General features: G+C 38.6%; 12 protein-coding genes, 1 long non-coding RNA gene and 7 pseudogenes across 15 annotated transcripts; 8 read left to right on the top strand and 12 right to left on the bottom strand.

Moving 5' to 3' along the window:
- Positions 1-3,925: 3,925 nt before the first annotated feature.
- LOC148723951 (uncharacterized) lies at positions 3,926-5,494 on the bottom strand (annotated as a pseudogene).
- A 357-nt stretch (positions 5,495-5,851) lies between these two features.
- On the bottom strand, positions 5,852-6,623 carry LOC148723950 (uncharacterized). Its single transcript, XM_088732044.1, has one exon. The coding sequence runs from the start codon at positions 6,621-6,623 to the stop codon at positions 5,991-5,993; it is 633 nt and encodes a 210-aa protein (XP_088588170.1). The 3' UTR covers positions 5,852-5,990.
- A 6,715-nt stretch (positions 6,624-13,338) lies between these two features.
- Positions 13,339-19,745, top strand: LOC148723949 (uncharacterized; annotated as a pseudogene). Its single transcript, XR_015991702.1, has 6 exons — positions 13,339-13,627; positions 14,848-14,983; positions 15,725-15,915; positions 16,438-16,582; positions 16,804-16,863; positions 17,810-19,745. The product of XR_015991702.1 is annotated as an uncharacterized LOC148723949 (transcript).
- Positions 19,746-22,887: 3,142 nt separating this feature from the next.
- On the bottom strand, positions 22,888-30,810 carry LOC148723948 (uncharacterized; annotated as a pseudogene). Its single transcript, XR_015991701.1, has 15 exons — positions 30,368-30,810; positions 30,160-30,262; positions 29,377-29,597; positions 29,238-29,287; positions 28,664-28,745; positions 28,303-28,473; positions 28,047-28,192; positions 27,628-27,736; positions 26,784-26,867; positions 25,948-26,128; positions 25,622-25,711; positions 25,288-25,348; positions 24,637-24,705; positions 24,316-24,503; positions 22,888-24,047 (listed from the first exon to the last, which is right to left on the bottom strand). The product of XR_015991701.1 is annotated as an uncharacterized LOC148723948 (transcript).
- Positions 30,811-44,053: 13,243 nt separating this feature from the next.
- Positions 44,054-45,369, bottom strand: LOC148723947 (uncharacterized). Its single transcript, XR_015992051.1, has 2 exons — positions 45,307-45,369; positions 44,054-45,216 (listed from the first exon to the last, which is right to left on the bottom strand). It is a non-coding gene; the product is annotated as an uncharacterized LOC148723947 (long non-coding RNA).
- Positions 45,370-48,725: 3,356 nt separating this feature from the next.
- LOC148723946 (beta-1 adrenergic receptor-like) lies at positions 48,726-50,440 on the bottom strand. The gene has a single exon (XM_088734173.1). It carries the CDS (start codon positions 50,054-50,056, stop codon positions 49,106-49,108), a length of 951 nt encoding a protein of 316 aa, XP_088590299.1. The 5' UTR covers positions 50,057-50,440; the 3' UTR covers positions 48,726-49,105.
- A 12,472-nt stretch (positions 50,441-62,912) lies between these two features.
- On the top strand, positions 62,913-64,613 carry LOC148723945 (beta-1 adrenergic receptor-like). The gene has a single exon (XM_088734022.1). It carries the CDS (start codon positions 63,148-63,150, stop codon positions 64,195-64,197), a length of 1,050 nt encoding a protein of 349 aa, XP_088590148.1. The 5' UTR covers positions 62,913-63,147; the 3' UTR covers positions 64,198-64,613.
- A 4,487-nt stretch (positions 64,614-69,100) lies between these two features.
- Positions 69,101-72,311, top strand: LOC148723944 (histamine H2 receptor-like; annotated as a pseudogene).
- A 5,028-nt stretch (positions 72,312-77,339) lies between these two features.
- On the top strand, positions 77,340-78,377 carry LOC148723943 (beta-2 adrenergic receptor-like). The gene has a single exon (XM_088734515.1). The coding sequence runs from the start codon at positions 77,340-77,342 to the stop codon at positions 78,375-78,377; it is 1,038 nt and encodes a 345-aa protein (XP_088590641.1).
- A 3,085-nt stretch (positions 78,378-81,462) lies between these two features.
- Positions 81,463-81,987, top strand: LOC148723942 (uncharacterized). Its single transcript, XM_088734514.1, has one exon. It carries the CDS (start codon positions 81,463-81,465, stop codon positions 81,985-81,987), a length of 525 nt encoding a protein of 174 aa, XP_088590640.1.
- A 2,683-nt stretch (positions 81,988-84,670) lies between these two features.
- On the bottom strand, positions 84,671-85,658 carry LOC148723941 (uncharacterized). Its single transcript, XM_088734225.1, has one exon. It carries the CDS (start codon positions 85,604-85,606, stop codon positions 84,842-84,844), a length of 765 nt encoding a protein of 254 aa, XP_088590351.1. The 5' UTR covers positions 85,607-85,658; the 3' UTR covers positions 84,671-84,841.
- An 8,794-nt stretch (positions 85,659-94,452) lies between these two features.
- On the top strand, positions 94,453-95,686 carry LOC148723940 (beta-2 adrenergic receptor-like; annotated as a pseudogene).
- A 3,065-nt stretch (positions 95,687-98,751) lies between these two features.
- On the top strand, positions 98,752-99,801 carry LOC148723939 (beta-1 adrenergic receptor-like). The gene has a single exon (XM_088734513.1). The coding sequence runs from the start codon at positions 98,764-98,766 to the stop codon at positions 99,799-99,801; it is 1,038 nt and encodes a 345-aa protein (XP_088590639.1). The 5' UTR covers positions 98,752-98,763.
- A 3,498-nt stretch (positions 99,802-103,299) lies between these two features.
- LOC148723938 (beta-2 adrenergic receptor-like) lies at positions 103,300-104,302 on the bottom strand (annotated as a pseudogene).
- Positions 104,303-109,540: 5,238 nt separating this feature from the next.
- On the bottom strand, positions 109,541-110,899 carry LOC148723937 (uncharacterized; annotated as a pseudogene).
- Positions 110,900-118,458: 7,559 nt separating this feature from the next.
- Positions 118,459-120,061, top strand: LOC148723936 (histamine H2 receptor-like). Its single transcript, XM_088733677.1, has one exon. It carries the CDS (start codon positions 118,929-118,931, stop codon positions 119,964-119,966), a length of 1,038 nt encoding a protein of 345 aa, XP_088589803.1. The 5' UTR covers positions 118,459-118,928; the 3' UTR covers positions 119,967-120,061.
- A 1,574-nt stretch (positions 120,062-121,635) lies between these two features.
- LOC148723935 (uncharacterized) lies at positions 121,636-122,596 on the bottom strand. Its single transcript, XM_088732109.1, has 2 exons — positions 122,211-122,596; positions 121,636-122,120 (listed from the first exon to the last, which is right to left on the bottom strand). The coding sequence occupies exons 1-2, from the start codon at positions 122,453-122,455 to the stop codon at positions 121,859-121,861; spliced, it is 507 nt and encodes a 168-aa protein (XP_088588235.1). The 5' UTR covers positions 122,456-122,596; the 3' UTR covers positions 121,636-121,858.
- A 4,808-nt stretch (positions 122,597-127,404) lies between these two features.
- LOC111347118 (52 kDa repressor of the inhibitor of the protein kinase) lies at positions 127,405-130,259 on the bottom strand. Its single transcript, XM_022954376.2, has one exon. It carries the CDS (start codon positions 129,896-129,898, stop codon positions 127,604-127,606), a length of 2,295 nt encoding a protein of 764 aa, XP_022810111.2. The 5' UTR covers positions 129,899-130,259; the 3' UTR covers positions 127,405-127,603.
- An 850-nt stretch (positions 130,260-131,109) lies between these two features.
- On the bottom strand, positions 131,110-132,427 carry LOC148723934 (beta-1 adrenergic receptor-like). The gene has a single exon (XM_088733554.1). It carries the CDS (start codon positions 132,289-132,291, stop codon positions 131,323-131,325), a length of 969 nt encoding a protein of 322 aa, XP_088589680.1. The 5' UTR covers positions 132,292-132,427; the 3' UTR covers positions 131,110-131,322.
- A 3,364-nt stretch (positions 132,428-135,791) lies between these two features.
- LOC148723933 (beta-2 adrenergic receptor-like) lies at positions 135,792-137,256 on the bottom strand. Its single transcript, XM_088733572.1, has one exon. The coding sequence runs from the start codon at positions 137,169-137,171 to the stop codon at positions 136,221-136,223; it is 951 nt and encodes a 316-aa protein (XP_088589698.1). The 5' UTR covers positions 137,172-137,256; the 3' UTR covers positions 135,792-136,220.
- Positions 137,257-143,829: the final 6,573 nt, after the last annotated feature.

Raw genomic sequence — 143,829 nt, 5'->3', positions numbered from 1 at the left:
AGATGTTTTTTTTCTTGGCAAACATATGAGGGGCTACAAATTACTGTCTTCTCACTAATAGAAGCAACAAGGTTTGTTGATCACTTTGTAATCAGTCTCTTTCTACTATGATATATTCTCTTATACAGTAATCATCACAACAAATGTCACTACTGCATGTTTGCTTTAGGTCATTGATAAATGATGTAAACAATGTAAACCAGGCTTTCAGTTAGGCCTAATTGTAGAAACCAACGTTATTATTATTATAAAAAGCACTTGAGTGCTTTAAGAAATATAAAAGAAAAATCCAGCTTGACTAGTTTTCCTATGTATTTTGAGGATAGGGGTATGTCAAACTGATGTCATGCTTTATGTGACCCTTTGTTTTCTTTTGAAAGGTTTTTCCTGGGTGAAGGAATTGAGTATGTTTTGACAGAACGCTTTTGTCAAGACACTCTGGAGGAGTACTTTGGTAATCAACGCAAATTGGGAAGAAGAAGCGACAACCCAGACATGAGAATCTTTGACTACAATGAAAATGCGATAAGAATACAAAGGTCTATTTCATGCCAAAGTGGAAATACCCGTGGAAGGAAGGACAGGGGCAAGGCCTGGGTAAATGCAGCAGATGATCCTGTTCCTAGAAAGAAGTCAAAGAATTGACATCAACATTTTGAATTTATTACTAGAAAATACTGCTATATAACTGTGGAGTGGTACGTCCAAAAATGTATTGAAATACTTGTAAAATATTCTTTGCAATGTAATTTCAATTCCATTGTTTTTCTTTTGTATTTTAGCAAGTGCAACATTGTCTTGTAAATGACTTGAATATTTATTCACAGATGTTTGCAAACCACTTTATATATATATACATATATAGTAGCAAATGGACTACTCAAGTGACGCACATATGGATTTTAATACAGCCTGTTTCGTAGACCAACAAAAGTTGATCCACTCATCAGTTAAACTCCATACACACTGAGGCATCGTGACGGTTAACTCTAACTCAGCAACGTGATCACATGGCATTATTTAAAAAATTCAAATCTTGAAAACCGTGCGCGCGCCGATAATAGCGTTAAGAATACCTGAGAATATATTTTCGCCGATGTCTACAATTGGATATTATTTCACTTCGCTTGTTTAAAGAGGCTTCATGTGGATAAGACAAGATAAAAAATTTCTCAGTAAGGCATAAATTGCAACGTTTTGTGGCATTGGAATATGATCTAGCCCTAGCAATAATTTTCCATGAAATCGAATAGTCTTCCCTCTTCTCCTTTAGTTTCCACAGGTACTTGCTCAGCTCTGTGTCATTTCGCCGTCTCTCGTGGTTGAACGACATTTGGTGGTTGCGCCATCTAGTCTTAAAATCTGTCGCTGTGAGGCCAACATACGTTTTAGTTTCTTCCTTGGTATCGACTGTGGCTTGGTAGACGACCTCGCTTTGCAAACATTCCCCTCCTAAGGGCATTCGTTTTCGTTCCTGCAGTTGCACAATCTTTGGGAGCGGCTATCTTCGGACATTTTTGCGTTCCTGATTGTGGCTTTGTTATGCCCGTCTATGATCTGTTTCATATTTGGTGTGCATGAGTAGCTCAGTTTAATGGTGTTTCTATTGAAAATTTTCCTCAGTTTGTGGGTGACTGGAAAGCACTTGTCAATAAGGTTAATGAACGCTCTGCCAAAGTTGGTCTGTACGTTTCTGTTAAATGGTGGGTTAAACCAAATTATGTTTCTTCGCCTTTTGGTTTGGTATTGCGGTCGGTGCGGTTCCGGTTCAGTGAAGTGCAGCTTGTATGTGTAGCCACTCTTGTGTAACTCGTCTTGGTAGGGAGGTGCGGCTTTGTTAAACATGTCTTCGTCAGAAGAGATTTCAGAAAGTCTTTTATTAACTGCTTCGGGGATGTTTCGTAGTATGCAAGGTGGGTGGTTAGACTTGGTGTGTACGTATAGATGGGTAGTTGCTGGTTTGGAATAGGGTCCGAATCTGCCGGTTATCAGGTCAAGCGTTACATCGAGAAAGTTGATGATTTTCTTGTTTGCCTCGATGGTAATTCTAAGGTTGTTTTGGGCAAATATCGTGCAAATCTGTTTCTTAATTCTCTCCACTTTTTGGGGTGTTTGGTTTATAACTGCAAGGCCGTCGTCACGGTAAAGTCCGATGTTAATTTCTGGTATAGTCGCAAGCTGTGATAGGAGGTAGCAGCCGACTAGTTCACATGTCTCCGCTCCATCATAACTTCCCATGGTGACGTCGAAAAGGCCGTTGGAATTTTTCTTCTGCCAAGAGGTCCCATTGCTAAATAGTAGTGATTCTTTAGCAAGCAGGACGATTTGGCGCTCATCTGAGGAGATGGTCGTGTAGTTAGACGCGAAGTCGAGGGCACGTCCGAGTAGATCTTTCGTTATTGACGGGTAGAATTCTACAACATCGAAGCTGATGAAAGCAGATTCGCATTTATTTGGTAAGTTTTTGAACCACTGCAGCACAGAGGATGTGTTCTTCCATAGATTAACGCCTGTTGCATTTACAAGTTTCTGGTTAATAATTTCGAGAATTTTCTTGCTTATTTTTCCAATTTCCTGTTTTGATGGGTTCATCAAACGACAAGTGGGTCGGTGTAAGAAATTGTCTTTATGGTCTTTAAGTGTTACGAACGCATCTCTCTGGGCGGTAACTTCGACCCGGTCGTCAATACCTAGTTTCTTCGTGATTGCTTTGGCTGCAGCGTCAGTTTTTCTGAGTTGCTTGCTGTCAGCTTTCTTTTATGTTTTGGTGATGTTGTCAGGAGTTGATTATACTTCGTGGCCTCTAGCTTGTAAAAATTGGTAGATTTGTCCGCTTTAACGAATAAGCGATTTTCGTTTTTAATCAACTTGATGTCTTCATTCAGCTCTTTCTGAAACTGGCATTTCGTATTCTTGAATTGGACGCTTTGGATTAATCGTTGCATGCCGTCCTCAAAGTCGCGCAGCTCTTCGATGACCGGCGGGCAGTTGTTTGTCTTGAAGCCGAAAGTTTCTTTCTCTTCCGCTTGTCCTGGGTTCAAAAAGTGGAATGCTTTCCATCTCATGCGGCGCAAAAATTGTTCGGTCTTTTCAATCAGTTGCTTTGTGAATTCCCTTCTTGATGCCAAAGGAATGTTCTTCGTTGAGTAGTGGAACGCCACACGTTCCATATTTGAATCTTCGGTCACACAGTGCTCAACAAAATAGGAGCTATATAAGCGAAATAGGCAACGTAGGATCCATGACAGTGCTCGACAATGAAGGAGCGATTACAGGCTGTAAAAGGCTGTAACAGGCTGTATTAAAATCCATATGTGCGTCACTTGAGTAGTCCATTTGCTACTGTAATCGCTCCTTCATTGTCGAGCACTGTCATGGATCCTACGTTGCCTATTTCGCTTATGTATATATATATATATATAACTAACTGCAGACAGTACTATTTCGGCCTTCTGGGCCTCATCAGTGCAGTGCTAATGCTAGGATGGAGGAGAACCAATATGGTCACCCCAAACGATCCAACCTTTGTGGTATCGTCTAAGTCATGCCAGAGTGCTCAAACTAGAGTACACTAGCGAGCATGCGCAATTGCAGAGCAATGACTCATCCTAGTTAGAGTGCTCAATTTGGACATGAAAGCAAAGCTTTTTATGCCAAAGAGCTATATACATAATTTGTTGTCATCTAGATAGGGCTGACTTCTAAGTTAGAATTTTAGTGTTCTATAGATGCTAAAGTAAACCAGAACATTGACATTAATAAATACATTGATTGCTGCAAAGGTGTTTGCAAACCACCTCATACATTTTAAGTGTACATAATTCGTTGACATCTAGATGACTGACTTCTGCTAAGTAAACATAAACCAGAACATTGACCCTATCTATAAAATTTCCATTTGATGCATTTTATGCTGTCTTTGATTCTAGGGTTCTCTATCATCCTTTTCTCCACTTGCCCTTTTTTAATTTCCTTTGTCAGGGACTTAGCTTTCACTTGCTTCTGTTTGATCTTATCCTTCTGAATTACATCAAAAATATTTACAAAATTTTGATAAAAACCCTAAAAATCGAAAAACACATTAAATGTCCATTAGAAGCTAAGAAAAACACACCTCGTCTACGTTTACTTCTCCTTCTGAATTACATCTCTTGCGAATGAAAATGAGCGTACACGTAAATATAAGGTGATAACACTGTGCAGCATATCTTTACTAATTCTGCTATCAATCTCCAGTGAGGATTCAGATACAATTTCATTGAAGAAAGCAAGTACATCTGTATCTTTGAAAACATTTCTCAATTACAGCTTCAATGTTGATAGATCTTTGGTCAGTTTTACAATTGTTTCTAAAATGATGTTCTGCCCTCAAAATTATTTTCTGGGCTTTTTTAGTTGGATTCCACAGTACTCCACGACTTAAGGAAGAGATAAGTTTCTGTGATTCAATGATAATCTTTGATTCTTCTTTGCATGCAGTTAATAAAGATGTAGCCTGCTGACTTTCTGTTGATCTCCAATTCTTAGATGTTCTGTGTTTATTGTGCAGATTTTGCAAGACATAGCCTCTTAGATATTGTAGACCAGGAATCTCTTTTTCCTTTAAAGCTTTTTCAACTTCGTTATCATTTACAGGAGAAAGAGATTCTTTGCAGTAGGCCAGGAGTCGATCAGCAAGGTTAGTTAATAACAATGTTGCTGAATTACTGGACAGACTCGGGAAGTATTTTGTAGCATGTAATGATATGGTCGCGTAATACTTGGAGTAAAACTTGTCAGCGTTTCCACTCTTCGTAAAGCCATCATAAATAGTCCGTATCTCTTCAAACTCTTTCGATCCTTCGCAAATGTTAAACTGGAATGATGATATTTCATCTCGCATTGCTTTTGTAAACACTTTTCTTTTGCTTATTGTCGTTTTCACGTTGTTCACCAGATCGTTCAAGACATCGCTTGTAAATGCTATTCTTTGCCTTGATTCTTCCTCTTGTACACCTTGTTCGGGATCTTGGTTGTTTTCTTTGTGTCTAATAGTCGTGTGTCTGCTTAGACCTCGTTTACTTTTACAAACTTTTTGAAATATACTACAAGCTATGTCTTGCCTTTGGACCTAGAATATAGGAAACATTTAGTTGATCAAACTTGATAAAATTGCCAACAGTTTGACATCAGTTTATACCAATATTGCTACTATAACTCTTCTTAAAGCTTTAGCGATTCTAAAAGAATCCGAAAGAAGTTTAATTCTTGTTCCGGAGCTCTGGAAACAGATACACAATACCAAATATTGATCGATCTCAAGCCAACTACACTAAACCTTTCATAGCAACAAACCGCGAATAAAATGACTAAATATGACTAGCTTTTAGCTTTTAACACGCACCTCCTGTACATCATCATGAAACTGTTCTTCCAAATTCTCATCTTCTTCTAAAACCGCCATAATAGCATCGAAATCTTCTTCGAATATAAAGTCTTCGATGCCATACGCCATGTTTGTCTACTGTGACAACGATGGCGGCGATGCACGGTACACGTGACGTATCATGACGTAACGGTGCAATTCAACCTAAAATCGTAAACAATAAGCCGGTCCTTTGAAGTTTGCCGGCCTTCCTAACCAGTCCCCTCGATTAACTATGATAGAACTTGGGAAATATGTCTGAAAACAGTCTGAAACTTTCACTTGCCTGACCTCGTAAGGGAAATGGTGTTACTGAATATAAAACAACGTCATTGCCATCGAAACGAGTTCTTCCATTGTTGTTTTTTTTGCATACAATTGTTCAAAATTTTCCTTTTCAATATGCAGTTCATTGACAGCTACAACTAATTTATCTGACGTGATGACAATCTTTAATGAGGAAACTTTTTCACTAAAAAGTGGTTTACAAAAAGGACCTCGAAAATTAAAAATTAAAAATTTACAATGAATAAAAATGCTAAAAGATGCTACTAAAAGCTAATGTATCTTATGTGTAATACAAAACTTAAATCAATGAATTAAAAATCTTACGCTTCAAAATATTTACATTATCAGCGGCTCGTATAGTTTTGTCCAGCGAGTTAAAATCACTTACAGCATGATAGCCAGTTCTTTGTTTGCCCCAGTTTCTTTTAACGGATGGAATTTTGAGGTTTGCTTTATTTCTTGTGTTGTAACTATGCTGTTCTTGCTGAGTGACTAATGTTAGTTCGTGATGCGTGAGACTATTAAGACATTTATATACATGTACGCATCGGCGCTGGAAGCGCCTTTTTTCTAGTGTTAACCACTTCAGTGTAGTTAACGCATCAGACGCAGAGGAATACAGTGGTCGATCTAATATTATTTTAGCCGCCTTATTTTGAAGCACTTGCAAACTAGACATTAAAGTTACATTATGTTTGTCTCCCCAAACTAAATCAGCATACTCGAATAAGGGCATAACAAGGCTTTTATAAAAAAGGATGCGCGCCTTAAACGGTAACAAATGCTTAATGCGTCTAAGTAGGCCAAGCCTTTGATTAACTTTCCCTGCCATGTATTCGACATGATTTGTCCACGAAAAATCAGACGATATTAAGATTCCAAGATATTTAAAACAAGTAACATTGTTTATACAATGATCAAAAATTGTCATTTAAAATTAAACGTCTGTTTAAGAAAAGGTGCGCGTGAAATAAAAAATATCCAAAATTTTTTGGATGCCCTGCTTTAAAACTAAAACTTTTGCGTTATCCTCTCCAATCCAATAGTGGCAAATAAATGGATTTTAAGCTATTCGCCGAAATTTAAAGAAAATCAATAAATATCCTCCCCCCGGACAGGCGGCTGCTTTTCTGACAAGAAGTGAACGAGAACATCAACATCAACACAAATTAAAGAATCTACACACAAAGGATCTTTTTTATACACTATTCTCAAACGTGGTCACACTCTTGGACCAGGTCAGTGAACAATTGAATCTACCCAAACCAAACAATGTCAAATTTGGCTGGAGTAGATTCGCTAGATATTTCACTAGATACCAAAGGAAGTGGTGCGTGTCGAGAGAAAATTTCCTGTTAATTTTGCTTTTTTATTTTCCATAAAATCAATCGTGAGAAGTAGAGAAATATTAAGTCGTTGATAAAGATTTCGAAACATCTCAGAGAAGTGATATTCTTTGCTTCTCTTTCGCCTTTTTCGGCAACTTTAAAAGTCAAATTAATGAGATATGCCTGTCAATAAAAAGAAAAATTTGCATGAAAATACTATGAACACGTAATTTTTTAAGTACAGATTTTCTGAAGTAAGAAATTTGGAAAAAAATCAAACTTTGCCATGGTATAGTTACTAAGGTTAAAGCAAAGAATCGCCAACATCACCGAGCGGCTGTCCATGAACTAAGACTTTCGGCTCAATCAACAATTTCAGTGACTCAATCGGCCATCACAATTTATATTTGTTTCAGTTAATTTCAAAACATTGAATCGGTTTCTTTCAACTTGTTACTAAACAGTAAAAAATGAGCATGTTTGCGTCTACTTTTCCAGTTATCAGTGGTGAACGATACCCTAATATTATGATAACTCGCCCAAACAGCAGCACATATATCCCTCGAATGGTGAAGTAGACCATTTAAAAGTGCATTTATTTTTCAGAGAAGAAAACTTGTCTGCAGTATTTATGATTTCAATACAATTGTGCCACACAAAAAGGCAATGGAAATTTCCATGTAATACTCATTCACGTATACTTAACATTATCAATCAAACAAAATTGAACGGGTGCATGGAAATTTCCATGTAATACCCATTAACGCGTGAAAAAATAATTTCAAACACTTTTGGCCATTAAACGGGTCCATGGAATTTTCCATGTACATGTAATACTTACTCGCGTATACAAAACAGTATCAAACATTCTTAATCAAAACAGGTACATAGATTTTTTTATGCAATACTCATTTACGTATACAAACAGTATCAATCATTCAGAACCAATTTAAACAGGTACAAGGAAATTTTCATGTAATACTTTTACGATTTCATTGTGCCGGATAGTGCCTCACCAAAATGATCTATGGAAATTTCCATGAAATATTTATCCACGTATACAAACAGTATCAAACAGTCCTGACCAAAGCGGTACCGGTACGTGGAAATATCCAGGTAATACTCTTTCACACGGAAAAAAAATTATTATTTCAAACTTTCTTGGCCCAAAATGGGTGTATGGAATTTTATAGTGACAAGTTTATAGTGTCCAAAATTCGTTTTCAAAACAAGTTTATGGAAATTTTCATGTAATACTCATTCGAATATTCAAAATAGTATCTATGACATGTTTTGCCAAACAAATTCTCCACTCGTCGTTATCTTTGGACCCTGATCCCGGCTTGCATGCTGAACGGCTCAGCGCGACAGCTTCTTTCCTAAAACCAGAAATAGGCTTCTCGTCCTTATATACGGATAATAAGTTGACGTTCCTTTGAACCGACAGTTTCAGGCAGAAACTCACTGAAACATATAAAAATAAGGGATAAACAAGTTATTACTTTTTGCAGCTATTGGCGTTGTTTACAAATGTTTTGACCGCAGGTTACTGCAAGTCAGCAATTTTGTCTCACTTCTTTTAGCAATTGAGTAACTGTATTATGGCATAGAAAATAAAGGTGTCAATGTCTGTAAAATGTGCAACTTATGTACATTTTATTTGTATAATTGTGTCTTACCTAGAGTATACGAGTCTCCAAACAATAAAACAATCCCTCTTGGAGGCACGAAAAGCTTTATGATGTGCTGCATGAGGTCCACCTCATTCTCAGCCACAAACCAATTTGTGGCACTTTTCGATGGTGTGCCAGCAATAATGACACTGGCTCTTACGTTTACGTTTGTCGACGTAGACGCCGTAATCGACAAGGTCTCAGCATCAAAAGAAAATGGTTCACTTGGTTGTACCGAAATAGTGTTTGACTCATTCTCACCTCACCGTTTTTTTGGCTTTATTTTCCTCGCAGCCACTGGTAGAGGAACTATTTGCAGGTCGTTTGTCAGAACTTGACGTGGGGAACAATTCTACTTCTAGTAACTTTCTGACTTGTTTTCCAAATCTTGAAATGTCAGAAATTTCTCGGTACAACAGTCTATTGAGGTCGTCGGTGGGATTTAAGAACAACTTGAAATGTCCGGGAGAAGACTTTTTCCGAGGTGTATTTTACCTAAGAAACAATGAATGACGTTTGCAATATCATAAAACCATTTTACCGTATCTTTTACGAAATACGTTGGTGTGAAAAGTAAATTCGATTGAAAATGCGGCATCGCCGGCTCCGTCCAAACACGTTTAGAGGAAACGGAGACCAGAAGCGGAACTTTCTTGCGGCATTTTTGAAAAGTGTTACAGATTGATTGCTATTGTGCTCGCATTGCGAAATGCTTTAAATTTGTGTGGGAAATTTCATGTAAAAGGTAGTAAAAATTGAGAGTGAATGGTCAGAGTAAGCTAAACGCCGAAAGGAGGGAAATCCATTGCCATAGACAGGCCAAGTTTACTTAGTGCGGACCTTTTTGGAAGCCAAATCAAATGCAGCTAATCTAAGACACAAGATAATTTTTTTCTCTCAAACTTATTTTTCTATTGCACAATATAAGTTGATCCTTATCTCGTACAAACTCAAAATGATCTTTCTTAGAGCAAGTTCTCTTTTCTTCTGACTGAAGCTTAAATTTTTCAGAATTCTCGAAACGAAACGTACCTTGAGTTTCCTTAGATCTTCACTAGCGGGCTTCATGTGAACAACAGACCCAGGATCAGTGCTATCCTGCGCTAGAATAGATGATTTATTGTAATGATGCAGTGTGCCGGCGCACCTCTCCGTTTTCTGCTTTCGCGAAGTACCACTTTCTGTCGGAATAGTGCCGCTTTTCTCTTTTTCCTTCTTTCAAGTAAGGTAGCGAGGACCCTCTACCACGTGTTGTTGCCATATCTTTTCACTAACTGAATTTTTTTAGCCTGGCTCTTCAAATAGCTGACCTGCATGAACCCTGAAGAATGTGCGACGACCATTTTGAATTGAGATAATTTAAGCCGTATCGTTTGTTTATTGGTTAATATGCACACCCCATAAGAAATTCTTTTGTATGCCCGATGACGTAGGAGGTTTGAAATTTCCGACAGCCGCATCACGCTGTTGATGATACTGTTAGTCTTTTCAAACTGAAATAGGAATACATGAACGGCTATGGATATTATGGATTACTCTAGTTCGGTTGCAGAAGAGCCTCTGTCACTCTCGATTCTTTCAAGTCTCGCCGAAGAGACTTTGGTAGAAACATCAGTTACTGAAGAAAGCTTTGAGAGCCGAGCTACGACAATAGAAGAGTCAGCCGTGTAGGTATTTCAACCTCTCTTAGCAAGCACGCCTGCTAAACGGAAAAGGGAAGCCTCGATCGAGTACCGAATCGTTAGACTCTTCAAGACCTGAAACACCACTCTCGCCTGAGCACAGAGCTTCCAAAGAGTAGGAAGTATAAACTTCCAGCACTGCAGGTTGGGAGGACGATGACCAGGTGGTCCTTTCTGAAAATGAAAGCTTCAGCGGTAACAAGGCGCAAAGCGGCCACCTTGAAGGTAAATTTCTAATCAGCTCTTCCCTAACTTCAAAAACAGAACGTTTTTCTTTCTGTTTTAGGATAACAATTCTCAATTCAGAAACACTGCAGTTGATCTAGGGGGAAAAGTAGAGGAATTCTTTGATGTTCTCAAAGTAACAGATCTCGTTATGAATAGCCGGAAAACTGCTTGCCAGCTTATACCGTCCGTACAATTCAATACCTATTCACGCAGCCAAAGAGCAATTAAGAGCTCCTCCAAGTGTTTTTCCTCCAGTGTTTAAAATGATGCTAAAATCGTGGACGTCGCTGAATAAAAAAGGAATATATCAGTGTATTCCAAAGTGAATTTTTCCGACTTATCCAAAGTGAAAAACGAGATAGGAACAAACTGACCTCAAAAACCCAACGCCAGAAACGCGCCAAAATGAGAGAACTATAACCTCATTTTATCAAAGTTGAAGATCAGTCCAGGAGGTTATGCCCCATTTTGAAATAATTTGACAAGTTTCCGACTTTAGACGTAGAGGAAGACCGGGAATTCAATCGGGCTTTGGGCGGCGCATCCAAAGCAAGTAAAAAGGCTTATTTTGAACATTGTGAAGAACACGTATTAGATAGTGAGCTGGATTTGCACTGCAAAGTGGAGCGTCATAAATCCATAATACAGCAATCAGGATAGTGGAACAATCTTGACGCCCTAATCTATAAACTACCGTCTATTGGGAAATTAGAGGATCAGTAAAAAAGACAGTTTTCATTTCGATGTATTTTGATAAATTTTTTGATGTAAACAAGAATTGTAACAGAAGAGCCGAGTTTACGTAATTTTTCTTATTTAGTCATTTATTTTAAGCCTCTATTATGTACGGGCAAGGTGGAAGGAATGCCTGACCTTATAATGTAAGATATTGCAAGTTCTGATTTTAAAATATCTGACAAAGACACATTGTCTGCAATTTAGAAAGTTTCATCATACTTCTTAGTTGTCATCTCAACAAAATTAAAAAAGGATAAGTTGATATTTCTAACCTAGTAAACAAAGAGACACGTATCTGTCTTAGGAAAAGTTCGCAAAGTGAAAAAACCTGGAGGTTGCGATCGCGAGAAGTGTCATGCTGCTTCTTTGAAAGAAGGAAAGGCTCTAAAAACCAAAGCGATAATTATGGTAATTAGATAGGAAGTATCCCAAACCCCCATTGACATATCGTAACGCATTCCTTAATCTTTAGGCCTAGTTTATACGTCGCGCTACGGTCGAATTTAATTCAGACGAATCCGTCATTCTGTCGACGTAAATCATGACGTGGTTTTATGCGTCGAAATCAATACGATCGAATTTATTTCTCTTCCCAAATGCAGTGCCTCTGGTCAGAGGTGTCATTTTGAAATAAATTGAAATACATTTAGAAAATGTATGCATTTCATTCGACGCGACGCTCGGTGCGACGTTAAAATTGAAGACGCGTTATCGTTATTTTATCCGTCTTACCAAGACGGATAAAACGTCAAGGACGAATTTAATTCGTTTTAGACGTCGCGCTATCGTCGAATTTAAATGCTTGTGCGACCCTGAATTTTTGGTAAAGAAGGACACAAGAACCTCTATAGGTACTGTTAGGAGGAATGCAATCAGTAAACTTCTAGCGTGGAAAATGAGTAGTAGTAGTAGCAGCAGTAGCAGCAGCAGTAACAGCAGCAGTAGCAGCAGCCGTAGCAGCAGTAACAGTAGTAGCAGTATCAGTAGTAATAGTAGTAGTAGTAGTAAAACTTTATTGAAATTGTCATTGAAGAGCCATCCTAAGCTAGGGAAATATCCCTTACTAATTTGGGGACACTAAAAAAGGAAAAAGACTGGGAGCTATTTACAGTAGTATATATGATTAATTAGTTAACTGAGAGAAAATATATAGTTAACTAATTACGGATTTGTAATGAGAGAATATATAAAATTCAAGAGGAGTAGAGTAGATTTGTATAACTATTGAGATGGTCATGTAGTTATATTATATAAAAAAATAAGTATTAAAAGCTTTTCTTGTGACAATTGTCGTGTGATGTTGCGCTTGGGGTTGCCAAAGGCTGACTCTTTCCAATCCTTTACTTAACAGCTGCGGCCCGGGAGTGCCATGCCCGGCCTAGAAAGGGATGATGGGAAAGGAAAAGGGCAGGGGATGCTTTTTATTTAGCCATCGCCTATTGTGCCCCAATGCCGAAGGCGTTTGCTGTACGTTTCCGGAGCCAAGTTATTGGTTCAACCAAATTTTAATTTAGGTAAAAAATGGATGTCCCCTCCAACTTCTGAAAAGTGAGTAATAGTCCTTATACTCTGAAATCTACAGGAGATTGGGTACAAGTAAAACGAGTTTCTGATGACCCATATGCATTGTTTCTCTTGAAGACAAACAATTGAGACTAAGATTACGATTTATTTTTGGATTTTTCCTTCATTCTAGCCACAAATGCGTTTTCTGTTGTCAGATTAGGATTCAGACTACAACATTTGACATCCATTTTCCACTGACTGAATGGGAATCAAATTTATGCCTTTTTACCTGATAAACTTCAAGCCTCTGGTCTATGTGGGGACTCACTTGACTGGATTGTCACCCTACTTACACAATCTAAATGGCTAACACCCATATAATCTAAATTTAGATCAGTGGGTTCAAGCCGTGTCAAATGATCATCCAAGTCTTCCCAGTAGCTTATCAAATATGTATAAACATTTCGACCAATCAAATTCCTTTACTTGGAATGCGTAAGGGGAAATCCTTTACCGAATAATTACGAATTCGCTAGCTCTACTTGGTTTGGACGTCCAGGTATTATCGGCTTTGTCGTGTACTTTTGGCGGTTCTTCGTCACTATGACTGACAAGGATACAAGTAGAGCTCGCAAAAGAACATATAATAAAATAAGCGATGTACAAAAGTCAAAACTACAAGAATATTATGACGGCGGCATGAAAACATGCAGTTCTGATAATACGGGAAAGATTGGTGTGGCAGCCGAGGAAACTGGGCTGACTATTGATCAAGTAAAGGTAAGATATTTATTAGTTGGACTGAAACACTACCATGTTTGATGTATGCGGAATACCCCGCCACTTATTTACATCTCGTTGAATAATGATAGCGATCATTGTGGTGACTGCTGCTTTCTTCAAAGCGCACCGACATATGTAAATGATGTAGTGGTATATTGTCCTTCAGAATTATACTTCCCTTACTCTATGTACTGCACCAACTTATCTTTTAAAGGATTGAATCTTAAACAAAATTTTGCCCGTCATACACCAAGGTCAAGGAAGTTCACTGTACGATTGTATTATTCATAATGAGGCGTTGTGGTAATTGTTTGCCTCGTTAATTAAAGGAAGCTCCCATGTTTTCTTTTAAATAATTGTTTTGTACCGTTTTATGCTCGAAAATACGCTTGCAGTCTGCAGTATAATCAATGATCAAGAATATACCGGTAAAAGAAGATAGGCGTTTACTCATTCGTTATTATAAATTATAAAGAATAATTATTTTGTGTTACCCTATTGAGAGCTAACGTAAGCAACCTTAGTGAAACGTAGGCTAACCCTAGTGCCCTGTTGGCCAACAGAAGAGCTAGTTAGGCTAACCTGAGTGCTCTGAGGCTAACCGGAGCACAAGTTTGGCTAATTGGAGCTGACAAGTAGGCTAACCTAAAAGTGTTAATGGTAGGTAACCTGTTAGCTAACGATCGAATCCTGGCTCGAAGTTTAGGTCACATCCTCAATCTATCCTCAATCTAGAGTGGTTGAATGTTACATTTATCATCCATTCGACATCCATGTACATGCCAAGAAGATCTACCTTTATGAATTTGTTGCCAGCCAATGATTCTGTTCTGGATCGAATACAATCTATTGATCAAGTAAAGTATACAAGCTCAGAGCTTCTGCATGCAACTTGCATGGGTATTAATAGGGTCAGGTCCTGCCAGGGGGTTCCCTGTGTTGCTTGTCTGAATTTAAAAAGCTACTGTGTCATTATTTTGTCTATATTTCTCCACCTTGTTGTTGTTGTCGGAATTTTGGTGAACAAGATCTTAATTTTTTCAGACTTTCATATATTATGCTATCACTACTTTTTTGGCCATGCATGTCCCTTGTAGGAATTCACCCTGGCTGGGCCTCTATAGGGCCAGCAAGGGAAAGAGGGCGAAAAGGGAAGGGTTGCTATTGTAGCTTAAGGCATTTTGAAATACTTTATTTTATGTGATACATTTATATAGAAATGGATTGGAAATGCTAGACAAAAGGAAAAGATAAGTTCTGGAGTACAAGCAGCTCCAAAGCCAATTAAGATTCCGACGGGTTCACGTGGCTCACACTCCTACAACATGTTCTGTTCAGAGTATTTCAAGTCAGGTGAGAGGCCTGATAATGTTTTCAAACACTAAGAACAAATTATTTACATGCATTGTAACTATTATAGACCATTGCTAAAATAATTATAGGCTTACATTAGAGGCATTACAATCCTGGGGGATGGGTTTGCAAATCCCCCCCCCCTCCCCCATTTAAAAGAATTTTCTCAGCATTTGTCAGGCAAAATGCTTAGAATTCAGGCAACATTAGAATCAATTTTAAGGCAGTTCTGCATCAGTTTAATGCTAACACATTAGGAAATTGTGTAATTTTTTTCAGGCATGGAGGTCACAGTCCCCCCCTCCAAGTCCAAGGGTGCCTGTACGTCTATGGGTATCATTAATAAACCTAGTCTACCAGTGAATTATTTCTAAGAAATGAATATTTTAGCTTTCTCTCCTAACTTTGTCTGCTGGATGTTAGTTTTATTTTGGTGCCTGTGAGAATACCAGATTTAAATCAATAATGGACTGTGGTTTTGTTAAATGTTTCTAAACCCCAGGAGGGGTACTTGCAAGGGTGGGGGTCCGACAGAGCTCTATATTGTCACCCAAAAGGGTTTTCATCCTCAGCTTCTTTTAACCTTTGACAACATAATAGAGTGGTTGATTAATTTATCTTTAATTTTAGTTAGATCTTTGATTGCTGAGGAAACTGAAAATCATGCAGTGACACTATAATAATCAAACTAATTCAATTGATATTCTGTGGAAATGAAAACTTTAATTTTTTTTTTGCTAGATGAGTGCAAGAAATTGTCTTTGCCTCAAAAGAACAAAGAAGCTGCCAAGAAGTGGCATGACATGACATCTGCAGAAAAAGATGAGTTCAAAGGAAAAGCAGAAAGTTTAAAGGCCCCAGATGTTTCAGAGCTTAGTGAGGCTCAAAAATCTAAGTTGATATCAGCTCACAGGAAAAATCTTCTAAATGAGGTAAAGATTTCAATCACTTTAAGAAATAATCTCTAAGTCAAATTCCAATTAGGCAGCATAAACCATGAAAATTCAGAATAATTTAAAACTTTATTAAAAGTGGATGAATAATTTCTAATTGTTGTTAGTATAATTTCAGAGCTGAGCAAAGAATTTCCAACAATCTGATTGGTCGAGCGGTTCCTTATATGACGCTATATAAACCGCTCTGCATGGTTTATATAAAATGTTAAAATAAAATGTTAGTAAATGTTACTAAAATGTTATGATTTTAGAAATTTCTCTGTTGTTCAGCTCTGAAATTATACTAAAACAATTATTCACCTCAGGTTCGGTGAATATTGTGGAATAATCCCCTCTACTTCGTCTCGGGAATTATTTGATGATATTCACCTCTCCTTCGGCGAATAATTGTTAATTATACTCTGTGGTAATTAATGGAACATGCAGATGTTTGTGTCCTTTTGAGTAATTATCCTCGTGCCACATTTTACTTTTTCATCTACTTCTAGCTGTCAACAGATCATGTTTCTGGAAGACTTAGGCTGTGAATCTTCTCTGATTTTTCAAGACACTTCAGGCCAAGTGTACAACTTTGGATCAAGTGCAGGGTACTCTTTTTTATGCCTGAATCCTGACATCAACATCAAATTCCGAGACCACTTTGGTATTATGTTATTACTTTGAATTAGTAAATATTATAAACATCTTTGAAAGTGTTCTGTTGATTTTTTAGCATGCAACTGTATTTAGCAGAAGCTTATATCAGTAGCTTATACTATTCAGTGTGTCATCCAATTGACGAGATTATTCATGATTGTAAATAAGGTGAATATGTTATCAAAATAGACCAGAAACTACATAGTACCTCTCTCTTTATTTATTTAGCTTGCACCAATGAGAGGTTCACATACAAAGATGTACAACAGCTATTCAATTCCAAATACAGTAAGTTTAAAAATATACATATTATTTACTTTATAGTACAGATATTAACATGTAATTGTTGTCATCATCATCATCATCATCAATGTCATCATTATTATTATTAGCTGATTGGTTGTGAATGGCTTATTCGATATATACCTTAATAGCAGCATGGGCTGAATTGCTAAGGTTTACAATGTTATTAAGGTTGAGATCAGACGTCAACATTATCAGGCGCCTCTGCCAGCCACTTCAGTCCATGTAACGACCTCACCTTTCCCCCCACACATCCCACCCCAGTGGAGGACATCCATCACACAGTAATCTCGTGTGTGGGAAATTCCTACCTCTAACCCTGCAGGAGATGGGGCCTACAGTTTATTCGTCCTTATCCAAGAAGACTAGAATATCTATCCATTTCTTGATATTATCGAAAGGTAGAAAATTCTCCTCAGGTATTTTAAGGCCATGAGTATTGATCCGACTGGGCCTTGAGCCCGCACAACACAATCCGGCGCTCTAAGCAATTGAACTAACTAGGAGGCGGTAACAACAAAGATGATGATGATGTCTATAACAAAATCCTCAAACCTGATTGATTCTGAACAGCGATTATTTGATCCTTAATCTGAATACTGTAATAAGCAAACTGTCCAATTTGGCCTGTGTGATAATCATTACAGCTGCTTGTAATTGGACAGATCAAATCTGACAGTAATATGCAGCCAATGAAAATCCAATGGAAAATGGCACTAGCCAATGAAATTGAATTACTTATTCCTACCTTGTGTCTCACATTTTAGCAAAGAAAGTGTAGGATGGGACATGTGGAAATGGTCAATATGACTTACTGTCATACATTTCAGGGGTACTCAGGCTCGTTACTTCCCCAATTACTTCCTACATTTTACTCCACTCAGTGCTATTATCATTACCAATCAATGTTTCTCTTTCTTTTGCACTGTAGGTGAAGCAATAAAGAAACCAGGCAGCAGGGTGCCGTATCTACGTGGGGGTTTTACAGTAGAAAATCTCCCAGATGGCATTTTCTTTAAGAAACCCTTCCATTATGGCACTAAGCAACTCCAGGCCATAATGGAGAAAAAAAGCGAAATTAAATTTGTGATTACCGATAATTTAGAAATCAACTTGCAAAGCAACAGGAATGTTATTCCCTCTCTAACTCAGCCTGAAACAGTAGTCACTCTTCTGTCCAGGATAGTGGACAGACAATGTGTAGAAAGGGTAGTTAGACTGTCTGAGAAGATTAAAGAACAAGATGTGGAGGTTGTGGAGTTCAGACTTGACCAGGAAGAGAGACTAAGATTAAATGAATATAGTTTTTATTTTGAAGATGATGCATGGCTTGCTGTCGGTGCTAATATTCAACACTCCACAGAAGCACAAGGGCTTATTGTCCCAGTGTTTACTGAGTCAGAAGATGAGAAATTCTGGCTTTTCTACAGTATCCAGAATCCATCAAAACTAGTTAAAGCATCATTTACTTTCAAGCTAAAAGGGTATTGGCTTGACTTACAAGGCCAATCCAACTACAAATTACTCAACAATCATCAGGATTGTGTTACTATTGCCAACTTGATCAAAAATGGACCCTATGGGCCATTATATTTTTTGCAGAGGATAGAAATTTCAGATGACCAGTATTTTAATATACCTGAATTATTTAACAATGCAATATATGCTGCCTTAAGAAGTAGCACTATTATTTGAAATTTAACAATATTTATGTACTTTAATTCAGTGTGGGCACAAGACTATAAAGGCATAAACTCATAAGTCACATGAAGAACATTGAGAAGTTTTTAGTGCCACATATGAGCACATCTTTGAATTGCTATTTAGACAAAACTTCAAGATCCATGAAACAAAAAAGGAACATTCCATCCAACAATGTAAAATATCAAAACTCAAAGCTCATGAATTCATTTTCCACTCAAATCACTGAAATCATTATCAATAACCATCATATAATTTTATAGACTATGCTACTAATGACCTCCCCCAAATTATTTGTAACTACTGCTGTATATGTAGACAGAAAACAGGAACTCAAACTGGTAGCATTTTTTTTTGTTTTTCAAACATAAACTTTAATTTAACATCCTTTTTCGAAGAACCTGTCAGAAAGCCAATTTTCAATGATAGCCAGCTGACAAACAGAGAATCCTAATCGTGGTTCTTAAATTGTTACTATTATCAAACTATAGATAATGATTAGCCTAGAAGTTTTTTGCTCATTTGTTGATCATTTTCAGTGGTCAACCCAGGTGGTATGTGACTCTATAAATGAATAGAAAATGTGGTATAAAGTACTTTTAATTTATTACCTATATGTTGTATATTATAACAATACGTTACATGCATTTCATATTTTGTAACAAAGACCACTTGTACAAAAAAAAAAAAAAGTTAACATAAAATTAAAACTCAGCATCGTTTGTGTACTAGTGACAAGTACTTTTCAGAATCTTTGCCGATATTGTGTACTTTTGGTAGGTGGTAATCGAAGCGTCGTCCAACCCAGGTACATCCCCGTAGTGGACAACATCTCATGCGCCTCGTGGTTTTGCTGAAAATATAGGGAAAATGCAATGTGTCAAAATGAGCATGAATTGAAAAAGGTTAAGAATGCTGTTTACAGTGGAGAAAACACTAATCTATGTAACTACAATGAACACAATCCTCTTGAAAGCAGAACTCAGAACAATAAGAAATTTAATAAATTACCTATTTTCCTGATTTCCTTTGCCCTTTTCCTGATTCTTTTCCCTATTTAGCCCCTCAACTTCACTCTTACTCAGCTTATGTGCATGCTTCAAATGGTTTGAAAGATTATTGTATTCCTTCTGGCAAATCTGGAAATAAAATTATAGCAAAATAGATATGTGAATATTTCATTTTGAATCATCATGACTGCTTAGCTTTTAATTGCAAAATGACAGGTAGCTCAGATCATCATTAGATCTAGATAGGCCAAGCATCAACATATCACCTGCAAATATCTCTCTGCAAAGAGTGATCTATTCGTATGTAACATTGTTTTGTGCAAATAAAATTCCAGATTCCCATACACTGCTGTGCTAATAAAATAATAATCCAGCAATGTTGCAGATTGTTTCCCAAAGTATTTTCTTATGATAGGAAGGGATGGGCCAAAATCAACATCTTAAAGGTATAATTCTAGATGTCATTCTCACACCACTGTACAGACTCCACCACCTCTGTGGTTTGAATCCTTTTGAGTACCAAGATGAGTGTCTTTTGTTTACAGTTATACATCATAGTGCTACATATGTACCTTTTAACATAAAGCCCAAGGAGAAGGGGGTTGCTAGGCTAGCCATGGAAATTTGACTGTGAGGGCAGTCCCCAAGGTAGGTGTTTTGATTTTCTGTCATTCATGTCCCTTGGGTGCACGATGAATTTTGGCAATCGTTATAAATGACCACACTCACTTGCCCTAAGGTAGGGATTTAGACACTTTTTTCACCAATTTCGGTGTCCTGACAGGGGTGGCAAATATGACAATTTTTGGACAGAAAATATCAAAATCCCCAAACCTTGCTTGACCCCTCCTCCTGACCCCGTCTCGTCCGTTACATTGAAAACTACAAGTCATACTCACACTGCAGGGGTATTTATAAAATTTTTCCTTAGTCGTTTCCTCCGCTGTGGCAACTTTGACAGGTTATGATCATTCAAGTGACTTAAAATGCTTTCGGCCTCGTTGGACATCTTCATCTTTATCAATTCCATAATTGACATTCCTGTACGAATGGAGGTTGTCGACTCCACGTTTCGGATCTCATGGAAATGGCAAACAAGATTTTCCTTTAAACCGAGAAAGTGGCTTCTTTGCGTTAATACAATATCCTTTGCCACTTTCTTTTCTTGGCGAAATTGAACAACAAGATCAATAGGGTCGTATCCATTTTCGAAATGGAAATACATTTCAATTGAAGGGTGCAAAGAGCAGCGTAAGTTCGTGACCTCCCTCCCTGTGGCTTGTCTTGGGGTCTGGTTCCCAGTCATTGAGGTTAGAGGTAGACAGCTGTAACATTACTCAGCCTTCGATCCGAGTCTTTCAGTTCAAAGATGTAGTTTGAAGATATGCCACGCACAACACGTTTTCTCTCTCTTTTTTTTTTTTTTTTTTTTTTTTCAGCAGCAATCGATTGAAAAAAGAAAAATGAATCGCGGTGTGCCAGTGCGTCACCGTTCCGTCTCTTTTTCCTCGCCTTCCCCTTCTCCCTCCTCCTACGCCTCACACCTTAACTCCCCCCCCCCCCCCTTCCCAACTTTACCTAGATGAAATGATTCTTCCACGTTTGTTACTTTCATTGTCGGAAAAACATGGCTTCTCGATGTAGTGGAGAAGTTTCACATTGTCATGGTCATCATGGCGCAAGGACACCAGCGCACGTGCTAATCTCGTTAAAAGAATTTAGAAAAACTTCACATGGTTAGCCAACCCACAGTAAATAGCTGTTATGATATCTTCTTGCAGAAACATTAATTCACCGTCAAAAATAATCTTTAAACACATACGCCCGTACACACAATTGTGAACACTGGAGAGGAATACGGTAGTTATATGCTATAACGAAATCATGTGCTAAACCCGACTACTGGACTATCTAAGAAAGGACAAAAAAAAAAAAAAACCTTTAGAACAATTTTATGAAGAAATCAGTCGATAAAAACTATTACTGAACATTACCTTCGCCAGGAAAATGATATTTTAAGAAATAGTCTAGTATCATGGAGGTTGGAGGACGATCGACGTCGTGTGTGACTTGTGGTTGATTTGCTACTTGTTGTACAATAACACGACAACATAACGAATAAGGCGAAGATCCAGAGTTAGCAATTGATCGCGTTAAACCTCTGCGCAATTTGCAGAACACTTTTACAGAGTAGCGCTGACTGCCTGTTTATCATTTTAACAACATAATCCGTTAAGTCGCTTGAAATAATTACAACTTATAACTTTTCCTCAGTAATTCCGGCACGTGCTAATTTCGTTACGGGTGTGTCAATTTCGTTATGGCCTCACAAAGGACATATACTGATATATTTTACTTGATATCATACATAACAGAAATTGGAAATTATGTGGCACATATTGACTATTTCATGGATGTCACCCAGATATGTTTTGCCTAAACACTGTATAGCAAGGTTACATAATGAGATCCATTGCCATCTAAGAATGATAGGAGGTGCATGGGTATATCTACATACATACATACATACACTTTATTTGGTATAGCAGTTGAGTTAAGGCAGCTAAAAATAGCTGATGTGGACCAGCTGTTATCGAAACAATTTACATTAACAATATAAAAATTAATAAATAGATAAAACCGCATGAATTCTATGGATAAGATCAACGATACAAATGAAGTTTGAAATTAAAAACTAAAAAGTTTTGTTGGACGGGTGATGGTTACGTAAACTATGCAACGCTCAAAATGCGTCATTTCAGTTCAGTAAGGATGGTCTGAATTGACAATGTACTAAAGGACGACGACCGAGTTCAGTATTTGGCTCATCAACTAGAGTATTCAAACCTAAGTTATATAAAGCGATAATTAAAATACAGAGTTTATTTAGATATTCGAGGCACCCACCCCACACTTGCTAATCTCTGTCTATCTATCATTCCCTTTGGTACAGATCGACAAAGATGACTAATGTTTCTGTTCGACAATGGTGGACCTTTCAAAATTGCATGACAACGGTGACTCATGGTCCGACATCTTTTCCACGCCTACAATTGTACCTCCAGTGAACTCCAATCCATACAAACATGATTTTCAATCATATCAGAACCTAACAGAGTCTGTATGGGAGTCTAATAAAACGGGGTTTTGACTTGGTGGCTACGTAGAGCTGTCCACTTACGAGTGTCCGTTAGTTAAGGGAGCTTCGGCACCGATTAGCGTATGAAATATGCCCTCTACACATGTTATGTATAGTCCTAATAACGTAAAACTGCAACGAATCACCACCAAGATGAAATTTGCCAACGGTGAGAATTTATTAAAACATATTGGATGATTAGCCAGTCATTACAATCCTACACGATGTATAGCCGCCCAGTTGGCCCAATGGATAGAGCGCATGACTGTTGTGCGGGAGGTCGAGGGTTCGAGCCCCGGCCGGGCCAACATGCAAGGTCTTCAAATAATTGAGAAGAATTTGCTACCTTTCTATAAAATCAAAGAATGGTTAGATATTCTAGTCTTCTCGGATAGGGACGAATAAATGGAGGTCCCGTCTCCTGCAGGGTTGGGGGTAGGAGACGTTAATTTCCCACGCACGAGATTACTGTGTCAGTGGATGTCCTCCCCTGGGGTGGGATGGGTGGGTTTACTGGGCCCGCAGTAATTGGCGCAAGCTGTTGTGATGTCCCAGGCGGTTGGCGAAGCTAATAAAATAAATTGATATTTATTGGGTTTTCCGAGAAGTTTACCCACTATTAGCGCTCGCACATAAACAAAACAACGGCTGTTTCTGTATGGTTTTGGCAAGCACCAGAGACAAAATGAGCTTTATTCATCATCAGATATCTCGCTGTCTGATGATAGTTCTAACACAAAGGCCTCATCGTCCACATCTTCCTCCATCATCAATTCGTCTGATTTCTCGTCATCTGGAAGATAGTCGATACCACTCAAATGAGCATAGGTTCTTGCTTCCTCAGCATGATCAATAGGTTGAGGGGAATCCAAGATACAACCCCACAAAAGCAGCAGCGAGGAAATGTGATTTCAGTGAATCATCCGTTTTTTTTTTTTTAAGACAAGCTATTATTCCTGCATTAAGAGGGTCATCAGTGAGAGGCAGAAGCGCTTCCACTGATTCGTCTATAAGCTTGATTTCGTTTTGGAGAAAAGAGACGAGGCGATTCATTTCCTCTTTTAACAGCTCAAGCTCTTCCTGACACCTGTTGTGTAAGCAGAAAAGGTCAATTATCTGCCTCCTAACAAGAGCAGGAACGGTGTCCCCTTCCTCTTGGACTTAAGAGTAAATGCTGCTCCTTGGATCCTTAGCATCGTCATAAAGAATTTGGGGTACGTCATTTAGAAGATACCCATTTACTTCAGACAAAGTTTTGTGGATGGACTTCACGACTTTGTCGATCTGCTTTGCGAGCTTTATGGCAATTGCTTGGCCATCTGAAAATTAAAAAGTTCACAATAACTAAAGACGCAATGCAGTGGCAGTTTTATAGATAAGACGGAAAAATGTAAATGTGTAAGACTTGGAAACTGGGAAAATTTAGCCCTCATACCCCTTCTCAAATAATCGCAGTACAATGCCTAGCCTCGCAGTTAAATACAACTGGCATACGCAATAACATAACGACGGAATTACTGCAGACCATGATCACCAAAATACACATGCTACTGAATATTTTACATAGCAATTTCTTCAGTTTATTACCAGCATATTTTCGCTTCAATTCCACCAAGAAACATCTTTCGGATGCCATACAATGTAACTTCAACAAGAGTTCGCTCTTTCTCTTCTCGTAGAGGCGTGACTTTACGGTTACAAACACACGGGACAAATCGGACCATCTTTCTTTGATGTGATGCTTCTTTTCCATGGCTACTATGGCCTTCTCGTTCCTATGTACATGATAAATGCAAGTTAGAGAGAATTATTATCTGCCTTTAATTTGGCACCCCTAATTCCCTCTCTGCAGAACCTGATTATTGCAGTCGTTGCTGCAAGGAAGAAATTTGCATCTTTATGATTTACCGCTTGATTTTCTTTTCAACATCTTTTACCTTCCCTTCATCTTCATCTTGTACATAGTTCAATTCATTTCTGAAAAAAAAAAAAAATTAAGTGGGTGGAGATAAGTACAAGATATGTTCAGTTTAATACTGAGTAATTATATCAGCTATGGTGGAAAGAAAGGGAAGTACGAATACGTTTGTTATATTATTGTGAAAACGGGTTTTTGCCTTCACAACTAAACGGACGGATGGGGGACAACTCGATAAACTTCTTCTGGGAAAAGGTTTTTCCTGGGGGCACTCGCTGGCTGCAGGAAGGCCGAGATCTACTTACGGCTGTTGACTATCCTCGCAGCAATGACTAACAACAACAAAGTTGGCTCCAAAGTATATTTATTAAGTACCACTGAGCTGACTAGTTTTTTACCTGACTTGACCAGACTGGGTTTGACTGAAGAAAGCAATACAAAACATCTCTATTCAAGCCGAAGTCACAAAGGATTATAGCTAATGCCATGAATCAACTAAAAGATTAGTTTCACGTAGTCTACCACAACGATTGGTTAGGTAGGAATTGCGCCTTTTACAACATTAATCACTTTCGAAAAGCTCAGGTACTCGCTATAATGTAAATCATGAATTTGGTAGGTGGTACTTCCACACTATTTACCTGAGTTTTTTAGACATAAGGAGCAAGCTGACATATGATTCGTCCCACTGCAGTGTTAATCCTGTGACAGATTAATAATGTATTAGTGAATACAAAAAAACTGTTTTCCCTACTGATTTGTAATAAATGCTGAGGAATAAAACTTCCGTGTTCTTTTGGTTTCAACGCTTCCACTTCTTCCTTTTGCCACTCTTGTATCACATCATCATCACAACCTAGTACAGGTAAAATATTACAAATTGTATTGCAATAATCGGCCAGAAACGCATGCATGTAAGTCATTGTGCTGTTTTTTCAATGCAATGAGTAAAAAAAAAAAGTTTAAAATGTATACCTGGAAGTTTTTCAGTGAGTTCCTCAAGCTTTGGACTTACATCATGTAGAAGAGTTTCTGCCCTAGCAAACTTTGCTTTTAGAGTAACACCTGTGAACATTGAAAGGAATCAGTTTAATGTGTGCTTATGAAAGTTAATCAACCACGACTTACATCTTAACACACGTCCTTATTGAAAACATGAAGAATTGCAACTTATACGACAGAAAACACAGGGTAGATAAAGCTGTCCAGCTAAAGGTCTGGTCAATAGTTGATATATCTTCTACTTTTCAGCAAAACTTACAGAAACGTGAAAGTTATGTGTTCAATAAAATTAACCATACCAAATTTGTGATACAAATGTTGGGCATAGTGAAGAAGCCCATCAGTCAAAACATCTGTCCTCTTGTGAGCACTCATTTCTTTAGTGACAGAGGAAAACCTGCGCAGAAAGGACCATAACCTTTCCACCCCTTCACCATCTGTCAATCCAGTTTCCTTGATCCTTCTTGGACTGTATTGGATCTACAGACAATCACATTGAAGATAAGCCTAAGAATCAATATGGCATGGACCTTGCATGAGATAGTCCGCCAATACATGTACTAGCCTGCAGTGCAGGCAGATTTTAGCAGTGTGAATGATATTTCCAAATCGAGTCTTCAAAGCACCATCTTGAATTAGGAAAACAGTGGAGAGTTAGAGCAAAAATATGTTTACCAAGCCAGTAGGCATGAGACCTCCTCCCACATTGCATACTCGCCCCAACTTTCCAGTAAAACAAACACTCAAAAGATAACAACCACTAAAACCACCTACACTGCATGCTATATACTCAAAAATTATAATTTTCAATTTAGGTAAAATAAACCTCGAGTAAAGGTTCACTGGCCGGTGTTTCCAAAGCTGATAGGTTTATGTAGGGTGGCCACTCTTTTAAAAGGAACATGTACATGTGCTTAAATATTTTACCTCGCTTGCTAAGCTGACCCTTGGAGATCATTTGCTTTTGATTTTGGAAACTGCTGTCAGATTTCTGATCCCACACTGCTCACCCATTGGTAAGCATGGGATGTTTATTATAATTACAACTGTATTTAACCAATGTCATGGTATTGCCACACATTTCTTCACATTGTCACCAGACTATTTACTGTCAAACTGATAAATAATTACTAACCTGGCATGATGCCTTGTGCCCATAGCAATGGAATATGGGTATGGCAACATCAACACCTTCCAAGAGGCTTTCCTGAGATGAACACTAACAAACATAATCATGTAAATGAAAATTGTGTAAGAAGTAACAAACTATTCTGAAGTTAAGATGTGATCCTCACAGATATTCATGCAATTTAAATGTAAGCAATAATGGGAATTTAACCAAACACAAAGAAGAAACGAATCTGGCCCCATTGGGATTTCAGCCCATCACATTGTCATTACAATGCTCTATCCACTGAGCTATGAACTGCCATCTGTTGGGAGCCAGCCAGTACCCACGAGAGGAAGTGATGAAACAGGCAATGGACTAACGTGAGCTGCAAAAATGAAGTTTTATTTGATTGAGCCAACTGCTCAAAATTCATTTCATAACTCTGTCGATTACATCTTCATTTAATTCCCACAGTTCACATAATTCCAGACTGTTCCAATAAATATATCTTATTAACCAAGCGCGAGGGCTGTATTGGGAGAATATCAGCCTGAGGTCTTGACGGTACGGACCGAGCGCAGTGAGGCCTGTACAAAAAAGAACGAGGGCCGATATTCTTCCAGTACGGTCCCGAGCAAGCTTGGTTAATAAGAGATTTGTTAGACGACTGAAGTTCAAAGGGACCCAAGTGCCTGGTCCAATACTGAGAGAATATTGACCGGCAATAGACTTCCCGGGTCGTGTAATAAATTATTTTATTTCATCCCAAATTTAATAGAAAATACTTTGGACAGTTCTACAAAATTAAATACCACTTTAGAAATACCATTTGGCCTCCTGCACAGTCATGTTCAAAAAATTTACTTACCTCCAAATGGTGTGCTAATAGACAAGCGATGTCATACATGATTACTCTGCTTCTGGTGCTCTCATTAAGACTTCTAAGTCTCTTAAGCTCATAAACAGAGTATGATATTCTGTAGAGAGAAAAGATTATTGAAAAGGTGAATCAATAACCAATTTTTTCTTTTAAATCTTTTTACATAAAATCTAAGACAAATTTTTTATTTTTCCTATAATATGACATTCAAATTTAAAACAAAGTTATACAATGATGATGCTATTAGTGTAAAAAATCATAGCATGCTCCTGTATATACAAGTGTGCTAATTGTCAGCTTGACAAATTCATAATAATCATGGCTCTATCATGTAATTCTAAGAGACAATACATGTAGGATTGAGCACAACATTAGGTAAAATGTATTTACATAATTATACTCCATACCTTTCACCATGCTTTATGTTAAGGAATCCTTTAGGAAAGTCATGTCTGCATACTCGCCCAAAGACACCTTTCTCATCAAAGAGTTTGTTTTTGCCTTTTGATCTTAAAGCTGAAAGAACCTCTCCAGCATGGAAATTACTGCAGTTCTGTGATAAACAAGGGACAAAAACAGAAAATCTTGAATTCAAAGGGCCAAAAGGAAAATCATACAGTTCTCAAATTTACATCTGAGCATTGCATCACTTTATATACAGACCTGTTCTATGTCTGCTCCAGCTTTGCCATAACTGTTGACAAAATTGTCAACATCATCCTGGTCTGCAAATAGGAGTGTTCCATGTTTGGGTGTTCCTAAATCATGCCCTTTGTCCTTTTTTCTACACAATCCAAAGCACCCATCCATGCTTTCAGTGAGTACACCATCATCCTATTCAAAAGAGAGGGGAAAAGAGAAAAATAGATATAAAACAGAACAGCAACAACAACTTAAAATGAATACTGCAGAACTACAGCACTAGTCTAAAGATGAGTGTGTTTTGTGTGCCCCAAAATGAATGCCATAATAATATTCCTCAAGTGCAAGCTACTCTTCAGAACAAATTACAATGTATAGTTACCCTTGGACATATAGGACACCAAGCTCCATTGTACAAATTTGCATTGTAGTTTGTACAATGCTTGTACTGATGCATGAAATACCTTCAAGTGAAAACAACAAAATGTCAATTAGGACTAATTCTTTTCTTACAGCAAGTCAGTACATGTACATGTACAGCAAGAAATATGTCTTGTAAATTAATGTAAATGGAATATTCACCTTAAAACAAACAGTCAATGTATCTTTGAATCATATGAACACAAAAGCGACAAAAGCAAAGCATGAGTTTGACAGCTAGATATTTAAGCTTGGCAACTAGATAATAAATAAAGAAATAAAATAATTATATAAAGAAGCACTTGAAAATCATATTGTGACTGCCTTTACTATTACTATTACTACTACTACTACTACTACTACTACTAATAATAATAATAATATTAATTAATAATAATAACAATAATATAACAAGAACAACAACAATAATAATAGTAGTAATAATTTTATTACTTCTAATATCAATAATACCTTAGTAGACCTTGTACGTCCACAAATTAGCAGCTTTGATACTCTCAACCTATAACCACACATACCTGAATTCTTCAAAGCATTCTGAATTAAGGATACTGTAAATTGAGCTCACCTAAAAAAAACATACCGTCCAACCAAAATCAATCAATTAAAAAAAGTCTGGTCATATGTCTGAAAAAGACTCTTTGCAAGCGAACCTACATGTGTTGGTTGTAGCTGAGGATTGAGTTCTGTGATCACTTCTGTGATGTTTAGCAGGGACACTTGACAATGAAGAAAGACCTTCTCCACAAACTCCATCAGTTTGAAGCTGAAACCTGTGGTGGGATTTGCTGGTGACCCTGGCCAGAACTGACATTTCAAGAGTGTGACAGCATGCGGCTCACAATCACACACTTGTACATATTTGAGGTGATGATTTCCTGACATTCATAAAAAAATAAATGAACAACTTATGAAGTTAAGTAAACAAAACAAACAAACAAAGAAAAAACATTACATACAGCTTTACATACCTCTTACTTTGTTGAGGGCCATGTAGACACCTTAACCAACCACGAGGGCCATACTAGGAGAATATTGGCCCGAGGTCTTGAAAGTACAAACCAAGTGCAGTGAGGTCTGTACATAAAAGTCCAAGGGCCAATATTCTCCCAGCACGACAGAAAAGGCTCTTACAGATAGATGCAAGCCAAGTTTATTGTTTTTCTTTGGACTTAATGGCAAGCCATATCATTACAAAACTTAATTGCATGTGGAATCATTCAGGACATTACCCGGTCCAATACTTAGAAATTATTGGACAGCCAATTATGGGCCCTGACATATTGAGAGAATTTAAATATCGTATCATTATCATCAGCGTTCTTGATTTTAGGCAAGCGGCAGGAAAATGTGACAAAGGAGCAGATAAAATTGAAAAAGAATGCTTCGTTTTAAAACCATTCTAGTATTTTCTAACCACTATAAATGAAATGAGCTGACCTGAGGCATCCAGAAGTCTGAACAGCTTTACTGTTGCGGTTCTGCACGTATGGCCATAGCTAACAGTTGCCTCATCTGCATACAAAGGAGAAAATACCCCATCCTAATAAAATAAAGAAAGTAAGAAGTAGATAAAAGTACAGTTTAACCAGATATGTTACACTAAAAGTAGCTAGAAGACAACCGGCCCCAAAATATTCATACACACCTTCCATTGCTCAAGTACATGAAACTTGTTTCGATTGACATGTAGAGCTCGTGCACATTCAACACAGAAGTACTGGCGAGGGCCACAGTATTCACATCGTGTTGTAGCGATGCTCTTTTGACAGTTCACACAGTTAATCTTGTCTGGAAGATGCTGTTCTTCGATGTACGAGTTCAGCAACTTTTCCCGTACCTTTTCCCAGTTAGCAGAGATACTCAAAACACGATTTTGCTGTTGAGTTGAGAGTTCCTGCTTGTCAAGATCGTCAAGAGGGACATCTTGTTCTACTAGATGTCCTGACTATTTTCCTCCGTACTCTTATGAGGCTGCTTACCAAGATCCACTCTCAGCGGAATCGATACAGTGGTTTTCTTTCCATCGCGCCCAATATTCTTCACATCAAGGCCGACGGGCTTTAACCGACGCATTTCGCAGCGATCACCTTGGCTTGTTCACCGATGACTGAGGGATTTGATTGGTCGAAATGTTTATGCATATTTAATAAGCTACTGGGAAGACTTAGATGATCATTTGACACGGCTTGAACCCACTGATCTAAATTTAGATTAGGTGGGTGTTAGCCATTTAGATTGTGTAAGTAGGGTGGGATTGTTAATTACTTGAATAACCGCCACCAGTTTGTGACTATTAATGGTACAAATTCTGAGAAAATGAAAGTAACTTCTGGCGTACCCCAAGGCTCCTTATTGGGCCCAAGACGTTTCAGCATCTTTACAAATGACCTACCTTTGTCTGTTGACTCAAAGATAGAAATGTTTAACGATGACTCCACTGCCTACATCATTGGAAACTCTATCGACTCTATTTCAACCCAAATTCAAATTCTCTTGCATCAACTACTTACCTGGTCTAAATTAAACTCCATGTTCATCCATCCAGCCAAGTCTGAAGTCATGTTTATCTCAAAAATACCATTCATCGGCCCAATTAGACAAATCACTATAGACGATAAACCAATCAACTGGGTTCTAAGCTCATCTTGCTTAGCAGTCAAACTTGACAACAAGCTTAACTGATCTCCTCATATTAAAATGGTGAACTCAAACTTCAATGCAAAGATTTCTAAGCTTAAACAGATGGGGACCTTCAACCGATCCACTCTGGATTCTAATTACTTCAAAGGTATTCTGTCAAGCGTAACTTATTGTATATCTTTGTGGGGATCTTCCAACTTGTTGGCCGACCTCGAGGATTCGCACATCCGTGCTGCCAGACTGATTCACAAGATCAGCACAAATATCCCAAAACATGAAGTTCTTAGCATAGCAAAATAGACATCTATACATTACATGTATAAGAGAAGACTTGCCTGTATTGCATACCAGGCCTTTCATAACCTAGCTCCTGATAACATAAACAGTTTATTTACAAAGTACCAGACTTCATACAATTTAAGAGATAACTTAAGATTTGCTCTTAAATGTCCCAAATCCAAAGCCCTGCACAATTCTTTCACTCATCGCGCTAGTATTGTTTGGAATTGCCTACCTAGTCATTTAAAGTCTGAGCCTAGTTACTCTTCTTTTAAGGCTAGTATTAAGAAATTCTATAAATGCATTGACCAAATTAATTTCGGCTCAAAGTCCACTGCTACCAACAGTATCAGTGACGAATTTAAGTACTACTGATATCTAGTTTGCCATCTTACTATCTTATTATTATTATTACAATTATTATTCATTTAATATTTTTAAATTTAAATCTTATCTTTGTATTTATTTTCCTTTAAATGCATTGTCTGAGTTAATTTGACTGATACTAATATTTATATATATATATATATATTTACTTACTTATCCTACCCGTATGTATAATGTATTATTGATACGTATGGTTATTCATACTAGGTGACGTATATATTTTTAGCTGTTTATTAGTAGATAGTAGGTTCACATCAGCATTAGCTGCCATTTCCTCAACCAGCTTTATCAAATAAAGGATGTATGTATGTAGCCATGAATGTGGTCAGTTACGTCATTCATTTGAACCTCTCTTAACTTTTAACCAGGAGCCTTTAAAAATTTTACTAAACAATTAAACTAAGAGTTTTCTCATAGAGGTCCTGCGCTTATCAACAAAACATCACCATGGTTTTTTATGTTTTATAAATTAATCGTCGCAGTAACTCTTTTTAATCGACAATGAGAAGCAGAGGATTATTAGGACATTGATTAAGACCAGGAACGTGTAATTATTTTAATCCGATCTCTATCACCGTTTTCGCCCGCGTCTGTCAATGAACAATGCATCATCATTCAAAACATATGATAATTCGTGCAAAAACATCCAGTTTTAGAAAAATCTGTTCGGTTTATGGAGAGGACAGGAAAATTTCAAGCAGTCACCAAGCTTACCTTCTTTCTTCTGCTGTTGCTGTCCACCATCTTACCATGAATGATAGCGACTCAGTGGTTCAGTTCAGCTCAGCAGTGCAGCGTCCATCGCTCTATCACTTTGACTCGGCCATTGATGGAAGATGTTGGACTGCAACTTTAGTTTGTCCATTTTTTGTTAAAATATAGATTTGAAATCTGAAAAAGAAATCCTCTTTGCGCTATTCTTAAATTTTTCTCTCTCTTGGTAATGCCTATTATGTCCTCACATGCATTATTGTAACGAACGGAGTTCTTCTCACATGGTCTTACACTCCATTAGTGCTCCGAACGCGATAGGGTTGGATCAGAGCATTATTAGGAACCAAGCCAGTCTTTCTATCTATCAAATTTCTTTAATTACTTGCTTGATTCACGTAAAAAAAATGAAAAGATAATTACAACGAAACGCCTATTACTACGGTGACGACACGAAACAGGGGGCGTATCATACTACTAGAAAATTACTAAATATTTCAAATCACTGGTGATACAGGCAAAAACATCGAACCAAACTATAGCTAAATCGACAAGCATACACAATAAACAAATCATACCTCTTTCTCCAGTCTTAACTCTTATTCTTTCGATCTTTTATCCTTCGTTCCGTTTGTTCTGATAGCACGTGCTTATGAAAGGCTAGTTTTGTCTGAGCTAGTGTCTAATGTTCCTTGCGTGACAACGGAAGTTACGCGATCATTCTTAACTATTACGCGTTAATCAGTTACAATTATATTCTACGAGTCTCTATGGCAGTTGCCCAGTTCCCCAATATGGAACCAACTTCAACTAAATCTTTGTTAAGAAGAGAATGCGGAACAGGTCTTCTCTTTCTCTAGAACGTGCTTTAAACAATTTTCCTTTTGGAATCGAGAACGTACGTTGATATTAGGGTTTCAGCATCGGCACAGTGATCTACTTTGGTATGGTCAGGTCAATTCAACAGGGTAATGATAGTTGTTTTTGAGTGGTTTGTAGGGTTCACTTGTTATGTCCAAGAAACCTCCCGGAAAAATTGTCAGGGGAGATCGAAGCCAAGCGGAACGGAAATTGTTAACTTATTTTTCAGATTACTCCTTTGAATCAAAACATCTAGGTTGCTAAGAGTGCAAGACTGCATGCCATGCCGATTGGGAAAGAAAAAGAAATTTTATAGAATATGTGTAGGGGAAAATCTTAAAATATTCAAATACAAGGTTAGAGTTTTTGCTATGCAAAGTCTTAAAGCTATTTGATCAATCGGTTTGGTTTGGGTGCTTGTATTATCACACGGATGCCCGGTTTAGTTGTGCTCTTTGTGGACTGTTATTACACCATGGTAAATGACTGGGATAAAACTAATAGATTGTGTTTGTTGTATGGCCCTGGGTTGATACAATTGCTTTTAGTTCGTCAGCAGTCAATCCATTTATATATTACTTTCGAAATAAAGAATTTCGCCTTGCCTATCGCTTGTTGCCGCTGCGCAAGTGTGAACCCACAACGCTAATCTGAACAAAGGGTTTCCATGTCGTGGCTGAATCCAACATCGGATAACAATCCAAACAGGATCGATAACAAGGCCGACAAAAGCGTCCGCCACGGATAACGAGGCTAAAAAGCGGTTGGAAATTGTTCGTAAAGACTCGTTTTTGTAGAACAGCCACAACACTACGACATTTCCAGTGACAGCGGCTACACCAGACAAGGAGAACCACACTGATAGAACGAAGGATGCTGCACTGCTGAGATGTTGGCCTATGCAGTTACCTTTCATGCTGAGTTGGTGTAAAGTAACAACAGAAGACGAGAAATAAGTTTGGAAACCGTCTGAAATTTTCAGTTGCCTGCCGTCGTCAGGGAACAGATGTTACTGACTGTTGCTGACAGAGATGCGTCTTCTTCCTGTTATCTATGCATGCAATTATTGACAATTTTTCTCTTAAAATGCAGCTTACTGACAGACACATCTAACTTTTTTTATGCGGCGTTTGTTTGAGGAAAGGTACTTGTGACATTAAAAATATCTCAAATTTTTCTGAAAATATGCTATGAAACTTAAATTTTGTTTTATCCGTCTTCAGTCCATCAATGTAAAGATAGTTATATCTCAGTCTATCGGCGGAGGTTGAATAAAAATCAGCGTACGTTTCCCCTCGATAGGCAGCTGCTTTATTGCCGGACGAGAATTACACAAACAACTACGACTAAGAGATTTTAAAACGCTTTTATTTAAGAAGCTTTTTCAAGCTAATCTCACAATTGATCACACTCGTGGACAGACTCAGGTGGCCCATATTTAAATCTAACTAAACCAAATGTCAAGTTGTTGCTGCATATGAAAGTTAGTAGCCTAATTTAAATGAAGAAATGTGTTGAGTTTCGAATTTAAAGTCGATCTTAAAGTAATTTAATACATGCTGCGATTAATGCGCAAGTCAAACAAACTCAAAAGGGGGGGTGGGGGGGGTTCACGGCATTTTAGACAACTGCTTTGTTAAAAAAAAATAGGTAAATAAATGAAAATTCTCATTTATTTCAGAGTTTCAAGCGTGAATGAACTCAATAGTTGGTTGTTTCGATACATCATCAGTCTAAGTTTTACTTGATTGGAACTTAGGTCTATCAGGCCTTTCAAGAATACAACAGAATTTTTCGGTAAACTGTTTGTCTCCATTCAAGAAAGAAGTCGTTACATGTTAGTCTGTTAGTTTTATGGTCCGTGACGCGCTGAAGAATCAACAAGTACGATACCTGAGGTTGAGTAACTGGGCTCTGACGGGGAAATGTTCGATTAGAGAGTTTTTAAGGAATACTTTTATGACTATTGGATAAAAAAAATCGACTTCGTGCACGCCATCTGGTTTCTACCGCTTGTTCACCAAACTGGTAGCTCTCATTCATCTTGTTCATTCGAGAAAATAAATGGTCACACTTTAGTAGATAATGTCCAGTATTGTTACAACCGTATTTTTTTCTTTTCCTGGCCAAGAATACCCCTGAAATAGTTCAAATTTAGAATTAGTCATGTTTCCATGTTGAACATGATGAGCACCGTTTGCTGTTCAACATTCATGCATGCTTTTATTTCCTTTCGGCATTTAGGGTGTTAAACAAATATAAAATTGATACGCATGCCTAGTGTAACGCGATCAACCAAAACAGTGAGTCAAACAAAGGCTTAAAAAATAACTAATTTTTAGTTTACATTTGCGTAATCATAAATACCTCCAGCGAAAGTGGCGACTCCTTGGTTTGTCCTCATTGTAAAAAAAGAAAAAGTAAGGAAATGCGTATACAACATGTTTTTGAGGTAGTATAGATCATCTTATTGGTCGATAGGTGTGTTTAAACGAGGGTTTTTAGAACTCAGTCTATCGGCAAAAGTTTAACAAAAATCAACAAACGTTTGCCATCGATAGGCAGTTGCTTTATTGACGAGAATTGCACAAAAGAACAACGACTAAGAGTTTTTAAACGTTTTAAGAACCTTTTTCACGCTAATCTCACAATTGGTCACACTCGTGGACAGGCTCAGGGGGCCCATATTTGAATTAAACGAGACCAATTTCAAGTTTGCTGCTGCATATTAAAGTTAGTAGCTAGCCTAATTTCAACTGATGAAGAAATGTGTTGAGTTTCGAATTAAAAGTTGATCTTAAAATAGTCGGTAATTTAATACATGCTGCGAAAAATACGCAAGTTGAGCAAACTCAAATGGGAGGGGGGGGGGGGGTGTTCACGGCATCTTAGACGACTGCTTTGCAAAAAAAAAAAAAAAAACAAAACAAAAATACGTAAATGAATGAAGCCTCTCATTTATTCCAAATTTTCAAGCGTTAATGAACCCAAAGAGTCGTATTTTCGATACATCATCAGTCTAAATCTTACTTGATTGGAACTTAGGCTTATAAGGCCTCTCAAGAATAAAATAGAATTCTCCGGTAACTTTTTTTGTATCCATTCAAGAAAGAAGTTGTTACATGTTAGTCCGTTAATTTTATTGTCTGTGGTGCGCTGAAGAATCACTTAGTACGATATCTGAGGTTGTGTAACTGGGCTATGACAAGGAAATCTTCGATTAGAAGGTTTTAAGGAGGACTTTTATGGCAATTGTTGAAAACAAAACAAAAACAGTCGACTTCGTGCCATCTGGTTTCTGGCGCGCTAAAACGGAAAAATTTGCATACGTCTTAGCCAACTTGCACCAAACTGATAGCCCATATTCATCTTGTTCTTTTAAGAAAATGACTGGTCAAACTATAATAGATACCGTATTTATCCGTGTATAAGTCGACCCCGTGTATAAGTCGACCTCCCCCCCCCCATTTTCAGTGTCAATAATCGGATTTTTCATAATTTCTGGTTAAGAGAACTTCAGACCGATAGAAATTTCCCAAATGGCTGATCTCTTATATCTAAGAATGTATTGAAAACACGGTGAATTAAAAAGACTGAAGAGCAAAATGTAACTGTGTGCTGTTTTGTTTACATCACCACGACTCATTATTTAAGCATATACGAGCACTTCGATTTACTGGAGAAGCAATTTACCATGTTTTGTAAAACGCTTTGAAAATGAAATCTTCATGCATCTAAATAACCTTTTGAAAGGAGATTTAGTAGACCGAAGGAACACCGAAGAGCTTCGAAGGATAGCTCGATGAAAACAGTGCCATCTTAGAAACTACACACAACACGCGCGTAACAAATAAGACCGCGCGAGTAAACAGCATTTGCCAGGTTACTAAGTTACTGTAATCGTTCGATGAAAACGAAAACAGCACCGAAAACAGTAGACTGCTTTGTAGCCATTTCCGGGGTCGTCACTCCAGGCGAATAACTCCCCCAGATTATTCGCCTGGCGTAACGACGCCGGAAATGGCTGCAGTGCAGTCTACGGAAACAGCAGCGAAGCTGTAAGGAAAAATGTCTGCTCTACGAATCAGGAGATACAATAGAAATCAGACCCACTAGGTTTCTGTGTAACCCACGTCGTAAAGTTTATTAGTTCAAACTTTTTCGTCGATAAAGAACGCGCGGAAAACTGACGAAACTCGAACACAATTAGAACTGGTTTTGTGAACTCGCTTTTCCTAATGGACTTCGGGCAAATGTTATGCTAATTTATTGGATTGCTTGAGTCAGGTCTTTGTCTATGATCCGTGTATAAGTCGAGGGTGATTTTTTGGGCTGATTTTTCGGTCATAAAGGGTCGACTTTTTCCCGGATAAATTCGATAAATACAACCGTGTATTTAGACGTGATCGAGAACCCAATACCAAAAGCTACTGAAACGTCTCGAAGAAAGGGCAGAAAACTGAAGGAATTTGTTTATGAGCATATTCGTCCACGGATACCGAAGTCCTCTTGGCCACGTGGTTATGTGAAGGTTAGAAGAGTTACATTATACTGCCTCCCGGTTAGCTCATGGCCTTAAAATAACTGAGGAGAATTTGCTACCTTTCTATAATAACAAGAAATGGATAGATATTCTAGTCTTCTCGGATAAGAACGAATAAACCGTAGGCCCCGTCTCCTGCAGGGTTAGGGGTAGGAGAGGTGGATGGGTAGGGAGGGATGGGTGGGTGTTACACAGAGTGGGTGTTACACTAGCTAAGTTACTGAACTGGGCTACCCTGTATAAATATTCGTATATACATACATACAAAGAATATATGTAAGCTTCATGCGAAGAGGATAAGATTAAATATTGTTACAAAACATGATAAGAAGTATTTCTTGAATTGTTTAATGTGGGTATATCAGAGGATAATGAGATTGAAGTATAAAGCAAGGTGGTTTTTATCAATGTTTTCTTGTAATAGACCCTTGTGTCTTTATAACAGTCAGACACACGCATCAAACTATTGTAAATTTCAACTGAGTTCAGATGTTGAGAAAAATCCTAGTCCTAGTCCTACTCCAAAATAGATTGACTCTTGCCGCAGAACAATAATGACGTCATATAGCCAAGCTAATGAATTGATATTTGGACAAAATTCAGGGCAACAATGTGTTGCAATGAGTTTATGCACTTTGATTTACAATAACAAACAAGGAATTAATTCTGCTAATGATCTCGTGTCAATAATGAGCATTGGAAATCAGTTGTATTCATGTTTGTCTCAATTAACCAGACATTCATTTTTAATGCAGACAGAATTACCCACACTTTTAAATGTCTTAGAGACTGATTATGAACTTCAATACAGTGAGAGCTATACTGGTACTATTCATTAAGACACGACAATAGAAGGATATCAGTACTGTACCTCCTTAGATAGAGCCTTTCAATCACTTATATCTGAAAATTTCAACAATTTTGTCGTGAGAATAGGATGTACTGCAGGTGTCATCTATTGTAAAGGCAATGTGGGCTTCAAAATATTCGATTCTCGTGCAAAGGATATTTATGGTAGAAACCATCCTCGAGGTAGATGTGTGCTTCTTGAAGTATCATAACTGAATGGCTTAGCACATTATTTTCAGAGTATACATAACGTTAACAATGATATATTTGAGTTAAAAGGGGTTAAAATTAAAAAAGTTCAAAATAGCACCCTTTTTCAGAGTCATGCCTGTGAAACCAGAAAGTTCAATGTGAGTTGTGCTGTGGCTGTCTATTCAGTCTGTTACTCTGTAATGAAATGATGTAGTTGTTGGAATTCAAACACCTTATCTGATGTTATTCAGTATGGCAAAAGATTATATGAAAATTCATCTTTGAACAACTCATTTGATATAGCAGGTTTCGCTTGATATTTCCCGATAAAAGCTTCACTCGTAAAGAATCGCTCGTAAATTGATCTCTCGTAAAGTTCGAGGAACGACTCGTTCCCAAATCGCTCCACAAGTTTTAGTGCGGCTCTACCGCGAACGGTGTGTGATTTTGTATAGACATTGGGCGTAATAGCCATCGAATTTCTTTCGGGTGCATCAAGCAAGGAATTGTCCACGAAGGCAGCCATTGCTTTCTTGCTTTAAACCATGTGCTCTAGGGTTCATTCTACGTATGCGCTTACATTTTACGCATGCGCTGTAGTGGAACTGCGTTTTGTGACTGAACGAAAAAAAAACACAACAAACAAACAAACAAACAACGCCGAATTTAAACCTTGGGCGTTTCCTTCGGAAGCCCGAGTAACGAGTTTCTAATGAACCATATGCATTGTTACTCTTGAAGACAAATGATTAAGACTAACATTACGATTTAATTTAGCGTGGAATTTTCCTTCATTCTAGCCACAAATTTGTTTTCTGTTGTCAGATTAGAATTCAGACTACAACGTTTAGCATCAATTTTTTTCCACTAACTGAATGGGAATCAAATTCATGCCTTCTGAGCCATGAATATGTGCAGTGGAAAATCGTAAAATATTCTAATACAAGGTTAGAGTGTTTTCTATGCAAAGTTTTAAAGCATGCAAAGTCTCTATATTTTGAACAACAACAAACATATGAAACATATGAGTGAACTGCGGTTATGAGACGTATATAAGAACGATCCTTCGCAGTAAAGCACTATTTGAGCAATAGTGGAAATCAGACCTGAAAAAAATTTCAGGCCTGTACGGGATTCGAACCACTGACCTCTGCGATACTAGTGCAGCGCTCTACCAATTGAGCTAACAAGCCAACTGGGAGCAGGCCATCAAATTAATTCGATATAAACCCGTAGATGATAAATCGAACAACAACAAACATATGAAACATATGAGTGAACTGCGGTTATGAGACGTATATAAGAACGATCCTTCGCAGTAAAGCACTATTTGAGCAATAGTGGAAATCAGACCTGAAAAAAATTTCAGGCCTGTACGGGATTCGAACCACTGACCTCTGCGATACTAGTGCAGCGCTCTACCAATTGAGCTAACAAGCCAACTGGGAGCAGGCCATCAAATTAATTCGATATAAACCCGTAGATGATAAATCGAACAACAACAAACATATGAAACATATGAGTGAACTGCGGTTATGAGACGTATATAAGAACGATCCTTCGCAGTAAAGCACTATTTGATGGCCTGCTCCCAGTTGGCTTGTTAGCTCAATTGGTAGAGCGCTGCACTAGTATCGCAGAGGTCAGTGGTTCGAATCCCGTACAGGCCTGAAATTTTTTTCAGGTCTGATTTCCACTATTGCTCAAATAGTGCTTTACTGCGAAGGATCGTTCTTATATACGTCTCTATATTTTGTCAGGCCGTTTTTTTAATTGGAAATAAAGTGATTTTAACCCGGTCGGCCTTAACCATTAAGCTCAGACTAAAACGATCGTTTTAGTCTGAGCTTCTTTTGAATAGACTGAATAGTTCCCGCAAATACCCAGCACTTAGAGAGCATGACCATAGGCTTACGTGCCGCAGTGAGCACCGTCCAGGTGAATAGTGATCCAGCAGAGATCTTAGGTACTTTAGAACCAAATAAATGGAACCATCCGACAAAGAGAGAATCCACAGTCAGAAGAGCTGGATGACAAAAAATTATTGTTGCTGTTTAAATGAAATATTCTACACGAGACATGAGATGATGCCAATAGGGCCCGCCATTTTGGACGTGAGAGTATTAGGACTAGGCCGAGTTTCCATTCCTCCCCCTATTCAAGTGCAAATGTTTGTGTACTTATCAAGTAGTAAAAGTATAACGATAAGAAGTTTCAGGATAATTTTATGACGGCGCTTTGTTCCTTTGGAGGGGTAAATGATCAATGCGGTGCCGCGTCATGGGCTCTGCACGAAACAGGAATAACTCCTTTGTTGTCTTGCGTCCGAGAACACCTTCACGACATAGAAAGGAATGACAAGGACAAAACGTCGTCAAAAATACGATTAACGAACTCATAGCTAAACAAGAATTTCCGGCTACTGCAAAAAATCTCATCATAACCACTCCTAAAACTTCTTATATTTACTTTATACCTAAAATTCACAAACCTAGCAACCCAGGTCGGCCCATTGTCTCGGCTTGCAGTTGCCCTACCGAACTTATTTCCAGCTATTTAGACAAAATCATGGCTCCCATCGTCAAAACTTTACCATCATATATCAAAGACAGCCAACACGCTCTTCAAATTTTTCGCGACTTTAATTTTCTTGGCCAGGACAAACTTCTTTTCACCATGGACATTACATCTCTTTATACTGTCATTCCTAATGACAAAGGTCTTCTGGCCCTCAAACATTTATTTGATCAACGTACTGTTATAAGGAACCTAAATCTGAAACCCTACTTCGCTTAGCTGAACTAGTACTCACACTTTATTGTTTTTCATTCGGGGACAACTTTTTCAAACAAACCAACGGCGTAGCCATGGGTACCAAAATGGGACCCACCTATGCCGATCTTTTTGTAGGTTTTGTTGATCACCAATTTTTTTAGCCATTACATTGCCCCCAAACCTGAACTCTGCGGTCGCAAACTCGACGACTGTATCGCGCTACCTCCTCTACGAGAGAGGAGCTAACTCAATTCATAACTGCAGTCAATTCTTTTCACCCGGCTCTAAAATATACCTGGGAAATTTCCGACAATTCTTCATCCTTTTTAGATATCAAAGTTTCAATTGAAGGCAACGGTTACTCACATAGTTATTTGTTGTATTCATCTTTGCATCCATCTCATGTTAAGAATTCCATTTCCTTTTCACAGTTTCTAAGACTTCGTCTTTTATGAAGTGATTATTTTTCCCACAAATCAGAGTCAATGTGCCAGTTTTTCGAAAAACGTGGTTACCCTGTTTCTGTTGTTCAAGCAGGTTACCACCGCACCCAACTTATTACAGTCAGCACTAAAAACGTCACAGAAGAAAATTCCGACGGCATTCCATTCACTTTCACGTTTCACCCTCACAACCACTCAGTTAAATCCATTATTCTTAAAAACTTTAAATTACTTCAAAATGATCCAGAGACTGCCACTATCTTTTCGCAACCTCCACTCATTTCCTTCAAACGCGACAAAAATATAGGCAATTTTTGGTCAGAAGTTCATTCCAAACTAATGAACAACCCGGCACTTTTAAATGCGCTCGTGCGCGATGCAAAACTTGTTCTTTCATTCACAACGCTGAGAAACTATCGTGACCTAAGTGATTCATTAAGATCACCGATCACTTCACATGCACCTCCGCCAACGTAATCTATCGCATAACTTTCACTTATTGCAAAAAGTTATACATCGGTGAAACAGGAAGACGACTAGGTGACCGATTCCGAGAACACCTTCGCGGCGTAGGAAGGAATTACAAGGACGCATCAAAACAAGTCTCTAGGCACTTTAATTTACCTCGTCATTCTAAACAACATATGGCAATCAGCGGTCTTTCATTCCCCTAATGCATTCGTGTTTTTCTCGTCGCCATGTTCCCACCAATGGCGTAGCTCTGCTTTCTGCATATAAACCCGCATACAACCCACAATTCCTCCATTCGCCCTGACAAAGGGCTAACGGTCGAAACGGAACTAGCAGCTGGCAGAACGCCTTGTGGCATGAAATAATGTGAGATCTGAAGATTGAGCGATCAGAGACTGGGCTCTAGGGATATATCAAAACGGAAAGGGACTCTGCTGCTAGTAATAAATGATGTTAAAACGGATTGCTGCTTGAGTACATTTGGAATTTGATTAAAAAACTTTCAGTCTTGGTAACGATGTTTACCTCTTGTCTCTGGGTAATTCGTTTTATACCCTCACATTCCTTAAATTTTATGAATTTCTTTAGCAGTGCGCCAGTTACTCAGTTGCTCTGTATGGAGTCGACCTTTAGAAGATGATATTTAAGAAGAACGCAAACAGGTGCGTTGAGAAAAGTCAGTCGCACCGACGGATTACACAAATATTCAGTTTGTCACGCGAGGCGATATGTTAGGGCGACTTATCGCCGTGACAAGTCGTACCGACGTATTGCTCGGCGTGTCCTGGTCTCTAAAACATTTAATTTTGTTTCACCACGTTCTCTTTGTATTCGCCTTCTATCGGCTCTGTATAAAGTTTCTATTATCCAGGATGTGGACCTAAGCACTTTATTCTAGCTAACATTAACATAATTACAAAAGCTCGTCATCCTTACTCGAAAAAAAAAAAAAAAAAAGAACACAAACTCAAAAAACGCAAGTTTGAAAATGGATATTTACGATACCCAAGATTATAGAAATGATGAATGTTCTTTCTTTTCTTAATTTTGTAGATCGAAACAATTTAAACTTTCCTTATATAAGAGTTTTCTCCATACATCTTGCCGGATTTATTGTCAGAACAGAATCACAACTATTTGACCAGGGCTAAATTACCTGTCCTGAAAAAATTGTCTGATATGACAGAAGAGAAGTCTTTTTATTGTTTTCTCTTAACATTTACTACGAAACATAATTACGTTATACAAGCTTAGGAAGTAAGGCTTCCGTTTCATCCGCCATTAACTGTTTATGAGGAGCAACAAGTTTGAAATTACGCGAGAGTACTTTTTCGCCAGAGTTTATATTAGCCTCCTTAGTTACCAAGTTGTTATGCGTGCGAGTCCCAGTGTTTCATACCATCTGGTTTCGCTCTCGCTGTACACCAGGGTCTACTGCATTTTGTTCATAAACACAGGGCAGCCAACGGAAGGTGCGGCGAAAGGCTCGGCGAAAGTCGCTATTTCTGAAGTAATAGATGAATGGATTAATCGCTGATGAAGTAAAAGCGATTGCCTCAACCCAAGGCCCTGCTTGATATAGAATTTTACTCTTATTACACATCCGATTTGCTTTAAAACTAGAAACCTTAACCAACAGCAGAACTAAACTGGGAATCCATGTGATGATACAAGCACCTAAAACAAAACCTACTGTTTTAATAGCTTTAAAATTTTTTATAGTACGAACTCTTATATTTTCACCAGAGTCAGGAAGTGGATTGACTACCAAACTGGCTCTCCTGAATTGTTTTCTGGCCAATTTGAAAATGAATATATAGCAAAAGGAGACCACAAATAATGAACCTACAAAAGCTATACATACAATGGACATATGTAGTTGTCGTCTATCTTTTTTTCCTGTTACTAACAACATCGACCAAGGAAGACTCAATGAAATAAACCACACCAAAATAATGACCCTAAGGCATCTCTTTTTACTTAAAATGCCCTGATACCGGAAAGGAAATTGAATCGCGATAAAACGGTCGATTGAAACACAGCACGAGTTCAAAGCAGTGGCCGCAGTTGTGTGAACTAACAACACTAATCTGATCATAAACAAAGGGCTTGGAGGTGGTGGCTGGATCCAACATCTGATAGCAATCCAAACAGGATCTATAACAAGGCCGACAAAAGCGTCCCCCACGGATAACGAGGCTAAAAAGCGGTTGGAAATTGTTCGTAAAGACTCGTTTTTGTAGAACAGCCACAACACAACGACATTTCCAATGACAGCGCTTACACCAGACAAGGAGAACCATACTGATAGAACGATGGATGCTGCACTGCTGAGATGTCGGTCTGTGAAGTTACGTTTCATGTTAAGTTGGTGTAAAGTAACAACAGAAGTTGACAAAATAAATTTGGAAACCGTATGAAATTTTCAGTTACCTGCCCTCTTCAGGGAACAGATGTTAATGACTGTTGCTGAGGATGCTTCTTCGTCATTTTTTATGCATGCAATTATTCACAATTTTACTCTGAATATGCAGTTTATTGACAGGCACATTTAATTTATTTTTGCGGCGTCTGTTTGAGGAAAGGTACTTGTGACATTAAAAAGATCTCAAAGTTTTTTGAAAATATGCTATGAAACTTAAATTTTGTGTTATCCGTCTCCAGTCCACCAATGTAAAAGTCGTTATATCTAAGTCTATCGGCAGAAGTTTAATAAAAATCAACAAACGTTTCCCATCGATAGGCAGCTGCTTTATTGACGAGAATTGCACAAAACAACAGGGACTAAGAGTTTTTAAAACGCTTTAAGAACCTTTTTCACGCTAATCTCATAATTCGTCACACTCGTAGACAGACTCAGGGGGCCCATATTTGAATCTAACTAAACCAAGTGTCAAGTTTGTTGCGGCATATTAAAGTTAGTAGCGTAATTTAAATGAAGAAATGTGTTGAGTTTCGAATTGAAAGTTGATTTTAAAATAGTCGGTAATGTACTACTTGCTGCGAATAATACGCAAGTTAAGCAAACTCATATCGGGTGTGGGGGTGGGGGAAAGGGTTTCACGATATTTTCGACGACTGCTTTGTTAAAAAAAATACGTAAATAAATAAAGCCTCTCATTCATCTCAAACTTTCAAGCGTTGATGAACTCAATGGGTGGTTTTTTCGATACATCATCAGTCTAAATTTTACTTGATTGGAACTTAGGCCTATCAGGCCTCTAAAGAATACAAAAGAATTTTCCGGTAAACTGTCTCCATGCAAGAAAGAAGTCGTTACATGTTAGTCTGTTAGTTTTATGGACCGTGACGCGCGAAAGAATCGATTATCGCGATACATGAGGTTGTGTAACTAGGCTCTGACGAGGAAGTCTTCGATTAGAGAGGTTTTAAGGAAGAATTTTATGGTAATCGGTAAAAAGAAAATAGACTTCGTACCATCTGGTTTCTGCCGCTTGTTCTCTAAAACACAAAAATTTGCATAATTATGTCTTAGCCGACTTGCACCAAACTGGCAACTCACATTCATCTTGTTCGTTCAAGAAAATAAATGGTTAAACTCTAATACATGATCTCCAGTATTGTTACAACCGTATTTATTTTCATTTCCAGGCCAAAAATATCCCTGAAATAGTTGAAAGCTAGAATCAGTCACGTTTCCTTGAAGAACCTGATGAGCACCGTTTGCTGTCCCCAGAAGTTCGACATTCATACATGCTTTTATTTGCATTAATTTTTCCACTGACTGAATGGGAATCAAATTCATGCCATCGGAGCCATGAATGTGACCACTTACGTGATTCGCGTGAACTCCTTTAACGTTTAACCAGGAGCCGTTAAAAATGTTATCCAAAATAAAAGCTTTCTCATAGAGGTCCTACCACTTATCAACAAAACCTCATCGTGGTTTTTCATGTTTTACAAATTAATCGTCGCAGTAACTCTTTTTAATCGATAATAAGAAGCAGAGGAGGATTAGGACATTAATTAAGACCAGGAACGTGTAAGTATATTTTCATCCGATCTCTATCATCTCTCTATCAATTAGACGCGTCTGTCAATGAACAGTACATCATCTTTCAAAAGATATGATAATTCATGCAAAAATATTCAGTTTCGGAAAAATTTGTTTGGTTTGTAGAGAGGAAAGGAAAATGTCAAGCATTCGCTAAGCTTATTTTCTTTCTTCTGCTGTTGCTGTCCACCATCTTACCAAGAATGATAGCGACTCAGTGGCTCAGCCTAGCGCTGCAGCGTCCATCGTTCTGTCACTTTTGCTCTACCATTGATGGACGATGTTGGGCTGCAACTTTATTTTGTCCATTTTTTTGTAAAAATATAGATTTGAAATCTGATAAAAAAATCCTCTTTGCACTGATTCTAAATTTTTCTCTCTCTTGGTAATACGTGTTATGTCCTCACATTCATTATATTTTATGAGTTTCTATGGCAGTTGCCCAGTTCCCTAATATGGAAGGAACTTATACTAGATGGTTTGTAAAAAAATAATGCAGACCAGTTCTTCTCTTTTTCTAGAAATTGCTTTAAGCAAATTTCCTTTTGGAACTGAGGACGTCCGTTGATATCAGGTTTTAAGCATCGACTTAGCGATCTCCTTTGGTGTGGTCAGGTCAATTTCACAGCGTAATGATAGTTCTTTTTGAGTAGTGGCAAGGTTTACTTGATGTCCGAGAAACCTCCGGGAAAAGTTGTCAACAGAGATCGGAGTCAAGAGGTACGGAAATTCTTAATTCATTTTTCAGATTAATCCTTTGAATCAAAGCATCTAGGTTGTCGAGAGTGCAAGAGTGCATGCCATGCCGACTGGGAAGTATCAGCATTTCATACTGTGAGAACTGCAAGGGATATCTAGATCACTCGGATACGGATGGCCCCTCCTCTTCAAAATGCAGGTTGAACAATTGAGGTCGAGTAACCTCCTTTCCCCCTTTTATATTGCAACTACATGATTATGCATATATCTGTACCCTGGGAAATGCTAAAATATTCTTTAAGAGAAGGGATACCCATTACATTTTGGATGTAGGCATCCCCTCGTATTTTAAACTTTGAGCACACAAATCCTAGCATAGGCAGCCCAGGCGTACTGTGTGTGATTTTGGGATCTAAAGATCATTAATGGGAATATCTAACATATTAAGGTTGAAGTTTAAGCGTGAGTGTGTACCGTCAAAGAAGGAAAGTCATAGAAAAGATAGGGAAAATTAGATAAAAGATACTAAACGCGATGAATATGAAGTGGTCAGTCTCCTTAATTGCCTTTATTCTGTAGTTGTGGTTGTTTTAACGCTCTTTTTGGTGACTTTCGACTTTCTTTGCTCCCGTGTTGTGCTACTAAATATATCATACCTAAGGCTGGTTAGTTACATGAAAAGCTTGTTGAAATTCGCAAAATTGTTTGGCTTTTCAAAAATTTCGAAATAAAGAATTTTGCCTTGCCTATCACTTGTTGCCCTGTGGACACGGCAAGGAAAGTACAAGAAAAACCAGGCTGGACATAGCAGCTGGCAGAATACTTTATGGCACGAAATGAAGCGAGATCTGAAGATTTGGCGATTAGAGAGACTGAGCTCTAAGGATATAACAAAAGGGAACAGGACTCTGTTAGCTTTAGAAGATGATAAACAGGTGTGCGTTGAGAAAATTCAGTCGCACCGATGGATTCCGAGCTCGTTACTCAAGGCGATATGTTAGGGCGACTTATCGCCGTGGCAAGTCGTACCGACGTATTTCTTGGCGTGTCCTGACCTTTAGCAGTTTAATTTTGTTTCACCACGATCTCGTGGCATTCGCCTTCTATCGGCTCTGTATAAAGTCTCTATTTTCAAGGATGGAGATCTAAGCACTTTATTGATAATTAATATTAATTTAATATTTATATTGCGCAAATTAACATGTGAATATGATCAACTGCGCATCACAACACTTTTCGGGCGACTTAGGCCGGACTGCACCAGCAGTTTACAAACAATCGAAGGAAACTTATTTGAAAGAGGTATTATTATTCTTTTTCTTTACATTTACTACGAAACATAGCTACGTCATACAGGCTTATAAATTCCTTTAAGACTTCCGTTTGAACATTAACTGTTTATGAGGGCAACAGGTTTGAAATTATGCGAGAGTACTTTTTCGCCAGGATTTTCCTCAGAGTTTATGTTATATTAGCCTCCTTAGTTGCCAAGTTGCCACGCCTACAAATCCCAACGTTTCACACCATTTGGTTTCGCTCGGGCTGTGCACTATGGTATGATGCATTTAGATCATGAACGCAGGGCAGCCAACGGAAGGTGCGGCGAAAGGCTCGGCGAAAGTCGCTATTTCTGAAGTAATAGATCAATGGGTTAATCGCTGATGAAGTAAATGCGATTGCATCAGCCCAAGGCGTTGCAACATAAAAGATTTGCTTTACTTCGCATCTCCGTCCTGCTTTTTTATTAAAATATATCATCAAAAACAGAATTAAACTTGGAATCCATGTGATGATACAAGCGCCTAAAACAAAACCGACTGTTTTGATAGCTTTAAAATTTTGCATAGTACTAACTCTTATATATTCATCAGAGTCAGGAAGTGGAATGGCTGCCAAAACTCCCCTGAATTGTTTTCTGGCTAATTTGAAAGTGAATATGTAGCAAAAGGAGACCACTATTAGTGGGCCTACAAACACTATGCGTAGAACTAGTTGTAATCCACCTTGTCTTTTGAACAGCGTCGACAAAGGAAGACTCAGTGAAATAAACCACACGAAAAGAATGACCGCAATGCATCTTCTTTTACTTAAAATGTCCTGATACCGGCGAGGAAACCGAATCGCAATAAAACGGTCGATTGAAACGCAGCACGAGTTCAAAGCAGTGGCTGCAGTTGTGTGAACCCACAACACAGATCTGATCGTAAACAAAGGGCTTCGAGGTGGTGGCTGAATCCAACATCTAATAGCAATCCAAACAGGATCTATAACAAGGCCGACAAAAGCGTCCGCCACAGATAACGAGGCTAAAAAGCGATTGGAAATTGTTCGTAAAGACTCGTTTTTGTAGAACAGCCACAACACAACGACATTTCCAATGACAGCGGCTACACCAGACAAGGAGAACCACACTGATAGAACGATGGATGCTGCACTGCTGAGATGTTGGTCTGTGCAGCTACCTGTCATGCTAAGTTGGTGTAAAGTAACAACAGAAGTTGAGAAACAAGTTCGGAAACCGTATGAAATTTTCAACTGGCTGCCCTCGTCAGGGAACAGATGTTACTAACTGTTGCTGAGATACTTCTTCCGTTTTTATGCATGCAATTATTCACAATTTTTCTCTGAATATGCAATTTTTGACAGGCAAACCTAATTTTCTTGCGGCGTCTGTTTGAGGAAAGGTTTTTGTGACATTAAAAAGATCTCAAAGTTTTTTGAAAATTTGCTATGAAAATTAAATTTTGTTTTATCGGTCTCCAGTCCATAGATGTAGATATAGTTATATCTCAGTCTATCGGAAGAAGATTAATAAAAATGAATAAGCGTTTTCCCTCGATTGGCAGCTGCTATCTTGACAAGAAGTGCAAAAAATAACAATGACTAAAAGTCATTGTTATTAAAACGTTTTAGGAACCTTTTTCAGGGTAATCTAACAATTGGTCACACTCGTGGACAGACTCAGGGGGCCCTTATTTGAATCTAACTAAACCAAATGTCAAGTTTGTTGCTGCATATGAAAGTTTGTAGCCTTATTCAAATCAATAAATGTGTTGAGTTGCGAATTAAAAGTTAATCTTAAAATAGTCGGTAATTTATACATACTGCGAATAATACGCAAGTCAAACGAACTCAAATGGGGGGGGGGGGAGGGGGGTATCGCGGCATTTTAGACAGCTGCTTTATTCAAAAAAATACGTAAATAAAAAGTCTCTTATTCGTTTCAATTTTTCCAGCTTTAGTGATTTCAATGGGTCGTTTTTTCGACACATCACCATCCTAAATTTTACTTGATTGGAACTTAAGTCTTTCTGGCCTCTCAAGAATACAATAGAGTTTTCCGGTAAATTATTTGTCTCCATTCAAGAGAGAAGTCGTTACATGTTAGTCTGTTAGTTTTATGGTCCGTTACGCACTGAAGAATCATTCAGCACGATACCTGAGGTTGCGTAACTGGGCTCTGACGAGGAAATGTTCGATTAGAGAGCTAAGGAAGATGTTTATGGTAACTGATGAAAAAAAAAATCGACTCGCAGCCATCTGTTTTCTGCTACTTGTTCGCTAAGAGGCAAAAATTTGCATAAGCCATAGCCGACTTGCGTCAAACTGGTAGCTAACTTTCATCTTGTTTCGTTTAACAAAATACATGATCAAACGCTAATAGATAATCTTCAGTATTGTTACAACCGTATTTTTTTTTTTAGTTTCAAGCTTAAAATATCCCTGACATAATTCAAATTTTGGATGCAGTTAAGTTTCCGTGTTGAACCTGATGAGCACCGTTTTGTTGTCTTCAGAACTTAGCTCATTCACAGTCATTATTTCAACATTTATACATGCCTTTATTTGCTTTCGTCATTCACGGTATCCAACAGAAAATGAATTTAAAATTGATATGCATGCCTAGTATAATGCGACCAGCCAAAGCAACGAACGATAAAACAAAAGCTTAAATAAAATTTTATGGTAAAGCAACATGCAGAGAGGAAATAACTTATATATATTTTTTTATATTTGGTCAATCATAAAGACCTCCAGCGAACTCGGCGACTCCTTGCTTTGCCTCGATCCATTGTGGAGAAACACAAGGAGAAACGCATAAAACATTTGTTAAGGTTGTATGAATAGTCTCATTAATCGGTAAGTGTGTTTAAATCTAGATGCGAATATTTAATTAAACTTTATAATGGCTGATAGTTTCGAAAGAAACTGTTTGGGACTGCGTCGGTGGAAGTAACGAAATAATTTGGATATATCAACAAAGTTGAAATGGTAAATCGGCCACCGTAACGATTACAAAAGCTTACGTTTCGAGCGTTAGCCCTTCGTCGCTTCGTCGCGTTAGCCCTTCGTTAGCCGTTCGTCGCTTCGTCGCGTTAGCCCTTCGTTAGCCCTTCGTCGCTCCGACGAAGGGCTAACGCTCGAAACGTCAGCTTTTGTCATTGTTACGGTGGCCAATTTACCATTTCAACTTTGTTGATATATCCAAATTATTTAATTAAACTTGCTTGTGATTGCACGCTTTATCATTTCTGAGTAACATTTAGTAAAAGGAATAGAGGACTTTTCTCCGCATTTACCACCTAGCCTCGTCTAAAAGCTCGGGTGGTTGGGGGGATTCAAGAAAGGTATGCGCACCTTTTGTCAATTGTTGACTTTACATAACTCAATCAAATTCTCCTAACCTTCCCCTTGTTAAGATGAGGCTCTGTAGAGCCGGAAAAAACCTCTCATGAAAGTTGTAGTGATAAGATTGTTCAAAGGAATTGGGATCTTTCAACTGAGAAGTATTCGGAACAAGAGTTCTCTTAAACTTCTATCGACCGATTCATTAATCATTCATTAATCATTGGTATTTATCAACTCGTTTTATTCTTTATTTTTTTTACATACCATTCACTTGTCATTTATTCATTTATCTAGTTACTTATTTAAATTACTGAATAAAAAAAGTATTTCTGTTGAGGGAAAGCAGTTTACGACAAAAGGTTTTATATTTAGTATTAGAACATAGCTAGCAGAGTCGCGCAATTAAATTCATTATACGTGAGCGTGCTCAAAATCCCGATAGTGCACGCTGATAGCGTCAGCAAATCCGACTTCGTCAGAACTTTTTTTTTCGCGCGAGCGGCCATTGTTAGCGCGGGGAAAAATAATATATTTCGCGACAATAATGGATACAAACAGAAACTCGGCCTACTAGTCCGAAAACGAAGACAATTTTTCGACCTTTTCCCTTGGGCTAGAGCTCTTAAATGAGGCAGAAAGAGAGAAAAACAAAGGAAAAGGAGACTCGGAAACAGCGCCGTCACGATTCGCTTCAACTGATATTGTTGTCCGTTTTTCGCGTCGGATATGATGCACAATTCCACCGGCTATGTTCTAAAACAATTGGTTCATGCTTTCAGCTGTGCACTATCGAGTTATGGAGCACGTGGGAAGTTTGGAGAGCACTCAAGAAGCTAGAGTTTCCCTCGGCTATCGCCTCGGGCAACTCTTACGCTTCTTTCGTGCTCTCTAAACTTCCCGCGTGCTCCATAACTCGATAGTGCACGCTAAAGCATGAACCAATTGTTAATTGAAAGCTTTTTCTTCTAACAATTGCCGTGTAATGTTGCGCTTAGGATTGCCAAGGCCTGACTTAGAGCGCTGGATTGTGTTGTTCGGGAGATCGAGGGTTCGAGCTTCGGCCGGACCAATACTCATGGTCTTATACTAACTGAGGAGAATTTGCTACCTTTCTATAATATCAAGAAATGGATAGACATTCTAGTCTTAAATTCCCACGCACGAGATCAATGTGTGGTGGATGTCCTCCCCTGGGGTGGGATGGGTGGGAGAATGGCCCTGAAAAGCCCTATGGAGAGTGGTCAATTGAGAGTGGTCAATTAACCTATGTATGTATGTATGTATGTATGTATGTATGTAGGTAGGTAGGTAGGTAGGTAGGTAGGTAGGTAGGTAGGTTGGTAGGTTAGTCTTTGAAAAAATTTACTCGTGCTTATTTATTCCAAATTTCACTTGAAATCATGTGATTACCTATACATAACTGCATCTCATCTCTTTCACTGTTTTCGACCCGAACTCTTTTAGTTAGAAGTTTCTGTCATTAAGATAGATAGATACTTTATTATAAACACCTTGCAGCCATAGGCTGAATTACGGAATATTTACAAATACAGAAGATAAAAAAAGGAGGTATAAAATATTACAACTTCGTCGTTAAGAAAGAAGGAAAATTATCTACATCTTATAAATATGGCTAAAAATAAAACTGTTCTTCAAGCGCTCGGTTTTGCATATGGGGAGAGTGAAATCACTTTTGCACCTCAGTGCGTATCTACAACTTTTCCTTTGGGGGAGGAGGCTGTGGAGTCTATGGGTGGGGTTACGGACTATCTCGTCAAACAGATTGGTTGAAATTTTTTCCCTCCTCTCGTGAAGTTTCGGTAGGCCAGCTGTTTCTAGTGCTACACTATATGGCAGGTCAGGATAGATGACTCTGAGTGCTCTTCTTTGGATCCGTTCCAAAATCTTCGCTGATGTAGTTTGGTAGAGAAGTGTGGAATACAGGACTTGCGTATTCCAAGACGGGCCTAATACATGTCACATATAATTGCACAAGTTCGCTTGGTACAACTCCGGATCTCTTTAGTTGTCTCAAAAAGTAGAGACGAGAGGAACATTTTCTACTTAGTTCAGAGGTGTGCATGTTCCACTTTAAATCGTGGCTAATGGTCACGCCTAGCAATTTGGCACTGGTGACTAATTCAAGGGGTTTGCCGTTTAGGACTAGGGGTTCAAAATCATAGTTGCTGTTAGAGAATCCAATTCGTAGTTCTTTGCACTTAGCCTCATTCAGTTGGAATCCATCGATATTCGCTTCTCTTGAAAGGTCGTCCACTGCTTCTTGGAGTTTGCTCTTACTGCCCTTAGTAACTATTTCGGAACAAGATGTGTCGTCCACGTATTTCCACAAGTCAGCTGAGGTGTCCAAATCGTTAATCATGATGAGAAATAACCAGGGACCTAATTTTGTTCCCTGGGGGACGCCGGATGGTACGGAGCGCCATTCAGAGTGACAATTTTGAGCAAGTTTAGCTCTTTGTTACCGGTCCATCAAAAAGTCAACAATCCAGCTTTTGGTTTGACTCGGAATATCATATGTTGCTAGTTTTTGAACGAGAACACTCTGGTCGATAAGGTCAAAAGCCTTACGGAAGTCAAGTAGAGCTACTCTTGCCGTGGCACCATTTCCATCGGTGTTAACAAGCCAATTATACATCATGTTGACCAGAGCATGTGTGGTAGACGATTTGGGAATAGATCCGAATTGGCGAGGGTCGATACTTTGTAACACGGCTGGTTTAACATATTTCTCAACAATGTGGTCTTCAGCGAGTTTGGACAAGATAGGCGTGAGAGAAATGGGACGGAGGTGCTTGTTAATATCATTAATGGGCCTTTGTTTTGGGACCAGGGACTACATCAGCCTCTTTCCAGGAAGGCGGAAGGCGGGATTCGTGGAACGAGTAGTTAAGGATCACAGAGACTGGTCCCGCCAAGAGATCAGCGTTTTCTTTAAATAACCATACCGGGATGTCGTCTGGCCCTTGTGCTTTGGAGGGGTTGAGTGCGGACAGTTTCATGAGGGTTGAAAACTCCGATATCGTATTTACGGCATGACTTTCGTTGTTGGTTTGTGGTGGATCAAAAGGATTATGGGTAAGAGGTTCAAAACTCTGCATTAGAGTCAGGAACGCTGAATTGATGTAATTCGCCAGATCACCCGGTTATTAAACAATAAAATCTGTTGCTTTGTAGTGAGGACGGGAAATTTCAATCATTTCCCACGCTTACTTTCTTTCTTCTGCTGTTACTGTCCACCATCTCACAATGAACGAAAGCGACCCAAACGTTCAGCTCAACAGTGAAGCGGTCTTCTTTTTATCACCTTGGCTCTTCTTGTCTGGTTTTACAGCCGTAACAGGAGATACAGTTGCGTTGCGGTTGTTCTAGAACAACCGCCGACACCACTTTCAAGATTTCATACTATGTTTCTGTCGACCGGTTTTTTTTGCCATTCGGTTTCCTTTCCGTTATCAAGACATTGTAATCATGAAAACATGTAACACGGTGATAATTTGTGTGGTTATTTCCACTGGGTCTTCCTTTCTCTACGTTGTGAGCAAATGGTACATACATACATACATAAATACATACATACATACATACATACGTTAGTTGACCACTCCTCATAGGGGCTTTTCAGGACCAATTCCCACCCATACCACCCCAGGGGACTGAGGACATCCACAACACAGTAATCTCGTGCGTGGGAAACTAACGTCTCCTACCCCTAACCCTGCAAGAGACGGGACCTTCGGTTTATTCGTCCTGATCCGAGAAGACTAGAATATCTATCCATTTCTTGATTATAGAAAGGTAGCAAATTCTCCTCACTTATTTTAAGACCGTGAGTTTCGGTCCGGCCGGGGCTCGAACCCTCGAACTCCCGCACAACACAATCCGGCGCTCTAACCAATTGAGTTAACCGGAGAGCAGTAGTGGGGAGAATATTAAAGTCTCAGTGCTGCGGATTTCTGTGGCTTTACTTGTAGTCTCATTTTTCTATATTTTTATTTTCAAATCTTCAAAAAAAAACAATGTTTTAGAATATTAGAAAGAGAAAATCCTACGTTCTACAATGCCAAAATCAGGGTCCGTACAACGCAAAATTCTAAAGCTATTGAAACTATCGTTTTAGCTTTGGGAGCTTGTGTTAGGACATGGATGCCCAATTTTGCTGTTCTGCCGGATTGTTAATTGTTATTATTAAAAACTAGATCATTGGATAATGCAGTTTAAGACTTTTAATTGGCTTAGCCATTATGGTATAGCAGCCAATATACCATAATCTACAAATATGGTAAGCGTACGTGTCAGCTTAAAATTAAAAGGAAGCTAAAAATTTAATAAAATTTAAGAATTTAATTTAACATTTTTAATAAAACAATTATTCCACTCGCGCTTGTTGGATATGAGATGATTCTAGCCAACTCGGCGCTACGCGCCTTGTTGGTTATCTATCATCTCATATCCAACGCGCGCTCGTGGAATAATTGTTAATTATACCGCGATATATAAGCAAGTATGATAACAATAACAATAAAGCGGGCCTAAAGACACCAGAGCAAGTTTTATCCCAACCCAGAGTGCTCATAATAGAATACATATCCAGACATGTTTTTTAACTGTGATAAAACTTTATTGTTTTAAGATTGTACTACTTCCCTCCACCTCATGGCCTAATTAAAAGAGCAAAGTAATCTCACTATTTACGTGAAAGTCGTTTTACGTAAAAAGTAGAGGTACTTAAAAACATACTCATAAAAAAAATGATAGCTAAAAAAATACAAGGAGACATTGAAATGGCTGGTTATCAGGAATACTTAGAACTCAGAATCCATACTGGAAGGGATCTTTCTATCATTAGGGATTTGAGCATCCTTTCTCCTCTATTTTACACTCATGGGTGGTCAAGTAATAATTTTATTTTCAAGAAATCACCCACAATATAAATAAACAGGAATGAAAAAGTGTTCATCTCAATATTGGGAAAATACCCAAGTCATCCATCATGAATATGGTAGCCCCATATGAGATGGGATATCCACATCATTAAGGATGTGGGTATCCCCTCTCAATTCAGGCCAAGAGAACGCAAACCTTACTTTTCTTTTTCCTCCCAGTTACACAATGACCTTGTTCTCTATTAAATTGGTAAACGGGGCACATGCCATGCCAATTGGGATGCATCAGTATCTCATACTGTGAAGACTGTAATGGATGTTTAGATTGTTTGGGATCCCTCCTCTTCAAATTGCCGGTTTAACAAAGAGTAACTTCCTTTCCCCTTATGTAATAACTACATGATTATGCATTTGTCGGTACCCTGGGAAGTGCTAAAATATTTTTTAAGGGAAGGGATACCTATAACACTAGGGAAGTGGGTATCCCCTCATATTTTAAGCTAAGGGTACAAAATCATTGCACATGCGGCCCAAGCGTACTGTATATGAACTTAGGGTCTAAAGGTCTTTAACGGGAATTCCTAACATATTAAGAATATATTTTAAGCGTATGTAGGCGACCAGGTTTGTAATCAGGCAGGGTACCGAGGTTTCTTTTGAGCTGTTCTTGTAACTCGTATTCCTAAGTGGCGCAGTTTTCACGGCTATACATTTCGTGTCATTCGGTTCCGCCTTTGTTTCTTCCTCAGAGAGGGAATTGTACTTCAGGGTCGTTTCTTGCTGATTTGGTCCTGCCAAATCAAAAAGAAAACCTTGCTTTTTACACCTGAGTAACTCTCCTTTACCAAAATGCTTTCAATGTCTAATCCCAAACATTTGCTGAACCAAAGAGCAGTTTCAGCCCTAGTGAGAAAATTTTTTAATGTTCTTCCTTTGTTTTGGCTGGAAGAAACTGGCTTCCCTCTGTATTATGCATTAATAGATCATTTTTTTCCAGATTAGCCACATAGTCTTCCAATTCCTTATTTGTGTTTAGAATATGACTAATAACTGTATCCTTCTGCTCAATGAGTGTGAGTAATTTCTTTGAATAATTCCTCTTTTTCCGTTCAATGTTCTTGCGTGTAGTTTTCCACTCATTGATTTCGCTCTCTAGTCGAATAATTTTCCTGTAGAGATCCTGAGAGGATTTCACTTGTCCCTCAAAAATGTGAAACTTCTTGACCCTGTCATTTAAGGCATCCCTTGCTCTACCTTTTGCTGTCCTGTAGAAGTTTGCTACTGAACCAGCTCTTTTGGCCAATGTTTGGTTCATCTCATGCATCTATTAATTAGTTAATTTGGTTAGGCAGGGGACGTTAAAGAACCCACTCACGAGATTACTGTGATGTGGTCTGGCCTGTTTACTGGGAACTGGGGGGGAGGGGACATCTTCAAATAAGTTTCATTCGATTGTTTGTGAACTGCTGATGCAGTCCGGCCAAAGTCCCCCGAAAAAGTGTTGTGATGCGCATTTGATCATATCCACATGTTAATTTGCGCAATATAAATATTAAATTATTATTATTATTATTATTATTATTATTATTATTATGTCTCTTGGTGGTGTCATCAGTGAAGATCGATGCATGGTCCCTGATTGCTCCTTCTAACAGAGCAACATAATATGACACAAGCTGTAGGCCAGGCAAACCTTGTGAGGTTTCCTCAGAGGGGTCCTCGGTGATTATTCTGTGCCCTTCCCTTAGAAATGGATAGGGTATTTCCACGGCGAATATTGGTTTCGTCTCCAACGCTTTAGCTGCATGTCTAAGCTCCGGTTCACTGAACTTAACTTCCTTGCATATTCATATTCTCTTGCATATTCATAGCCTTTTCTTTCGTCCGACATTTTTTTAAGAAACCCGCGAAAATCTATTGTTTCGCAACTCAGAAAACAGCATAAGAGTTTACCTAGCTGGAAGAGACTTTTCAAAATGGTGTACAAAATGAGGCCGGTTTTAGCATGCTTGCATGAAGGATGTTTGAGCGAGCGCGAGAAAGTGATAGCTGGATGAACTCAAGTAGTTTGAGAAGAAGATTTTAACCCTTTTTCTTAGGGGCGCTAGGTACCGTCGATTGCAGTTTTTATGGACCGTTTTCAGCACAGAAATCCACTTTAGCTTTCGAACAAGACATTCCGATTTAGGGATATCTTACATGAGCAACAGAGAAGTTATCTGAAATGTTTTACGGTAGCACGTTCAGACAAAGTTAAGGGAAATTAGAGGGGAAGTATGGCAGATTTTCTCAGGAACGGAGAAAATTTCAAAAGGGTTTGGAACCGTCGATTCATCAACTCTTTGTAGACATTACTGCTCAAAGGCAAGGGGACATGTTCTCCTTTTAAAATGGATTTGGAAACCTGACAAAAGTTTTACTTATAAGTTATGAAAGCAAGGTTTTGACTACGGTAACTCCAGTTTTTACTGTTTTCTTTGTTACAACGAATATATGAAGTTCATATATTTTGAACTGCGGTTGTAGATACATAGGATGCACGATCCTCGCAGCAGAGAGCGCTATTTATGCAATAGCGAAAATCAGACCACTAGTATCGCACTAGTATCGCAGAGGTCAGTGGTTCGAATCCCGTACAGGCCTGATTTTTTTCAGGTCTGATTTTCGCTATTGCATAAATAGCGCTCTCTACTGCGAGGATCGTGCATCATATGTTTTCTTTGTAGTCTCAACGCTTTAGAAATATAAGTCCACAAAGTAACGCGATTCGCATGCGCGACGGCCATGATGTATCAAATTGTTCGCCATGATCTGGGGGAAATCGTGCAACTTTTTGAAAGTCTCCATTTCGGAAGTAGTGTATTATTGGGTTGATTGCTGATGAAGTGAGTACAGTTGCCTTAACCAAGGCCAGGCAGTGTGAAATGCTTTAATTTTGAAGTTTCTTTGAATCACCCTGTCTAGACGCTCTTGTATGATAATGATAATTTACAGTAGTCATGATTAAACAGGGCAAGCATGTTATGATACAAACACTCAAAACAAGTCCAACTGTTTTTATGGCTTTGAAAGTTTTTATCAGCTCGGAGTTTGTGGTCATTGGAGTTTCCATTTTTCTTCTTTTCTCTTCTCTATTGTACTCGGGCTGCTTTGAAAATGAAAATATAGCATAATGTTACCACAAATACTGAAAAGAGAAATTTTAAAGAGGTGAAGAAAAACCCGCATAGTTCTGCACGATGAAAATTATTTAGTTCGTTCTTTGCAATCATCATTAAGAAAGTAGACGGCAGTGATATAAGCCAAACCGCAGTTATCGCTCTATAATATCGTTTCTTGGTTATAATTTCTTGATAGCGCGGGAAAGGAACCGAACGGCGATCAACCTGTCAACGGAAACACAGGAAAAACTCAACGATGTGCAGGCTGTAGAGTGAATCCATAAGATATGTTCAATCACAGTACTGTTATATGAGGGGTTAGAGAAATATCCAGCCATAATCAAGGGATCCGCAACAAGTCCAGGCAAAAGTTCGCCAAGGGAAGCGAGGCTAAGAGACGGCTGGAAATTGTTTGTTAAGACTCGTTTTTTACCAACCACAATACAACGGTATTTCCAGCAACAGTAGCAAAGCCAGACAAGGAGAACCACACTGATAAAACGATGGATGCTGCACGACTGAGATGTTCGTCCGGGCAGCCAACATTCGTTACCTTCAGTCAAAGAAAATCAAGGATCAGACTTATTACAATCCAGTGTGGACAGTTTATTCCCTTGAGGTGAAACTGTAATTCGTATTCATAGTCCTTTTTAGAGCTTACGCAAATAAATAAAAGTGAAAATTAGATCAAAACGTATCTTTAGATTGAAAATATATTGTAGATATCTTCTTGGCCGATTCTGCATATTGTTCATACTTTTTACTATTCCTATTTCATTAATATAACAAAGAGAGTTCATTTATCGAGCAGAATCTTCTTCGACTGGCACTCGTTTCCTATTCCCGTGTCTTTTATATTTGATTCATAGGTCATATTGCAAGAAGAAATAAGATGCTATTCTTAAGGTTTTAAAGGTAATTATTAAGGAAATAGTTCAACCAAAAATTAAGAATAACAGAGATTGGGAACAAAGTACAATTGTAGAAAGAATACCAAAGGAAGCTCTCTTGTACGCTGCACCGAAAAAATGAAGATATGCCTCTACAAATGTATTTTTAAGTATCTGATTTGATTTCCCCTTTTGACAAAAAATCAAAAATAAATAATTCCGAAAATAAATAATCTCCAGTATGGCTATAACTATCTTTCTTTTTTCAGTTTCAGGCCAAAAATATCTCTGAAATATTTCAGATGAAAATAAATAATCAGTATGGCTATGACAGTTTTTATTTTTTTTTAGTTTCAGGCCAAAAATATTCTTGACGTAGATCAGTTGAACCAGTTTCATCTTAAACCTGAAGAGTGCCCTTTGCTGTCCACTAGAATTTCCTCCTTTCACGTTCATCGGTTCAAAATTTGTACTTTTATTTGCGTTCGGCCTTAGGGAGTTTAATAAATGAAAAATTCATTGGGTGGCTAATGTAAAGCGTTTATAGCTCTCGCAAGCATTTGCATTTCTGTATAAGATTAATATGACGACTCGTGCAAAGAAATTTCAGTTTCGGTGAAGAATATCTGTCTGGTCGGTAGGGAGTATGGAAAATTTGTATTTTCTAACTTTCTTCCACTGTCGCTGTAAATCAGCTTATTATGAATATAGCTACCAGTGCAAAACTTCTTAACGACTCTTCCGTCTTCCTATCGCTTGCTCCTACAAACGTACTGTCTGGAGCAGGATATGAGATTAAGAGAGGATAATCTGCAAATTGATGAATGAAAACACATTCCGCACAATACGTTATAGAATTTTAAAAATTGGCAACAGTTGAATCTTTTTTGCGTGCTTATCTTGAGTGAATAATAGAAATAATGAGTCCATTTTCCTTGTACCCTGACATAAGGGTAAGCCAGCTTGCGTGACTGGTGTAAGAAGGCAGAAAGATAGAACCCTCGCACTTGTATTATCGTTTCTGTTCCCCTCATTGTGTGCCAACCACCAATGACATAGAGACAACTTGTCTAAGTCAAATCTTTATTCATTATTCTAATAATTCATTCCTATTTGTTGAGGCCATAGTGTTATACGAAGACCTGCGAGAAGGGAATCCGTGGACGGCTAATTGGGCGGCAGACCCGATTCATTTTAAAGGTTCACAAGCAGCTGTAACTCCTCAAGAAGTGCTCGGCCAAAAACACCGCCAAAGCGATGAGGTGGTGAAGATAACGTACACCCACAGAATATCCTCAGTTAAGATTCTCCTAAAGAAATGATTTCCACCAGATCGAACACACTACCGCCAGAACAAATTATAACAGATTAGAATTACGAATTATTTTAGGAGGCATACTTATAATTAATTCTAGACACAGAGAGAATTTCTGTTGTCAGATTGGACTTCAGACTAACATTAACATTCAAATTGATCATATGACTCGGTGGAGTCAGACTCACGCCTCCTCACGAATTGTTTGTGATTATTTAATCTGCTCATGTTGTCCTTCAGCAGCATTGTTAAAATATATACAAACTATTTTAAAAAATATTTACCTTTTACAGCAGTTTAAGGTCTCAATCGATTAGTTTGTATATATTTGAGATTAGCGTTAAACTGCACTTAAATTTTGAACAGGGGTCGTTAATAATATGAGTACCCAAAATTAAGAGTCTCATATAGACACCCTGTCGCTGAAACAGCTGCTTGTCAAAGAAGACTTTTCCTTTTAATTTTTTTTTTTTTTCATATTTCCCACAAAGTCAATCACATCGGTGATTTTCTTTATCGATAGTGAGAGATCGGGGAAGGTTTAGACATTCATGGAGATTACGTAACATTTTCATAGAGATAATCTTTTACCATTTTTGAGATTATTACATAACATGCCTGTCAACAAAAGGAATATCTGGATAAATTAAGATGATGATTCATGCAAAAACGTTTCTGCATCAGCAACATCTGTTTGGATTGTGTAGAGGACGAAAATATTGCACGCATATCCCAAATTTACTTTCTTTTCTTTCCTGTGCAGCTGAAAAACGATCCCATCATGAATGAAAGCCACCCGAAGGTTCATCTCAGCAGTGCAACATCCATTGTTCTGTCAGTGTGGCTCTCCTTTTGCAGTTTTATAGCTGTAAGTGGAAACACGGTTATGTTGTGGTTGTTCTATAAAAACAAGTCTCTACGAACAGTTTCCAATCGGTTTTTAGCATCGTTATCCATAGCGGACTTTTTCGTTGGCCTTGCCATAGATCCTGTTTGGATTGCTATCAGATGTTGGATTCAGCCACCACTTCATAGCACTTTGTTTGATTTTACTTTGGCATTGTGGATTCACACAACCGCCGCCACCACTTTCAACATTTGCTGTGTTTCTATTGACCGCTTTATTTCGATTCGGTTTCCATTCCGCTATCAGGACATCGTAACGAAAAAAAGGTGTCACACAGTGATAGTTTTGGTGTGGTTATCTTCATTGGGTCTTCCTTTGTCGACGTTGTATATACCGACCGAGCTTTTATCAAAAGAGAAAATGTTAAATGTCGCTGTGCTATGTATTTCGATGGGACTTATAGCATTTTTTATTCCGTTACTAGTAGTTTTATTTTCTTATCTTTTTATTTTCAAATCGGCAAAAAAACAATTTCTTAAAATATTAGCAGGAGAAAATCCTTCAATGTACAACGACAATTTTAAAGTTCGTTCTCTGCAAAGCTTGAAAGCTATAAAGACAATCGGTTTTGTTTTGGGGGCTTATATTATCACATGGATGCCCAGTTTGATTCTGTCGTTTCTTGACCTTTATTATGCTTTGGTAAAGGGGGGACCGGATAAAAGCAATACTCTGATGTTTGCTGTGTGGCCTTGGGTTGAAACAATCGCTTTTACTTCATCAGCAATCAATCCATTCATATATTACTTTCGCAATAAACAGTTCCGCCAGGCCTTCTGCCGTACCTTTCAGCAGGAGACCTGATGGTACAAAAGAGGAAAGATCAGGAGATGTGGCGGTTAAATAGACAGAGCTCTGAGGACACCTTAGAAGAAACAGGACTCTACCGTTGATAAATAATGTTGAAACAGTCTCCAACTTTAATTTGTACATTAAAAAAGGAAGATTTGAAATAACAGCAAGGATAAACGGCTTAAAGATTCTTTTTAAACGCTAATCTCAAATGTGTTACACTCATAGACCAGCTCAGGGGGCTCTTGAATAAAAAACATATAAAAGTCAACAGCTAAAAAAATTTCTTTTTTAACGCTGATCTCAAACATGTCACACTCTTAGACCAGCACAGGGGGCACTTGAATCTACCCAAAAAAAATGTCTAATTTGAAGCTGAATATCATAGTAAGTAGTCTCATTCAACAATAAAGAGGAGAAATGTGTTACGCTTCGAATTAAAAATTATTCTTAAAATAGTCGGTAATTTCATCGAGTTCTGCATAATTTATAATTTAAACAAATTCAAACTGAGGGCCCATGACATGCTGGAAAATTGCTTTGGATTCAGACTATCACTTTTGCTATATTAGAAATCAATCCATTTATAAATTACTTACGAAATAAATAGTTTCTCCGAGGCTTTCGCCGTACTTGTCTCCACTAGCCATGTGCGCATAACGAGAAAGCACAAGGAGGAAGGGAACAAACAAAATGAATTTCTTCATTTACGCCTGAAGACAAATTATTACAAATTAACACTAAAAATTTTTTTGGGATTACTACTTCATTCTTGTCTAGTATCAGATTAGGTTCCATAAAATCCTTCCACTGACTTGCTAGTAATCGGACCTGCGCCTTTTGAACCAAGAATACGTGTACTTTATTGATGAGCTTAAAATCCATTGAACTGTTAACCAGGAGTCGCTAACAATTTGAGCTCCTACAATCAAGAGTTTTCTCGTAAACATCCTCTCGCTAAAAGCAGGTGCATGTCATGGGAAACTTTCCTGTTAATATTGTTTTTTTTATTATTTTCTACGAAATCAAACGTAACGGTGATTCTTCTTCAGCGATAACGAGCAATAGGGAAAAACATTCTCTTTTGTGTGGTGTCCCTCAAGGCTCCGTTTTCCGCCCCATTCTGTATCTCTTATATACCTCACCTAGTGGCGATATACTGCGACGTCACAACATGTCATTTCACTTTTATGCTGATGACATCCAAATATATATAACCTTCACCTACAACAATGAATTTGAGTGCAACAATACAATGGAACGACTTCATGACTGCTTAGTTGACATTGATTCATGGATGACCTTAAACAGACTTACGCTCAACAAAGAAAAAACGGAACTTCTGGTTCTTCACTCCCGACATCGTCCTCTACCTGCTCTTGCATCCCTCAAATTAGGATCTGAAATGATTCTTCCATCAGATTCTGCACGAAATGTCGGCTTCATTTTTGACAATACTATGACTATGGTGCCTCACATCAACTCTACCTGCAAGAGGGCTTTTTATCATTTGAGGAACATTCCACGAATTAGGAGATTTATTTCTCTGAAGACCACTGAAACTCTGGTTCATGCTTTTGTTAATTCAAAGCTGGACTACTGCATCTCCCTAGCGTATGGCTTGCCTAAATATCTTCTACAAAAGCTTCAGTATGTTCAAAACGCCGCTGCGCGCCTTATTACTGGTATACGGAAACACGACCACATAACCGCTATCCTGATGGATCTGCACTGGCTCCCTGTTAAAGAACGTATTCAATTCAAGATTCGTCTTTTGACATTTAAATCTCTAAACGGCCTTGCCCCTGTCTACATTGATGAAATGATCCAACGTTATGTACCAAATAGAAAGCTTCGTTCGTCTTCTGCATTTTTTTTTAAAACAAAACAAATGGAACATTAAGTCTTTTGGTTTTAGATCTTTTACAGTAGCTGCTCCCTTTTTATGGAACTCCTTACCTTTAGAAATCAAGTCTTCGCCCAGTTTAGATATTTTTAAATCTAAACTGAAAACACACCTTTTTAAATGCGCTTTTAATCTAAATTAGATAACTTAATCTTTTGTTTTTATATTTCTAAGTCATACTGTAATACAATGGATGTAAAGCGCTTAGAACGCATGCGAATAGGCGCTATATAAGTGTTATTATTATTAAGCTTAAGAAATTGATTAAGATTTCAACACATCCCAGAGAGGAGCTGTTCTTTGCAACTATTTAGCCGTTTTCGGGAGCATGAGAATTCAGATTAATGAGACATGCCTGTCAATGAATAGAATATCTACCAAAAAATGCAGAAAAATTCTAGTTTCGGTAACATTTGTTTGTGAAGAGGACAAGAAAATTTCTGGCATTTAATTTCCAAGCTTACTTTCTTCTTTTTTTCATGTAGTAGCTGAACACCGCTTGGTCCGTGAATGAAAGCAACCCACTCGAAATTTTCAGCAGTGCCGCATCCATCGTTCTTTCAGTGCGGCTCTCCTTGTCACGGTCCAGTTTTCGATTTCAGCCGTGACTAAAAATGCAATTACGTTATAGTTGCTCTAAAAGACTATTACCTCTTCTTGGCCTCTTTGTCCGTAGCAAATTTTTCCGTCGGGCTTTTTGTAGGCCCCGTGTGGAATGTCATCAGATGTTGTATTCATCTCATCCATCTCTTAAAGTTTTGCTCAACGTCACAAAAGGGTTAAGGGTTTACGCATCCACCGCCACCACTTTCAGTATTCGCTATGTTTCTGTCGACCTGTTTAATTTATTACGATTCAGTTTCTATTCCGTTATCAGGAAATTGTATCCAAGAAAAGATGTCACACAGTCATTATATTGGTGTGGTTGTCTTCAGTAGGTCCTCCTTTTCGAGGTTGCCGATAAAAGACGAGGATAACATCTATGTTGCATTGTTGTGTACTTCGCTGGCATTTGTAACCAGTGTTAGTCCAATTTTGGTACTCTCGTAGTTACCTAGTTATAACTAATTATGTTCTTCTGTTTTATTGATCTCTGTTGTGTGGCCTTGGGTTGAGACAATCGCTTTTACTTCAGCAGCAATCAATCCGTTTATATGTTATTCTCGAAATCAAGAGTTCCGCCAAGCCTTTCGGCACACCTTCCGCTGGTTACCATGCGGAAACAACATGAAAAGCAGAAGAGCAAGCGGACTGAGATAAGCTGGAAACCGGCCTGTTGGCACGAAATAGTGTGAGATCTGAAGATATAGAAAATAACTGAAGAGAAAGAGCTCTAAGGACATCTCAAAGGAAACAGGACTCTGCCTCCAATTGATAGATGATGGGCGAACTATAACTTTCATTTGTAATTTTTTTTTGTAAAAGTAGAGATTTGCATTCTAATTAAAAATCCTCTGTGTTTTTTCTTGGTATAATGCTCGAATTATGTCCCCACTTTGGTCAAATCTCCTTTTTGGGCACTTACCTGGTTGCCGTATAGGGAGCCATCTTAATTATATATGTCTTTTGAAATAAACCAGTTTTTCCTCAGTGAACCCCGCCACCGCCACCCCCTCCCCTCCCCCCTCGGTTTGAATTTGTTTAACTTGCTCATAACCTGCCACGGGTCTTAAATTACAGACGTTTTTTAAGCTCAATTTTGAATTGGAAACTTAACACATTTATCCCATTAGCTTCAAATTTAACATTTGGTTTGAGTGGATTCAAGCAAGTACCCCCCTGACCATAATTATGTGTGATTTACGTGGGAAAAGAATAGGTTTTGAAAAGTATTTAATTTTTTCCGTTTTCATGTGCATTTCTTGTCACGGAAGCAGCTGCCTGTCGAAGGGGAAGTTCGATTGAATTTTTTTTTTTCTATTTTGGCGAATAAATTGAGATCTCGCTGTTTTGACACTGATGGACTGAAGAGGATGACATAAAATGTAAGTTTGAAAGCATGCTTTCATAAAAGTTTCGATATTTTTAATTTCATGGGTACCTTTCCTAAAACAGATAGCATATAAACTGAATGAACCTGTCAATTTATCATTAAGGAAAATCGTGAATAATCCTATGTAACTGAAACGAAAAGGCGGCATCGCTTCATATTCAATAACATCTTTTCCTTAACGAAGGCAGACAATTAAAAATTTCAGACTGTTCACAAACTTATTTCTCGGCTACTACTGTTGCTTTACACCTAATAAGCATGGAAGTTTTCTGCCTGCAGGAACATCTCAGTAGTGCAGCGTCCATTGTACTATCAGTATGGTTCTCCTTCTCTGGCCTAGCAGCTGTAACTGGCAACGCAGTTGTGTTGTGGCTGTTCTATGAAAAGGAGTCTCTAAGAACAATTTCTAACCGGTGTTTAACCTCAGCGGGGGATGGTTTGATTGGCCATGTCATAAAGTATTTTCTGGATTGTTGTCGAATGTTAAATTAAGCCATTAACTTACAGCAACTTGTTTATGATTATATTAATGTTGTGGATGCACACAACCGTGGCCACTGTGTTTCAGTTGACCATTTTATTGCGACTTGGTTTTCTTTCCGGTATCAGGACAAGCAAGAGGAGATGCTTTGCGGTAATTATTTTAGTGTGGTTTATCTCATTGAGTCTTCCTTTTCCGATAACTTTCTTTCAACTACTAAGAAAGGATAAAAAAGGGTTACGTTCATTGTATGTGCAGCGCTCAGTAGTTCCATTATTATTAGTCTCCATTTGCTATAACTTCATTTTCAAACTAGCCAGAAAACAATTCTGGGGCATTTTAGAAGTTTCCTGACTCAGGCGAGAATATTAGAGTTCGTGCCATGCAAAATTGAAAAGCTTTCAAAATAATCGATTTTGTTTTTACTGCCTGCATCGTCTGCTGAATGCCACATATAGTTCTGCTCTTTGTTGAATTGTACAATATTAAGGCAAAATAGAAGTCTAGTCAGCGTAGGGCAATTTAAGCGAATGGAGCGAACAAGATATTTTTAGAATGAAAACCACTTTTATTTTAAACTCGTGGAGAAAGCGGTGCCTCACATTTTACAAACTTCAGCAAAAAACTAAATGTACACAATACGGAGTTATTCAAGACAGAGATTTGCCTGCTACCACTCAACTTGGCAAAATGTGGCGCCGACAATCAACAACTGAATGGTCAAATCCTCAAGCGAAATTAAAATTTCAAGCGTTCCGGTATCAAAGCAAGATCTACAAAAAACCGGTAAGTGCTTTACGGTTGTAAAAAAAAAGTGTATTCAAAATATAATGATTAAGAATGGAATTTCTCGGTAAACTCTGGCGAAAAACAGTTCAGTTAAAAGTCACAATTTTAACTGTTTTTCTTTCATCGCAGGGAGTCGCTCGTTGGTGTCAATGCTGGACTGAAAGTTTATGGAAATATTTACTGGAGAATTATTAAAAGTTACTCCAGTAAACATTTCGCCAACTGCTCCTGTCATCAGGTAACTGGAACGACTGGCATTGCTGTCAAGGTCACTAGTAGCTGCTGTGTTGCTTGGCGTGGCTGAGCTATTGAGAACAATCTCCCGTAAATCATGACTTGAATAGCCGTTGGTAGTTGTCGTGCTTGGCGTGGGTTGAAACCGGCCAACTTATTCGACATTCGCTGCTGTTTTTCCAGAGGATTATGGCTGTAACTGGATATGGATTCCGGATTAGAGTGGCCAGTGAGCTCTGATATCTCCTCTGGGTCGAAATCACCACGGGGCGCTTGGATGACTGTTTTGCGACCACTCGAATTTGTGAATTTGCCGTCTAGTGTTTTTTGAAACCATGTTGTATCTAAAAGAGGCCAGTTCGTCGTCTGTATAGGCTACAATGGTTTGGATTTCGGGAAAAAATGCTTGACCTTTTCCGGCATTGATACCTGTTTTGGTTTTCTTTCGTAACGCTTGTTTGGTTTTCCTCGGCGAGAACTGTCGTTTGGCTTTCTTCCCTCGTCTCTGGCAATTTGATTTCTTTTTCTATGCGTTTTCTCGTACTTTTGAGCGTGAGTGGTTTCCTCCAATTTTCTAAAAACTTCAATTTCAATTCAAAATTTGGAAGACATTCGTTTTCTATAAATTTGTTCATATTTGTTCATATTTTCGTAGCACTAGTTGTATTTACGTTTTTACGTTCGTAACAATAATGTTTGCTCGCGACTCACGTCAGCGATATCGCTTTATGCATTGGTGCGATTCCACACTAAATACCCTCTCTTCCGGTTGACGTATTGACCAATCAGAGCGCGTGTTTACTTTAAGCTATGCGATTCTAAAGAATAAAGTGTCAAACTTTTCTCTAGCCTCTGATGTCATCGAATTCTGAATTCACATGAATAACAGTTGTCCAGACGAACATCTTAGCCGTGCAGCGTCCATCGTTCTATCGCTGTGGTTCTCCTTGTCTGGATTAGCAACCGTAACAGGAAATGCGGTCGTGTTGTGGTTGCTTTACAGAAATGAGTCTTTACGAACAATTTCCAACCGATTCTTAACCTCGTTGTCAGTAGCAGACCTTTTAGTTGGGCTGGTTCTTGATCCTACCTGGATCGTCATCAGATGCTTGATTCAGCCACCAGCTGGGAGCACTTTGCACAACAGTATATACATGTTGTGGATTCACACAACCAACGCCACAACCTTTAACTTGTGCTGCGTGTCTGTAGACCGGTTTATTGCGATTCGGTTTCCTTTCCGTTATCAGGAGATTGTAACCAAGAAAAGATGCTGTGCGGTGATTATTTTGGTGTGGCTAATTTCATTAGGTCTTCCTTTCACCGTGATTTCACCATATTTTGAAGAAAAAAATTGAAAACTTAGTGCTGTGGTTGTCTCTGGCATTTGTAACACACGTAGCTCCATTATTTTTAGTCACTTTTTGTTATATGTTTATGTTTAAAACTGCACGAAATCAATACAAAAGGACATTTCCCAGCGAAAATCTTCAAAGCTTCGACGTAAATAGCATTCCAGGGAATGGAGCCATAAAAAATTTCAAAGCTATTAAAACAATCGGTTGTATTTTGGGTGTCTATATTGTTTCATGGATGCCCAGTCTGGTTTTACTTGTGGTTCATTGTTATTATACGGCGGCGAGTCGCCTTTGTGACGATATCAAAGTAGACAGAGTTGTATGGCCTTGGGTTGAGGCAATCGCTTTTACTTCATCAGCAATCAACCCATTGATTTATTACTTCAGAAATAGCGACTTTCGCCGAGCCTTTCGCCGCACCTTCCATTGGCTACCTCGTGTTCATGAACAAAATGCACAAGACCTTAATGCACAACCAAAGCAGAGCTCAGTGTTACGAAATGGTGGAACTAGTGCCGGCTTTGCAAGTAAGGAAACAGGGCTCTGAGGAAAGCGAAAATTATAAATCTCTTCCTCATCAATTCTACGCCTGGCCCCTGGTAGAGAAATGGTGTTCAAAACGGGAAACAGGACTCCTCAGCACTTTTATATAATTCTCTTAAATTAATTCCTAGACCTAGTTTAGACATTCAAGTTTTTGATGACATGTAATATTTATGTCAAACGCTTTTCCCTAAGCATTAGTCGTTCGTCAGTGATTGATTCGGGCATGATGTATAAAGAACTGACGTAGAACTTGTTTTTAGTGAAATCCTTTGCATATAAAGGCTAGGATTTGCTTTTCTTCGAAGGACTCGAGGGTATCAAAAGTGAAAATTTATTCCAAACAGACTTAGACCCGGAAGCTTTTCTTACCAACATTGACTTACATTTATATTTCTAAAACCTCTTAATGTTAGTCTGCTTTTCTGTAAAAGAGTCATTTTAAGCGTGATGGACGTGTCAGTTTGTCCAAAATCAAAATCTGTCCCCAAGGAAACTGTCTTTCGGCAGGCGCAAATTGCGGATGATGGCATCCTTTGCACTAAAAATAGCCTGCTTTGCAACGGAAATTGGCGAGAGAAAAATGTTTCCTAAGTGGAACAATACCACTTTCATGTAATGGATTGAATTTCTGGGAATAATTGCAAAATATTTATTGTTAATAAAAATAACAGACCGAATGGCAGATTTGGATGTTATTATAAATTTACCCATCACAACATTTTAAGAGAAAATGGAGTTCATGCTTTCAATAAACAGCATATCTGAGACGAATACACTTTGATATGATTGTAGGCAAATATATTATTTCAGTTTCTGTTACACTATTCTCTTACTTCTCCTGTCGACTACATAAAATGTAAATGAAAATCAACTGTTTGAGTTGGGCGAACATTTCAGCTGTGCAGCGACCATGTATCTATCTCTGCCACTTTCCTTGTCCAATTTAGCAGCTGCAACTGAAAACACAGTTGCGCTGGGGTTTTTTTACGAACAAACTCGAACTGATTTTAGGCGTCTTTGCCCGTTATTGACTCTTTAGCTGGGCTTGTCACAAACTAATTTGTGGATCCCTAATGATCGATGACAGCATTCTTTTTTCACTCAACAGGCAACTTCTAGATCCGGATAGTTTACAAATCGATTTCTTTTCTGTTATCAGTAAACTCTCACCTCGTGTTTAAATGAGAGTTTGTACCCACGGTAAAAGTTCTCTATTGCTTAAATCCTTGGGCAAAACACGAGTGTAAAGGAAAGATATCAATCTTAGTTGTCTGGCCTTCGGCTGCTGTGATCACGTCTTTATCAGCGATCAACCCATTAACTACTTCTTTCGAAATAGGGAGTTTCGCCAAGTGTTTTGTCGTACCTTGGTTGCCTTGTAAACCCAGCGGAAGAATCACTCTACAAGTGGAGGTAAAACCGGACCGAAACTGGGAACTGGATAGACCAAAATATAAGGATGTCTCACTTTATGAGGCTAGCAACAACTAACGAAGGGCAATTCAAAGAAAACATTGGTCTTACAATTTTCAAACATACTTGTACCCAAATGATGAGCAGATTGTGATCTTAAAAGCTACTTTTCGTATGTCTTTTTTTCGAGAAATTCAGTTTGAATCTAAATGAAGATCCTGCTTGAAATAATCCCAAACTTGGGTTTCTTTATGTTACCTAATGGTTCTGTCATTCTTCAAGTTTCATGAATACCTCCGTCGCCAACTCGAAAACTTAATTATTTGGATATATAATAATGGCAATTTGGTCGCCCCAGGCAGCAAAAATTGCGTGCAAATTTTGCTATCGATCAATACAATCATACGTGGCAATTTGTCACTTTGAATCCCAGGATCCAATCTGTAAAACATGGTATTAATATCCCCAGCCTGAACGACTGACTTTACTGGGAATTATTTGAGATGAACGAGGTAAGCTGCCAAACCGGGCGCACAAAGCGAAAGCCGACAAATTCAATCACTGGTATCAGCTATCGTCATTTTGCCGATCGCAGGGATCGGTAAAACCACAATCTTCATGAAGACTGCCTTGTGTGTCACTGATTTGTTAAAATTGATTGATACTTAATTCTGCGAGAAGCGATATTCATAATTGTATGGTGATACCATATAAGAGTCGCATTTCTAATAAATATCTATAGAGATTGCACAACAGCTAAGACTGATGCGAGAGGCATCTTGGAGAGAATGTGGTTGGTGTGGGTCCTATTCGGCAATCATAAGAGTTCATACCCCTCATATTGCCATTTTTCTCAGCCGTTTATTTTGCAGTCGTAATGTGCACTGGGAACCAACGTTAAAAGAGTCTAGTGATTCCATGTTTAAGAACGAGGACAGGTACTACTCTTGTGGACCGGTTCCCATTCCCCTCTCTTCCAATGGGATAACCATGTCCCTTGTTCGATGCTAGTATTGAGAATCCTAGTTAGTGAAGGGGCCAATTCCTCAGCTATTAGTTTTAAAATTCTGGGTTGCAAACCATCATATCCAGTTGCTTTACGAGTATTAAGATCTTCAAGGGCATCCTTCACTTCATGATGATTTACGGGTCTGAAACAAAAGGAATCATTTGATTCCCCCATATATGTAGAAATGAAAGGTAGACTGCTATGCGCAATAAAATGTTTCTCAGTTAAATCATCTACCTGTTCACCTCTTTTTCCCTTGGTCATGGATGAGAAATACTCAGAAAGACACTCTGCCATTACTAGCGTATCTCTTTCCAGTATGCCATCAATGGACAAATGTATTTCTCTCCTTGTCCTTTCTATCCAAAAACAGTTTGAAGGGATTCTATCAAGGAAACGATTGTAATGGAGGGTAAGTGGCTTTGAATACAGGCGAGAGCTCTACTCGAACGTTTCTTTAATTCATGCTCTCACTACTATACATGTACACTCTTTTCCCTCGCTCGCCTCGTGCGTTAACATCCGGGCCCTAGCGTATGACCGTATTAGGTAACGACACTACAACGATGTTGTGTGTTGATAACTGTAATCTGGGTTATTTCTCTGTTCCTTCCTTTCCCAGTAGTATTTGTCAAAAATGAATCCTCTGGTCATCAAGCAGAACTGTGGTGTTACGAGTTTGATGGTTGAGTGGCAGGTGATTTGCAGTCTAAACAGAACGCAGGGTTGTCGGAACAGCAACAAGATTTCCAAAATGAACGTAGCTTCTACTCAATAAACTCTACACTAGTACGTAACTTAGTAAACTTACACGGCCTCCGCCAACTTCACGCAACTTGTAAAATACACACGGCCCCCGCCAACTTCAATAAACTTGAAAAATACACACGGCCTCCGCCAACTTCAATAAATTTGAAAATACATACGGCCTTCGCGAAATTCAGCGAACACTGCCTCGTCACGCTTGATCTCTTTTCCCTCGATCACGACTGCTCACGAACAACTCTCTTCGCTTGTCAAAACTTAGTTAAAACTTCGTTTAACCTATCCTACTTATATACTCACGCGATAAAGTACTAGAACTTTCTAAAAAAGGTCTAATTATAGCAACATTACAAAATATACCGCTTTTGGAAACGATTAGATAATGTACTAAAATAAACAAGCCATGACCTTTCGCGAAGCTTCCAGAAGGCCACGCATGTCACGCAACACTATTTTTCGTAACATGTGGTTATCATTCGCATTTATGTTATTTGTATTTTCGTTCATGGTGGTATCTTTCTGCTACATTTGTATTTTCAGAACAGCCAATAAGCAACAAAAGCAAGTGAAGAAGGCACATCTGCCATCAGGTTAATTTTAATGCTGTTGCTATCTATCTGTATCCCGAGGTAGTACAACAATCTTGCAGCTTGTAGGTGTATCTTAAATCATAAACATCTTGGGGGCTTACTTGCAAGGGTCGTGGCTCCCCAGTTAAGAAGAATAAGAGTTTATAATTATTCGGATTTTCTTAGTTATATTACGTTACTCCTTTTGTTTCCTTGTAATAGAGAAGAGGAGTCTGCTTGCAAGGGCAGCAGTTCCTTTTTCCAGTGCTGCATTTCCTTTGGGTGGGGTGAGCATCAGGATTGCAGAGAATCCTAATGCTCTTTGGCGTTTTTGAGTGCCCTCACCTTTACTGGGCCATAAAAGGTTTAATTTTGTTCCACGTAAATTTCTCAAGATCTCAAAACATGTTTTCATTAAAGCGGCTATGGGCCTTTGTTCATTGCCATTTAACTCCAACCAGTGGTTTGTTTTGATTTGTGTTGGGGCCCAGCAAACGAACTTCAGGATATGCAGAACTGATTTATTCATATATGTAGACTGGACAAAGGGGAAAAACATAAATGAAATATTTGCTTGCGAACGGGATTTTTATGTTTTTTCACCTGGCAATCTAATGTTTAATTGTCTTGTCGTGTTACTGGTTACGTGACAACATCCGGACATGTGCCTAGAGGTCCCGGGGTTAAATCAATGCATGACCCTCTTAAGACTAAAGGTCGGTATTGCACAATCTGCTGCTATCGCGTCATTCTATTCTTTGGCTGGCTGGGAAAGGAGTGTTTTCGCTCCCAACCCTGCCCCTATTTTGTCCTCTCGGCAGAGTGCTTGGTTGTTGTTTTCCAATTTCGTTTTTGGGTGCCCTACCTTTACCGGGCCAAATGTTTAATTTTGTGCCTCGTAAATTTCTCAAGATCTCAAAACACGTTTTTATTAGAGCGGCTATGGGCCTTTGTTCATAGCCACTTAACTCCACCCAGTGGTTTGTTTTGATTTATGTTGGGGCCTAGCAAACGAGTTTCAGGATATGCAGCACTGATTTATTTATATTTGTAGACTGGACAAAGGGAAAAAACGTAAAACGATGAATTGGTGGCAATTTCGGTGTACAAAGGCAGTCTTGCGGGATTAGAACTCTTTCTTCTTCTAAAATCTCTGTTCGCTCTAACATATTGGCATAGTTCCTGCTTACCTGACGAGCGCTATATTTTTTTATCCCATTAACTGCGGTAGTTTACAAGAATTTCCAGCCCAAAGAAAAGCTGTAATGGCACATGTCTAAAATTACAGCTGTACGATACATTTTTACGTTTGTTTGACATCGCCGAGTCATTGGTCTAGTCGTATTTCATAAAAAAAAACGAAATGACTTTTCCGACTTCCGAAAGAGCTTATCATTAAATTTTCAGGAGACTGAGAGCTGAGTTTCTTGTGACCCAGACTGATATTTACTCTTGAAAACAAATAATGACAGATTAAAATCATACTTCATTTTGGTAGTCATCAATTATTCTAGACACATATACTTTTTCTGTTGTTAGATCAGACTACAACATTTATCATTAAACTGGCCCGCTAACTCGGTAGGAATCAATGCGGTCACTTTTGTGATTAGAACGAAACTCCATTTAACTGTTAACCAGGAGTTGTTAGCGATATGAGTATTCAAATTGAGAGTTTCCTCGTAGACATCCTGTTTCAATTTAATAAAAACACCTGCATGTCAAGGGAAACTTTTCTGTTAATTTTGGTTCTAAATTTTCCACAAAATCACTTGAATCGTAGCGACAACTCTTTTTCATAATGACAGGAAGATTAAGACATTGATAAAGATTTCGAAACATTTTGCTGAAAGAGTTCTTGTTGTTGTTTATTTTCTTTTTCTTTTTTCAACTCACCTTTTCGGAAACTTTTAAAGACCAATAAGGCGCGCCTGTAAATAAAAAAGGGTATTGGATGGACTGGGATATGATCATCTATCCAAACACTCAAGTTTCAGAAAGATCTGTTTGGTTTGCAGAGAGGAAAGGAAAATTTCAAGCATTTCCAAAGCTTAATTTCTTTCTTCTGCTGTCGCTGTCCGCCATCTAACCATGAATGATAACGACCCAAACGTTCAGCTTAGCAGTGCAGCGTCCATCGTTCTATCACTGTGGCTCTCCTTGTCTGGTTTTGCAGCAGTAACTGGAAATGCAGTCGTGTTGTGGCTATTCTACAAACACGAGTCTCTACGAACAATTTCCAACCATTTCTTGGCCTCTTTATCCGTAGCTGACCTTTTCGTTGGGCTGGTGATAGTCCCTGTGTGGGTCATTTTCACATGGTGGTTAACATTTCACAGTGCGGTTAGCTTCTTTTTAGAATTTTTGTGGATTCACACGACCGTCACCACTACTTTCAACATATGCTGTGTTTCAATCGACCGATTTATTGCCATTCGGTTTCCATTTCGCTATCAGGACATTGTCACCAAGAAAAGATGTCACCTGGTGATAATTTTGGTGTGGTTATTTTCACTGGGTCTTCCTTTCTCGATGTTGTCAGTACATGGCGAGCAAAGTATTGATGTTTCAGTGCTGTGGATTTCTGTGGCAGTTATAACATTTGCTTTTCCAATACTTGTAGTCTCACTTTCCTATATTTTTATTTTCAAAGCGGCAAAAAAGCAATTTCAAAGAATATCAGCAGGAGAAAATCCCACAATATCCCACGACAATTCCGTAGTTCCTACAACGCAAAACTTTAAAGCTATAAAAACAATCGGTTTCGTTTTAGGTGCTTGTATCATCGCATGGATACCCAGTTTTGTTGTTCTGTTTGTTGATTGTTACTATACCGTGATAAATGAATGGGATAAAGTTGACAGATTATATTTTATTGTGTGGCCTTGGGTTGAGGCAATCGCTTTTACCTCATCAGCAATCAATCCATTCATATATTACTTTCGAAATAAAGAGTTCCGTCAAGCCTTTCACCGTAGCTTTCGCTGGTTACCCAGTGAAAACAGAAAGGAGAGGACAACAACAACCGGGCTGAATCCAACTCGAAACTCAATAATGCGAAATGGTGTGAGTTCTGGAGATGTAAGGAATAAAAACCCAAGCCCCGAGGATATCTTAGAGGAAAAATGACTCTGCCATTGATTGATGAAATGGACTGCAACTCTGGTTTGTGCATTAATAACAAATTTTATAATAATAGTGTGTTATATCTAATAAAAGAATCCTCTTTGCAACAGTCCTTAGTTTGAAAGTCTCTTGATACGTACAACACCCTCCGCACATTGCCTAAATTTTATGATTTGCTTTTGCAATTACTCAGTTGCGTTATATGGAGATGTTAATAATATAATATAAAACAGGTTGTACTTTTCTCTATAAATGGCATCAGGTGATCTCAGGTTAGTCGGCGTCAATTTAGTGATCCCATCTAGGATGATTAGGTCAAATCTATATACGTATTGCAGCTTGCTGATAGAAGCTGCTTCAGCCGGAAGAAGGCCTGAGCAGTTTTGCATCGATCTCTAAATCATTGTAGATTTCCTAAAAATACTCATTACACAATATTCGTATTTTTGATGATATTGAGTGCCTTACATTCACACATTCACAGCGAAATGACAGTTAATTATTATTCTGTGATCAGGGAGCATTTTGTGCTTATGAAAGTTCTTCTCCATTCAGTTTTAGCAGGTGACAAACTTCAGATCAATTTCTCGCAGAGTTGTATGATAAGTATTGAGGTAACAAACTTAGGATCATGATCCTCTCTTTTTTTTCCTCAACCCATTCCGAATTTGACTCAACAGTGGACCTCCTGGTGTCGTTGCTTATTTTGGAGCCAAATTAAATTGTCAAAAGTTTTCTAAGAAGCTCAATCAACGTTCCATGGTGATTAGAATTGTCTGTTTAAATTGAAGAGTCTCTCGAAGAGTGAAAGCTTGAATATATATGAATATATTCTTCAAATTCTAGAGTTAAAGCTACATTATCATAGGAAAACATGCAACAACATTTTGTCGTAATCTGCAATTACCTTTCAGGCGTAAAGAAGTCCTAATGCAGTTTTGATTATGTAAAAGTTTAAAGGAATTGGGTTTTTTTCGCTGGAGGGGGTCTGGGGGCCCGTTTCTCGAAAGTCCAGGTAACTTAACGGGCCCGTAAAGCTGTTCTGTTTTCATTCCAGATGGGGAATTCAAAACTTTTGAAAATGATGCAATAAAATTATCAGCTAAAGAAATAAAAGGACTGGCTTGGGTGCTAGAACCTGCTTTCCTATTCTTTAAATTTTGAGTGTTAAACTCGGCTTCGGGCCCGTTAAGTCACCAGGACTTTCGAGAAACGGGCCCCTGGAACGAGAATTCTACTGAACTTCACCCTAACATTATCCCAAATTCGTCATTTGTCGGAGGGAATCGGACGTATGCCTCCTGAGCCAGGAATGTTTTCACTTTAATGACCAGTGTTTGTTAGATGTAAAATCTCTAACACTCGTTGTTTGTTTGGTTGATCCTTCCTTAATCTCTTTTCTCTTCAAGTTGTCACCACGGGGACTAGCTTCCATCTATCTAATGAGGAAAGCGAATGTCACCTTTTATCAAGGTGACACTTCAGGTGGCACTATTAAGCTGTCAATCTATTTGTATCATCATCGTTCCATATCAGCCAGCAAATTATGTTGGATCACGTATGACAGTAGAGAGTTTAAGCAAATCCCTACGGCTAGCGCTGCTACGGCTATCGTGGTTGACGAGGCTTGGGGAGAGTATGTTGCCGTAGCCCGCGAAAATTAAACTTTAAGCTACGTGAACTACAAACCAATAAGCGTCTTCGCGGTAGTTTTTGCACGTCTAAAAACTCTTAATGACTTCGTCCAAAGAGACGAAGGATTTTATTTTAGATATATCAACTAAGTTGAAATGGTAAATTGGCCACCGTAATGATTACAAAAGCTGACGTTTCGAGCGTTAGCCCTTCGTCTTTCGCTCCGACGAAGGGCTAACGCTCGAAACGTCAGCTTTTGTAATCATTACGGTGGCCAATTTACCATTTCAACTTTGTTGATATATACAAATTATTTCGTTACTCCCACCGAAGCAACCCCAAACAGTTTCTTTCGAAACTATCAGCCTTTATTCATTTGGATTTTATTTTACTTTGCTATGACAAAGGGATTCTTAACCATGAAGAACTCCTGGTTTTGTGCGAACAGTATGTCTCCAAGCTTAGACCTACCGTACAGTGTATATCCACTTTTCGATCTGGATGAGATGGAAGATGATGAATGCCTAGCAGAATTTCGAGTGAAGAAGAGAGATATACCTGCACTTGCACAAGCGCTTCAAATCCCAGACTGGAATACCTGTAATCAGCGGAGCAAGGAGATATTGTCTAATAGGCCCACTTCACTTCCCTATCACGAGAGGAGTGCCTTTTGAAGTAACGTAAAGATGCAGTACACATATTTTGGAGTAGACTTTCCTTTATTTTTTGTGATTTCCTTGCCATAGGGGTCTACCAAAATTTGAAAAGTGGTTACATTCTACGAGGGGAAGAGTCTTTATATATCTCCAATTTTTTTCTTCTTTTTCTTCAGATTTTTTAACTTACATCATGTACGGCCGGCATTTTGAATTGGTTACTGAGGGAGCATGGGAAGTTAATGACGCTTTCTCATTGTTGAATTGCAGACTCAGCCGGATGCACCTCGTGAGTCCACAACAGTTTGACCACTATGGTGTGAATATCCATGTCGATAAGAGTACAGACCATACTAAGTCACATTCTCGCACAATCTGTCGCGAAAGTGCAGACACGCTGTGACAACGCCGCTCTCTGTCTGACTGATTGCAGCAAAAGATTTCTCAAATATTGAACATGTCATTCGATGAGACTTGTTTGGGGTACTAGTCACCGAGACAAGTCGTAGCCACCTTAATATGAATATAATCTGGTTTTATCCACTGAGCTGATAATGTAAATCAGTCACTGTAGAGAGTTTCTAAGCTGACGTTTCGAGCGGTAGACCTTCGTAAGATTCATCCCAGTCGCCTTGACGAAGAGGTAACGCTCGAAATGTTAGCTTAAAAACTCTTCACAGGGGATGATTTATATTTTTAACTTAGTTGATAAACCAAGTTATCTTGTCACATTCCCCCACCGACGGAGCACCTCAGTTTCGTTAAAAATTTACCCCTTTTATTCATTCTACTTCAAAATGAGTGCTGAGTGCTGCAAATCCAAGACATATGTTGATGACAGTAAACTTTACATAACTTTCCCCCTTCAACAGTGCAAAAATGTTGTGGAAGACATGACCAAAGACCTCACTAAGATCAGGAACTGGTGCTTTGATAATCGCCTCCTCCTTGATGCAACAAAAACTAAACTAATGCTGTTTGGTAGTCACCGAATGATTGCCAAGATCCCAAATTTCAACCTGTCCTTGCTTGGTAAAGATTTGGTCCCTACCCGTTGCGCTAGGGACCAAGGTGTGATATTTGATGATCAGCTTACTTTCAGTGATCATACTGTTAAGACCGTTTCATCCTATATGTCAAGCCTGACCCAAATAAATCGCGCCAAACATGCTTTCGACAAAGACTTATTTGTAACCATAATTAAGAGTTTAGTTTTCAGTAAAATGTACTATTGTTCAAGCGTATGGTCAAACACTACTGCTACTAATATCAACATGTTACAGGCTATTCAGAACTTTGCTGCCCGTATAGTGACCGGATGAAGAAAATTTGACCATATTACACCAATCCTTAAACAGCTTCATTGGATGCCAGTTAAAGACTATCTATTTTATCGTGATGCCATGATGATATTTAAGTGCATGAACAGTGTGACACCGAGCAACCTTAGTTGCTAAGAGAAGCACGATTTGTGGCCGCTCGACTCGCAATGCATATACACTGGACATACCGCGCTACAAAACTGCTACGGGCCAGCGAAGTTTTTTATACCGCGCAGTGACCATTTGGAAAAACTTACCCAGTGATATAAAATTGACCTCCGCGACGAAAATTTATAAGCATAAGCTGATAAATCATCTTCTGATGAGTCAATTTTGATTTTTAACATTTTATATATATAAATACATCTGTATACTTTTATCTCCCCTTATTGTAGTTATTGTAATTATAATTATTGTAATTATTGTAAGAATTGCTGGTTTTCACCTGAAGTAAGAGCCCTTTCCAAATATGGGCATCCGCCATAGTTGTATCCCTCGGTGTGCGAAAGTTATATTAATCGCAAGTCATCTTTGTCGACCTTCTCCTGGTTTTTGTGGAATGGTTCGCTTCCATCATGGATTTAGCGGAAGGTGAAGCTGAAGAAGACTTGAAGACCCTTCCCTTTAATATTCCTGTGTTGTCAGATTAAGCTAAGGCTTTAGACAAGCAAGTAAAGGGACGATATCTCGAAAAGATATCAGTCGTAGGAGTTGACCCTGTCAGTATTCCTTATGAGTAGTTTGACTCCGAGTGTTTGCCCCAAATAGAAGCGACTGATTTGCTTGGATATTTCGTCTTAGAGACAAGATTTTATACAAGACAGCAGTTTAAAGCCTACAAGATGATGGCGATTATCAAACAATTCTTAGCCAAACTGGTTGGCTTACTGGTGATATAATACAACAGGCTGAAGTGCTGCTACAGAAAGAAAATTCAGTAATCGAAGGATTGTAGCGGCCCACTCTAGGCCCAGCACATAACTTTGATGTTGTTTCTGGGGAATTTGTGCAAATTCTGCATACCGGAAGTAATCACTGGGTTTGTGTAAGCTCGATCGGATGTTTGCCTGGCCATGTAAATCTCTATGACAGCCTCTACCATGATGCCCTTTCCCAAGAAGTAGAAAACCAGACAAATGACTTGCTCGGTGGGACACTGGCTAGTCTACAGTTTTCTTTCCGTGCAACAGCAAACAAATGGAAGTGACTGTCGCGTTTTTGCCATTACCTTTACCACATGCCTTGCTTTAGGAATAAATCCAACTCATGTGACATTTGACATTCAAGGAATGCGTTCACATTTAGTTGCGTGTTTTAAGACAGAAAAAATGAGCATGTTTCCATGTTTTTGAGTCTTACCAATTCTGTTTAATTAAGGAGGAGTGAGATATTTTTCTTTGGCATAACAATAAAACTCTTAGTTTTTATAAGTTTCCCAAATTAATATTTTGTGGCTCCAGAAAATGTCCATACTCACCCTATGAAAGGTCAATGGAAATTCAAAGGGGGAGGGTTTTACAAAATCCAAAATTTATAAGTCAAAGTATGAAACTTAATTGGGAATTTCAGGGAGCTAGAGAGGGTTCAAAATGGTAAAACCTTCCATGTTGGAGGTATGGATATTTTCTGTAACCACACATTTTGCTTCAGGGCTAATGTATGTGAACATCGCATAATTTCTAGGAATTACAACTCAACAAGGATTAAATGGGTCTCACCCGGTGAAAAGTTCAGGTCAACAATATTTGTTTATAAAATGAATATATGAAGTCCATATATTTTGAACTGCGGTATTAAATACGTATGATGCACGATCCTTCGCAGTAGATAGCGCTATTTAGGCAATAGCGAAAATCAGACCTGAAAAAAAAAAAAAAAAAATCAGGCCTGAACGAGATTCGAACCACTGACCTCTGTGATACTAGTGCAGCGCTCTACCAATTGAGCTGACAAGCCAACTGGGAGCAGGCCGTTAAGTATGTTAAGTATGTTAAGTATATGGACTTCATATATTCATTTTATCTGATTTATCATCACGGGTTTATTACGAATCAACTTAACGGCTTGCTCCCAGTTGGCTTGTTAGCTCAACTGGTAGAGCGCTGCACTAATATCGCAGAGGTCAGTGGTTCGAATCCCGTACAGGCCTGATTTTTTTCAGGTCCAATTTTTGCTATTGCCTAAATAGCGCTATCTACTGCGAAGGATCGTGCATCATACGTATTTAATACCGCAGTTCAAAATATATGGTCTTCATATATTCTTTTTATCTGGTTTATCATCACGGGTTTATTACGAATCAACTTAACGGCTTGCTCCCAGTTGGCTTGTTAGCTCAATTGGTAGAGCGCTACACTAGTATCGCAGAGGTCAGTGGTTCGAATCCCGTACAGGCCTGATTTTTTTCAGGTCTGATTTTCGCTATTGCCTCAATAGCGCTATCTACTGCGAAGGATCGTGCATCATACGTAATATTTGTTTATTTTGGTAGTTTTTTCAAAATACTAAATGTTCCAAACAAAGGTCTCCTCATTTCAGTCTAGCAGTTTTAGTTGAGCCATTGATGGGCTCCTGACTGCAAAGATTAGTTAAAAGTAAAAAGACAATACATATTTACTGATTATTCCCTCTGTTAATATCAACTGTCTGTTTTATTGTGATGTGCATGTAGCAATGAATTATCATGTTGCAGGGCTTGGAAAAACTTGAATACCAGCTTTCCCTGCAAACAAGCAGCTCTCAAATTTCAAAAACTTTATCATCATTTAATGAGCTATAAATACCCTTTTCTTGTTGAAGAATGATATGCTAAGTATAGAAAACAGGTGTTTCAAAGAGTTTGCGACTGAAATGATTAATCAAAAGGAATTATTGGAGGGCATAAATTAACAAGGGCAGAACAAACCCTTACAATTTGGTCTATCATGGGGATCTTAGTATCTGGAGTTCCTCTGCGGCTGGAAGAGAGAATTTCTGCAGGCAGTGTTCCTTCTAGAATGGTGTACCTTCGCTTCAACAAACCAATAACTCTCTCCACATGGATTCTCACATTTGCAATGCCCCTTGTTCGCTCCACATCTACAGGATCTAACTGTGACTTTCCCTTAGTAAATGCTGGGATTACTAGCTTGGCCTGTTTCAACCCAACGCTATCACAAATAGTAAATCCCCGATCAGCCATAACCATGTCACCAGGAAGTAGGTTTTCTAAAAACCCACAATTCTCAGTCAAGTACTTGTCAGAGGTGCGGCCACCCCAAGCCTCAGACACAAAACTGACAGTTCCTTGTGGAGTAATTCCAATAAGAATTTTGACTGTGTTATGGTGCTTATAATTAGAAAAAGTCTGTACCCTGGGAAGTAAGTTTGTTGGCCTATCAATAAACACCTCAAAGCAGTCAATTATTACTGTGACCTGCTTACCAAAGGCATACTGAAAGGACATAGGCATTGTCCCCCATAGTCTTTCCCTGTCTGGCCAAAAAACCAGGGGAGACAGTCGGGCATCCATCACCATCATCCACGATGAAAAGATCCTTGAAACTGTGGATATTGAAACCACAAACCGGTAAGCTAGGTCTTGAAAGGGAACGTTTAGCCGCAGCTTGATGAGCACCATGATAAATTCCTGAAATCTGTTCAGGGATTGTGTGCGGCGGGTAATGTACAACATGCTCAAACGCCACCATGAGCATTTCCCAAGAAGGCAGTCCGGTGTAAAATCGAACTTTTTCGTCCATATCAAAAAATTCTTGATGTGGTGCCTTGTACCCACTTTGCCTAGCATTCAGAAGGTAGTCAAATTTTTCGGTTTGTGTTTCGGCGTCCAGTTTTGTCCCTGCTGATACGCAAGAAGCGGTGCTCGTTTCACTCTGTTCTTCTGTTTGTATTTCGACATTCACTGTTATCGCAGTTTACACGAGAGAAGCAGTGTCTGTTACACTTTGTTCGCCACTCGCACAAGGCTCATCTAGCATCATTGCTTCGCTCTTTTCTTCGCTCTCTGAAGTTGACGTGCTTGGTGGAGCGGTAAAGTCTATGTCAATTATACGCTCTTCGCTTCCATCGATACATTTTCTCTTCTTGGCTGCCTCTTGTTCTTGCCGCTCGATCGCACTCTTCCTTCGGGCCTTCGCTCGCTCACTCCTCTGAGCAGCGGCGTCCGCATCTTTTTTCTTGTACTCTTTCTTGGTTAAATGACGTGTTGGAATCCAATCTTCATTGAACCTGTCCCAGTTTGCTGCAGACCTGCCAGAAACGAAGTGAAGACTACAAGCACGCTCGTTCTGCAAAACATTCTTTGTTTTCAGGTCTGTGTGTCTGTCTGTGTGTCTTTATTGTTCAAAAGATAAAATTACATATCTTATGTTACATCTAATACAGGAAGTACACTTCCTAGGTCAGCACGACCTATCGCGGAAATCCAAGGATTTCTCCTCTCTCGGGTTAACTCTTCGAACTCTTCGCCTTGATTAGTGATAATAGCAGGTACAGAATAAAAACGAATGCTATCTCGACCACTTTTGCTCCCACAATTGCCAAAGATACAAAGAACCATGACGCTTTCTCGCATTCACTCTCTCTCATGCTACTTTTTGTTTACACCTGAGGGACACAATCATGGCGGATAGCAACGGTTGTCAAGTTAGGGGTCACGTGGGTGAAAACCAAGAATTGTAATTATTAAGATAGCTTTTAAGAACGAATGTTACCAACGGTCAAACATTTGGGGGCAACAGCCAAAAAATCGATTCGGCTCATACCCTCAAGTTGGGTAGGCCCTATAGTGAAACAAAGCACTGCATACTTTGTTTGGCGAAATATCGATTTATTTTCGAGAAAATCGATAACAACTGAATTTCGCCAAAATGCCGCTTTTGAAGCTCAAAAATTCAGACGAATCTTGGAGTGTCGCGCCACGAACTGACAACACTTAGACCGATAAAAAGTACCTAATCTTGAAAAACAACATCAGTACTTATGTTGACAGCAATTTGAGCAATTTTGGATTGTTTATTTACACAATCTAGTTAAATTTATCCGACCTTCGTCTTACAAGATTAAAAATAGGTCAGAAGAGACCCGTTATTTAACTATGGGGTAAATAAAATAATCGACTGAAAATCTGGCTTTTGGTAGGCGAAGTGTTTTTCTTCTCGATCTCCAAAAGATTTCTTGGGGTAATGATTATGTGCGATTTAATCAAATTTTAAAGTTGAATAAAATGAGCTGATTTGACGGTACCATCAGTTATTCGAAAATGTACACATTCACACGCAAACTCAATTGTTTTGCATTTTACATCCAGTCTATAGCTTATTTAACATAATATCATCTTGCTGTCAAATATATATCACAAAAGAAGATTGCAGTCCTAAAATTGTTACATTGCTCCCTCAATAGAGGTATAACTTGGCAGGATAGTCAACACCTCCTGATAATGATTGTTTACAAAGCGTATCACGGGGTTTCTCTATTTCCATTTCGTTGAAATACATCTGTTCTGTTCAGACTACTAAAATGTTTTGTTCCGACTACTAAAATATTTTGTTCAGACTACTAAAATAACTTCAAGCGAAAAGCACATGTTTTTATATACCATAATAGTAACGCAACAAAAATGTCCTCAGTAGGGTGATTCCATCATAAGTCCAGTCTCACTGGGGGGCGTGAGATCCTCCCACTACGGGTCCGGACCCAAACATCTTCACAACCGAACCGTGAACCAAATGTAAGCGGAATGTAACTAGTTCAGAAACATGTTTCACGTGTGCGGAATAACGCTAATTAATTCAAAATTAGGTCTACTGAAATAAAACGCAAAAATAAAACATTGGACTGTGAAGTACGTGACTACAGGAACTAAGGTTGAGTGTTACATATACTAAACAGGAGAAAACAATTATCTAACTCCAATCATGATCCAATGTATCATAATTTAATGTTTCATGGTACTTGGATGGATGAAGCCTATTTTAGGACAAAAAAGAGCGAAAGATCTGCAAAGGGCATAGCCCATCATGTATCATTGCAGATGTGCAACAGAGATAAGTGTAGTGTTTGAGTATTTTTTTACTTAAAAGAAGTTTTATAATTGTCAAACCTGGAAAACCACGACTTTCACTGAAATGTTTGTACTAGCCAACGTTCAACAGCTTTACATCTGTACTGTTTCTTCCCCAGAGGCTACTGTGCCTTGTTAAGTTATTCGTGCCGGTAGTAAGACTACGACGCAGGTAGCACACGTTCACATTATTCCCACTCATCTTTTCCCGGCAGTGGTCCCAAAAAAAACTCACGCCTGGAAATGAAACCATTTCTGCGTATCTCAGAACTCAAGAAACGCTTCGAGTAATCATTGCACCAGCTGATACAGCAGGCTCGAGTGCGAGTCGGTATACCTACATCAGTCAAATACGGTACTTGCATTTACGAAACAGTGGCTTTGAAAAATTAACTCAACTAGTTAGTTATTTAGTATTCTTTCCCAAGAAGGTAGCCAAGTAAGCAGTGATCTATCCCCCTCAAATATGGTCGTGTCCAAAGCCATCAATGCATTATATGGCGAAATATCACAGAGCGTAGCTGATGCGTAATGACAAATTTAACATAAGCCTGTGGTCTGGTCAGACCAGAATGTTCACGCCCATTGGAAAAAGACTGACATCTAGATTTAACAAGAAAAAAGAAAGTAAACAAACCCATGTTTTGCCTATCTCCTTAACATTTCTTTCCAAGATGATAAAGTTAAGAAGTGAATGACTACTTCTTATAGGATAGGATAGGATAGGATAACTTTATTTATACACGGTTTTTCCATCAGTTGATTTAGTTAATTCTATACTAGAAACCTATCTATCTAACTACAATAATAATTTGATAATAACAATTCAAATAAAAGAAATAAATAAATAAAAAATTCTGCTTTTCATGGAGGCTGCGTCTAAAATTTACATAGAATTAAGAACTTACTTTAAACTATGGCGACTTAATTTAGATTTGAAATCAGTCAGCGAAGACGCTTGTTTTAGGTCTACAGGTAAGTTGTTCCACAATTGAGGTCCGCTGTACAAAAAACTTCTCTTGAGATAGGTCGAGGTTCTGGAAGAACTAATTTGGTTTCGGTATTCCTTAAACGATAAGCACTTACACTGTCACGATATACAAATCTTAATCTCAGATAATCAGGTGTCATACCATGTAATGTTTTGTGGTTGAATAAGGCTATTATAAACTTTAATCAAAACATTAAATGGAGTGAGATACCGAATTCGTTTAATCGCACCAATGGCACAAGCTTTCTTCTTAGAGATGTTTTCAATATGACATTCTCGATTTATATTTAGATCGACATAAACTCCAAGGGATTTAGCGGAGGTTACTTGTTCGATTGCGTTTTCTTTTATAATAAGAGAGGGACTTTCCGTAAATTGTGATAACTTCTGCCTTGATGCAATAAGCATGAACTCAGTTTTTTGTCATATTCAAGGTAAGTTTGTTAGCAGAGAGCCATTCGTACACATTGCTAAGGTCGTGATTAAGGCAATAATTTATGTGCTCGATGTCAGTACTGGCAAGCGTCAGGCTGGTATCATCTGCATACAATCTAGGTTCCGAATATGTCAAACAATGTGGTAAGTCATTAATATATATCAAAAATAAAAGAGGTCCCAAACTTGTTCCCTGACTTACAAGAGTTTAAATGACAAATCTGTGTTCGGTTATCTAAATAAGAAGCAAACCATTGATGACTGGTCCAAAAAATTCCATAGTATTGCAGTTTTCGTAATAAAATATCGTGATCTACTGTATCAAATGCCTTTTTGAGGTCTAAGAAGACTACGGTATTAACAAGACCACGGTCTATATCCACTGCCCAGCTATCTGTAGCTTCGATAAGTGCTGCGAGCGTAGAATGCAAAGACCGAAAACAAGATTGATGGCACGAGAGAAAGTTGTTTTTAGTTAAATAATGATAAAGCTGATCGTAGATGATCCATTCAAAGACTTTGGCCACAACTGGAATTACTGATATTGGTCGATAATTCGTTGGATCGGAGCGCTTCCCGGATTTTTTGTACAATGGGGTGACTGGCAGATTTCCACTCATCGGGAAAGTTGCCAGTCTTTAGGGATTGATTAAATATATGAGTAAGAGATTCTGCTAGTACATCAGGACATTCCCTTAGAACTTTCGCAGAAATATTATCCAATCCAGTCTCAATCCAGTCGCCTTTGACTTGCAGAGCCTTGATAGTAGTGCAACAACATGTGTTGGTGTTGTTTTTTCAAAAACGAAATTTTTATCAGTTTCAGTAAGAAATTCTTCGAAGGATTTATCAACTTCTGTCACGTCTCTACTAAGGCTTGGTCGAATTTCCGTGAAAAATGAGTTTAGCATTTCTGCTACATCTGTTTGGTTTCCACATTTACTCCATTATGTTCCCTCTCAATAATAACAGTTTTATTGGACTTTCGCGAGGTCAGTTCATTGATTGTTTTCCATGTTTTCCTTTGATCCCCACAACAATTCTTGAAGGCATTTTCATAATAGGCAATTTTCGCGCTATTAACTTCCCAGTTCACTTGATTTTTAACCATTCGAAATTGGTTCCAAATAAGTGGTCCAAATAAGTGGTCCAAATAAGAAGTCCAAAGCCAATCTATGCTTTATATGGCGATATATTATTGAGCATTGTTTGATATATCAAAAGGAACTCGGCGCCTCGAACTTAGAGCCTCTCGTCTACCCCAAACCAAGCTTTGCACTAGGCGAGGGACAAATTGTCATGGTCTGTATGTTAACAGAAGGAGAGAATATGGTTGCTTGGCTAAGAATTAGGTCAACTTCGTCTTTTGGCCCGGAAAACCGAGACAAGTGGAATGGCTCTCAATCCACCTTAAACAAGCAAGAAGAGGTATAATTACTGTTTCCCGTTTTCTGGATCGTTTGTCGAAGTCACAGTGCACTCTTACTGTAGTTTTGAACGAGCATCAGATATCCTTGTAGGAAGAACGACTCAAAATCTTGTCGCAGAGTTCAAATCTTTTCTCTGCAATTCATTTTATTAGTAAACGAAAATGCCAGTTTCAAGGTAACTTCTGTAAATACTCAAAAATCTATAGCGATTAAAATAGTAAGGAAGAGAAAAAAATACGATTCAATCTTTCAGCGTCTTAAAAAATACTTATAAGTCATTTAAAATCCTGACCTCCATTCAAGGCAATTGTCATCTCGATCGGTTCCTTCTCACACATAGCCCCAAGTGTTTATAGATACTCAGTGTGGTATCAGCGATTAACGATGAAAACACCCCTCTGAATTTCATGGAATAGGTTTGACTATAACTCATTTTGAAAACAACATACCGTCAACCCAAGAAAATTAAGTAAGAGTGCAGGGAAGTTTAAATCTTATCAACAGTAAAATACAGAAATATTGTAGCAGGCAGTGGTTTTAATCACCGAACTAGATTTGCCTTTCGTTCTTTTTGTCCTAAAATGAGCTCTATCAAACGAAACAATAATTCACTAAATAAAAATTTATATTAACTCAATAAGGACCGGAGTTAAATAATTGTTTGCTCCTGTTTCCTATATGTAACACTCGACCATAGTTTCTGTAGCCACGTGCTTCACAGTCCAATGTCGTATTTTTGCGGAGTTGTCGACAGGGGACCTCATTTTGAATTAATTAACAACTATTCACCAAAGTGGAGGTGGTTAGTGGTGGATATTTACCAAGCTCGGTAAATAGCTCGGTAAATAGCTCGGTAAATAGCTCGGTAAATAGCTCGGTAAATATTTACCGAGCTCGGTAAATATCCACCGCTAACCACCGACACTGAGGTGAATAGTTGTTTTAGTATATACTAAAACAGTGAGATAATATACAACACCGTCGTTAATTTAAGTGATTTCTTCGCTTGTCACGGATGCAAACCGGGACGCCATTTTTTCCCGAGTTGCTCGGAGGTAAATAGCAAAGGATATTCGGAGTTTGACTAGCCAATCAGATCGCGCCTTCAACGCTATCCACTGTTTTAGTATATACTAACTAGCGTTATTCCGTACACGAGTAACATGTTTCTGAACAAGCAACTTTAATTCCGCGAACGTTTGGTTCGCGGTTTGGTTGAATACTATATTTAAACAAAGATCTCTTACGTGAAGTAAATACAGCCTCCTTTTCAACGAAATGGAAATGGAGAAACCCCGTGATACGCTTTGTAAACACTCATTATCAAGAGGTGTTGGCTATCTTGTCAAGTTATATCGCTATTATGGGAGCGATGCAACAATTTCAGGACTGCAATAACCTTTTGTGATACAGCAATATGAACGGTAAGATTATATTATGATAAATTAGCTGTAGACTGGATGTAAAATGCAAAACAATTGAGTTTGCGTGTGAATGTGTACATTTTGGAATAACTGACGGCACCGTCAAATCAGCTCATTTTATCCAACTTTAAAGTTGTTTAAATCGCACAGAATCATTACCCCAAAATATCCTTTGGAGATCGAAAAGAACCACACTTCGCCTTCCAAAAGCCAGATTTTCAGTCGATTATTTTATTTACCACATAGTTAAATAACGGGTTACTTTTGACTTATTTTTAACCTTGTTAGAAGAGGGTCGGATAAATTTAATTAGATTGTGTAAATAAATGATGAAGAATTGTTCAAATTGCCGTCAATACATGTATTGATGTTGTTTTTTAAGATTTGGTACTTTTTATCGGTCCAAGTGTTTTTAATTCGTGGCGCGACGCTCCGAAATTCGTCTGAAATTTTGAGCTTCAAAAGCGGCATTTTGGCGAAATTCAGTTGTTATCGATTTTCTCCAAAATAAATCGATATTCAGCCAAACGAAGTATGCAGTGCTTTGTTTCACCATAAGGCCTACCTAACTTGAGAATATGGGCCGAATCGATTTTTCGGCTGTTGCCACAATATTTTGAAAATGTTCGATTTTTGGCCACATTTGCTCTCAAGCTTTGAAAGGCCCCTCCGAGGAGAGTTTAATAAATTATTGTATTGTATAGTCTTTTACGTTCAATCTTGGCTTGTTATCTGGTTATCTATCCAGCCCAGCAAACAGAGCTCAGGCAAAACAGTTATATCGCCTTTAAACCTTCCAAGGAAGTTATAGGCAGAGCATAAATGAAATATTTGCCAGCAAATAGGATTTTTATGCTCCCTATAACTTCCTTCTTATTATTGTTGTATCATTATTGCGAAAAGGCAGAACTATTTTCGTTGTTAGGTCATAGTAGCATTCACGTGCCAAGTGGCCAGCGGTATCCCATATTCACCACACGTACGCGCGATTCTGATTGGATCAGGCACATTTGCCTCAAACTCGTGGACAAGCAAGCTGAAGCTTTTCCCCTCCCAACCCTGCCCAGTTGCAATGTTGCCTGCGTTTGTGGTTGCCCTCACCTTTACTGGGCCAAAGTTTCAACAAATTTGTAACATTCTTAACAATTTTATGTTTTGGAAAATTGTCATTTTTATTTAACTTATTTCCTTAATAAACTGGCTTTGGGTTTCACCCATAGTCCTTTACGTTCAATCTTGGCTTGTTATCTGGCTATCTATCCAGCCCAGAGAACAGAGCTCAGGCAAAGCAGTTATATCGGCCTTTAATCCTTCTAAGGAAGTTATAGGGAGAGCATAAATTTCCTGTTCTATTAACTGCGGTAGTTAACAAGAATATTCAGCCCTAACAAAAGCTGTAATAGCACATGTCTAAAATTACAGCTGTACGATACTTTGTTACGTTTGTTTGACATCGCCGAGTCATTGGTGTAGTCGTATTTCATAAAAAAAAAAAAAAAACGAAATGTCTTTTCCGACTTCCGAAAGTGCTTGTCATTAAATCTTCAGGAGACTAAGAGCTGAGTTTGTTATGACCCAGAAGGATATTTACTTTTGAAAACAAATAATGACAGATTAAAATCACGCTTCATTTTGGCAGTCATCCATTATTCTAGACACATATACGTTTTCTGTCGTTAGATGATCAGACTACAACATTTAGCATCAAATTCGCCCGCTAACTCGGTGGGAATCAATGCTGTCACTTTTGTGATTAGAACGAAACTCCATTTAACTGTTAACCAGGAGTTGTTAGTGTTATGAGGATTCCAATTGAGAGTTTCCTAACAGACATCCTGTTTCTAGTTAAAAAACACCTGCATGTCAAGGGAAACTTTTCTGTTAACTTTGCTTCTAAATTTTCCACAAAATCACTTGAATCGTAGCGATGACTCTTTCATCGATAATGAGAGACAGAGAAGGATTAAGACATTGCCAAAGATTAGAAACATTTCCTGGAAATAGTTGTTTTCGTCGTCTTTTTTTATCTCTGTCACCGTTTCGGAAACTTTTAAAGATCAGAAAGGATATTGGATGACAGGGATATGATAATTCATCCAAACACTTAAGTTTCAGAAAGATCTGTTTGGTTTGCAGAGAGGAAAGGAAAATTTCAAGCATTTCTGAAGCTTAATTTCTCTCTTCTGCTGTCGCTTTCCACCATCTAACCATGAATGATAGCGACCCAAACGTTCAGCTTAGCAGTGCAGCGTCCATCGTTCTATCACTGTGGCTCTCCTTTTCTGGTATTGCAGCCGTAGCTGGAAATGCAGTTGTGTTGTGGCTATTCTACAAAAATGAGTCTCTACGAACAATTTCCAACCGTTTCTTGGCCTCTTTATCCGTAGCTGACCTTTTCGTTGGGTTGGTGATAGTCCCTGCTTGGGTCATTTTCACATGGTGGTTAACATTTCACAGCGTTGTTAACTTCTTTTTAGAATTTTTGTGGATTCACACAACCGTCACCACTACTTTCAATATATGCTGTGTTTCAATCGACCGATTTATTGCCATTCGGTTTCCTTTTCATTATCATGACATTGTAACCAAGCAAAGATGCTACACGGTGATAATTTTGGTGTGGCTATTTTCACTGGGTCTTCCTTTCTCGATGTTGTCAGTACATGGCGAGCAAAGCATTAATGTCTCAGTGCTGTGTGTTTTCTGTGGCATCTATAACATTTCCTGTTCCAATAGTTGTAGTCTCCTGTTCCTATATTTTTATTTTCAAATCGGCAAAAAAACAATTTCAAAGAATATCAGCAGGAGAAAATTCCACAATATCCGACGGCAATTCCAGAGTTTCTACAACTCAAAATTTTAAAGCTATAAAAACAGTCGGTTTTGTTTTAGGTGCTTGTATTATCGCATGGATGCCCAGTTTTGTTGTTCTGTTTGTTGATTGTTATTATACCGTGATAAATGACTGGGATAAAGTTAATAGATTATATTATATTGTGTGGCCTTGGGTTGAGGCAATCGCTTTTACCTCATCAGCAATAAATCCATTCATTTATTACTTTCGAAATAAAGAGTTCCGCCAAGCCTTTCGCCGTACCTTTCGCTGGTTACCCAGTGAACACAGGAAGGAAAGCACAAAAACAACCGGGCTGAATTCAACTCGAAGCTCAATGGTACGAAATGGTGTGAGTTCTGGAGATGTAGGGAATAAAAATCTGAGCCCCGAGGACATCTCAGGGGAAAAATGACTCTGCCATTGATTGATGAAATGGACTGCAACTTTGGTTTGTGCTTTAATAACAAATTTTATAATAATAGTGTGTTATATCTAATAAAAAAATCCTCTTTGCAACAATCCTTCGTTCGAAAGTCTCTTGATACGTACTACACCCTTAGCACATTGCCTAAATTTTATGATTTGCTTTTAGAAATACTCAGTTGCCTTATGTGGAGATGTTAATAAAATGATGTAGAGCAGGTTGTACTCTTCTCTGTAAATGGCATCAGGTGATGTGGTGATGTCAGGTTAATCGGAGTCAACTTAGTGATCTCGGCTGGGATGATCAGGTCAAATCTATTATTGCAGCTTGCTGATAGAAGCTGCTTCAGCCGGAAGAAGGCTTAAGTAGTTTTCCATCTATCTCTAAATCTTTGTAGATTCCCTAAAAATACTTATTACACAATATTCGTATTTTTGACGATAATGAGTGCCTTAACAGAGTACAAAAATATCTTCCCCTTTTTCCTGAATGGTTCTCAGCAGATACTTTTATCTATGTTAATGTATATCACACATTCACAGCGAAATGACAATTAATTATTATTCTGTGCTCAGGGAGCATTTTGTTCTTATGAAAGTTCTGCTCCATTCAGTTTTAGCAGGTGACAAACTTCAGATCAATTTGTATGATGCACGATCCTCGCAGTAGAGAGCGCTATTTAAGCAATAGCGAGAATCAGACCTGAAAAAAATCAGGCCTGTACGGGATTCGAACCACTGACCTCTGCGATACTAGTGCAGCGCTCTACCAATTGAGCTAACAAGCCAACTGGGAGCAGGCCGTTAAGTTGATTCGTAGTAAACCCGTGATGATAAATCAGGTACAATGAATATATGAAGTTCATATATATTTTGAACTGCGGTTGTAGATATGTATGATGCACGATCCTCGCAGTAGAGAGCGCTATTTATGGTCTGATTTTCGCTATTGCATAAATAGCGCTGTCTACTGCGAGGATCGTGCATCATACATATCTACAACCGCAGTTCAAAATATATATGAACTTCATACATTCATTGTGACTTCAGATCAATTTTTTGCAAAGTTGTTTGATAAGTCTTGAGGTAACAAACTTCGGATCCTCTCTTTTCCTCAACCCATTCCGAGTTTGACTCAACAGTGGACCTGGTGTCGTTGCTTATTTTGGAACCAAATTAAGTTATCAAAAGTTTTCTAAGAAGCTCAATCAACTTTCCATGGTGATTAAAATTGTCTGCCTAAACTGAAGAGTTTCTCGAAGAGTGAGAGCATGAATATATATGAATATATTCTTCAAATTCTAGAGTTAAAGCTACATTATCGTAGGAAAAACATGCAACAACATTTTGTCGCAATCTGCAGTTAGATTTCAGGCGTAAAGCAGTCCTAATGCAGTTTTGATTATGTAACAGTGTAAAGGAGTTGGGTTTTTTTCGCTAGAAGGGGTCTGGGGGTCCGTTTCTCGAAAGTCCTGGTAACTTAACGGGCCCGTAAAGCTGTTATGTTTTACCGGCCTTTGTTCATTGCCATTTAACTCCAAGCAGTGGTTTGTTTTGATTTGTGTTGGGGCCCAGCAAACGAACTTCAGGATATGCAGAACTGATTTATTGATATATGTAGACTGGACAAAGGGGAAAAACATAAATGAAATATTTGCTTGCGAACGGGATTTTTATGTTTTTTCTCCTGGCAATCTAATGTTTAATTGTCTTGTCGTGTTACTGGTTACGTGACAACATCCGGACATGTGTCTAGAGGTCCCGGGGTTAAATCAATGCATGACCCTCTAAGACTAAAGGTCGGTATTGCACAACCTGCTGCTATAGCGTCATTTTATTCTTTGGCTGGCTGGGAAAGGAGTGTTTTCGCTCCCAACCCTGCCCTTACTTTGTCCTCTCGGCAGAGCGCTAGGTTGTTGTTTTCCAATTTCGTTTTTGAGTGCCCTACCTTTACCGGGCCAAATGTTTAATTTTGTTCCTCGTAAATTTTTCAAGATCTCAAAACACGTTTTTATTAGAGCGGCTATGGGCCTTTGTTCATAGCCATTTAACTCCACCCAGTGGTTTGTTTTGATTTATGTTGGGGCCTAGCAAACGAGTTGCAGGATATGCAGCACTGATTTATTTATATATGTAGACTGGACAAAGGGGAAAAACATAAATCAATGAATTGGTGGCAATTTCGGTGTACAACGTCAGTCTTGCGGGATTAGAACTCTTTCTTCTTCTAAAATCTCTGTTCGCTTTAACATATTGGCATAGTTTCTGCTTACCTGACGAGCGCTATATATTTTTATCCCATTAACTGCGGTAGTTTACAAGAATTTCCAGCCCAGAGAAAAGCTTTAATGGCACATGTCTAAAATTACAGCTGTGCGATACATTTTTACGTTTGTTTGACATCGCTGAGTCATTGGTCTAGTCGTATTTCATAAAAGAAACGAAATGACTTTTCCGACTTCCGAAAGAGCTTATCATTAAATTTTCAGGAGACTGAGAGCCGAGTTTCTTGTGACCCAGACTGATATTTACTCTTGAAAACAAATAATGACAGATTAAAATCATACTTCATTTTGGTAGTCATCAATTATTCTAGACACATATACGTTTTCTGTTGTTAGATCAGACTACAACATTTATCATCAAACTGGCCCGCTAACTCGGTAGGAATCAATGCGGTCACTTTTGTGATTAGAACGAAACTCCATTTAACTGTTAACCAGGAGTTGTTAGCGATATGAGTATTCAAATTGAGAGTTTCCTCGTAGACATCCTGTTTCAATTTAATAAAAACACCTGCATGTCAAGGGAAACTTTTCTGTTAATTTTGGTTCTAAATTTTCCACAAAATCACTTGAATCGTAGCGACGACTCTTTTTCATAATGACAGGAGGATTAAGACATTGATAAAGATTTCGAAACATTTTGCTGGAAAGAGTTCTTGTTGTTGTTTATTTTCTTTTTCTTTTTTCAACTCACCTTTTCGGAAACTTTTAAAGACCAATAAGGCGCGCCTGTAAATAAAAAAGGGTATTGGATGACTGGGATATGATAATCTATCCAAACACTCAAGTTTCAGAAAGATCTGTTTGGTTTGCAGAGAGGAAAGGAAAATTTCAAGCATTTCCAAAGCTTAATTTCTTTCTTCTGCTGTCGCTGTCCGCCATCTAACCATGAATGATAGCCACCCAAACGTTCAGCTTAGCAGTGCAGCGTCCATCGTTCTATCACTGTGGCTCTCCTTGTCTGGTTTTGCAGCCGTAACTGGAAATGCAGTCGTGTTGTGGCTATTCTACAAACACGAGTCTCTACGAACAATTTCCAACCATTTCTTGGCCTCTTTATCCGTGGCTGACCTTTTCGTTGGGCTGGTGATAGTCCCTGTGTGGGTCATTTTCACATGGTGGTTAACATTTCACTGTGTTGTTAGCTTCTTTTTAGAATTTTTGTGGATTCAGACGACCGTCACCACTACTTTCAACATATGCTGTGTTTCAATCGACCGATTTATTGCCATTCGGTTTCCATTTCGCTATCAGGACATTGTCACCAAGAAAAGATGTTACCTGGTGATAATTTTGGTGTGGCTATTTTCACTGGGTCTTCCTTTCTCGATGTTGTCACTACATGGCGAGCAAAGTATTGATGTTTCAGTGCTGTGGATTTCTGTGGCAGTTATAACATTTGCTTTTCCAATACTTGCAGTCTCACTTTCCTATATTTTTATTTTCAAAGCGGCAAAAAAGCAATTTCAAAGAATATCAGCAGGAGAAAATCCCACAATATCCCACGACAATTCCGGAGTTCCTACAACGCAAAACTTTAAAGCTATAAAAACAATCGGTTTCGTTTTAGGTGCTTGTATCATCGCATGGATACCCAGTTTTGTTGTTCTGTTTGTTGATTGTTACTATACCGTGATAAATGAATGGGATAAAGTTGACAGATTATATTTTATTGTGCGGCCTTGGGTTGAGGCAATCGCTTTTACCTCATCAGCAATCAATCCATTCATATATTACTTTCGAAATAAAGAGTTCCGTCAAGCCTTTCGCCGTAGCTTTCGCTGGTTACCCAGTGAAAACAGAAAGGAAAGGACAACAACAACCGGGCTGAATCCAACTCGAAACTCAATGATGCGAAATGGTGTGAGTTCTGGAGATGTAAGGAATAAAAACCCAAGCCCCGAGGATATCTTAGAGGAAAAATGACTCTGCCATTGATTGATGAAATGGACTGCAACTCTGGTTTGTGCATTAATAACAAATTTTATAATAATAGTGTGTTATATCTAATAAAAGAATCCTCTTTGCAACAGTCCTTAGTTTGAAAGTCTCTTGATACGTACAACACCCTCCACACATTGCCTAAATTTTATGATTTGCTTTTGCAATTACTCAGTTGCGTTATATGGAGATGTTAATAAAATAATATAGAACAGGTTGTACTTTTCTCTATAAATGGCATCAGGTGATCTCAGGTTAGTCGGCGTCAACTTAGTGATCCCGGCTAGGATGATTAGGTCAAATCTATATACGTATTGCAGCTTGCTGATAGAAGCTGCTTCAGCCGGAAGAAGGCCTGAGCAGTTTTGCATCGATCTCTAAATCATTGTAGATTTCCTAAAAATACTCATTACACAATATTCGTATTTTTGATGATATTGAGTGCCTTACATTCACACATTCACAGCGAAATGACAGTTAATTATTATTCTGTGATCAGGGAGCATTTTGTGCTTATGAAAGTTCTTCTCCATTCAGTTTTAGCAGGTGACAAACTTCAGATCAATTTCTCGCAGAGTTGTATGATAAGTATTGAGGTAACAAACTTAGGATCATGATCCTCTCTTTTTTTTCCTCAACCCATTCCGAATTTGACTCAACAGTGGACCTCCTGGTGTCGTTGCTTATTTTGGAGCCAAATTAAATTGTCAAAAGTTTTCTAAGAAGCTCAATCAACGTTCCATGGTGATTAGAATTGTCTGTTTAAATTGAAGAGTCTCTCGAAGAGTGAAAGCTTGAATATATATGAATATATTCTTCAAATTCTAGAGTTAAAGCTACATTATCATAGGAAAACATGCAACAACATTTTGTCGTAATCTGCAATTACCTTTCAGGCGTAAAGAAGTCCTAATGCAGTTTTGATTATGTAAAAGTTTAAAGGAATTGGGTTTTTTTCGCTGGAGGGGGTCTGGGGGCCCGTTTCTCGAAAGTCCAGGTAACTTAACGGGCCCGTAAAGCTGTTCTGTTTTCATTCCAGATGGGGAATTCAAAACTTTTGAAAATGATGCAATAAAATTATCAGCTAAAGAAATAAAAGGACTGGCTTGGGTGCTAGAACCTGCTTTCCTATTCTTTAAATTTTGAGTGTTAAACTCGGCTTCGGGCCCGTTAAGTCACCAGGACTTTCGAGAAACGGGCCCCTGGAACGAGAATTCTACTGAACTTCACCCTAACATTATCCCAAATTCGTCATTTGTCGGAGGGAATCGGACGTATGCCTCCTGAGCCAGGAATGTTTTCACTTTAATGACCAGTGTTTGTTAGATGTAAAATCTCTAACACTCGTTGTTTGTTTGGTTGATCCTTCCTTAATCTCTTTTCTCTTCAAGTTGTCACCACGGGGACTAGCTTCCATCTATCTAATGAGGAAAGCGAATGTCACCTTTTATCAAGGTGACACTTCAGGTGGCACTATTAAGCTGTCAATCTATTTGTATCATCATCGTTCCATATCAGCCAGCAAATTATGTTGGATCACGTATGACAGTAGAGAGTTTAAGCAAATCCCTACGGCTAGCGCTGCTACGGCTATCGTGGTTGACGAGGCTTGGGGAGAGTATGTTGCCGTAGCCCGCGAAAATTAAACTTTAAGCTACGTGAACTACAAACCAATAAGCGTCTTCGCGGTAGTTTTTGCACGTCTAAAAACTCTTAATGACTTCGTCCAAAGAGACGAAGGATTTTATTTTAGATATATCAACTAAGTTGAAATGGTAAATTGGCCACCGTAATGATTACAAAAGCTGACGTTTCGAGCGTTAGCCCTTCGTCTTTCGCTCCGACGAAGGGCTAACGCTCGAAACGTCAGCTTTTGTAATCATTACGGTGGCCAATTTACCATTTCAACTTTGTTGATATATACAAATTATTTCGTTACTCCCACCGAAGCAACCCCAAACAGTTTCTTTCGAAACTATCAGCCTTTATTCATTTGGATTTTATTTTACTTTGCTATGACAAAGGGATTCTTAACCATGAAGAACTCCTGGTTTTGTGCGAACAGTATGTCTCCAAGCTTAGACCTACCGTACAGTGTATATCCACTTTTCGATCTGGATGAGATGGAAGATGATGAATGCCTAGCAGAATTTCGAGTGAAGAAGAGAGATATACCTGCACTTGCACAAGCGCTTCAAATCCCAGACTGGAATACCTGTAATCAGCGGAGCAAGGAGATATTGTCTAATAGGCCCACTTCACTTCCCTATCACGAGAGGAGTGCCTTTTGAAGTAACGTAAAGATGCAGTACACATATTTTGGAGTAGACTTTCCTTTATTTTTTGTGATTTCCTTGCCATAGGGGTCTACCAAAATTTGAAAAGTGGTTACATTCTACGAGGGGAAGAGTCTTTATATATCTCCAATTTTTTTCTTCTTTTTCTTCAGATTTTTTAACTTACATCATGTACGGCCGGCATTTTGAATTGGTTACTGAGGGAGCATGGGAAGTTAATGACGCTTTCTCATTGTTGAATTGCAGACTCAGCCGGATGCACCTCGTGAGTCCACAACAGTTTGACCACTATGGTGTGAATATCCATGTCGATAAGAGTACAGACCATACTAAGTCACATTCTCGCACAATCTGTCGCGAAAGTGCAGACACGCTGTGACAACGCCGCTCTCTGTCTGACTGATTGCAGCAAAAGATTTCTCAAATGTTGAACATGTCATTCGATGAGACTTGTTTGGGGTACTAGTCACCGAGACAAGTCGTAGCCACCTTAATATGAATATAATCTGGTTTTATCCACTGAGCTGATAATGTAAATCAGTCACTGTAGAGAGTTCCTAAGCTGACGTTTCGAGCGGTAGACCTTCGTAAGATTCATCCCAGTCGCCTTGACGAAGAGGTAACGCTCGAAATGTTAGCTTAAAAACTCTTCACAGGGGATGATTTATATTTTTAACTTAGTTGATAAACCAAGTTATCTTGTTACATTCCCCCACCGACGGGGCACCTCAGTTTCGTTAAAAATTTACCCCTTTTATTCATTCTACTTCAATATTACCAACTGCGCCCCGACCTTATAAATTCTTTTTTTTCCTTTCACCAAAATTTCGTTGCCTCCGCCGTCTTTCTTTGTATAATTTCACTTTTATCTGGGATAGAGACTTAAGCTCTTTATTCTAGCTCTCTCAATTTTGAGGATCCACTCTATCTAACCTTTGCCGTAGAACAGCGTTCTTTATACATCCTCCGTAATGACGAGAATTTCACGGAAGCAAAATTACACGCTATGAATGACTTGTCTGATATGATAGAAAAGAGTTATTTTGATCATATTTCATTTACATTTACTGAGAAACAGAGTTATGTAAAATAAGCTTAGAAACTATCGCTTCCGCTTGATCATCAATTGTTTATGAGGGGCGCCAGGTTTGAGATTAAACGACAGTACTCTTCGCTTGAATTGTCCTCAGAGTTTTATCTCATAAGTCGCTAAGTTACCACGAGTACCATTCTTTCGTTCAATCTGATTTCGCTCTGGTTGTTTTCTAAGGTCTGGTGCATTTTGTTTCGACTTGTGAAGACAGGGAAGCCAATAGAATGTGCGGCGAAAGGTTCGGCGAAATTCGCCATTTCTGAACTAGTAAATCAACGGGTTGATCGCCGATGAAGTAAAAGTAATTGCCTCAACCCAAGGCCTTATTTTATTACACTTCCATTTTTCTTTCATATTACAAGATTTAAACAACAGTACAACTAAAAGTGACATCCATGTGATGATGCAAGCATCTAAAACAAAACCGACTGTTTCGATGGCTTTTAAATTTTGCATAGCTCGAACTCTACTGTTGTCGCCGGAGTCAAGAGGTTTTTTACCTGCTAAAATGCTTCTGAATTGTTTTCTTGCTAATTTGAAGATGAATGTATAGCAAAAGAAGACCACTGATAACGGAACCACTGATGCTGTACATGCAAAGGGCATAGAAAGTTCTCTTCGATACTTTCCAGGTTGAAAGAACACTATTGAGGAAGGAAGACTCAATGAGATAAACCATACTAAAATAATGACTGCAAAGCATCTCCTCTTGGTTAAAACGTCTTGATACCGAAAAGGGAACCGAATCGCAATAAAACGGTCGATTGAAACGCAGCAGACGTTGAAAGCAGTGGCGGTGGTTGTGTGAATCCACAACACTAATCTAATATCAAACAAAATAAAAAGAGACTCTTGGCTGAAACCAACATCTGATGACAATCCAAAACGGATCCATGACGAACCCAACCACAACGTCCGCCACAGATAATGAGGCTAAAAACCAGTTGGAAATTGTCCGTAAAGACTCGTTTTTATAGAGCAGCCACAACACGACTGCATTTCCAGTTACAGCAGCTAAGCCAGATGAAGAAAACCATAGTGGTAGAACGATGGAGGCTGCACTGCTGAGATTTTCATTCGGGTGGCTATCATTCATGGTAAGATGATGTAAAGTAACAGCAGAAGTTGAGGAGAAGTTTGACAATCGTCTTAAAAGTGCAATTACGTGTCCTTTTAAGGGAACAGGTGTTACTGAATATGAAGAGATGTTTCTGCTCCTTTGTTTGCAGAGAATTATTCTGACTGAATTCTCCTTATCCACCATGCAAATTATTGAGAGGAACGCCTAATGTACGTGCGAGCTTTATGAAAAAAGATTGGCGCTAAATGTAAAATGGCCCTATTATCTTTTTCAAAAAAGCTTTGAAGATTAAAGGCTTTGCTAACTATTCGCAAAAGTTAAAAAAAAGCACTAAGAAAAGTTTCCCCTCGAAAGGCAGTTGCTTTTGTGACAAGAAATTTACAAGAAAACACAAAACTTAAAAAAAAACATTAACGATTCTAGATCAGTGTAGAGGGGCCCTGACTTGAATCTAACTACCCCAAATGTTAATTTGATCCTGGATACAAAAGTTAAAAATAATTACGTCGAGTTTCGAATTCAAAATCAATCTTAAGATAGTCTGTAATTTAATGCGTGTTACACGTAATGCGCAAGTGAAGCGTACTCAAGCGGGGAGGTCCGCGGCATTTTAAACACTTTAAAAATAGAAATAATTACGTTTTCAAGCCGAAATGAACGTAACGGTTCACTTACCGACCAATTAAGTGGAATGAAATTTTCACTGTCCATGCCCATTAGGCCTCTCAAAGAACACATTAGAATGGCTTGGGAAATTGTTCGTCTTTAAACGACGATGAAATATTTATATCATAAGGGAGATGTTATTATGTTAATTTTCTGGTCCACCGAGCATTGATAATCCAATTAGCACGATTTTCGGTATGAGCTCTGACGAGGAAAAAGATGGAAAAGAGAGGTAGTAAGGAAAGACGCATACCGCAAACGATGAACAAAAAAATCGACTTCCAATCCTGCCATCTTTTTAATTTTCTTGTGCACTGAGACGTCAGTAACCAATTGCATAGGCCATAAAAGAAGTGTTTCTACCATTAGCCGTCGTGCGCCAAACTCACCAAAAGAGTGTTATAGCATGATGTCATGAAAGCCATGTTGGCAAATTAAAAAATATGAATTGGTGACGGTTTCGGTGTACAACATCAGTCTTGCGGGATTAGAACTCTCTCTTCTTCTAAAAACTCTGCTCGCTCTAACATATTTGCATAGTTCCTGCTTACCTGATGAGTGCTATATGAAATATTTGCTAGCAAATAGGATTTTTATGCTTCTTATCACTTCCTTCTTCTTATTGTTGTATCATTATTGCGAAAAGGCAGAACTATTTTTCTTGTTACGTAATAGTAGCATTCACGTACCAAGTGGCCAGCGGTATCCCATATTCACCACACATACGCGCGATTCTGAGTGGATCAGGCACATTTGCCTCAAACTCGTGGACGAGCAAGCCAAAGTTTCAAAAAATTTGTAACATTGTTAACAATTTTATGTTTTAGAAAATTGTCATTTTGATTGAAATTATTTCCTTAATAAACTGGCTTTGGGTTTTACCCATAGTTTACCCTTTGTTACAGGTACAATCCCTTTGCCTTGGAAAATGGCTGAAGTCATACCTATTCCAAAGGAAGGTGACCATGAAAGACCTAACAACAATAGACCTGTTTCACCACTGGCTACCTTCTCTAAAGGGTGCGAAAATGTGGCTTTGAACCAACTTATGGCTTTTTTAGAATCAAAACAAAGTCTTTTCTAACCGCCTCCCGATTAGCTCAATGGATAGAGCGCTGGACTGTTGTGCGAGAGGTCGAGGGTTCGAGTCCCGGCCGGAACAACACTCAGGCTCTTAAAATAATTGAGAAGAATTTGCTACCTTTCTATAACATCAAGAAATGGTCAGATATTCTAGCCTTCTCGGATAGGGACGAATAAATGGAGGTCCCGTCTCCTGTAGGGTTAGGGGCAGGAAACGCTAATTTCCCACGCACGAGATTGCTGTGTGATGGATGTCCTCCCTCGGAGGTGGGATGGATGTGTTTACTGGGCCCGCAATAATTGGCGCAAGCTGTTGCGATGTCCCTACCGGTCGGCGAAGCTATTAAATTAAATTTCTCCCGAGCAAAGCGGAAATAAACGATTTCCTTCAACAGAAATATCTCTTATAGAGACAACTGACATCATTCTGGAAGCAATGGATAGGCAAAAAGTTACTGCGGTAGTCCTTTTGGATATGAGCAAGGCTTTCGGTAGTCTTAATCATGACATCTTTTTTTTAAAGCTGCAAGATATCGGTCTGTCCCCTGCAGCTCTTAACTGGTTTTCTAACTATTTGTTCAATAGATTTCAAGCTATCCGCATCAATTCTGTACTTTCAGACAAACTATCAATTCAAAGTGGAGTATCGCACGGGTGCATCCTTGGGCCCATCCTGTTTAATATTTATGCCAACGACCCACCCTCCGTTCCTCACTGAGTGCTGCAAATCCAAGACATATGTTGATGACAGTAAACTTTACATAACTTTCCCCCTTCAACAGTGCAAAAATGGTGTGGAAGACATGAGCAAAGACCTCACTAAGATCAGGAACTGGTGCTTTGATAATCGCCTCCTCCTTGATGCAACAAAAACTAAACTAATGCTGTTTGGTAGTCACCGAATGATTGCCAAGATCCCAAATTTCAACCTGTCCTTGCTTGGTAAAGATCTGGTCCCTACCCGTTGTGCTAGGGACCTAGGTGTGATATTTGATGATCAGCTTACTTTCAGTGATCATACTGTTGAGACCGTTTCATCCTGTATGTCAAGCCTGACCCAAATAAATCGCGCCAAACATGCTTTCGACAAAGACTTATTTGTAACCATAATTAAGAGTTTAGTTTTCAGTAAAATGTACTATTGTTCAAGCGTATGGTCAAACACTACTGTTACTAATATCAACAAGTTACAGGCTATTCAGAACTTTATACCGCGCAGTGACCATTTGGAAAAACTTACCCAGTGATATAAAATTGACCTCCTCGACGAAAATTTATAAACATAAGCTGATAAATCATCTTCTGATCAGTCAATTTTGATTTTTAACATTTTATATATATAAATACATCTGTATACTTTTATCTCCCCTTATTGTAGTTATTGTAATTATAATTATTGTAATTATTGTAAGAACTGCTGGTTTTCACCTGAAGTAAGAGCCCTTTTCAAATATGGGCATCCGCCATAGTTGTGTCCCTCGGTGTGCGAAAGTTATATTAATCGCAAGTCATCTTTGTCGACCTTCTCCTGGTTTTTGTGGAATGGTTCGCTTCCATCATGGATTTAGCGGAAGGTGAAGCTGAAGAAGACTTGAAGACCCTTCCCTTTAATATTCCTGTGTTGTCAGATTAAGCTAAGGCTTTAGACAAGCAAGTAAAGGGACGATATCTCGAAAAGATATCAGTCGTAGGAGTTGACCCTGTCAGTATTCCTTATGAGTAGTTTGACTCCGAGTGTTTGCCCCAAGTAGAAGCGACTGATTTGCTTGGATATTTCGTCTTAGAGACAAGCTTTTATACAAGACAGCAGTTTAAAGCCTACAAGATGATGGCGATTATCAAACAATTCTTAGCCAAACTGGTTGGCTTACTGGTGATATAATACAACAGGCTGAAGTGCTGCTACAGAAAGAAAATTCAGTAATCGAAGGATTGTAGCGGCCCACTCTAGGCCCAGCACATAACTTTGATGTTGTTTCTGGGGAATTTGTGCAAATTCTGCATACCGGAAGTAATCACTGGGTTTGTGTAAGCTCGATCGGATGTTTGCCTGGCCATGTAAATCTCTATGACAGCCTCTACCATGATGCCCTTCCCCAAGAAGTAGAAAACCAGACAAATGACTTGCTCGGTGGGACACTGGCTAGTCTACAGTTTTCTTTCCGTGCAACACCAAACAAATGGAAGTGACTGTCGCGTTTTTGCCATTACCTTTACCACATGCCTTGCTTTAGGAATAAATCCAACCCATGTGACATTTGACATTCAAGGAATGCGTTCACATTTAATTGCGTGTTTTAAGACAGAAAAAATGAGCATGTTTCCATGTTTTTGAGTCTTACCAATTCTGTTTAATTAAGGAGGAGTGAGATATTTTTCTTTGGCATAACAATAAAACTCTTAGTTTTTATAAGTTTCCCAAATTAATATTGTGTGGCTCCAGAAAATGTCCATACTCACCCTATGAAAGGTCAATGGAAATTCAAAGGGGGAGGGTTTTACAAAATCCAAAATTTATAAGTCAAAGTATGAAACTTAATTGGGAATTTCAGGGAGGTAGAGAGGGTTAAAAATGGTAAAACCTTCCATGTTGGAGGTATGGATATTTTCTGTAACCACAGGCACATTTTACTTCAGGGCTAATGTAAGTGAACATCGCATAATTTCTAGGAATTACTACTCAACAAGGGTTAAATGGGTCTCACCAGGTGAAAAGTTCAGGTCAACAATATTTGTTTATAAAATGAATATATGAAGTCCATATATTTTGAACTGCGGTATTAAATACGTATGATGCACGATCCTTCGCAGTAGATAGCGCTATTTAGGCAATAGCGAAAATCAGACCTGAAAAAAAAAAAAAAAAAAATCAGGCCTCTACGGGATCCGAACCACTGACCTCTGCGATACTAGTGCAGCGCTCTACCAATTGAGCTAACAAGCCAACTGGGAGCAGGCCGTTAAGTATGTTAAGTATGTTAAGTATATGGACTTCATATATTCATTTTATCTGATTTATCACCACGGGTTTGTTACGAATCAACTTAACGGCTTGCTACCAGTTGGCTTGTTAGCTCAATTGGTAGAGCGCTGCACTAGTATCGCAAAGGTCAGTGGTTCGAATCCCGTACAGGCCTGATTATTTTCAGGTCTGATTTTCGCTATTGCCTGAATAGCGCTATCTACTGCGAAGGATCGTGCATCATAAGTAATATTTGTTTATTTTGGTAATTTTTTCAAAATACTAAATGTTCCAAACAAGGGTCTCTTCATTTCAGTCTAGCAGTTTTAGTTGAGCCATTGATGGGCTCCTGACTGCAAAGATTAGTTAAAAGTAAAAAGACAATACATATTTACTGATTATTCCCTTTTGTTAATATCAACTGTCTGTTTTATTGTGATGTGCATGTAACAATGAATTATCATGTTGAAGGGTTTGGAAAAACTTGAATACCAGCTTTCCCTGCGAACAAGCAGCTCTCAAATTTCAAAAACTTTATCATTTAATGAGCTATAAATACCCTTTTCTTGTTGAAGAATGATATGCTAAGTATAGAAAACAGGTGTTTCAAAGAGTTTGCGACTGAAATGATTAATCAAAAGGAATTATTGGAGGGCATAAATTAACAAGGGCAGAACAAACCCTTACAATTTGGTCTATCATGGGGATCTTAGTATCTGGAGTTCCTCTACAGTTGGAAGAGAGAATTTCTGTAGGCAGTGTTCCTTCTAGAATGGTGTACTTTCGCTTCAACAAACCAATAACTCTCTCCACATGGATTCTCACATTTGCAATGCCCCTTGTTCGCTCCACATCTACAGGATCTAACTGTGACTTTCCCTTAGTAAATGCTGGGATTACTAACTTGGCTTGTTTCAACCCAACGCTATCACAAATAGTAAATCCCCGATCAGCCATAACCATGTCACCAGGAAGTAGGTTTTCTAAAAACCCACAATTCTCAGTCAAGTACTTGTCAGAGGTGCGGCCACCCCAAGCCTCAGACACAAAACAGACAGTTCCTTGTGGAGTAATTCCAATAAGAATTTTGACTGTTATGGTGCTTATAATTAGAAAAAGTCTCTACCCTGGCAAGTAAGTTTGTTGGCCTATCAATAAACACCTCAAAGCAGTCAATTATTACTGTGACCTGCTTACCAAAGGCATACTGAAAGGACATAGGCATTGTCCCCCATAGTCTTTCCCTGTGTGGCCAAAAAACCAGGGGAGACAGTCGGGCATCCATCACCATCATCCACGATGAAAAGATCCTTGAAACTGTGGATATTGAAACCACAAACCGGTAAGCTAGGTCTTGAAAGGGAACGTTTAGCCGCAGCTTGATGAGCACCATGATAAATTCCTGAAATCTGTTCAGGGATTGTGTGCGGCGGGTAATGTACTTGGCAACATGCTCAAACGCCACCATGAGTATTTCCCAAGAAGGCAGTCCGGTGTAAAATCGAACTTTTCCGTCCGTATCAAAAAACTCTTTATGTGGTGCCTTGTACCCACTTTGCCTAGCATTCAGAAGGTAGTCAAATTTTTCGGTTTGTGTTTCGGCGTCCAGTTTTGTCACTGCTGATACGCAAGAAGCGGTGCTCGTTTCACTCTGTTCTTCTGTTTGTGTTTCGACATTCACTGTTATCGCAGTTGACACGAGGGAAGCAGTGTCTGTTACACTTTGTTCGCCACTCGCACAAGACTCATCTAGCATCATTGCTTCGCTCTTTTCTTCGCTCTCTGAAGTTGACGTGCTTGGTGGAGCGGTAAAGTCTATGTCAATTATACGCTCTTCGCTTCCATCGATACATTTTCTCTTCTTGGCTGCCTCTTGTTCTTGCCGCTCGATCGCACTCTTCCTTCGGGCCTTCGCTCGCTCACTCTGAGCAGCGGCGTCCGCATCTTTTTTCTTGTACTCTTTCTTGGTTAAATGACGTGTTGGAATCCAATCTTCATTGAACCTGTCCCAGTTTGCTGCAGACCTGCCAGAAACGAAGTGACGACTACAAACACGCTCGTTCTGCAAAACATTCTTTGTTTTCAGGTCAGGACTACCTATCGCGGAAATCCAAAGATATCTCCTCTCTCGGGTTAACTCTTCGAACTCTTCGCCTTGATTAGTGATAATAGCAGGTACAGAATAAAAACGAATGCTATCTCGACCACTTTTGCTTCCACAATTGCCAAAGATACAAAGAACCATGACGCTTTCTCGCATTCACTCTCTCTCATGCTACTTTTTGTTTACACCTGAGGGACACAATCATGGCGGATAGCAACGGTTGTCAAGTTAGGGGTCACGTTGGTGAAAACCAAGAATTGTAATTATTAAGATAGCTTTTAAGAACGAATGTTACCAACGGTCAAACATTTGGGGGCAACAGCCAAAAAATCGATTCGGCTCATACCCTCAAGTTGGGTAGGCCCTATAGTGAAACAAAGCACTGCATACTTCGTTTGGCGAAATATCGCTTTATTTTCGAGAAAATCGATAACAACTGAATTTCGCTAAAATGCCGCTTTTGAAGCTCAAAAACTCAGACGAATCTTGGAGTGTCGCGCCACGAACTGACAACATAAAAAGTACCAAATCTTGAAAAACAACATCAGTACATATGTTGACAGCAGTTTGAGCAATTTTGGATTGTTTATTTACACAATCTAGTTAAATTTATCCGACCTTCGTCTTACAAGATTAAAAATAGGTCAGAAGTAACCCGTTATTTAACTATGGGGTAAATAAAATAATGGACTGAAAATCTGGCTTTTGGAAGGCGAAGTGTTTTTCTTTTCGATCTCCAAAGTTCGATCTCGATTTAATCAAATTTTAAAGTTGGATAAAATGAGCTGATTTGACGTTACCATCAGTTATTCGAAAATGTACACATTCACACGCAAACTCAATTGTTTTGCATTTTACATCCAGTCTATAGCTTATTTAACATAATATCATCCTGCTGACAAATATATATCACAAAAGAGGATTGCAGTCCTAAAATTGTTACATTGCTCCCTCAATAGAGGTATAACTTGGCAGGATAGTCAACACCTCCTGATAATGATTGTTTACAAAGCGTATCACGGGGTTTCTCTATTTCCATTTCGTTGAAATACTTCTGTTCTCTTCAGACAACTAAAATGTTTTGTTCCGACTACTAAAATATTTTGTTCAGACTACTAAAATAACTTCAAGCGAAAAGCACATGTTTTTATATACCATAATAGTAACGCAACAAAAAATGTCCTCAGTAGGGTGATTCCATCATAAGTCCAGTCTCGCTGGGGGCGTGAGATCCTCCCACTACGGGTCCGGACCCAAACATCTTCACAACCGAACCGTGAACCAAATGTAAGCGGAATGTAACTAGTTCAGAAACATGTTTCACGTGTGCGGAATAACGCTAATTAATTCAAAATTAGGTCTACTGAAATAAAACGCAAAAATGAAACATTCGACTGTGAAGTACGTGGCTACAGGAACTAAGGTTGAGTGTTACATTTACGAAACAGGAGAAAACAATTATCTAACTTCAATCATGATCCAATGTATCATAATTTAATGTTTCATGGTACTTGCATGGATGAAGCCTATTTTAGGACAAAAAAGAGCAAAAGATCTGCAAAGGGCATAGCCCATCATGTATCATTGCAGATGTGCAACAGAGATAAGTGTATCACTGCAGATGTGCAACAGAGATAAGTGTAGTGTTTGAATATTTGTGTACTTAAAAGAAGTTTTATAATTGTCAAACCTGGAAAACCACGACTTTCACTGAAATGTTTGTACTAGCCAACGTTCAACAGCTTTACATCTGTACTGTTTCTTCCTCAGAGGCTACTGTGCCTTGTTAAGTTACTCGTGCCGGTAGTAAGACTACGACGCAGGTAGCACACGTTCACATTATTCCCACTCATCTTTTCCCGGCAGTGGTCCCAAAAAAGACTCACGCCTGGAAATGAAACCATTTCTGCGTATCTCAGAACTCAAGAAACGCTTCGAGTAATCATTGCACCAGCTGATACAGCAGGCTCGAGTGCGAGTCGGTATACCTACATCAGTCAAATACGGTACTTGCATTTACGAAAGAGTGGCTTTGAAAAATTAACTCAACTAGTTAGTTATTTAGTATTCTTTCCCAAGAAGGTAGCCAAGTAAGCAGTGATCTATCCCCCTCAAATATGGTCGTGTCCAAAGCCATCAATGCATTATATGGCGAAATATCACAGAGCGTAGCTGATGCGTAATGACAAATTTAACATAAGCCTGTTGTCTGGTCAGACCAGAATGTTTACGCCCATTGGAAAAAGACTGACATCTAGATTTAACAAGAAAAAAGAAAGTAAACAAACCCATGTTTTGCCTATCTCCTTAACATTTCTTTCCAAGATGATAAATTTAAGAAGTGAATGACTACTTCTTATAGGATAGGATAGGATAGGATAACTTTATTTATACACGGTTTTTCCATCAGTTGATTTAGTTAATTCTATACTAGAAACCTATCTATCTAACTACAATAATAATTTGATAATAACAATTCAAATAAAAGAAATAAATAAAATAAAACATTTTGCTTTTCATGGAGGCTGTGTCTAAAATTTACATAGAATTAAGAACTTACTTTAAACTGTGGCGACTTAATTTAGATTTGAAATCAGTCAGCGAAGACGCTTGTTTTAGGTCTACAGGTAAGTTGTTCCACAACTGAGGTCCGCTGTACAAAAAACTTCTCTTGAGATAGTCAGGTCGAGGTTCTGGAAGAACTAATTTGGTTTCGGTATTCCTTAAACGATAAGCACTTACACTGTCACGATATACAAATCTTAATCTCAGATAATCAGGTGTCATACCATGTAATGTTTTGTGGTTGAATAAGGCTATTATAAACTTTAATCAAAACATTAAATGGAGTGAGATACCGAATTCGTTTAATCGCACCAATGGCACAAGCTATCTTCTTAGAGATGTTTTCAATATGACATTCTCGATTTATATTTAGATCGACATAAACTCCAAGGGATTTAGCGGAGGTTACTTGTTCGATTGCGTTTTCTTTTATAATAAGAGAGGGACTTTCCGTAAATTGTGATAACTTCTGCCTTGATGCAATAAGCATGAACTCAGTTTTTTGTCATATTCAAGGTAAGTTTGTTAGCAGAGAGCCATTCGTGCACATTGCTAAGGTCGTGATTAAGGCAATAATTTATATGCTCAATGTCAGTACTGGCAAGCGTCCGGCTGGTATCATCTGCATACAATCTAGGTTCCGAATATGTCAAACAATGTGGTAAGTCATTAATATATATCAAAAATAAAAGAGGTCCCAAACTTGTTCCCTGGGGAACACCACATCTCAGACATTTCGGAGTTGACTTACAAGAGTTTAAATGACAAATCTGTGTTCGGTTATCTAAATAAGAAGCAAACCATTGATGACTGGTCCAAAAAATTCCATAGTATTGCAGTTTTCGTAATAAAATATCGTGATCTACTGTATCAAATGCCTTTTTGAGGTCTAAAAAGACTACGGTATTAACAAGACCACGGTCTATATCCACTGCCCAGCTATCTGTGGCTTCGATAAGTGCTGCGAGCGTAGAATGCAAAGACCGAAAACAAGATTGATGGCACGAGAGAAAGTTGTTTTTAGTTAAATAATGATAAAGCTGATCGTAGATTATCCGTTCAAAGACTTTGGCCACAACTGGAATTACTGATATTGGTCGATAATTCGTTGGATCGGAGCGCTTCCCGGAATTTTTGTACAATGGGGTGACTCTGGCAGATTTCTACTCATCGGGAAAGTTGCCAGTCTTTAGGGATTGATTAAATATATGAGTAAGAGATTCTGCTAGTACATCAGGACATTCCCTTGGAACCTTCGCAGAAATATCATCCAATCCAGTCTCAATCCAGTCGCCTTTTACCTTGATGGTAATGCAACAACATGTGTTGGTGTTGTTTTTTCAAAAACAAAATTTTTATCAGTTTCAGTAAGAAATTCTTCGAAGGATTTATCACCTTCTGTCACGTCTCTACTAAGGCTTGGTCCAATTTCCGTGAAAAATGAGTTTAGCATTTCTGCTACATCTGTTTGGTTTCCACAATTTACTCCATTATGTTCCCCTCTCATTAATAACAGTTTTATTGGAATTTCGCGAGGTCAGTTCATTGATTGTTTTCCATGTTTTCCTTTGATCCCCACAACAATTCTTGAAGGCATTTTCATAATAGGCTTTTTTCGCGCTATTAACTTCCCAGTTCACTTGATTTTTAACCATTCGAAATTGGTTCCAAATAAGTGGTCCAAATAAGTGGTCCAAATAAGAAGTCCAAAGCCAATCAATGCTTTATATGGCGATATATTATTGAGCATTGTTTGATATATCAAAAGGAACTCGGCGCCTCGAACTTAGAGCCTCTCGTCTACCCCAAACCAAGCTTTGCAATAGGCGACGGACAAATTGTCATGGTATGTATGTTAACAGGAAGAGAGAATACTGTTGCTTGCCTAAGAATTAGGTCAACTTCGTCTTTTGGCCCGGAAAACCGAGACAAGTGGAATGGCTCTCAATCCATCTTAAACAAGCAAGAAGAGGTTTAATTACTGTTTCCCGTTTTCTGGAACGTTTGTCGAAGTCACAGTGCTCTCTTACTGTAGTTTTGAACGAGCATCAGATATCCTTATAGGAAGAACGACACAAAATCTTGTTGCAGAGTTCAAATCTTTTCTCTGCAATTCATTTTATTAGTAAACGAAAATGCCAGTTTCAAGGTAACTTCTGTAATTAATCAAACAATCTATAGCGATTAAAATAGTAAGGAAGAGAAAAAAAATACGATTCAATCTTTCAGCGTCTTAAAAAATACTTATAAGTCATTTAAAATCCTGACCTCTATTCAAGGCAATTGTCATCTCGACCGGTTCCTTCTCACACATAGCCCCAAGTGTTTATAGATACTCAGTGTGGTATCAGCGATTAACGATGAAAACACCCCTCTGAATTTCATGCAATAGGTTTGACTATAACTCATTTTGAAAACAACATACCGTCAACCGAAGAAAATTAAGTAAGAGTGCAGGGAAGTTTAAATCTTATCAGCAGTAAAATACAGTAATATTGTAGCAGGCAGTGTTTTTAATCACCGAACTAGGTTTGCCTTTCGTTCTTTTTGTTCTAAAATGAGCTCTATCAAACGAAACAATAATTCACTAAATAAAAATTTATATTAACTCAATAAGGAACGGAGTTAAATAATTGTTTGCTCCTGTTTCCTATATGTAACACTCGACCATAGTTTCTGTAGCCACGTGCTTCACAGTCCAATGTTGTATTTTTGCGGAGTTGTCGACAGGGGACCTCATTTTGAATTAATTAGCGTTATTCCGTACACGAGTAACATGTTTCTGAACAAGCAACATTAATTCCGCGAACGTTTGGTTCGCGGTTTGGTTGAATACTATATTTAAACAAAGATCTCTTACGTGAAGTAATTACAGCCTCCTTTTCAACGAAATGGAAATGGAGAAACCCCGTGATACGCTTTGTAAACACTCATTATCAAGAGGTGTTGACTATCCTGCCAAGTTATATCGCTATTATGGGAGCGATGCAACAATTTCAGGACTGCAATAACCTTTTGTGATACAGCAACATGAACGGTAAGATTATATTATGATAAATTAGCTGTAGACTGGATGTAAAATGCAAAACAATTGAGTTTGCGTGTGTGTACATTTTGGAATAACTGACGGCACCGTCAAATCAGCTCATTTTATCCAACTTTAAAGTTGATTAAATCGCACAGTATCATTACCCCAAAATATCCTTTGGAGATTGAAAAGAACCACACTTCGCCTTCCAAAAGCCAGATTTTCAGTCGATTATTTTATTTACCACATAGTTAAATAACGGGTTACTTTTGACCTATTTTTAACCTTGTTAGAAGAGGGTCGGATAAATTTAATTAGATTGTGTAAATAAATGATCAACAATTGCTCAAATTGCCGTCAACACATGTATTGATGTTGTCTTTTAAGATTTGGTACTTTTTATCGGTCCAAGTGTTTTTAATTCGTGGCGCGACGCTCCGAGATTCGTCTGAAATTTTGAGCTTCAAAAGCGGTATTTTGGCGAAATTCAGTTGTTATCGATTTTCTCCAAAATAAATCGATATTCAGCCAAACGAAGTATGCAGTGCTTTGTTTCACCATAAGGCCTACCTAACTTGAGAATATGAGCCGAATCGATTTTTCGGCTGTTGCCACAATATTTTGAAAATGTTCGATTTTTGGCCACATTTGCTCTCAAGCTTTGAAAGGCCCCTCCGGGGAGAGTTTAATAAATTATTGTATTGTATACTCCTTTACGTTCAATCTTGGCTTGTTATCTGGTTATCTATCCCAGCCCAGCAAACAGAGCTCAGGCAAAACAGTTATATCGCCTTTAAACCTTCCAAGGAAGTTATAGGCAGAGCATAAATGAAATATTTGCCGGTAAATAGGATTTTTATGCTCCCTATAACTTCCTTCTTATTATTGTTGTATCATTATTGCGAAAAGGCAGAACTATTTTCCTTGTTATGTAATAGTAGCATTCACGTGCCAAGTGGCCAGCGGTATCCCATATTCACCACACGTACGCGCGATTCTGATTGGATCAGGCACATTTGCCTCAAACTCGTGGACAAGCAAGCTGAAGCTTTTCCCCTCCCAACCCTGCCCAGTTGCCATGTTGCCTGCGTTTGTGGTTGCCCTCACCTTTACTGGGCCAAAGTTTCAACAAATTTTTAACATTCTTAACAATTTTATGTTTTGGAAAATTGCCATTTTGATTGAACTTACTTCCTTAATAAACTGGCTTTGGGTTTCACCCATAGTCCTTTACGTTCAATCTTGGCTTCTCATCTGGCTATCTATCCAGCCCAGCAAACAGAGCTCAGGCAAAGCAGTTATATCGGCCTTTAATCCTTCTAAGGAAGTTATAGGGAGAGCATAAATTTTTTTGTTCTATTAACTGCGGTAGTTAACAAGAATATCCAGCCCTAAGAAAAGCTGTAATAGCACATGTCTAAAATTACAGCTGTACGATACTTTTTTACGTTTGTTTGACATCGTCGAGTCATTGGTGTAGTCGTATTTCATAAAAAAAAAAAACGAAATGTCTTTTCCGACTTCCGAAAGTGCTTGTCATTAAATCTTCAGGAGACTAAGAGCTGAGTTTGTTATGACCCAGAAGGATATTTACTTTTGAAAACAAATAATGACAGATTAAAATCACGCTTCATTTTGGCAGTCATCCATTATTCTAGACACATATACGTTTTCTGTTGTTAGATGATCAGACTACAACATTTAGCGTCAAATTTACCCGCTAACTCGGTGGGAATCAATGCTGTCACTTTTGTGATTAGAAAGAAACTCCATTTAACTGTTAACCAGGAGTTGTTAGTGTTATGAGGATTCCAATTGAGAGTTTCCTGACAGACATCCTGTTTCTAGTTAAAAAACACCTGCATGTCAAGGGAAACTTTTCTGTTAATTTTGGTTCTAAATTTTCCACAAAATCACTTAAATCGTAGCGATGACTCTTTCATCGATAATGAGAGACAGAGAAGGATTAAGACATTGCCAAAGATTAGAAACATTTCCTGGAAATAGTTGTTTTCGTCGTCTTTTTTTATCTCTGTCACCACTTCGGAAACTTTTAAAGATCAATAGGACGCGCCTGTAAATAAGAAAGGATATTGGATGACAGGGATATGATAATTCATCCAAACACTTAAGCTTCAGAAAGATCTGTTTGGTTTGCAGAGAGGACAGGAAAATTTCAAGCATTTCTGAAGCTTAATTTCTCTCTTCTGCTGTCGCTTTCCACCATCTAACCATGAATGATAGCGACCCAAACGTTCAGCTTAGCAGTGCAGCGTCCATCGTTCTATCACTGTGGCTCTCCTTGTCTGGTATTGCAGCCGTAGCTGGAAATGCAGTTGTGTTGTGGCTATTCAACAAAAATGAGTCTCTACGAACGATTTCCAACCGTTTCTTGGCCTCTTTATCCGTAGCTGACCTTTTCGTTGGGTTGGTGATAGTCCCTGCTTGGGTCATTTTCACATGGTGGTTAACATTTCACATTGTTGTTAACTTCTTTTTAGAATTTTTGTGGATTCACACAACCGTCACCACTACTTTCAACATATGTTGTGTTTCAATCGACCGATTTATCGCTATTCGGTTTCCTTTTCATTATCAAGACATTGTAACCAAGAAAAGATGCTACACGGTGATAATTTTGGTGTGGTTATTTTCACTGGGTCTTCCTTTCTCGATGTTGTCAGTACATGGCGAGCAAAGCATTAATGTCTCAGTGCTGTGGATTTCTGTGGCATCTATAACATTTGCTGTTCCAGTACTTGTAGTCTCGTGTTCCTATATTTTTATTTTCAAATCGGCAAAAAAACAATTTCAAAGAATATCAGCAGGAGAAAATTCCACAATATCCAACGGCAATTCCAGAGTTTCTACAACTCAAAATTTTAAAGCTATAAAAACAGTCGGTTTTGTTTTAGGTGCTTGTATTATCGCATGGATGCCTAGTTTTGTTGTTCTGTTTGTTGATTGCTATTATACCGTGATAAATGACTGGGATAAAGTTAATAGATTATATTTTATTGTGTGGCCTTGGGTTGAGGCAATCGCTTTTACCTCATCAGCAATCAATCCATTTATATATTACTTTCGAAATAAAGAGTTCCGCCAAGCCTTTCGCCGTAGCTTTCGCTGGTTACCCAGTGAACACAGCAAGGAAAGCACAAGAACAACCGGGCTGAATTCAACTCGAAGCTCAATGGTACGAAATGGTGTGAGTTCTGGAGATGTAGGGAATAAACATCTGAGCCCCGAGGACATCTTAGGGGAAAAATGACTCTGCCATTGATTGATGAAATGGACTGCAACTTTGGTTTGTGCTTTAATAACAAATTTTATAATAATAGTGTGTTATATCTAATAAAAAAATGGTCTTTGCAACAATCCTTAGTTCGAAAGTCTCTTGATATGTACTACACCCTCCACACATTGCCTAAATTCTATGATTTGCTTTTGGAATTACTCAGTTGCCTTATATGGAGATGTTAATAAAATGATGTAGAGCAGGTTGTACTCTTCTCTATAAATGGCATCAGTTGATGTGGTGATGTCAGGTTATTTGGTGTCAACTTAGTGATCCCGGCTGGGATGATCAGGTCAAATCTATTATTGCAGCTTGCTGATAGAAGCTGGTTCAGCCGGAAGAAGGCCTAAGCAGTTTTGCATTTATCTCTAAATCATTGTAGATTTCCTAAAAATACTTATTACACAATATTCGTATTTTTGACGATATTGAGTGCCTTAACAGAGTACAAAAATATCTTCCCCTTTTTTCTGAATGGTTCTCACCAGATACTTTTATTTATGCTAATGTAAATCACACATTCACAGCAAAATGACAATTAAGTGTATATGACATGAAATTTTTTTTTTCTTTTCTGCTAGTTCGATATATATAACAAACGGTTCGAGAGTTAAAAATCGTTGAAAATAATTATAAACACATAGTTTTCGTTAAACTACGCGCTAAGTTGGCTTAAAATTTGTCCCCTCGAACGCGCGGCCAAAAGGTCACGTGAACTTAACCTGTGACGTCAGGTTGTTTGACTCTCATTAGACCACTTTCATAAATGGCTGCCGGATTAAAATTCTTTTGCTTACATATAAATTTGCCAGGGTGACCTCGTTCTCCAGTACAAAATTCAAAAGAATACATTATCTCAAGCGAGGCCACTCGGGCAAATTTAATATTAATCCGGCACCCATTTATGAAAATGGTCTATGGCGGAAAAGAAGAGGCCAGTACGGAAAGGTGGACGTTATTGTGTGGCTGGGGCGCCCAACAATAGAAGCTGTACGAATACCAGCTACACACCGGGTATTTCGATGCACCAGTTTCCTGTAAATCCAACAGTGAGAGCCCAATGGGTGAAATTCGTGCAGCGGCACCGAGTTGATTTCGGCGAACCTGTTGCCAAACATGCCTCGTTTTGTTCGGCTCACTTTGAGCAAAGTTGTTACGAGGGCAGCTTGGCATTTTCGCTGGACGGTATGACGCAAGTAAAACGGAACAAAGTTCTTATCAAGGGCTCTGTTCCAACAAGACATGCAGTTCTACCAGAAGGTCCTGAAGTTCTGACAGATCGCAAAAGGCGACAGGTAAGCGTTTTCTCATGATCTCCGATCATTGACATTAACATGTGTAAGCTTTTCTGATGTAAATAACCTATTCTGTGGTGAGTTTATAAAATTTTTGGAAGCATTGTGTAAAATGTCCGTATCTAATTGCGGTTTTGCCGTGCTGAAAGCAAACTGAACTGCTAAAACCTATACCTTAGTGAATCATCATCATGTTCACTGGAGTTTTGAGTATTGATTTATACAAGCTTCGTGATCGTTTCGAATCCTATATATAATCTTAGCAAAAGCAAGGGTGTCTTATGCTCGATATATTTTATCAACCAGGATAACCAATTGATAATGAACTGCAGAGCATTTCTCAAGCTTACATTTTCCGACAAGCTACTTTGCAAGCAATCTTATTAGTACCTGTTTTATGTTAGGTGAGTGCATGAGATAAAAGTCCAAGTAAATGCCAAATCTAACTTGGTCAACTTTTATAGCTTGAGATGCCTTAATTTACCCTGATTTATCTGAAGCTTAATGCTTTATGCCCACCAAAGTGATTATGCTAGTTTAAACATTGTATGTTTTCATTTCTGTTTTTTACTAAAAATGTACTGACTCGTTTTCTGACATTCCACCTCGGCGACGGTAAGTCCCTCCATCTTGGTTTCTCAACAAGGGAGCCACTTGGAGAAGACCTGCGCGGTTCGTAATCGCATGGTAGTCCTCGTGTTGTGTGATGCATTTTATCCGTTCAATGGAACCATCAAAAACCATCTTTGCAGATGAATTTGTTACCTCTCTGCAACATCGAAACTCCAGGGAACCAACTAACGTCCCGGTATTACATTGCTCGCAGCGACACCTGAAGAAGACAGCAAAAATGAATTGTTGTCGAACAAAGATTTGCTATAAGTATATATACAAGGAATTTTAAAGGACCAGTTTTACTAACCAGGAATCTACGTCTACAGTTCTCTCGTATCTAGCCTCCAGAGTTGACGGGGTAAGTCCATCAACATCGGTTTCTTCGCTCGAAACGCCAGTTTCTTCGTCGTTCTCGTCCGCGAGCGGCTCATCTTGATATGGAGCTATCACACCAGTGATAACTCCCCATTCCTCTTCAGAACTGTCGCTTATTCCACAATCCATACTCTCTATAGAGTCAGACGACTCAATACTCTCGGAATCGCTGGACATTTCGAAGCGTGAAACGATAGAATTAAGCGAGTAATCACAGCGTGTTACAAGGAAAACACTGATATTTGTTGACCTTGCCAATCAAAGGATCAAACAACCTGACGTCACGAGTCCAATTCTCGCCCCAGTCTCCGGGAACAATTTTACACATAAATTTGGCATGTTTCGGGGGCTAAAAATCGACCAAAAAATTTGTTTCATTAATTTTAAAATCTCAAACCGTTTATTATACACATGGAACTAGCTATCAACGAAAAAAAAAATTTCGTGTCATATACACTTTAAACGTTTTAAGAACCTTTTTCACGCTAATCTCACAATTGGTCACACTCGTGGACAGGCTCAGGGGGCCCATATTTGAAGTAAACGAGACCGATTTCAAGTTTGCTGCTGCATATTAAAGTTAGTAGCTAGCCTAATTTCAACTGATGAAGAAATGTGTTGAGTCTCGAATTAAAAGTTGATCTTAAAATAGTCGGTAATTTAGTACATGCTGCGAAAAATACGCAAGTTGAGCAAACTCAAATGGGAGGGGGGGTGTTCACGGCATCTTAGACGACTGCTTTGCAAAAAAAAAAAACAAAACAAAACAAAAATACGTAAATGAATGAAGCCTCCCATTTATTCCAAATTTTCAAGCGTTAATGAACCCAATGGGTCGTATTTTCGATACATCATCAGTCTAAATCTTACTTGATTGGAACCTAGGCTTATAAGGCCTCTCAAGAATAAAATAGAATTCTCCGGTAACTGTTTTTGTATCCATTCAAGAAAAGAAGTTGTTACATGTTAGTCCGTTAATTTTATTGTCCGTGGTGCGCTGAAGAATCACTTAGTACGATATCTGAGGTTGTATAACTGGGCTATGACAAGGAAATCTTCGATTAGAAGGTTTTAAGGAGGACTTTTATGGCAATTGTTGAAAAAAAAACACAGTCGACTTCGTGCCATCTGGTTTCTGCCGCGCTAAAACGGAAAAATTTGTATACGTCTTAGCCAACTTGCACCAAACTGGTAGCCCATATTCATCTTGTTCTTTTAAGAAAATGACTGGTCAAACTATAATAGATACCGTATTTATCCGTGTATAAGTCGACCCCGTGTATAAGTCGACCTCCCCCCCCCCCATTTTCAAGGTCAAAAATCGGATTTTTCATAATTTCTGGTTAAGAGAAATTCAGACCGATAGAAATTTCCCAAATGGCTGATCTCTTATATTTAAGAATGTATTGAAAACACGGTGAATTAAAAAGACCGAAGAGCAAAATGTAACTGTGTGCTGTTTTGTTTACATCACCACGACTCATTATTTAAGCATATACGAGCACTTCGATTTACTGGAGAAGCAATTTACCATGTTTTGTAAAACGCTTTGAAAATGAAATCTTCATGCATCTAAATAACCTTTTGAAAGGAGATTTAGTAGACCGAAGGAACACCGAAGAGCTTCGAAGGATAGCTCGATGAAAACAGTGCCATCTTAGAAACTACACACAACACGCGCGTAACAAATAAGACCGCGCGCGTAAACAGCATTTGCCAAGTTACTAAGTTACTGTAATCGTTCGATGAAAACGAAAACTGCACCGAAAACAGTAGACTGCTTTGTAGCCATTTCCGGGGTCGTCACTCCAGGCGAATAACTCCCCCAGATTATTCGCCTGGCGTAACGACGCCGGAAATGGCTGCAGTGCAGTCTACCGAAACAGCAGCGAAGCTGTAAGGAAAAATGTCTGCTCTACGGATCAGAAGATACAATAGAAATCAGACCCACTAGGTTTCTGTGTAACCCACGTCGTAAAGTTTATTATTTCAAACTTTTTCGTCGATGAAGAACGCGCTGAAAACTGACGAAACTCGAACACAATTAGAACTGGTTTCGTGAACTCGGTTTTCCTAATGGACTTCGGGCAAATGTTATGCTAATTTATTGGATTGCTTGAGTCAGGTCTTTGTCTATGATCCATGTATAAGTCGAGGGTGATTTTTTGGGCTGATTTTTCGGTCATAAAGGGTCGACTTTTTCACGGATAAATTCGGTAAATACAACCGTGTATTTAGACGTGATCAAGAACCCAATACCAAAAGCTACTGAAACGTCTCGAAGAAAGGGCAGAAAACTGAAGGAATTTGTTTATCAGCGTATTCGTCCACGCATACCGATGTCCTCTTGGCCACGTGGTTATGTGAAGGTTAGAAGAGTTACATTATACTGCCTCCCGGTTAGCTCAATTGGTTAGAGCGCCGAATTGTGTTGTGCGGGAGGTCGAGAGTTCGAGCTAGCCCCGGCCGGACCAATACTCATGGCCTTAAAATAACTGAGGAAAATTTGCTACCTTTCTATAATAACAAGAAATGGATAGATATTCTAGTCTTCTCGGATAAGGACGAATAAACCGTAGGCCCTGTCTCCTGCAGGGTTAGGGGTAGGAGACGTGGATGGGTAGGGTGGGATGGGTGGGTGTTACACAGAGTGAATGTTACACTAGCTAAGTTGCTGAACTGGGCTACCCTGTATAAATATTCGTATATACATACATACAAAGAATATATGTAAGCTTCATACGAAGAGGATAAGATTAAATATTGTTACAAAACATGATAAGAAGTATTTCTTGAATTGTTTAGTGTGGATATATCAGAGGATAATGAAATTGAAGTATAAAGCAAGGTGGTTTTTATCAATGTTTTCTTGTAATAGACCCTTGTGTCTTTATAACAGTCAGACACACGCATCAAACTATTGTAAATTTCAGCTGAGTTCAGATGTTGAGAAAAATCCTGGTCCTACTCCAATGTACATTGACTCTTGCCGCAGAACAATAATGACATCATATAGCCAAGCTAATGAATTGATATTTGGACAAACTTCAGGGCAACAATGTGTTGCAATGAGTTTATGCTCTTTGATTTACAATAACAAACAAGGAATTAATTCTGCTAACGATCTCGTGTCAATAATGAGCATTGGAAATCAGTTGTATTCATGTTTGTCTCAATTAGCTAGACAATCATTTTTTAATGCAGACAGAATTACCCACACTTTTAAATGTCTTAGAGACTGATTATGAACTTCAATACAGTGAGAGCTATACTGGTACTATTCATCAAGACACGACAATGGAAGGATATCAGTACTGTACCTCCTTAGATAGAGCCTTTCAATCACTTATATCTGAAAATTTCAACAATTTTGTCGTGACAATAGGATGTACTGCAGGTGTCATCTATTGTAAAGGCAATTTGGGCTTCAAAATATTCGATTCTCGTGCAAAGGATATTTATGGTAGAAACCATCCTCGAGGTACATGTGTGCTGCTTGAAGTATCATAACTGAATGGCTTAGCACATTATTTTCAGAGTATACATAACGTTAACAATGATATATTTAAGTTAAAAGGGGTTAAAATTAAAAAAGTTCAAAATAGCACCCTTTCTCAGAGTCATGCCTGTGAAACCAGAAAGTTCAATGTGAGTTGTGCTGTTGCTGTCTATTCACTCTGTTACTCTGTAATGAAATAATGTAGTTGTTGGAATGCAAACACCTTATCTGATGTTATTCAGTATGGCAAAAGAATATGTGAAAATTCATCTTTGAACAAGTACCGACATAATATGACATAACTCATTTGATATAGCAGGTTTCGCTTGATATTTCCCGATAAAAGCTTCACTCGTAAAGAACCGCTCGTAAATTGATCTCTCGTAAAGTTCGAGGAACGACCCGTTCCCAAATCGCTCCACAAGTTTTAGTGCGGTTCTACCTCGAACGGTATGTGATTTTGTATAGACATTGGGCGTAATAGCCATCGAATTTCTTTCGGGTGCATCAAGCAAGGAATTGTCCACGAAGGCAGCCATTGCTTTCTTGCTTTAAACCATGTGCTCTAGGGTTCATTCTACGTATGCGCTTACATTTTACGCATGCGCTGTAGTGGAACTGCGTGTTGTGACTGAACGAAAAAAAAGAACAACAAACAAACAAACAAACAACACCGAATTTAAACCTTGGGAAAAACAGGAAGGGAAAAAAAGGAAACCTCTGGGCTCTAGGGATATATCAAAACGGAACAGGACTCTGCTGCTAGTAATAGATGATGTTGAAACGGATTGCTGCTTGAGTACATTTGGAATTTGATTAAAAACAACTAAAAACTTTCAGTCTTGGTAACGATGTCAGGGGTGGATCCAGGATTTTACATGAGTGATTTGCACCAACCTAACTAGGGGGGTTTGGGGGCATGCTCCCCACGAAAATTTAAAATTCAGTGGCCTCATATATTTTTAGAAATAACAAATTCAAAAGATGCATACCTCTATATTCGTCGATAAGCCGAGATATTGCAGGCACAAGTTCGAAGTTCGTCGTGGACTTTATCTATGTAGTGGCTTCCCCAAAGGAGCGGTTTGTTGTTTTCGACGCGTAGTAAAACGGCTTACTGTTCGTCCTCATTGCCGGCGTCGAATTTTTCATATATCTTATCCTCATCCGCCAGTCCTGCAGTTTCTTCTGAGTGGATTGCTCCACCCTCGGTGCCGTCTGGAGTGTTGGAGTTTCTGTAGGTTTTAACCCTCAGAGTCCTAGCCACGCACATATGCGTGGAAAATTACTAGCCCCCAAGCTTTGCTCGTATCTCTCGTTCTGAGCGAGATTGGGCCTAGATATTTTTCAAAATGGCGGACGAAATCTAAATTTCGCATTTGAATGTAAAAAATTGTAGTTTTTCGATCAATTTCGCAATAAATTTTCAAAAATTTTCAAACACGTGTGAGATCAGTTAGCTTTTTAAAAATGGCGGCCGCTTCGGATCAAAATAATGCTCTTCTTGCTCAGAATTCGGTGCAAATCGAGTTTGTTGACGAAGATGATTTGCCTCTTGCCAATATTATGGAACACAGAGAGTCTGACGAAGATTTAGATGAAACCCTCATAAAATTCAAGGTTAAAATCTCTTTTCGCTAGTTTATTTCCATCAAGCCTGGCCGCTTCGGAATCAAGTGTTTTACTCTTGCTGAGGCTAGTTCTGGCTATGGACTTGTAAGCAAAGTATATACTGGGAAAGAAAATGGTGTGGTTTATAGCCAGGATCGGCTTATAACTTACAAGTACTCTAGAAACATTAGTGACTGTCTGGTACAAAAATTAAATTATTCATTTAAAATATTTTCCATTCTCATTCGTCTAGGATGTAAATTAGCAAATAAATCTATAATTTGTTCAAGGTCTAATTTCATTTCTCTGTGGGTATACATCAATGCCAAGCCATTCAGTCTATCCTGGACCATTGCATTTCTCAAATAGGTCTTCAGATTTCGGAGGGTTGAGATGGATCTTTCACAAGATGCAGATGAAATAGGAATGGTTATCAGGATTTGAAGTATTGTATACACATTCACATAAGCACCCTTGTCAATTTGTTCTAGGGTGGTAGCTATACTGTCAGGGATCTCTTCTCTTCTATCATTTTTGCTCTTCCACATTCTTTCCCACAACATAAGCTCTGCTGCTAAACCTGCATAATTAGGAAGATCTTGTCTGTAATGGTTACAAAATTCTCTAACATTATCCTTCCAAATGGGGTCAGTAGCCAACAAAATAGAAGGAATCACTGAAAATCCTTTATAGCACACAAAAACATCATCTTCAAATCTGCTGTTCAGTTGCATGAGAGCATGGTTAAGGAAGTCTGTTGTCAGATTGATCCTGTAATAGTATTCTGGGGTTGGGGCTGGCGCATTGTTTCTATGAACTTGCCTTTGATTTATCCTGGGCATGCTTGGCTGCACTGAAACAAGTCTTGCTAGAGTAACAGCTTCTTCATAGAGAGCATGGTGTCTAGTATCAATGTCAGTTTGCATGTCCCTTAGGACTGACTTCAACAGAACAATTTCCTCTTTTGCTTTAAGAAGATCCATTGCTTTCTTTTGCAGCCTAACAGTGAGTGGTCTGGTTAAGTCTAAAATGTGTCTCACAATAACAAGGGTAACAATAAAGGGAAATGTGATTGCATTAATTAGGGCTTGCGCATCATTTCTGCTGTTATGATTCCAGTTCCCACACCCAGGAGCATTTCTGTTCATGGAAATGTCTTCAAGGGTAGCCACAACTGGATGAAGAAGCTCCACGATTCGGTCCATACCATCAAGGCGCTCGATCCACCTTGTTTTACACACATTTACCAAAACAAAGTGGTTGGCAGCAGGAATCAGTGCTCCAATCTTGCTGATCAAATGCTGCTGTCGCTTGGGGGAATTGTCAAAAAATTCAGAGATTTTTCTTACAACATCCATCATGTTTCTAACAAGTGGTAATTGGCATGTGTCAGCAACACACAAGTTAAGCCTATGGTTCATACAGTGAACATATATAGCCTTGTCATGTTGAGCCCTAATAAGTGATGAAGCTCCATTCAAGCGCCCAGACATATTGCCAGCACCATCATAGCATTGGCCACGACAGTCATTCATAGATAGTCCTAAATCAGTTACAGCACTAATTATCAAATCTTTGATAGCTGCTCCTGTTGTTCCATCCTCACAAAGGTAGAATCCCACAAATTCTTCTCTGACTGTTTTGGTCGAATCAAGAAATCTGATCACCACAGAAAGATTTTCTTTATTTGATATGTCAGCTGCTTCGTCAGACATAATACTGAAATATTTGCTATCCCTAATTTCCTGTGACAAATTATTCACAATGATAGCACCCACAGTTGCAATCATTTCATTTTGAATTGTTTTAGAAATATATGTCGCATTTCTGGGTGCAGTTTCCAGGTGATGTTGCAGTGTTTGGTCGCCGCTTTCCATTCGAAATTCTAACAGTGCCTGGAAATTACCGCAAAGATTGGCATTGCCTGGATCATCATCTCGTCTACCTCTGAGGGCTACGTTGTTTTTTCCGCAGAAAATTATTGTTTTGAAAAGGGATTTAAGAATTTCGCGATTTCTATTGATTTGCTGTTGAAGTAAGTTGTTGATCTGCTGATTGATTGGAACCGCTTCTCTTCTAATGTTTTTCAAAAAATTCTCCATGGCAATCACTGCAAAATTATGCATCTCACATTTTCCGCTCGAGTGTTTGGTAAAACGTGAAACGGCGGACGTCCAAAGTGTGAGTGGAGACTTGTACAATTTGTCTAGTTTATTTGCATTTCGCCCACACTGGACTCCAAACAAAACACACGGTAAACAAAATACGCCATCGAGATATTTAGAGTATGCTAGCCAGGGAAATCTTTTCAGCCAGCTCCACACAAAATGACGGTTAGAATTCGAACATTCTACGGACGCTGGAAAGTCAAATAGCTCACCTGGTTTCCACACATTCTCTATGAACTTGAGCTTGTTCTGGTCTGAATATGAGCTGATTTCCTTGAAAACCAAGCCAATATCGTACTGAGAACAGTCCTCCTTCAAGCAAACTGGATCGCCTCGAACCATGATAGTTTATAAATGAAAATTCCCCGTCTTTCTCCCTAAGAAGTTAACTATGAAGTCTAATCGGAACAAGAACACGAAGGAACTCTGGGGGAGAGGGTTCCCTTTATATACGATTGTCAGTAGTTTCTACGGTAGTTTGCTGCCCAGATAGCCAATCACAACCGAGTTTGAGTAGTTCGCAAGACAATATGAGTGTTTCTAGCCAATCGAAGTGGGTTTTGAGTGATTTTTAGCCTCAATTGAGTCCCACCCCCTGTGTAAAAGTTTTCTCCGGTCGATCCTACGAATTTTTTCGCGTTGTTCTTGAAAGTATCGATTAAGAACGAAAGCGTACGAACAGAGACGACTCAGCGAACTTGCTGGGGAGGGACTGTCTGGCACTCTCTTCTTTATTTCATTTCATAACTTTAAAGAAACAATAAAACAAGAAGGATAATTGATTTCTTGAATACATTAAAGAGCCTGAGAAATAACAAATGCAGGTTTGGAAACATTTGAGTGATTTCTGGAAATCACTTGAACTACTCTGGATCCACCCCTGGATGTTTACCTCTTGTCTCTGGGTAATTCGTTTTATACTCTCACATTCCTTAAATTTTATGAATTTCTTTAGCAGTGCCCCAGTTACTCAGTTGCTCTGTATGGAGTCGACCTTTAGAAGATTATATTTAAGAAGAATGCAAACAAGTGCGTTGAGAAAAGTCAGTCGCACCGACGGATTACACAAACATTCAGTTTGTCACGCGAGGCGATATGTTAGGGCGATTTATCGTCGTGACAAGTCGTAACGACGTATTGCTCGGCGTGTCCTGGTCTGTAAAACATTTAATTTTGTTTCACCACGTTCTCTTTGCATTCGCCTTCTATCGGCTCTGTATAAGGTTTCTATTATCCAGGATGTGGACCTAAGCACTTTATTCTAGCCAACATTAACATAATTACAAAAGCTTGTCATCCTTACTCGAAAAAAAAAAAAAAAAAGAAAAGAAAATCAAAAAACGCAAGTTTGAAAATGGATATTTACGATACTCCCAAGATTATAGAAATGATGAATGTTCTTTAATTTCTTTTCTTAATTTTGTAGATCGAAACAATTTAAACTTTCCTTATATAAGAGTTTTCTCCATACATCTTGCCGGATTTATTGTCAGAACATAATAACAACTATTTGACCAGGGCTAAATTACCTGTCCTGAAAAAATTGTCTGATATGACAGAAGAGAAGTCTTTTTATTGTTTTCTCTTAACATTTACTACGAAACATAATTACGTTATACAAGCTTAGGAAGTAAGGCTTCCGTTTCATCCGCCATTAACTGTTTATGCGGTGGAACAAGTTTAAAAATTACGCGAGAGTACTTTTTCGCCAGAGTTATATTAGCCTCCTTAGTTGCCAAGTTGTCATGCGTGCGAGTCCCAGTGTTTCATACCATCTGGTTTCGCTCTCGCTGTGCGCCATGGTCTGCTGCATTTTGTTCATAAACACAGGGCAGCCAACGGAAGGTGCGACGAAAGGCTCGGCGAAAGTCGCTATTTCGGAAGTAATAGATAAATGGGTTAATCGCTGATGAAGTAAAAGCGATTGCCTCAACCCAAGGCCCTTCTTGATATAGAATTTTACACTTATTAAACATCCGATTTGCATTAATATTATAAAACTTAACCAACACCAGAACTAAAGTGGGAATCCATGTGATGATGCAAGCACCTAAAACAAAACCTACTGTTTTAATAGCTTTAAAATTTTGTATAGTGCGAACTCTTATATTTTCACCAGAGTCAGGAAGTGGATTGGCTACCAAACTGGCTCTCCTGAATTGTTTTCTGGCCAATTTGAAAACGAATATATAGCAAAAGGAGACCACAAATAATGAACCTATAAACGCACTACATACAAGGCACAGAGGTAGTGGTCGTCTATCTTTTTTTTTTGTCACTATCAACATCGACCAAGGAAGACTCAGTGAAATAAACCACACCAAAATAATGACCGCAATGCATCTTCTTTTACTTAAAATGTCCTGATACCGGAGAGGAAAGCAAATCGCAATAAAACGGTCGATTGAAACACAGCACGAGTTCAAAGCAGTGGCTGCAGTTGTGTGAACCCACAACACTGATCTGATAGTAAACAAAGGGCTTCGAAGTGGTGGCTGAATCCAACATCTGATAGCAATCCAAACAGGATCTATAACAAGGCCAACAAAAGCGTCCGCCACGGATAACGAGGGTAAAAAGCGGTTGGAAATTGTTCGTAAAGACTCGTTTTTGTAGAACAGCCACAACACAACGACATTTCCAATGACAGCGGCTACACCAGACAAGGAGAACCATACTGATAGAACGATGGATGCTGCACTGCTGAGATGTTGGTCTATGCAGTTACCTTTCATGTTAAGTTGGTGTAAAGCAACAACACAAGTTGACAAAATAAATTTGGAAACCGTATGAAATTTTCAATTACCTGCCCTCTTCAGGGAACAGATGTTAATGACTGTTGCTGAGGATGCTTCTTCGTCATTTTTTATGCATGCAATTATTCACAATTTTTCTCTGAATATACAGCTTATTGACAGGCACATTTAATTTATTTTTGCGGCATCTGTTTGAGGAAAGGTACTTGTGACATTAAAAAGATCTCAAAGTTTTTTAAAAATATGCTATGAAACTTAAATTTTGTGTTATCCGTGTCCAGTCCATCAATGTAAAAGTTGTTATATCTAACTTAAATTTTGTGTTATCCGTGTCCAGTCCATCAATGTAAAAGTTGTTATATCTAAGTCTATCGGCAGAAGTTTAATAAAAATCAACAAACGTTTCCCATCGATAGGTAGCTGCTTTATTGACGAGAATTGCACAAAACAACAGTGACTAAGAGTTTTTAAAACGCTTTAAGAACCTTTTTCACGCTAATCTCATAATTCGTCACACTCGTGTACAGACTCAGGGGGCCCATATTTGAATCTAACTAAACCAAGTGTCAAGTTTGTTGCGGCATATTAAAGTTAGTAGCGTAATTTAAATGAAGAAATGTGTTGAGTTTCGAATTGAAAGTTGATTTTAAAATAGTCGGTAATGTACTACTTGCTGCTAATAATACGCAAGTTAAGCAAACTCATATCGGGTGTGGGGGTGGGGGAAAGGGTTTCACGATATTTTCGACGACTGCTTTGTTAAAAAAAATACGTAAATAAATAAAGCCTCTCATTCATCTCAAACTTTCAAGCGTTGACGAACTCAATGGGTGGTTTTTTCGATACATCATCAGTCTAAATTTTACTTGATTGGAACTTAGGCCTATCAGGCCTCTAAAGAATACTAAAGAATTTTCCGGTAAACTGTCTCCATGCAAGGAAGAAGTCGTTACATGTTAGTCTGTTAGTTTTATGGACCGTGACGCGCGAAAGAATCGATTATCGCCATACATGAGGTTGTGTAACTAGGCTCTGACGAGGAAGTCTTCGATTAGAGAGGTTTTAAGGAAGAATTTTATGGCAATCGGTAAAAAGAAAATAGACTTCGTACCATCTGGTTTCTGCCGCTTGTTCTCTAAAACACAAAAATTTGCATAGTTATGTCTTAGCCGACTTGCACCAAACTGGCAGCTCACATTCATCTTGTTCGTTCAAGAATATAAATGGTTAAACTCTAATAGATGATCTCCAGTATTGTTACAACCGTATTTATTTTCATTTCCAGGCCAAAAATATCCCTGAAATAGTTAAAATCTAGAATGAGTCACGTTTCCTTGAGGAACCTGATGAGCACCGTTTGCTGTCCCCAGAACTTCGACATTCATACATGCTTTTATTTGCATTAATTTTTCCACTGACTGAATGGGAATCAAATTCATGCTTTCGGAGCCATGAATGTGACCACTTACGTGATTCGCGTGAACTCCTTTAACTTTTAACCAGGAGCCGTTAAAAATGTTATCCAAATTAAAAGCATTCTCATAGAGGTCCTACCACTTATCAACAAAACCTCATCATGGTTTTTTATGTTTTACAAATTAATCGTCGCAGTAACTCTTTTTAATCGATAATAAGAAGCAGAGGAGGATTAGGACATTAATTAAGACCAGGAACGTGTAATTATTTTCATCCGATCTCTATCATCTCTCTATCAGTTAGACACGTCTGTCAATGAACAGTACATCATCTTTCAAAAGATATGATAATTCATTCAAAAATATTCAGTTTCGGAAAAATTTGTTTGGTTTGTAGAGAGGACAGGAAAATGTCAAGCATTCGCTAAGCTTATTTTCTTTCTTCTGCTGTTGCTTTCCACCATCTTACCAAGAATGATAGCGACTCAGTGGCTCAGCCCAGCGCTGCAGCGTCCATCGTTCTGTCACTTTGGCTCTACCATTGATGGACGATGTTGGGCTGCAACTTTAGTTTGTCCATTTTTTTGTAAAAATATAGATTTGAAATCTGATAAAAAAATCCTCTTAGCACTGATTCTAAATTTTTCTCTCTCTCGGTAATACGTGTTATGTCCTCACATCCATTATATTTTATGAGTTTCTATGGCAGTTGCCCAGTTCCCTAATGTGGAAGCAACTTATACTAAATGGTTTGTAAAAAAATAATGCAGACCAGGTCTTCTCTTTTTCTAGAAATTGTTTTAAGCAAATTTCCTTTTGGAACTGAGGACGTCCGTTGATATCAGGTTTTAAGCATCGACTCAGCGATCTCCTTTGGGGTGGTCAGGTCAATTTCACAGCGTAATGATAGTTCTTTTTGAGTAGTGGCAAGGTTCACTTGTTATGTCCGAGAAACCTCCGGGAAAAGTTGTCAACAGAGATCGGAGTCAAGAGGTACGGAAATTCTTAATTCATTTTTCAGATTAATCCTTTGAATCAAAGCATCTAGGTTGTCGAGAGTGCAAGAGTGCATGCCATGCCGACTGGGAAGTATCAGTATTTCATACTGTGAGAACTGCAAGGGATACCTAGATCACTCGGATACGGATGGCCCCTCCTCTTCAAAATGCAGGTTGAACAATTGAGGTCGAGTAACCTCCTTTTCCCCTTTTATATTGCAACTACATGATTATGCATATATCTGTACCCTGGGAAATGCTAAAATATTCTTTAAGAGAAGGGATACCCATTACATTTTGGATGTGGGTATCCCCTCGTGTTTTAAACTATGAGCGCACAAATCCTAGCATAGGCAGCCCAGGCGTACTGTGTGTGATTTTGGGATCTAAAGGTCATTAATGGGAATATCTAAGATATTAAGGTTGAATTTTAAGCGTGAGTGTGTACCGTCAAAGAAGGAAAGTTATAGAAAAGATAGGGAAAATTAGATAAAAGATACTAAACGCGATGAATATGAAGTGGTCAGTCTCCTTAATTGCCTTTATTCTGTAGTTGTGGTTGTTTTAACGCTCTTTTTGGTGACTTTCGACTTTCTTTGCTCCCGTGTTGTGCTACTAAATATATTATACTTAAGGCTGGTCAGTTACATTAAAAGCTTGTTGAACTTCGCAAAATTGTTTGGCTTTTAAAAAATTTCGAAATAAAGAATTTTGCCTTGCCTATCGCTTGTTGCCCTGTGGACACAGCAAGGAAAGTACAAGAAAAACCAGGCTGGACCTAGCAGCTGGCAGAATACTTTATGGCACGAAATGATGTGAGATCTGAAGATTTCGCGATTAGAGAGACTGAGCTCTAAGGATATAACAAAAGGGAACAGGACTCTGTTAGCTTTAGAAGATGATAAACAGGTGTGCGTTGAGAAAATTCAGTCGCACCGATGGATTCCGAGCTCGTTACTCAAGGCGATATGTTAGGGCGACTTATCGCCGTGGCAAGTCGTACCGACGTACTTCTTGGCGTGTCCTGACCTTTAACAGTTTAATTTTGTTTCACCACGATCTCGTGGCATTCGCCTTCTATCGGCTCTGTATAAAGTCTCTATTTTCGAGGATGGAGATCTAAGCACTTTATTGATAATTAATAATATTAATTTAATATTTATATTGCGCAAATTAACATGTGGATATGATCAAATGCGCATCACAACACTTTTCAGGGGACTTAGGCCCGACTGCATCAGCAGTTTACAAACAATCGAAGGAAACTTATTTGAAAGAGGTATTATTATTCTTTTTCTTTACATTTACTACGAAACATAGCTACGTCATACAGGCTTATAAATTCCTTTAAGGCTTCCGTTTGAACATTAACTGTTTATGAGGACAACAGGTTTGAAATTATGCGAGAGTACTTTTTCGCCAGGATTTTCCTCAGAGTTTATGTTATATTAGCCTCCTTAGTTGCCAAGTTGCCACGCCTACAAATCCCAACGTTTCACACCATTTGGTTTCGCTCTGGATGTGCACTATGGTATGATGCATTTAGATCATGAACACAGGGCAGCCAACGGAAGGTGCGGCGAAAGGCTCGGCGAAAGTCGCTATTTCTGAAGTAATAGATCAATGGGTTAATCGCTGATGAAGTACATGCGATTGCATCAGTCCAAGGTGCTGCAACAGACAAGATTTGCTTTACTTCGCATATCCGTCCTGCTTTTTCATTTAAATATATCATCAAAAACATAATTAAACTTGGAATCCATGTGATGATACAAGCGCCTAAAACAAAACCGACTGTTTTGACAGCTTTAAAATTTTGCCTAGTACTAACTCTTATATTTTCATCAGAGTCAGGAAGTGGAGTGGCTGCCAAAACTCTCCTGAATTGTTTTCTGGCTAATTTGAAAATGAACATGTAGCAAAAGGAGACCACTATTAGTGGGCCTACAAATACTATGCATAGAACTAGTTCCAATCCACCTTCTTTTATGAACAGCATCGACAAAGGAAGACTCAGTGAAATAAACCACACCAAAAGAATGACCGCAGTGCATCTTCTTTTACTTAAAATGTCCTGATACCGGAAAGGAAACTGAATTGCAATAAAACGGTCGATTGAAACACAGCACGAGTTCAAAGCAGTGGCTGCGGAAGTGTGAACCCACATTGCGAAACTTATCTCAGACAAAGGGCTTCGAGGTGGTGGCTGAATCCAACAGCTGATAGCAATCCAAACAGGATCTATAACAAGGCCGACAAAAGCGTCCCCCACAGATAACGAGGCTAAAAAGCGGTTGGAAATTGTTCGTAAAGACTCGTTTTTGTAGAACAGCCATAACACAACGACATTTCCAGTGACAGCGGCTATACCAGACAAGGAGAACCACACTGATAGAACGATGGATGCTGCACTGCTGAGATGTTGGTCTGTGCAGTTACCTGTCATGCTAAGTTGGTGTAAAGTAACAACAGAAGTTGCGAAATAAGTTCGGAAACCGTATGAAATTTTCAACTGGCTGCCCTCGTTAGGGAACAGATGTTACTGACTGTTGCTGAGATACTTCTTCCGTTTTTATGCATGCAATTATTCACAATTTTTCTCTGAATATGCAATTGTTGACAGGCTAGCAAACCTAATTTTCTTGCGGCGTCTGTTTGAGGAAAGGTACTTGTGACATTAAAAAGATCTCAAAGTTTTTTGAAAATGTGCTATGAAACTTAAATTTTGTTTTATCGGTCTCCAGTCCATAGATGTAGATATAGTTATATCTCAGTCTATCGGAAGAAGATTAATAAAAATGAATAAACGTTTCCCCTCGATTGGCAGCTGCTATCTTGACAAGAAGTGCAAAAAATAACAATGTCATTGTTATTAAAACGTTTTATGAACCTTTTTCATGCTAATCTAACAGTTGGTCACACTCGTGGACAGACTCAGGGGGCCCTTATTTGAATTTAACTAAACCGAATGTCAAGTTTGTTGCCGCATATGAAAGTTTGTAGCCTTATTCAAATCAATAAATGTGTTGAGTTGCGAATTAAAAGTTGATCTTAAAATAGTCGGTAATTAATACATACTGCGAATGATACGCAAGTCAAACGAACTCAAATGTGGGGGGGGGGGAGGGGGGTATCGCGGCATTTTAGACAGCTGCTTTATTCAAAAAAATACGTAAATAAAAAGTCTCTTATTCGTTTCAATTTTTCCAGCCTTAGTGATTTCAATGGGTCGTTTTTTCGACACATCATCAGCCTAAATTTTACTTGAGTGGAACTTAAGCCTTTCTGGCCTCTCAAGAATACAATAGAATTTTCCGGTAAATTATTTGTCTCCATTCAAGAGAGAAGTCGTGACATGTTAGTCTGTTAGTTTTATGGTCCGTTACGCACTGAAGAATCGTTCAGCACGATACCTGAGGTTGCGTAACTGGGCTCTGACGAGGAAATGTTCGATTAGAGAGCTAAGGAAGACGTTTATGGTAACTGGTGAAAAAAATCTGTTTTCTGCCACTTGTTCGCTAAGAGGCAAAAATTTGCATAAGCCTTAGCCGACTTGCGTCAAACTGGTAGCTAACTTTCATCTTGTTTCGTTTAACAAAATAAATGATCAAACGCTAATAGATAATCTTCAGTATTGTTACAACCGTATTTTTTTTTTTAGTTTCAAGCTCAAAATATCCCTGACATAATTCAAATTTTGGATGCACTTAAGTTTCCGTGTTGAACCCGATGAGCACCCTTTTGTTGTCTTCAGAACTTAGCTCATTCACAGTCATTATTTCAACATTTATGCATGCCTTTATTTGCTTTCGTCATTCACGGTATCCAACAGAAAATGAATTTAAAATTGATATGCATGCCTAGTGTAATGCGACCAGTTAAAGCAACGAAAGATAAAACAAAAGCTTAAATAAAATTTTATGGTAAAGCAACATGCAGAGAGGAAATAACTCATATATTTTTTTTATATTTGGTCAATCATAAAGACCTCCAGTGAACTTGGCGACTCCTTGCTTTGCGTCGATCCATTGTGGAGAAACACAAGGAGAAACGCATACAACATTTGTTAAGGTAGTATGAATAGTCTCATTAGTCGGTAAGTGTGTTTAAATCTAGATGCTAATATTTAATTAAACTTGATAATGGCTGATAGTTTCGAAAGAAACTGTTTGGGGCTGCGTCGGTGGGAGTAACGAAATAATTGGAATATATCAACAAAGTTGAAATGGTAAATTGGCCACCGTAACGATTACAAAAGCTGACGTTTCGAGCGTTAGCCCTTCGTCGCTTCGTCGCGTCAGCCCTTCGTTAGCCCTTCGTCGCTTCGTCGCATTAGCCCTTCGTTAGCCCTTCGTCGCTCCGACGAAGGGCTAACGCTCGAAACGTCAGCTTTTGTAATCGTTACGGTGGCTAATTTACCATTTCAACTTTGTTGATATATCCAAATTATTGAATTAAACTTGCTTGTGATTGCACGCTTTATCATTTCTGAGTAACATTTAGTAAAAGTAATAGAGGACTTTTCTCCGCATTTAGATGAGGCTAGGTGACCTAGCCTCGTCTAAAAACTCGGGTGGTCGGGGGGATTCAAGAAAGGTATGCGCACCTTTTGTCAATTGTTGACTTTATAACTCAATCAAATTCTCCTAACCTTCCCCTTGTTAAGATGAGGCTCTGCAAAGCCGGAAAAAACCTCTCATGAAAGTTGTAGTGATAAGATTGTTCAAAGGTATTGGGATCTTTCAACTGAGAAGTATTCGGAACAAGAGCCTCTCTTAAACTTCTATCGATCGATTCATTAATCATTCATTAATCATTGGTATTTATCAACTCGTTTTATTCTTTATTTTTTTTACGTACTATTCACTTGTCATTTATTCATTTATCTAGTTACTTATTTGAATTACTGAATAAAAAAAGTATTTCTGTTGAGGGAAAGTAGTTTACGACAAAAGGTTTTATATTTAGTATTGAAAGCTTTTTCTTCTAACAATTGCCGTGTAATGTTGCGCTTAGGATTGCCAAAGCCTGAATTAGAGCGCTGGATTGTGTTGTTCGGAAGGTCGAGGGTTCGAGCTTCGGCCGGACCAATACTCATGGTCTTATACTAACTGAGGAGAATTTGCTACCTTTCTATAATATCAAGAAATGGATAAACATTCTAGTCTTAAATTCCCACGCACGAGATCACTGTGTGGTGGATGTCCTCCCCTAGGGTGGGATGGGTGGGAGAATGGCCCTGAAAAGCCCTATGGAGAGTGGTCAATTAACCTATGTATGTATGTATGTATGTATGTATGTAGGTAGGTAGGTAGGTAGGTAGGTTGGTAGGTTAGTCTTTGAAAAAATTTATTCGTGCTTATTTATTCCAAATTGCACTCGAAATCATGTGATTACCTATACATAACTGCATCTCATCTTTTCCACTGTTTTCGACCGGAACTCGTTCAGTTAGAAGTTTCTGTCATTAAGATAGATAGATACTTTATTATAAACACCTTGCAGCCATAGGCTGAATTACGGAATATTTACAAATACAGATGATAAAAAAAGGAGGTATAAAATATTACAACTTCGTCGTTAAGAAAGAAGGAAAATTATCTACATCTTATAAATATGGCTAAAAATAAAACTGTTCTTCAAGCGCTCGGTTTTGCATATGGGGAGAGTGAAATCACTTTTGCGCCTCAGTGCGTATCTACAACTTTTCCTTTGGGGGAGGAGGCTGTGGGGTGGGGTTACGGACTATCTCGTCAAACAGATTGGTTGAAATTTTTACCCTCCTCTCGTGAAGTTTCGGTAGGCTAGCTGTTTCTAGTGCTACACTATATGGCAGGTCAGGATAGATGACTCTGAGTGCTCTTCTTTGGATCCATTCCAAAATCTTCGCTGATTTAGTTTGGTAGAGAAAGGTGGAATACAGGACTTGCGTATTCCAAGACGGGCCTAATACATGTCACATATAATTGCACAAGTTCGCTTGGTATAACTCCGGATCTCTTTAGTTGTCTCAAAAAGTAGAGACGAGAGGAACATTTTCCAGTTAGTTCAGAGGTGTGCATGTTCCACTTTAAATCGTGGCTAATGGTCACGCCTAGCAATTTGGCACTGGTGACTAATTCAAGGGGTTTGCCATTTAGGACTAGGGGTTCAAAATCATAGTTGCTGTTAGAGAATCCAATTCGTAGTTCTTTGCACTTAGCCTCATTCAGTTGGAATCCATCGATATTCGCTTGTCTTGAGAGGTCGTCCACTGCTTCTTGGAGTTTGCTCTCACTGCCCTTAGTAACTATTTCGGAACAAGATGTGTCGTCCACGTATTTCCACAAGTCAGCTGAGGTGTCCAAATCGTTAATCATGATGAGAAATAACCAGGGACCTAATTTTGTTCCCTGGGGGACCCCGGATGGTACAGAGCGCCATTCAGAGTGACAATCTTGAGCAAGTTTAACTCTTTGTTACTGGTCCATCAAAAAGTCAACAATCCAGCTTTTGGTTTGACTCGGAATATCATATGTTGCTAGGTTTTGAACGAGAACACTATGGTCGATAAGGTCAAAAGCCTTACGGAAGTCAAGTAGAGCTACTCTTGCCGTGGCACCATTTCCGTCGGTGTTAACAAGCCAATTATGCATCATGTTGACCAGAGCATGTGTGGTAGACGATTTGGGAATAGATCCGAATTGGCGAGGGTCCATACTTTGTAACACAGCTGGTTTAACATATTTCTCAACAATGTGGTCTTCAGCGAGTTTGGACAAGATAGGCGTGAGAGAAATGGGACGGAGGTGCTTGTTAATATCATTAATGGGCGTTTGTTTTGGGACCAGGGACTACATCAGCCTCTTTCCATGAAGGCGGAAGGCGGGATTCGTGGAACGAGTAGTTAAGGATCACAGAGACTGGTCCCGCCAAGAGATCGGCGTTTTCTTTTAATGACCATACCGGGATGTCGTCTGGCACTTGTGCTTTGGAGGGGTTGAGTGCGGACAGTTTCATGAAGGTTGAAAACTCCGATATCGTATTTACGGCATGACTTTCGTTGTTGGTTTATGGTGGATCAAAAGGATTATGGGTAAGAGGTTCAAAACTCTGCATTGGAGTCAGGAACGCTGAATTGATGTAATTCGCCAGATAACCCGGTTATTAAACAATAAAATCTGTTGCTTTGTAGTGAGGACGGGAAATTTCAATCATTTTCCATGCTTACTTTCTTTCTTCTGCTGTTACTGTCCACCATCTCACAATGAACGACAGCGACCCAAACGTTCAGCTCAGCAGTGAAGCGGTCTTCTTTTTATCACCTTGGCTCTTCTTGTGTGGTTTTACAGCCGTAACAGGAGATACAGTTGCGTAGCGGTTGTTCTAGAACAACCGCCGACACCACTTTCAACATTTCATGCTATGTTTCTGTCGACCGGTTTTTTTTGCCATTCTGTTTCCTTTCCGTTATCAAGACATTGTAATCATGAAAACATGTGACGCGGTGATAATTTGTGTGGTTATTTCCACTGGGTCTTCCTTTCTCTACGTTGTGAGCAAATGGTACATACATACATACATATATGCATACATACATACATACATACATACATACATACATACATACATACATACATACATACATACATACGTTAGTTGACCACTCCCCATAGGGGCTTTTCAGGACCAATTCCCACCCATACCACCCCAGGGGACTGAGGACATCCACAACACAGTAATCTCGTGCGTGGGAAATTAACGTCTCCTACCCCTAACCCTGCAAGAGACGGGACCTTCGGTTTATTCGTCCTTATCCGAGAAGACTAGAATATCTATCCATTTCTTGATTATAGAAAGGTAGCAAATTCTCCTCACTTATTTTAAGACCATGAGTTTCGGTCCGGCCGGGGCTCGAACCCTCGAACTCCCGCACAACACAATCCGGCGCTCTAACCAATTGAGTTAACCGGAGAGCAGTAGTGGGAAGAATATTAAAGTCTCAGTGCTGCGGATTTCTGTGGCTTTACTTGTAGTCTGATTTTTCTATATTTTTATTTTCAAATCGTCAAAAAAAAAAAATGTTTTAGAATATTAGAAAGAGAAAATCCTACGATCTACAATGCCGAAATCAGGATCCGTACAACGCAAAATTCTAAAGCTATTGAAACTATCGCTTTAGCTTCGGGAGCTTGTATTAGGACATGGATGCCCAATTTTTGCTGTTCTGCCGGATTGTTAATTGTTATTATTAAAAACTAGATCATTGGATAATGCAATTTAAGACTTTTAATTGGCTTAGCCATTATGGTATAGCAGCCAATATCCCATGATCTACAAATATGGTAAGCGTACGTGGCAGCTTAAAATTAAAAAGAAGCTAAAAATTTAATAAAATTTAATAATGTAATTTAACGTTTTTAATAAAACAATTATTCCACTCGCGCTTGTTGGATATGAGATGATTCTAGCCAACTCGGCGCTATGCGCCTCGTTGGTTATCTATCATCTCATATCCAACGCGCGCTCGTGGAATAATTGTTAATTATACCGCGATATATAAGCAAGTATAATAACAATAACAATAAAGCGGGCCTAAAGACACCAGAGCAAGTTTTATCCCAACCCAGAGTGCTCATAATAGAATACATATCAAGACATGTTTTTTAACTGTGATAAAACTTTATTGTTTTAAGATTGTACTACTTCCCTTCACCTCATGGCCTAATTAAAAGAGCAAAGTAATCTCACTATTTACATGAAAGTCGTTTTACGTAAAAAGTAGAGGTACTTAAAAACATACTCATAAAAAAAATGATAGCTAAAAAAATACAAGGAGACATTGAAATGGCTGGTTATCAGGAATACTTAGAACTCAGAAGCCATACCCCTCACAATTCAGGCCAAGAGAATGCAAACCTTCATTTTCTTTTTTCTCCCAATTACACAGTGGCTTTGTTCTCTATTAAATTGGTAAACGGGGTACATGCCATGCCAATTGGGATACACCAGTATCTCATACTGTTAAGACTGTAATGGAGGCTTAGATTGTTTGGGATCCCTCCTCTTTAAAATGCCGGTTTAACAAAGAGTAACTTCCTTTCCCCTTATGTAATAACTACATG

Source organism: Stylophora pistillata, chromosome 9 (assembly GCF_964205215.1).
Source record: "Stylophora pistillata chromosome 9, jaStyPist1.2, whole genome shotgun sequence".
NCBI lineage: Eukaryota > Metazoa > Cnidaria > Anthozoa > Scleractinia > Pocilloporidae > Stylophora > Stylophora pistillata.
This window is presented reverse-complemented; position numbering and strand designations above follow the sequence as displayed.

Excerpts from the sequence above, each read along its gene's own strand:
- LOC148723942 (XM_088734514.1), top strand. The coding sequence starts at position 81,463 with ATGAGTGCTGAGTGCTGCAAATCCAAGACATATGTTGATGACAGTAAA.
- LOC111347118 (XM_022954376.2), bottom strand. The coding sequence starts at position 129,898 with ATGGTTCGAGGCGATCCAGTTTGCTTGAAGGAGGACTGTTCTCAGTAC.
- LOC148723936 (XM_088733677.1), top strand. The coding sequence starts at position 118,929 with ATGAATGATAGCGACCCAAACGTTCAGCTTAGCAGTGCAGCGTCCATC.
- LOC148723943 (XM_088734515.1), top strand. The coding sequence starts at position 77,340 with ATGAATGATAACGACCCAAACGTTCAGCTTAGCAGTGCAGCGTCCATC.
- LOC148723933 (XM_088733572.1), bottom strand. The coding sequence starts at position 137,171 with ATGACAGGTAACTGCACAGACCAACATCTCAGCAGTGCAGCATCCATC.
- LOC148723939 (XM_088734513.1), top strand. The coding sequence starts at position 98,764 with ATGAATGATAGCCACCCAAACGTTCAGCTTAGCAGTGCAGCGTCCATC.
- LOC148723950 (XM_088732044.1), bottom strand. The coding sequence starts at position 6,623 with ATGACAATTTTTGATCATTGTATAAACAATGTTACTTGTTTTAAATAT.
- LOC148723946 (XM_088734173.1), bottom strand. The coding sequence starts at position 50,056 with ATGACAGGTAGCTGCACAGACCAACATCTCAGCAGTGCAGCATCCATC.
- LOC148723945 (XM_088734022.1), top strand. The coding sequence starts at position 63,148 with ATGCAAAAACGTTTCTGCATCAGCAACATCTGTTTGGATTGTGTAGAG.
- LOC148723941 (XM_088734225.1), bottom strand. The coding sequence starts at position 85,606 with ATGGTGCTCATCAAGCTGCGGCTAAACGTTCCCTTTCAAGACCTAGCT.
- LOC148723935 (XM_088732109.1), bottom strand. The coding sequence starts at position 122,455 with ATGTCCAGCGATTCCGAGAGTATTGAGTCGTCTGACTCTATAGAGAGT. Across the intron at positions 122,121-122,210 it reads ACTGTAGACGTAGATTCCTG|GTGTCGCTGCGAGCAATGTA; the intron begins GTTAGTAAAACT and ends TGTCTTCTTCAG.
- LOC148723934 (XM_088733554.1), bottom strand. The coding sequence starts at position 132,291 with ATGAAAGGTAACTGCATAGACCAACATCTCAGCAGTGCAGCATCCATC.